The following is a 144,179-nucleotide window of genomic DNA, read 5'->3' on the forward strand; positions in this document are numbered from 1 at the left end:
AGTAGTCCTCTGAAATGTTTCCCTTGCATGGCATGGACTCACTGATCGTTGTAAAGCAAGATAGTTGTACAAAACACTGAGATCATATGGAAAGAGAAGGACATACTGTGAGTAAAGAAGCACACCTAGGGTGTAGCATTCATCAGGACGACACTGTATGTAAACTTTCTACTTTGAGATGCTTTTGTGGTAGGATTCCATATTTTAGGGCCATCCATAATGCATTATAAAGTATCCTTTAGAATGGAAGATCTGTATGTTCCAAAACAGTAGTAAAATAGCACAATGAAATATAGTCAGTACCAGCCCCTAACTGCATCAGAAACCAGCTCTACAGGGATATCATAATCTCATAATGTTCTTGCTTTTCCAGAACTACTGAGCATGGACTCTTTATGAACTCCCAAAATATATTTCCTTATTTGTGTGCATGCCTTTGAGTCATTTTTGACTTCTGGTAACTGCCTGGACCAGTCTCTGCAGTTTTTTTGGCAAGATTTTTGAGAAGTGGTTTGCCATTGTCTCCTTCCCAGGGCTGAAAGAGAGTGACTAGACCAATGTCACCCAGCTGGCTTTGTGTCTAAGGTAGGACTAGAACTCATGGTCTCCCAGTTTCCAGCCTGGTGTGTTAAGCACTATACCAGACTGGCTTTTTTTTGCCTTATTACCTATTTCCTTTTTATCAAATGCTTAAAATTGCATGTGTGTTAGATACGTGAACTCCCCTACTTACTGGGTTCATCTACACAGCCCTATTGATCTGAGATCCTCCAGTCATCAAGACTGCATGAAAATATACTGTATTAAAAACTGCTGCCTTCATAGCATTTGTCTTACTGTGTCTGAGGAATCAGGCTGGTAGAGCTGGACAAGACCATAATTATACCAGGTCCTATCAGAAACTATGCAGTTACTGTTCTATAAAATTAATGAGTTGCATTTCACTGCAGGTCAGCTGAGTAGTTAATTACTGCGGAATTCTTCCAGAAAGGACAATTGCCTGGTTTTTTTTTTTTCTTTTTTCAACAATCATGGTCTCATTCCTCCTCTGTCCAAGTTAAAAGTAACTTTTTGATTAGTCCATGCAGTTGTGTTTCAGTGTTTCCAACTTTATTCCGAGAGATTTCCTTAAAGTCCTACTGGTGCAAATTTTAAAGCACGAAAAGCAAAATTCTACAACTTCTATAAATATGGCAAATGAAGCTAAATTGAATATTTTGCTTTATTTCTTTCATAATTAATTCATTAGCCCACATTGGTATAGCCCCAACTAGGACAGAATGTAAATGTTAATTCTAATCAGCACACTTAGATCTTGCTGAACTTTGTACTTCAGTTTATGACACTGTTTATCAGTAAAAATATATGAAAGGTTGGTATTACCTGAAACCAGGTGATTATTTAAACAAGATCAACATCAATAATATGCCATTCGATGTTTATTAGAAGGGAAATACTGGTATACTTATTTTATATTAAATTATAGGAATTAATATGGTGATGAATATACTCAATGAAAAGTAAACCAGCACTGAAACTATTTGATGATAATTTTCTATACATACTTCTCCTTCAGCTCTATAACCATTTTTTTGGAAAAGAAGAATAGTAGATGGTCATAGCCCAATGCTTTGGTTAAGAGAATGCTGACCTATGCACCTTAAAGTTAAGTTGTTATGATACACTCCTTCTTGGGGGTGGGTTAAGGATGGCAGATAGCAACCTGATCAGTTTGTTTTCCATTCAGTGGATTACACTTCTTGTACAAGCTATTTTGTAAATAGGCAACTCCCACTTCCCCATTTTGTGAAAGTGACCATAGCAATGCTTGCAACATTCCAGACATGCTCCTTGTCCCCAAAAGTCTTGGCACTGAGAGATAGTGTTTGACCTGTGGAGGTATCAGACTTGACATGTGCCCAATACCCATATCATCTCAGGATAGTTCATTAATATTTGCTAACAGCAACATCTGGCAATTCTTCATTGTCTTTGCCCTGCTAACAAAAATGAATGGTTTGCCTGAACACACTTTCATCATTAAAGGATTCATACCTCTCATTCATCTTGGAAGTCTTTTTCAATTGTCTGTTGTTGTTTTTTTCTTTAGTTAACAGTTTTTAACCAGTTAGAAGAAATCTCAGGTTGCCTTGTTTTCCCCCAGTAAGCTGTGTAAGAACAGTAAATCCCTACTTGTCTTAAGACTTCAACTTCCATTTCATCTTTTTCTTCCTTCTACTACTCTATTATTCTTTGATCTTTTTTCCCTCACCCTCACATGCTTCTATTTTGTACCCACAGCCTAGAGAATAATCAGCATGATAAGGAAATGTCATGGTTTCTGATCTTGCATTTTGAAGATTTCACTCTGTTGTCTTCTGTTGATCTAAAGCAAGAGGGTACCTGATGATGTCTGGATGGCAGACAGTATTATAAGAAGAGATTATACTATTATATTCCTAATGATATTAATTCATGATTATTTTTATAATGATAATAATTAACAATTGTGAATAAATGTAGGATGGCCATGTATTCTGACCATTGTCCTCTATTATCAGAGGATAATTCTCTACTTCTAAAGCCTCTTTTGTTTGAAAGGCTGTCCAGCCTAAATATAGTTTAAAGATAAAAGACAACTGTAAAAAGAGGAGGAGATCCCTAAAATCTTCCCATAAATAATGAGTATTTGGACAGTACATTGGGAAGAAATGTGGGTCATTAGATATCCTCTCTGTAGCAAGACCTGTGATCTATTTCTGTTTAATAAAATGGATTATTTTTCCCTCTACAGATCAGTGTGTTTGTATAACATACAGTATGTTTCCTTTTGTGTGCTGAAGGTTATGTGGCAATGCTAAAGGAAGTGTACAGATATCCACACTGAATAAGGGCTAAAGAGACAACATCAAAGCTCAAAGGACTCTTCTTTTCTTTTAAGGAAACAAAGATAAATAGAAAGGCCTGAAACCTGTCTTAGTAGAGACCTTTGGACTTGAGGAACTCAAAATTTTCAGTTCCGAGGCCTGCTTGAGAATTGTTAAGGCCAGCCATTCACAAAATGACAATGTGCGGGCAAAAGCAAAACACTGATGATTTATTTTTACAAGGGGAACATTTTTATTTTTATTCTTTTAAAATCCAACATACCTTTAAGCATACCTTCATCAGCCAACAGGAAAGTCATGAGATTCTGAAGGTGACTTCAGAAGGTCAGTACCTACAGCTTAAGAAAGAGTGTTTTCAGGGGATATGAGAAAAGCCCCAGAGAAATAGACCAGAATGCAAAAATGGAGTGTAGCACCTGTTCCAGCAGCAGCAGCAGCAGCTTTACCATCATGATGTAGCTCTCTCTTTTTATGCCGAAGAGTGAAGTACCTGTACTTCTATGGATGGATAAATAGCACCTACTTGCTTTCTTTCTCTCCTACCTCCTACAGGAAATGGGTTCTTATGCTTGCTTGGAATACAAGCTTTTTCTTAAAGTGCATGGTAGAAGTGATGGTATGAAGCCCCTTCCCCAGTATCATCTCATGAATTGATAACTAAAATGTATCAGTCAACACTGTAGATTGTAGTAAATTCTACTGATTAGAATGGGAGAAAACCAGATTCAACAACTTATACACTCATGAATTTCTTCTGATGATTTTGAGACAGTCAATATTTCTTAGCCTAACCTTCATTATAGGTTTTTTATGAAAATAAAATGAGGTTGGGAAGAAGGGTCACCCACACTGACTTACATGACTTGGAAAAAAAAAGTCAGGAAAATACATGCACTGGGGGAAAAGCAAAATCATATTTGGATCACTTAATTCCAGAGAAACATAATTTGACATTTGTTCCAATTTCATTTTCTTCTAGAGTGCAGCTACATTTGAATGCATCAAAGGCTGTACTGCTGTTCCTTTCTTGAGAATGGGCCCAGGAGATCAGGACATATTTTAATGTACATTTTACATTGATTTTTTTTTTTTTGGTAATGAAAATTCATAAGGCTTATCATAGCCACCATATTAACTTAGAAATATTTAATATTTAATTGGGAGCATTCAAGAGAGGTACAAAAGAGCTTCATAGAATTCTTTTTCTCAGAACAACTGAAAGAAAACATAATGGTGTTTCCCAATACAAAGTAGGTTATAAAGCCCTGCAGTCCATCCAAGAATTAATTAACTCAATCTTCATTCATTATTTCATCCCTGAAACTAGTTGACAGTGCTGTTTAAATGGCATAGGAATATGTGGAGGGGGAAATTGAAGCATACACATCTGACCTTCACTTGCACAATATATGGCTTGGGATATTAAGATGTGTTAAATTAATGTAAGGAGTTTCTGTCCTCTCTTTTCCATCCTACCTACAACAGATTGTTCAGAATAAGCATTCCAATATCTAGATCTGCTTTTGGGGACTTGCACGTTGCTGCACTACAGAAGCTTGGATAGGAAACTTCTCTCCCATAAACTTAATTAAGTTAATCTTAATTAAGCTACTATCTCTGAATATCCAAAACCAGGAGTCTTGATTGTGTGGGAAAATTTCTTGTTCTGCAGGGATGTATATATGGAGATTCTTGTGTTATTCATCCTCTGCATTTTGAATAATCTACAATTGTTCAGTGATCTGGATAAGGAAGGCATTTCCTGGTCTGGATGAGATTGACTGCCACTCATGACTGCTATTGGGCAAACAGGCTATAAGAATGGACCAACTCAGGCACCTTATAATCCAGCAGGATTCTGATATGTGCTCAGGGAATTTCCCAGTGAATTAGTAGGCAGATTTATAAATGATCTGATTTGCTGCTGGCAGCAAAAGGTGACCCAGGCTCTTAACATTCTTTTTTTTTCAACATCCTATTTTTGTTCACCAATCTTGCTTAGTTTTTAGGTTTACTGAGGAGCTCAGGAGATGATGTGGCACCAGGAACACTGACTGGGGAAGACTAGAAGAAAACCTAACCAAGCATATGTACAAACTGAAATTCAAGTCTAGTATACACCATGAGAGTAAGATAGACAGAATACTCTTACTTTTCTTCCCTTATTGCATCAGTAAGCTATTGACCAGCTGTCTTGTTTAGGATTACAATCTCCTTATATGGGAAGAAGTCACTGGTAGCTGTGATGGTTTTGCATAACATTTTGCTGACCAAGTTCCTAATAATGGTCAATAATAGGTAGGGTACATAGTGGAGACTGGGGCAATGTCTTGCCGTATTATCTTGGATTCCTTCTGGTTTGTGGATTCTGATGAAGTGGATAGGGTGCCCTCCTGCCTCTTGTGAATTGGATTCTTGCCCTTTTGTCTCTTGTGGAGAGAGTGTATGGATTTAGGGAGTGGTCAACAGCTCCCTGTGAAAGCTTGAAAAAAGCTGTAATGCATCTCCTTTTAAGGTGCCCTCTCTAGAGCCTGTTTGTCTCCAACCTTCACTTTTTATGGAAGGATGTTAAAACAGTAGGGGAAGACAACTGAAGAACATCCAAGAAGAGACAAATTATCTGATCCCTTTATGGTGAAGTTGTAGTCCTAGGCATGAAACAGAAGTGATACTTGTACTAGGAGATGACCTTTGTCACAAACTAGTTGAAGGGAATGTGACTTTCTAGACCTCTCAGTAGCCTTCAATGTCATTACAAAGGTTATACTTCAGTGCTTCCACACCTTCCTTAGTGAGTGGCTCTATTCAGAGGTCATACAAGAAGAAAGGCTGGTTTCTGTTTTTCCATTTCTGCATAAATGTGATGGACTGGAATGGAGGAAGGGGGGTGAAGATGGTGCTCTCGTCTCCAGAGCAACGCTCTGGAGATAAGCGGAGAAAGCTGGTGCATCCCTAAACATTCCAGAGGATAGTGAATAGCTGTGCCTGGGAACTAGCGGTCAGTCTGAGAAGATTGATGTCAGGCCTAGCCCAAAGAACTCCTGGAGACCATGCAGGTTCAATCAGCAAGGTTTATTAGCCAGCGCCTGTTTACAGAAATCTTCTCAGACTGACCGCTAGTTCCCAGGCACAGCTATTCACTATCCTCTGGAATGTTTAGGGATGCACCAGCTTTCTCCGCTTATCTCCAGAGCGTTGCTCTGGAGACGAGAGCACCATCTTCACCCCCCTTCCTCCATTCCAGTCCATCACAATAAAGACATTGATATAGGAGATAGTATCATCAATATGTTGATGGTACCCAATAATACACTAGTGATGCAGACAAAGTTTTATCCCAGTGTCTAAAGGCTATTAGGGTTTGGATGGGGAGAAACAGGGTGAAGTTCAACCCACAGAATAGACAGTTTTCTCTGTCAGCTTTGGTGTTGTCTCTCAGGTTGGCACTGAGAGAGTGGTCTGTGACTTCAGGGTCTTCCTGGGCTTGCAGCTTCTGTGGGATGGACAGGTGAAGATCAGCACCAAGAGGGCTTTTGCCCAGCTCTGAATGGTGTACTAGCTGTGATTTTACCTAGAAAAGGAGGACCTAGCAACAGTAATACATGTTGTCATCACCATAGGTTTAGACTATTGCAATGCATTCTACATGGGACTGCCTTTAAACACCCTTCGGAAAATGCAAGTAGCTCACATGTTGACCAGCACTAGATGCCAAAAACATATTACACTTGCGCTACAAACCCTCCATTAGCCTTCAGTAAATGTGTAGGTGCAATTTAAAGTGCTAGTTTTAACTTATACAGCCCTGTATGACTTGGCACTGAGATATCTGCAAATATGACTCTTTAAAGCATAATCAATCCATCTTACATGGGGAACTCAGGAAAAACTATGAATATCTGGGAGATTAGAGAGGCTGAGGCTAGAAGAAACTGGCTTCCTGATCTCATATCTACTGTTGTATATAATCCAAACCTTTTCGATTTTGGTCCCTGTGTGCAGCCATCCCTATGTCTTATAGGAGAAAGCAAGGGAACTCAGGTTCCTGTAAAAATTCTGTAAGAATACCAAAAAGAAGGTGGTTTCTTTAATTAATAATTCTATTAATTAATAATACTATTCCACATCAAATAATAGCAATTATTTGAAAGCAGCATTGCTATTATTATGACCACCATCATCATTATTATAATCTTGATATAATCAGTCTGTGAGAGCTTCATCTCTCTTGCAAGCTGGTGTTCAGGAGAAGAAGCATGGTCAAGGCAGTTTCTTCCTCCAGGAACATGGGTGGTTGAAGCAGAAGCTCATAACCAGAAGCTTCAGTATGCATCTGGGTAAAAATTAGGGCTGAAGGACATGGTCAAGAGGGATAAGACCCCACTCCAGCTGGGGCACCTCCTGGGTGTTCTCGCATTACAATAATCTATCTAAGCAAGTTGTTTCTAGAGTTCATGGCTAAGAGTTCACAGCAAGTCATTTCTAGAGTTCAGACTAAGTCTCACTGAAAACTAATAGGACTTTTGTTAGTCATTATATTTAAGTATTCAGTGTCACATCTCATGTGTAATTTTACACTGAATGCTACTCCCTAATAAATAAGAATAACATTTTTAAAAAGCAATAAAAGGAGACAGCACATAATAATAAAAATCTCAACTAATTTAAACAGATGGTAAGTTAAACTGAAGTTGCTGCTTGCACTTACAGTTCATCTCCACCAAGAGAGAAAAATGTATTATTTATTAACATAAATTAATATTACATTTTAATCCTAAATAAGGAATAGCATCTTGAAATATGGTACAGGTGGCAAGCTTATGGGATATTATGTGCATCTCTTCAACTTTCTTGCTTCCTGAGATTCCTCATATATCATGTGTACTCACAGAAAGGAAGTTTGAGTAATAGAGCAACACATGCTTCAAAAATGAGCAGGAAGAAGCACTTCAGACCTGTCTGCTATTCATTAGAGTAGCCCAACTTTTCCTAGGCTTCTGTTTCAGCCTAAAAAAAAAAGAGGAAGCTGCTTTAAGGGATATATTCATTAAAAATAAAGTGATTCTTAAAGCAGCTGCCCCTTTTTTTCAAGCTCACATGGATGCCTGAAAAATATTGGGAGTTTTTAATGAACTGTCACAAAATACTAGTGTGAAGACTAAAGCAACTCTTTCAACTCATTTTTGAAGGCTTCACAGTCCTACTGAAAAGAATGTTGCCTACTGTTGAACCAGGAAGGGAAATCCAGTGCTGACTTTCTCCTTGGAAAGGAGTTTTCCCTAATGAAGGAGAAATTATTGATTTTCTGAAAAACAGTTTGGAAAAAGGAGGCATTTGGGCAAACACTGGTCTTCTTAGCATGAGCTCCATGAGCTTTTGCTTAGCATAAGATTTGTTATCACAATCAGGTCTTTCTCAATATAAATTACAAATAGTTCAAGTGAAGTTGAGTAGATAATAGTTGAGAAATGTCCTTCCTACATTTTTTCTTGTAAAAACAAAAAAAACCCACAGAATGTAATACAATGACAAATCAAAAGGGGTTGGACTCTTGTTGTAAGACCATCCAATTCATATATTGTGCAAAATCAGCATCAGTTCCAAAAAGGGACCCTTGAAAGTCAAAGCCTCATAATCCAAATAAGGAATTTGGGGGAGTGGATGATTTTAAGAGTAACTTGGGCATAGAAGCAAATATTTGTTGACTGGATGAGGGTGTTTCACTGATCCTGAGACTCTAGGACTTTACAGAAACTTCTGCTTTTTCCTTTCTGTACCATGTAATTTAAGATTGTAAGTATAATCGTAGTAAATAAATCTTTCTCCATTTTTAATTGGAGGATTTTCTCAGACTAAAAAGTGAACACATTACAATTGAGCCTTTCCATTAGGCCTGTTACATTTTGTTGAATGTATTTCCTTAAGGTGGTATTAGGAACAAGGTCTTATTACTAGCCTGGAAAAAAATGTTTGCATTTTGCATTTGGATAAACCTAACACAAGGGGTCATCTATTTAGAAACTAAAAGGTTATGAATAGACATACAAGGGGAAAAAAATGGCTCTGTGGATTTGAAGGCAGAGAACTGAATATTGTCACAAAGAGCATAAGAGGAAAGGTGAGGATTTACTCTGAGGGTCTATAACTGTATTTTTAGCTGTGCTGATGTTGATAGTGTTATTTTACACTGCACTCTTGGTCATTTGCTCATTTGCGTATTCTTGCTTTTGCTCTTGTATTGGGAAGGATTGATTTTCTAAAATGCTAGTTTTACTAGCCTAAAGTGCTTTATGCAGCCTAAAGTGATAGTTTTACCACTATCAGTTTCTGGTGAACAGTTTTCAGTCAAGCTGCTCATGAGTATTTGATCACTCTCATAAGGAACAACAAAAGGAAACCTAGGTCCAGAGTTCTGTGCCTGAACTTCTATCTTTCACTTAAGTATAACCCAACATATAGAAAAAAAGGACAATATTCAGAGCTAGTTGAAGGTAAGGGACTAAATCTCTTGGCAATTTGCCTTGCTGACACTAGGAAGGTGTAGTAGATTTATAAATGCATAGACCTAATCTGAAACTCTGAATTCTAGCTGGATGCACACTGGGAACAGCTAATAGGAAAGCTGTATATATTTCTCCAATGTACTATAAAGCTACCAAACCAATCTTACAGCTGCTGAAACATTGTCCAAGTGTCCTTCATATCCTTGCGTGTCTTGGCTTTTCTATATGGTAGTTAATGCTGGAAATACTGTGAATTGTTGTGAGCATCATCTACAATGGATTCTTTCTTAAACTTATATTTATTTTTTTCAGTAAAGGTTGGAACAACAACATTTGCTTAATAATGGTGCCCTGCCTTCCCCGCTTCCATTTTGTGTTAAAAGGGGTAAAGATAACATGTAAAGGTACAAAAGTGACAAGAAAGTGAATTGATGAAGAAATGGGAATTAAACTTTGGAAGCCAAAATAAAACAGCAGATAATGATGATGACGACGATGATGATGATGAAAAAGTAATCTTCAGTTCCTTAAAACACGATTAGACACATAAGAGGATAGGCTGAATATCTGACATGGAGGAGGAGGAGATGATAAACAAAGAACAACACAATTTGTAGAGTAACATTTGATTTAGATGGAATACCATGACTCTACAGCCATTTTCAGAGGTTCTCTGGAATATTGGTATTGGCAGAGGAATGGAGAGTGATAAAAATCAGCAAGGTGATGGATAGAGCATCATAATGCAAGCCCACCCCTTCTGTATGTGTCATGCTTGCATATTCCCCCTCTCAATAGATACTGCTGTCCTGAATGATGGCATATTCTCAATCTATTCTCCAAGAAGAGGAATTTCCTGACTCTGAGAGCTATGCAGGAATGGAATAGCCTGTCTCCTGAAATTGTGGGTGTTCCATCATGGGAGGTTTTCAAAAAAAGACTGGATACCCATTTGCCCAGAATGCTATGAAGATTTTTACACTGGTCAGGGGGCTGGACCACAAGGTCCCTTCTAAACCTATGATTCTATGAATTCTTTTTGTCCTCCAAGAACTTAGCCTGAAAAGATGAGCTGATGGACAGATGAAAGCAAGTCATCTTTATTATATACAGCAGTGTTTCTCAACCTTAGCAACTGTAAGATGTGTGGACTTCAACTCCCAGAATTCCTCAGCCAGCATGCTGGCTAGGGAATTCTAGGAATTGAAGTCCACACATCTTACAGTTGCTAAGCTTGAGAAACACTGATATAGAGGGATAAAAAAATCTTAGCCAATTCTTCTTATTTACATTTTCTCACCCCAGCAGCTATCTATTACAGTTTTTAGTTCTGCTAATCAGCAGATTACATAGCATTAAAAGAACTACAATGATCAAAAACCCATTAATACTATTGCATGCTACTTTAAACTCTCTTTTCTGAACCTTTATAAAACTTTAATGATTTTGCACTGAGGTTCATTGGCAGAAATGCTGATAACAAAAAGCAAAAGTCCAGGGAGAATAAGAAAGTGGATTGATAGGGCAGGTTTTAGCATGGTAAAAGCAAAAATGATCCACGTGTACTCCTGTACTTGTACGTGTTAAATGCAGCATGACAGATACTTAGGGGAAAAGAATTATTAACTAGCCATTCCCTATCTGAGGCAGTGCAAAGGAACCAAGCAATCTGCCTGTATATGCCTCACTTCTAGTGATAGCCTAGTTAAAATATAATACAGTAAACTGATAGCAGATCACTATATAGCAAGTAGCTACAAAGTAAACGATTCTTTTCACAGAACCATCTAGCAGTGTTACATGGAGGAAACCAAAGCTCTATAGAGGTATGTATGAAAAAATCATGTCTGTTCAGTTTAATTAGTGTTCCAAATAGCCAATGTGCGCCTCTGGCATTCTAGTCCTCATAAAAAGAGAATAAGAATGTGTTTGCTTTCATTTGATACTTTAAGAAGAACATTATGCTTGGTCATCAATAACCCCTCTACACAGAAAATAGATCTATAGTAACTTGATGCTACACAGGCTTTTCTTCCAAAACATTTTGAATACTTCAAGGGTTCAGTATCTCCTTATCAATAATCTAATCTATAGAAAATCTCCATGTTTATCAACCATAGAATTTTTTCATTCTTATATTTACGCATAGAAAATGAAATTCAAGGGAGGAGTGTACTAAATGAATCAAAACTCTGTTTTGCAATTCTTTGGTGAAGAGATATGTGTTGTAATAATGAGAGCAGGAAATTCTCTCCACATTTAAAAGCATTGTGTAATTTTGTTCTAGTGCTCTCCTAGGGCTATCCTAGGGCTGCTGGGTCTGAGTTACAAAAATCTGTACAGCAGCAGAGACACACAGAAAACTCTGCCTCTTTGCTTCCAGCTGATGGCCATGCAGAGTTTTGCAGCCCTTAACAATATGCTAACTGGAAACTGAGATGCATTGTCGGGGAGAAAAAAATTGATTCAGAAAATTCAGGAGAAAATCAAGTGCAGTAACCAGAAATAGAAATTAAAACTATAGGCATGGAGCCTAGGGGTTAAGATGAATGAAAGTATTGGGGAAACAAATGAAGGGAAAATGGATGAAATATCCCCCCTTGAACAAATGTAAGAAAATCCATTATGTATACAAATGCCATGTTGAAATGCATTATAAAATATAATTTATGCTACAATTTTGCTTACAATTTTTTCCTGTTCTTAAAGCTGTAGCCACTTTCCTTACAGTAAAAACCACTGTATTCACAGAGCTTTATTTTATGCTGTTAAACTCAGATTATAAAACTATTTACACCATATCAATACTTTACTTATTATCTTTAAACTACTTTTCATTGCTGATAATTGATAATTTATTAAGTATAATGGTAACATGGGTTTCATACCAGATTGCAAGTTTAGCAAAACTTGAGGGGAGGGGAGAAGCCACAAATCCAAGAAAAAATATAGCTGTCTGCATTTACTTAATGGCTGAAAGAGTTCGACATTTGGGATGTTTTTAAAATCAGTTTTAAACAAATCTTCATATGGATTATCAGTAGTAAGAAAAGAGAAAAAAATGTAGTTCATTCTATACCGTCAAGCAAAATCTTTCCTCTTCAAGACAAATGCTGATCTAACGGCTTCCTTATTGATCTAAATGCTAGAGATAAGTATGAGTGGGCTTTAATGCTAGTTACAGTTAAACATTAATGGTGTCATGTTGTTGTTCATATAAGACTGAGCAGATGGCCGTGGTGCGTAACTCTTGGAGAGAGAGTGTTTGTCAGAGACAGGCATCGTTCCTAACTTTACTAACCATTGCCTATCCTTAAGTATTTCAGTCGAGATGAGCAATTGGTCTATTTATTTCTTGCAGTTCCCAAGCTAAAAGGTTTTTTTTTTCCCCCAGTAGGTTTTATTCTAGATTTTTGTTGGTTTCTCTTTAGATACCATTAACCCAGTTTCTATGTATATGCAATGTGATTATCAGCTGATGAGAACAGGGATTAACAACATAGAAAAAAACTTAAATGTTTAAAAGTGTTTTTGCTTTCACTGATGGAAGAGGTCTACATCTTAACTGTGAGAGAAGCTTTAGCGGTTAAAAATAAACCTCTTAAAATGCTAGTTTGAAATAGTTATTGTAATTCATATAAACATTTAAAAATATGATTGCTGGTTCTGTGATAAAGAAGAACAAAAGTTTAGTATTGCTGGCTATGTTTAAACTGCTTGGATCAAAGAGTACATGTTTCGAAAGCAAGTGCTTGAGACGTACTTATGGTGCATGTTCCTTAAACATCTCCTTTTAATATCTCTTTCTAGATGGGAAAGAAAAAATTCACTGGATTAGAAATCTCCCTGATCACTTTCTTCCTTTTGCTGCTCATTGTAACTTGCACCTTGATTGCACTTCTAGCAACAGGTTATTCTGGTCTTAAAGGTAATAGTTCACAGTTCCTTGACTTATAACCTGCTTCATTAATGCTTCAAATGGTACAAAAGATCTTTTTAAAGAATACTTAAGTATTTCCCACACATTTTAAGCATAGGTGTGGGCATCTAATGGCTCCTGATGGTGAACCTTTGAGTTTCTTCTGCTCTTGACCATTTTGAAATGTGAAACTCATGGGAATTGTAATATGGTAGGCTTATTGGGGTTAAAAATTCAAAACAAAACCAAAACTCTCCCCAAACCCCAGTCTCATCTATGTATGATGCATTCCCACCCATTTCATGACCTTACTCCCCCCAAATGTTAAATGGAGTCCATCAAAAGTTTATCTCATATGTTCTAAGTCACACAAAAGGATATTTCCCTACTTGTACCTAACCAAGATACAGACCTGCCCCAGCTATCTTTTTTTCCTGCCATGTCCCCATATTGTTGCCTTCACTTTGTCTCTAATCTGTATCTGAGGCAGCCTAAAATAACATTTTCCTCCTTAAGCAATCAACAAGCTATGACAATTTTACCATGGGTACTATCTGACATACTTTCTGACCATTTTGTTACTGGCATTACCTAGAGCAGGGTTTCTCAACCTCATCAACTTTAAGATATGTGGACCTCAACTTCCAGAATTCCAAAATGCTGGCTGGGGAATTCTGGGAGTTGAAGTCCACACGTCTTCAGGTTGCCAAGGAAGAGAAACACTGACCTAGAGGATTGGATCAGCTTGGCAGCTTTTAGTCACTTTAGGAGGACTTTAGGTAGCCCCTAACCCTCTAGTCCTGGGGTACTGCCTCTGGTCATTTTATTCTGAGCAGTGGAAGAATCCAGGCATTTCAAAACAGCCTTTCTCTCAGTAAATGCCAGGTCATTAGCTGATCCTCAGCTCAGAGACTCGAATAGTAGCTGACCAGAGGTCATGGTGAGGGGGATTCTGCAGTGAAGCAGGAGAGTGATTTTTTTCCCTGTTCATTATGGTGCATCCCCACTCACATATGGTATCTATCAGCTATTGTTGAGTTTGTTTGTTTTTAACATGGGTTTACTAGCTTTCTAGAAAAACAGCCCAAACAATAGCTGATGGCAGAGGAACTGCATGGTAAAGCAACAGAGATAGACCTAGTTCATCCAATCATCCCACAATTTGGTTGTCAGCTGTTGTACAGGTGCTTTTGGATGTGGGTTTACCTGTCTTGAGGAACACCATGAACCCTATGTTCAACAGACCATGGGATTAGCACTCTTCTGGAACAGCAATAAACCCATGTTGAAAATAACCCCAAACAAAGGCTAACAAGTAGGCTGTGAAACAGCAGAGATTTGCATCCTGCAATCCCCTTGTCAGGCTTATAAGGTAGACCAGACAGGAAACATAACCAGATGAGCTAATTCTACTTTATTGTAAAGTTACATTGACAGAATCTTGCAAGTCTGAAAGTACAATTCTACCCCCACTCCCATCTCTTTTACAGCCTGGGAAACTAGAGAGGGTCTCTTCTGAACTTCTTGCCCCACCCACTATCCAGCTATGGGCTATGCTATCCCTTATCTGACCATTCCCTAGGCAGTGTTCGTTAGCCCAGTCTCCCAAGATCTTTCTAAAACCATTATTTCCACATACCATGACATCCCTGTACCATCAGGTAGCTTTGGTTTGACAGCTATTTGGGCCAATCCTAGTCTGGTGCATGGACCTGGTGGGTAAAGAGCTTCCCCTTCACCTACTGCTTCTCCCAGCTTGGTCAGCTAATCTCCAGACTGGGTGAAGGGGAGGTTTTACAAAATGGCTAAACCTGTGAGTCCATTCATCCATCAAACCATTGTCATTACAACAGTGCTGCATTGATGGATATGTTTCCCAACAACTGATGACAATGAGAACAGGGCATGGGGGGCGGGGGGGGAGGCAGTCTTCCCTGCATAAGAAATGAGGACATCTTTGACAGCAAGCCAGAACAGAACAGCACATTAACTGAGCTCTGGAGATGAGCCCTTAGAGGCAGTTCAGATGTTAATGCCCTTCTATAAAACAACTTTTCAAGTAAATAGGTCATTTGTCAAAGGGGATATAACACTTAGTTACTATTTACCTGTTTATTGTTATAATTTTCATAATAGTTCAGAATGCACAAAGTTATATTCCTGTAACTCATGAAAGGAACCTTGAGGGTTTAACAATATATCTGAAACTCTCCTGAAGCTGAAGTAAATAACTTAATTATTACTTGATCATAGGCCCAGACAAAGAATGTTACATACAGATAAAAAGGATAAACCAACAATTGGCATACACTAGGGCATACAGAATCATTTAAAATAAAAGAAAGATAGCAGGCAATATACAATATATTCAGTCATTGTGGCAATTTTTAATATGGGTTCAATATCAGATCTATATGTGTAGTTCTACTGGGATAAAATTTTAAATGCTCACATCTCATTCAGTTACTATATCAGCCTTTCCTAATCAGATATCCTCGTGTTATCATGACAGCTCCTGAAATTAACAGATAACATAGTCAACAATGATAATCATTAAGAATGCTGGGAATTATAAACTGATTGATCTGGTGGGCACCAGATTGGAGAAGGCTATACTACACTATTGGCAGACTGAAACTCAATTAATTTGTTAATCCAATGCTTAGTTCAAAATCCAAGTTTAAATCAAATTTAAGAGACAACAATAAATAAGTTAAACTTAAAGTAGGCAAGCATTAGCCTCAGAAGCACTTTACTTCTGAGTGGGGACTTTCCTGTCATAATATTGCAGAACTTAATTTGTTCAAATCTTAGGTACAACAGTCCAATTTATAGCAACTTATGTTTATGGTTATGAAAGATATATGATCTGGCCTACAAAAAAAGTCTACCTTAAGAAAAATAATTTCAGATACAACCAAATGTTAACCCCTTCATTATAAAAATTAACATGTGACGAGGTGCTTGAATTAAGTTTGAAATTTGAAGTCAAAGTTGAAGCAATTCTGTCAATGACAGCTATGTTTGGAATTCCATGTTGATCAGAAGAATGGTACTCTTTTATTCAAAGAGGTTTTAAATAATGTATATACTGAGCCATAATATCTACAACAAGTCAGTGTTGTTATTTGGGAAGAAGACACATAAGGTTCCTCCTTTGAATATGTTTGAATTATAACATTCACCAACGATTCATCTGAGTTTATAATAGATTTATAATTTCCTTATTCATGATAACACATCTTATCATAAAGAGAGATGTTATACTGAAATCCACTTCCTGTACATTCTGTTGACCTAGAATATTTTTTGCTTTGTATATTCTTTTGAATCTTAACATTTCTTGTTTCAGCTGTTATTTAGTAAAGCCGGTGGGGATTTTTTCTAATTTATTGCATGATCCAGACAAAATGAATCATTATAAACTTCCATTAATTTTAATGGGGATGTTTAAGCACATGTTTAACTCTTTCATTGAAAACAATGAAATTTAAAAGTGCTTCACTTTGACAGGATCCTATCCCGCCTTTTTAGTTCATAATTTATCTTAATGTTTAAGTGTACTATTCATAAAGACGTGATAAATAAGTTGGCAATTCAGAGAAAGCTAAACAATCTCTCTCTCTCTCTTTCTCCAGACACACATATACATGTATGATGACACACACATAAACTTATATATACTCATGATTGATTATTTTTGCAGAAACTGCTAATCTGGTTCACTGCATGGTTCATACAAATTGCTTAAACACAAGTCATTTGCTTGAACTATGCAGTGAAACAGTTACTAGTCCCTGCAAAAGTAGTGTATCATGGTAGAATAAGCAGATTTTGATAAAATATTCCCTAGATGAAAGCATGTACAAAATACTCAGAGACAGAGCTGAGTTATTTATTTGTATAACTGCCTTTAAATGGGTAATCAAATTATGGGGACATGTGCTTGTACTAAGAGCCAGAATATGGAGACTAAAGAATAACATTATTCTATTTTATTGAGCCGAAACAAAGAAAGATAGATTAAGCATACTAGGATTCATTTATACTATGTCATTTGTTTATAAAATTTATTTCAACTATTCATTTCCAAAAAGTATAATCAATCAAACAATACATTAACCCACATTTTTCAGTGCAATGTGTACTGTGTAATTGAAAATACCCTGTAAGAGTAAGAAGTAGAAATAATAATAAAAAAGGCATGATACAGAAATTAATAGACTTATACTTTTTTTTTGTAATGGTGCTGAGACAAAAGGCTATGTTAATGACAGGCTATAGGAGCAGCTGAAAGGCAGCTTGGTGTAGTGGTTAAGGCACCAGGCTAGAAACTGGGAGACCATGAGTTCTAGTCCTGCCTTAGGCACAAAGCCAACTGGATGACCTTGGACCAGTCACTGTCAGCCCTAAGAAGGAGGCAAGGGCAAACCACTTCTGAAATCTCTCCAAGAAAACTGTAGAGACTAGTTCAGGTAGTCTCCAGGAGTCAACCCTGACTGGAAGGCACCAAATAATAATAATAAAAAAAGGATTAGCTGATATTCATATGTTGGTGTGGGCTCATGGAGGTGTTGAGGCCAGAGAGAATGTTGGAGCTGCAAGCTGACATGGCAGAACTTGGCCTGGAAGTTGAACTTGGCCTGGACTGGGGAGCATGGCTTTCTGGACTATGTGGTGAGCCAGTGGTGGAGCAAGAGCAGCTGTGTTCAGCCACATGTGGTATTGGGCTGCAGATGGTCAGCTGTTAAAGACTCCTGCAGTGTGGTCCTCTCATCAATAGAAGGAACAATGATCCTTGTATGGATGGACATGGTGTGTTGCATCTGGCCAATTTTCCATCACAACAGAAAGTGGCCTGTGGCTGCTTTGCCCTTGGTATCTTGGAAGGCTTGAGCACCAAGGTTCCAGATGACTGCAACCCTGTTGGCCTTTTGTGAGCCTGAAGACCTGGCTTTTGGGCAGGGTGGTGGATGGAATGGTTTTCGTACTGAATGATTCTGGGCTGGCCTCACCTGAGTCTTATTTTTGTTGTTGTTGTTTTATTTTGCCTGATGTTGTATTTGTTTTAATTGTCTGCTAGCTGCCCAGAGTTGCAATCTGAGATTTGGGTTGCCATAGAAATGGAAGTAAACAAATAAATAAGCAAGCTCTAGCAGCATATTTAATCTGAACTCCTGAACTAACTTGGGTGTAAATCACTGAATGTACTGGACTTAATCCAGAGTTGACAGAGTCAGGTTCTGCAGTATAAGGATGGTAATAATGCATGCAAATGCATAGATAGAAGAGAAGGTTACATCAACCTATTTGATTCTCTTCCAGATATTAAATGTATTTTCTGTCTGATATACATATATCCTGATACATGCAAGCTCTGAATGTATCATTACATTTCCATAAAGCTTCTGAATATCACAATCAAAGTAGGGTGTGTGTTAGATATTGCCTAAATCTTGTTAAAATGAATAATTAAAAAAAAAAAAAGCACTATTTTACAGTAGGATCTACTAAGGATTGGTCAGATTTGTTAAGTAATAAAACACTATATTATTGCATTTGCATCTCTTATTCTATCGTTATGCTTATTATTATTATTAATATTATTATTAATCTGCTTGATATAATGAATTGATTTCTTTCTAGCCTTTTCACCTACTTGTCCAGTAATCCCTCTTCCTGAAAGAATAGATTGCATCCCAGATCAAGTTGCAACAAAGGTATGAAGTACATATGAGTGAAATAAAGATATAACATTAAGTATGGGGGAAATTTTTTAAAAAATGGAAATTCCTCCCCATTCCTCCCTCTTCTTCCCGCTTTCTCTTTTCTTCCTGAGTAAAGCAATGCTAAGAAAATACTGTGCTTTACCAAGCTGCAATGTGGTTAAGAGAGGAGAAACAAAATGCATTGATAATCTTGGTGAATTGTCCCATTGTTCAAGTCAGGGTAAAGATTGGATGAGTATATTGTTCATTGTTATCATTCTGGCTAATGAAAAATATTAATTTCCCACACTGATGAAGATTACATGTCAACAATTTTAAAGAGAATATTTGTAAAGCCTTGGAATGGTCTGTGGAATTGATCAAGCTCATTAACAAAAGCTTGGCAGTCCTACTTATTTCTTTATTCATGCATGCAATCACTTCTAAAGGTTTGGGGAGGTTTACAAATATCTTGAGTTTTAAACTATATTATGTGTCTTGATCTAGTAAGCTAAGATTTTCTGGTTTGAGTTATCTGTTAGCACTCAAGTAGAGCATCCCTGCAGCTTTTTGTGCCTTCACCAATATGCCTCCCCATTTTTCCCCACACTAATAAGCCCCTGCAGAGGAGTTTAAGAAGCAGTATGAGAATTTTGAGAAAAAACAAAGAGATAAGAAAAGGTGTAGCAAAAGAAGAAAGGAGGCAGCAGGGAGGAAAAAGAGGAGAAGGAGAAGAAATCATCATCACTGTCATTGTCATTGTCATCTTCATCATCAGACGGTGGAGAAAGTTGGAATTGGGTAGCAAATGGGCCACCATAAAAATGCATTAATATTGCTGGAGATGAGGGGTGTTCTCATAAACCCCAACAATTATCAGAGATGGGGAACCCGACATCCACCAATTTTTTCATGAATTTGTGGGTGACAATCCTGGTACAGTTTAATAAAGACTTTGAAACACAATCATCGACCTATTTTCATTCCCTTCTCCCTCATTAAATAGGCAGAAAGGAATATTCCTCTATAAAGCTGTAAAAGAAATGATTTGGAGTTTACTTGTTTTAGTAAACCATCACTAAGATTAACAGCAGTTTGCCGGAACTTGATTCAACAAGTTTATTAAAGCAGATACTTCAGAATCCTTCATTGCCTCTGAGTCTGTAGAGGAAAGGGATTTAGAAATGTAGGAGCTGAGGGGTAGGATAACTATGGTTTATTATAAACTTTCCCAATTTGATACTCACCGGATAAGTTCGACTGTAATTGTCAGAATTCCCAGCCAGTTCTACTTTAACACAACTGAAGAACCTATGTTGGAGGAAATTAGTTTATTGTGATATTGAAATGCAGCCAGTGATACAACTCTTAGGATCAATAGACTGCATGACAAAAATCTTATTTTTACAGTTATTGCTTTCTTTTCATTAAAAAGAGTTTTTTTTTCATTAAAAGAAATCAAGAAAATAAAAGTTTAAATCTCATGTCAGCTTGACCAGTATATAACTTATTGCCTGTACATAAGTGCCTGAGTAGGATAGTTTTCACATTCCAGTAAATAACCTGTTTGTTTGTTTACATTTCAAATTTAGTCACCACCCCTCTCACTCAATGAGTGACTCTGGGCAGTTTACAATAAATAAGAGTAAAAACCAATTAAAATACAATAAAAACAGTAATCAAGAATAAATAACATAATCCAAGGGATAGATGGTATTATCAGCCTCCAGGAGCATCTTCAAGGTGCTAACTGCCCCCAGGGTTGGTTACCCCCCTCAAACCCCACACAAGCTGGCAGAGTTTCCATAGTTTAAGCCACCAGAGAGCCATTGCATGTCAACTTCGTTGTGCTTCAACCTTTTCTTCTTTCAGAGAGATGAGTTCATGTAGCTAGGCTAGTCTTGATCAGTTATCAGTACATTTATGTGAGGATGCCTGTATCTTAAGAAGTAGATGATAGTACATCCTGTTAGTTTTCAGAAGGTTTTGTATACATCCAGTTTTTGTTTTTGTTTTTGCTTTTTTTTAAATTTATTTTGGGATTGTCAAAAGGGGAAAAGCTTTTTTTCCATCTGCAGGGCCTGAAGCTAGTAGGTAGAAACCAGCAGTCCATAGTCCAAATGGAAACATTCTATGAACATTTAGAGGTGTCTGCCAATCTTAAACAGAGAAATAGCCCAAAGACTGTTAATTCAAAAGGGTGGCAGAATGGGGTAAGAGAAATCTTGGGTTCTCAGAAGGCAGTTGCATCCATCTATCCATCTATCCATCTATCCATCTATCCATCTATCCATCTATCCATCTATCCATCTATCCATCCATCTATCCATCCATCCATCCATCCATCCATCCATCCATCCATCCATCCATCTATCTATCTATCTATCTATCTATCTATCTATCTATCTATCTATCTATCTATCTATCTAATCTGATCTCAATTGACTTGCAATATCAACCAGTGGAGATTTTACTGTTACCATGTGCCTGAACATAGAGTTGAACTTCTGGAGAGGAAAGACCTATAGCTGTTCCTGGCCTAAGCCTACTACCAGGATTCCAAAATTGGTTTAGAAATAGTGAGTCAGAAGCTGTTTGGATTATCAATATAATGTATGTATAACAGAATAAATTTTGAGAGAGAGAGAGAGACTGATGCTTTTTTTTTTTTTTTTTACTTAGGTGAAAATATCAAATCCATAGATATAGGCTAAGGGTCAACTGGCTTGGTAAAGGTATATGTGGGCCTTGGACTGTGGCTAATCATAAACTGAATACAAGTCAACACTGTGATGTGGCTGCTAAAAAAACAAACAAAATGTTAAGCTGCTTGAGTAGAAATATAGTTTCAAATTTACATGAAGCTGTATTTCCATTGTGTTCTGCACTGTCAGAATTCACCTTCAGTACATGTCCAATTTTGAAGGCTACACTTTAAAGAAGGGTTCAAGGAAATTGGAATGCATAGCAGAGAAGGACAATGAGGATGGTTGGAGGACTTGAAACTAAGTCCTTTATGGAGAGTTTGAGAAAAGAGGTATATTTAGCCTTGGGAAAAATGATATCTAAATGGAAGAATGAGAGCCCTCTCCAGATGCCTGAAGGATTCTCACAGAGAAGGCCATTACATGTTTTATCTTAGAGTGTAGGATATAGAAAGGTGATAGAAAATGGCAGCTTCTCATTGAATGTTAGGGACAAAAATCCTAATAAGTAGTTTTACACAGGTACCAATAACCAAAGAAGGTGGGGACTTCAACTTTCCTGGTTTACTTCAAAGCAAAAGATGAGGAACATTTTCATTATGGTTCATATCCTCAGCAGGAGGTTGAACTTAATCACCTAAATGATCCCTTGGAATACTGTGATTTTATGTCTCTATCCTGTCATTACACACACACACACACAGACACACACACAGACACACATGATCTAGCTACTATTTAATGTGGTAATTTGGAGCACCAAAAGATTTATTCAGAACCAAAATGTTAGCACCTGTTTTCCTCCATGAAATGCCCTCTCCTTTTGAAAGTGAAATACATTTCATAACCACTTCCTACATACAACCTTTTTGGGGAAATTGAGTATGATATGTATGTGGGGTGAGAGGAGACCATCTGTTGCTCAGGCAACTGGCTTGACATTCTGATTCAGTCAAATGTGTCAAAAGGGAATGACAATGTGTTGCTATTGATTGTCCACATTTAGTTACGCCTAACTGCGTCTGATTCCTCTTGGACTATATTTGACACTGAAACTCCAAGAACATAGGAAATCCTTGTAACTCTTTATTTTTCCTCTCAAGAGAAGGAGATGGAAAAATTTTCTTGTGATCAGAAGTTCACATGACTAATTCTAGAATTGTGGCATCGCAGTGTTATTGTATTAACCATGTGATTTCTGAGAGGTTGGGATTGTCCAAGGTAAACATTCTTTTTTAAAAAAGAAAAGAAAAACAAAAACAAATAAAAAGTTAAGGTCCGTCTAGAGGGTGGGATTTAGCCAATTTTGGCAAATCTCAGAAAGCTAAGCAGGGTTAGACCTTGTTGGGACCTGAATGGGAGACCAACAGGAAATGACCAGCTAAACAGTAGGTCAGTCTGGGGAAGTTAAAAAAAAAATTCCTGCAAGAAGTCAGAGGTAAAGCACATTTTTGCCAAGAAAACTGCATGGACAGTGTAGTGACAATAGTTGAGCCCAATGTAAAAAATAATGTCCTTTTTTTTCCTTCTTTTAAGAGCAAATTATAGGAGCACTAACGATATATAGGTGTTTTTTTTTACAGATTTTTTTTCTCACATCCCATTATATCGCCCTCAGTGGGGAAAAAAAAAACCTTTTCATAAAATTAGGGATAGCATAATTTAATAAGAATCTGCACATTGGCTTGTAAACCGTTATAATTAATGGGCATACTTGCAACTGAAAGAGCATTTTTAAAGTTAGTCATGGAAAAGATAATGTCATGTACTTAAAAAATGTACACAGGAATTTAGCTCCAAAATATTTTTTTTTCCTTCTAATCTATAATTCTTTTGTGATAAGAAATCAGCCTTTCAGTGAATAAACATTTACACTGGTGATTAAGAACTTTTATTTAAATTCATTGTTTGGTAATGTCATGTAAGATGAATCACATAGATTCTGGGATAACATCCAAAGGGTGACTGGTACTTGATTCTTGATTAATACAGAATCCTCTTTTAAGATCAGTTACAGGAAAAGAGTTAACTGAATCAAGGGAATGGAAATGAATGAGTGAAGACTTCATCTTTGAATGAATTACCAAAGTAATTTTGGCAAAAACTTTTGTGGTGAATAATTTGTGTGTGTGTGTGTGTGTCATTCATATGTGGGAAGGTTGATTATATAAATGTATATAAATGGTGAATGCTAGAGGGTTAAGAATTGGTTCGTGTAAATAGATGATGAACAGAGATACTATTAATTTATAAAATATGATCATCTTTCTATTTCCACTTAGTGATGAATGGAGCTGTCCAAATTTATTTCAGAATTAATCCAGAGACAAAGTGGTTTCTTAAATGTATCAAGAATAGTGTGTATGAAAGACGATGTCTTAATGTGTTGGGAAGATGATATAGCATTCAGAGTTTCTTTCTCTTCTATAATACCTAGGAACTAATGTGTTACTAATTAGTTACAAGACACTTTTTATTTCCCATAAAAAATCTATATGCTGCTTAGGAAATTAATCATTTCAAGTACAGATTTAAATTAATATTTCTACTTTAGATCTCTGCCATCTTTAACATTTCAGGATGGATTCAAATTATCCTTGGGGGGGGGGAGGAAATGCTACTGAGGGGGTCATATGCAACTGTGGTCTTTCTTCTTAACTTGTTAGTCCTTTTCGATTTGAGAGAGCTAAAGTAGTTATAAGGAAATGGGTATTTAATACTTATTTCCAGAAAAATCTGAATGAATAATACTTGAAGAGATCAGACATCAGCTATCTGCTTGCTCGCCTTATACCTCTATAAATCAAAGATTTCTCTTTGGCATGGTTTAATGCACTCCTTTTTTTTTTTAAGAATTATTAAAGATTACAATTATACAGATAAAGCTAATAAATACAACAAAGAATAAAAAAAATAGGAAGTAAAAATAGCGCAGAAAAGGAAAGAAATATATAAAAGGAAGCACAGGAAAGAAAGAAAAAATAAGAATATAACAAAGAAATAAAATAAAATATAAAGAAGTAACTTCCCCCTTTCTTCACAACAAGTATAAACAATTTTAACAACTTGTCACTTTCTCTTAAAATACAACAATCTCTTCATCCCATATCACATCTCTTATTGATAGACAAATTCTTAAAACCTCGTCATTCAGTCCTAGTCAGCAAAAGTCCATTAATGGTTGACAGAAATAACAATATCTATTTTAACCTTGATCAAATAAACCAACTTTATATTCCTTCCCTTTACTTTTAACAATCTTAGTATTTAATCCCTTCAAATAATGTCCTAGAATTTGATTTCTTTTCTTTTTTTCTTTATTCCTTCTCACCAAGTTTTTCAAAACTTCAACAGGTGTCCTTTGTAAATCCAACATAGGAAGGTTATCCAAGTCACTCTCCTGGTTTGTTATTTGTATGTCCCTTTTAGTTATTAAAACATCAGCAGGTTTCATTTGTATATCCAGTATTTCGTCTTTTTTCAGATCATTCTTGTAGCCAGTAATTTTTAAATCTATGTTCAAATCTATTTCCACCTTATCTGGTAGAATTTATTCCTCTTCAATGTCATCCTATACACACAGTCTATCTAGGATGACAGACATTCTTAAAATTAATTTCTAAGCCCATTGTTAACAAATATCCTTCAGTACATCCAATGTTAAAATATTTTGCTCCATTTTGTGTTAATAGGTTGAATGGGTGTTCTTTTCCTTTAATTGTACTCTTTACTCCCTTCTGGATCCCTCTAGTGTCCAACCTTCAATGCCTTGGCACTACTGAAAGGTTTTGCAACACTCTGACATTGGAATAGGAGGCAGTGAAATAGAGCTTGTGGGACATGTACAGTTGTACTGCCCATTCTATAAGGACCTTTATTAACTTTAACTACTATTAACTACTTAACTATGATCAGTAAGTACAGAGAGTTCACCAATAACACTGCACAGTTCTGTATGAGAGTTACAGTATTTATTTACAGTAAATATAAGCCACTCCAATTCCATAGGACAAGAAAGAAAGAAAGAAAGAAAGAAAGAAAGAAAGAAAGAAAGAAAGAAAGAAAGAAAGAAAGCCAAAAACCAAAAACCAAAAACCAAAAACCAAAAACCAAAAACCAAAAACCAAAAACCAAAAACCAAAAACCAAAACAAAAAACCATGATGAATAACTAAATCCAGAACAAATGAAAATAATCACAGAAAGCAAAGATAACTCTCAACTAAAACCCAAGGTAGCTGCCCAGAGTCAGTCAGCTGGGACCTAAAGTTCATTGAAATACAACAGCTTTAACCTGTTTATGGAACTGCAGCAAAGTGGGGATGCATGCATTTTGGCGGGTCACGGTGGGAAGAATATCCTATAAGATGGGGGCTATTACAAATAAGACTGGCTGTCTCACCCATGTTTGTAAAGCCTGGTCTGCTCGATTTGTTGCTCATTAATGTGCCACCTACATTCTTTATAATAACATTTGAAGAATTTTGATTTTTAAATTATAAATTTCAAAGTTTTCCTCCTGGCAGCATAGCTCATATTTCTTTCATTATATATATATATATATAATATATATACACACACACACACATACATACATACACATACATACACACATACATACACACACACACACATACGCATACGCATATATAAACGCATATATATATACATACATACACACACATACACATACGCATACATAAACACACACAGACAAACACACACACATATACACATGCATACATATACATATATGATTTTAAGATAAGAACAATAAAAATTTACAAAAAGAAAAAATAGAAGATAAAGAATGAGAAATAAAAGAAAGAATGAAAAAGAAAAGAAAGAACAAAGTCAAAAGTGCAAAATGAAAGAAAGGAAAAAAGAAAAGGTACAAAAATGAATGACTTCCAACTTTCCTCACAACAGATATAAGTATCAGTTTATACTAAACGCTTACTCTAAGTTTACAACGTAACTTTCATTTTTTCTGTTAGGAAATATTATTTCTGATCATCAAATCCATACATCATGGATTTTGAGTTATGGGTATCATTATGGGTTTCTAGCTATCTTCGGAGAAGTCAGTTTCATGTAAGGTAGAAATTAGAGAACTGATGAAAATGGGTCAAAAATGGATTCCTGTCTTAATTCACATTGAACAGGTCGATTTTTAGTCAAATGTCCATGAGGAGCGTACCTTATTCACATCCAATTCCTATCATAAAGGCTTATGATAAGAGTAAAGAAGCAGCAATCTATTGAAGAGGCCTCAACTTTTTGCCATTTTTCCCCATTTATATTATCAAAAGCTAATTTAAGGTATACAGATGTGTACCTTGTATATCTGTCAGTCAGATGTTATAAAATCAGGTCTCTCTGCCTGTTCATCTGCAATGATGTCCTCATTATCTAACCAGTCTCTGAATTTATCATAAAGGTGCCTTGCATAAAGCTCCCCAATTATGCTTAGGAGGCTAATGGGGTAATACCTAGATCAAATTTGGGTCCTTTCTTGTAGACAGGAACAACTACAGCCATATTCCCGTCTTATGGAAACTACCTAGAGTAGTCAATAAATGCGAAAAGGGCCGCCAAAATTGGGGCTTCCCAGTCAGCAAAAGCAGCAGCAGAATTATTATTATTATTATTATTATTATTATTATTATTATTATTATTTCTGCAGGAATGTGGTTATAGCCAGGGGCTTTGCCACTTTTGACCTGGCCTATCAAGACTTTCACTGCCTGAGTTGTAAGAGGAAGCCATCTTGGGAGCTCCTCCTTTGGTGGTGAACTCCCAAGTCATGACACTGTTTAGAGTAACTATTGGGACCAGTGTCTACTACTAGAATGTGTGGTGAAGATATTACTTAATCTGTATCACTGAACTTGTTTATGTAGTTGTACACATCTCCCACCCTGAAATGATATCTTCTTTGTATGAAAGGAGTATGATGTACTTCCTGTTTTGGTCCAGTTACTGGAAGAAAGTGAATTCCCATATTTCCCCTTACTAAAGGTTTGTCAGGCCTTTGACAGCTGCCTGAACTGAAAGTATCCCCCCCCCCCCCCCCAATTTGCAGAGTTCCCTTTAAAAGATGTATTAAGTTGGAAGAGTAGTGGTGCAAATTTTCAAGCAAATGAATTAATTTTAAATGTATTTGAATATATCTCAGTATATATCAAGGTGGAGACTTTCTGAGTCATTTTTGCACAGCCCTACAGTGTATCAGAATGAGGGGAGACAGATCTTTTTACTGATAGCAGAGAAGTTGGCTACTATTGTTTATACAACAGTTTCTTGAATGTTTATCAGTCTGAAAACCAACTCTTACTGGTAGTTTGAATCACTTACAAGCACACATCCATTTTCAAAAGCAAGTCCAATATATGAAAACTACAAATCCACTTAAAAGGTCAGTGATAATTGATTTCAAAATGTACAGTTTTCATTGTGTTGGTGAGCACACAGGCTTTTGTCTAAAAATTAATCTGGAGATTATTATTGTGACTGTCACAATTCTGTTTCCTTTTTAATGTTGATGATTCAGGATCTATGTGTACTCCGGGGCTGTTGCTGGGATCCTCAGAATGAAACACAGGTACCTTGGTGCTACTTTTCTAAAGATCATGGGTACCAAGTTCAAGGAAGTGTGTCAGAAACAAATTCAGGTAAGCAGAAGAAGCCTGAACATCAAACATATTAGATACCTACAGGCACAAAATATGCCCAGGTCATGAGAATAAGGAATGAACATAAGATGAGAAATAAAAGCATTTTCAGCATATGGGTAAGCTTAATGCTTCATCTCTTCCTTATTAATGCCTATATCTTAAGAACCAATAGATCAAATATATTCTCTGGGTTTGCACCACTTGATACGGGAAAGAGAAACAGCCATTCCTAAATTCTTAAACTTCCTGAGTCAGGAGGCTAAGTTGGCATCTTTGTTAATAACCTTTTGTTAGCTAGTAAGAAGTTAGGGTTCAATGCTATTTTAGTTAGAAATTAGGGTTAAAAGTTACAAGTTATTTAAGCTACTATTATCTGTCACTCTTAAAGATATAATTAATTTTTCCTGTATTTTATTGTGCATTGTTTAATTGTGCATTGTTTAATTGTTCACTATGACTTGGTCATAAATAAATAAAAATAATGGTTAACTAACTACCAGAAAGATGGAATATAAATGCTTCATATGGATATGAAGACCCACTAATTGTGAGAGAACTAGAAGGGTATATGAGGATGTTTTCAGGGCTCCAGCAGATCTTCCTTTTGTCCTGCATACATGCCTGGGTTGTTTAGCACCCCATAGATTAATCCTGAAATCTTAAACTTGGTCCAGTACCAAACTGAAGTCAGTGCAGTTCGTTCAACCATTGTGCAATATGTCAGTGGCTAAATGCAATACACAAGTTTCTATTGCATTTTTCAGGAGCATCAGCTTCCGTGCAATGCAAAAGGGCAGTATCACGGCTTCCAGAATTAAGTAGATCAACTAATAGGACTGCATAATACAAAGAGAGGTTCAAAGACCCATTTTGCTCTATAATTCATTGACTGATTTTGGCCCAGTTCTCCCTATCCAATGTCCCTTGTTTGATTGTTATGTAAAGAGAAGGAGAAGGAGAAGGAGAAGGAGAAGGAGAAGGAGAAGGAGAAGGAGAAGGAGAAGGAGAAGGAGAAGGAGAAGGAGAAGGAGAAGGAGAAGGAGAAGGAGAAGGAGATTATTCAATCCAGTATATTATGGATTGAAAAATGCTTCAGGCATGTTGAATTCCATCTAAGGGCCAAAGTGGTCAGTATGATTTTTCAGTAAATTCCATTTCATACTCCCTTTCTCTCCTTTGTCCTGGATGAGGAGCACTCAGTAACTCACAGACTACTATTGTTATTGTCAATACTAGAAGTAACACATGTACACTTATCCTTTCCTCCCTCTCTCCTTCCCTCCCTCCCTCCCTTACTTAGGATTTGAAGCTACTCTAATAAGACTGCCTTCTCCCTCCCTGTTTGGAAGTGATATTGAAAAGGTTCTCCTCACTGCAGAATACCAAACAGGAAACCGATTTCGTTTTAAGGTTAGAATGTTTTTTTTAATGAAATATTTTCAAACAGTGGATGAAGGAATACAAGTGGGTGGCAACTCAACTTATCAGGACTCCCAGTTATATTGGGAATGAAGAGAGTATGAATGACAAGCTAGGAATGAAGAGTGAATGAATCACAAGCTGATGCTATAATGGACTAAAGAAGTCTGTGAAGAAATTGGAGGCAAATGTCCTATTTTCAGTCTGTATGGCTTCAGTTTTGCTAGTATTACTAGATCTGGGTTGCAAAACTCCAGATGACCATTAGATGACAGCAGAGAGATATAGAAAACTCTAAATCTTTACTACCATGTAGTGAACATCTGAAATTTTGCAGTTTAGATCTATTCTCTATCCTCAGAGATAAAGATAAAATATTCGCTTGAAAGGGTGTATTGTCCAATTGTAGAATCTTATGTCTAAAACAAAACCAGTCTTAAGATTGGTCATCTTAAAGTAAAACGTTTTGCATATTAAGGCAAATGAATATAAGCATATCCTGTCCTATTTCATACCAATTTAGGAGCAAGCTACTTAAAAATATATTGAAGGGTACTTTATATGAAAATATATTCCAGGAACAACTGCTGTAAGGTCAGCGTTCTCATTCTAGTTCAGAGCTAGTATGAAATTTCTCAGGGCGTTTCAGATATTCACTGTAATACACATCTGACTTGGTTTGCCAAACAGTAAAAAGTGAAAATTCACCAGGCATGAAGTTTTTATAAACTTTCAACTGAATGCCTACATTGTAATGATGTAGGATAGGTTATGTAGAAAATCAAACATTTAGAATATGGTCCACATTTGTAAAAACAGCTTATCATGTATTTTAACAAGTTGTGAAAAGACATTGCTTTTGACTGTAGCTGTTCTCTGAAAAAAATTTGCTTCCACAACTAATTGTTAATTCCTTGTGACTAGGCTTCACAAAGTTGAGAATTCACTATGTCAAAGTTTATTTTATTTTAAAATTTTATTTTACTGCTTGGTTTTGACAGATTACGGATCCTGCCAATAAAGATAGATATGAAGTCCCACATGAGAATGTTCAACCTTTTAAGGGATCTAAAGCAAGTAATTTAATGTACCAGATAGAAGTCACAGAAAATCCTTTTGGAATCAGTGTGATCAGGAATAGCAATAATAAAGTCCTGTAAGATATCTTTCTGTTTTTATTATAGGTAACACACAGTTCACAATTGTTCAAGCACCGTTCCATCCTAAGATTAATAGCATAACACAGCAGTTCTCAAGCATTTTGGTCTCAGGATTCCTTTACATTCTTTAAAATAATTGAGGACCCCAAAGAACTTTATGTGGATTATAATTATCAATATTTATTGTATTAGAAATTTAAACTGAGAGATTTTGAAATATTTATTTAACTTCACAGACCTCTTGAAAGGGTCTCAGGAATTCCCAGGGGTCCCCAGACCACACTTTGAGAACTGCTGCCATAACGTAAACAATACTTTAAGACAATTAGTACTTTCAAATATAGTATTTTTTAAAAAATGCAGTAAGTACAGTTATCTGAGCTGCACACATCTGTAATAGCAAACAGCCCATAGACCATAAGATGTTTGCTTGTTGAACAGGGTCCTGAGAAAGACTGTAAATAAAAAAATGTTTTTATACTTTTCATACCAGATGTTGTCCTTAGCTCTATTGTTCAACATGAAATGTAAATGCACCCAGTAGCATATTCATTGTTGTTATACATTTGAGGCAACAATCAAAAGTAATCATCTTTCTGGGAAGTTTGACTGCCATCATTTATTTATGTAACATCTTTATCCTAATATTGAAATGGGGTAATTAAAACAATATATCAGCAGCAGTCAAGAAAGTGAGCAAGGACTGTTAGGGAATAAAGACCTATTATTTATTGTTCCAAATGTTTCTGATGTCCTGTAGTGTCCTGTCTTGGTGACTAGCTGTTATTGGTGACCCAGTTTTGAGCTCCTCTCTCACTTTAGACAAATGCTGCTCTTTCGCCTAGCATTTTTGTTTAACACAAAGGAATGTCAAGAACATGAATACAGTGTGAATTGAATGTGATTTAAAAAGCATTCCAGTTTATGAAAAGCATAATACCTTTGATAATTCAAACAGCTTCAACACCAGCATAGGACCTCTTATATATGCCGACCAGTTCTTGCAGCTTTCCATTCGAGTGCCTAGTTGGAATGTTTATGGCGTGGGCGAACACGTTCATCGACAGTACCGGCATGATTTTAACTGGAAAACATGGCCTATCTTTACCCGGGATGCTTTTCCCAATGGGGTAAGTGTCTTCTTATGATTTTCTATCTGGTTTGGTCATGGATTCTAAAGCGATAAAATAAATAAAAATATAATAGATTCTGTATCCATGGAGTGAAAGGAGAAGAAAAGCAAAATACATATACTTGAAATGTGATTCCATTTCACACAAGAAATATGATTCTGACATTGCTGTGAATAAAATAATAGTACATCATTACATGTTACTTAAAATTCAGACAAGGTGTAAAGAGTCACCACAGGGAAAAAAGCACAGCTTGCTTCTTAGAAATATCCCAGTGATTTCTCTTCTATTACAGCATTTTGTTCCAAGCACTTTTTGTTTGTGTCAATTAGAGAAGTGGTGGTGGTGGTGGTGGTGGAGGAGGAGGAGGAGGAGGAGGAGGAGGAGGAGGAGGAGGAGGAGGAGGAGGAGAAAGAAAATTATGAGGATATATTTCTAGATTCTGTTCCAGGTTTATTCAAACTTGCACAAAAAAGACAAATATCATTTAATTTTACTGTCTTTTACTTTCTAACTTTTGCAATCTGCTCTTCAAAAAGAGTTTACCCAATAGAGCTTGTAACACATTAAATCAAACCACCCCACCTCAACGAATAAAAATTATACACACATGTACACATATATGTATATATAATCTGAGAAAGCAAAAGTAGCAGACATATATTGGATTAGAAGCTTCATTTATAGCACACATGTTTAAAATATTAGCATGTTAATATATTAAAAAAAACTCTGAGAGAATGAAAAAAAAAACCATATTTGCCCGGTAGCAGAAAAAGTACTCTTGGCCAGAAGAAAGCAATCAGGGAAGTTTTGCATGGGAGGGAGTGAGTCAGTTAGAAGAAAAGGAGCAGGGTAGCAAGAATCTAGAACTGAATGTTCTGCCAAGGACAAAGGCCAAGAGAGGAAGAAGCGGGAGGCCAGAGTGGGGACTCAAAACTACAACATGGAGGCTAGTAGGTAATGCCACTAAAAACCTCAGATGTTTCAACAGCAGTGCACAGAGTATGGGAAACAGAATTAGAGATTCTAATTCAAAAGGCATCTATAATTTGATAGGCATCACTGACCTTTGGTGGGGTGATACTCAAGATTGACACATGGCCATGGAAAGTTACAACTTATTCAGAAGGGGCAGATCTAACATAAAGGGTAAGGATGTTTGCACTGTATCTCAGTAATGTGTGTGTGTGTGTTTTCTTGAGGTACAGTATATATATATATATATACATACACACACACATACACTTGTATAGACATTCTGGAATTAGAAAATGGAAATGTTGAAAATGTTTGGGTAAGTGTAAAAGGAGAGAGAAACAAAAATGACACCACTGTGGAAACTCATTCTAGACCACCTGGGCCGACAGAAGATACGGAAGATAATGGAAGATTTTAGTTATCCTGATATATGTCAGTATATATGTCAAGCCATGTCAAGGTCATGTCAAGCAGCAACAATATAATGAAAACGGTCACAAAGAAGCACAGTCATTACAAATCATTCTGCCCAAGGGCCTGCTGGAAAAACCAGGTCTTTATGGCTTTTCTGAATGCCAGCAGTATTAAGGCTGTACTGACCTTAGGGAGAATGCTATTCCTCAGGGCAGAATGGTCTCAGAAAAAGCACACCTCTGAGATTCAGTAAGATGCAATTGTTTCACTGATAGGATCTGGAGCATGCTGACCCTAGACCACAAAGCAGTGGTTTGATAACCAGTGAAGCTCACAAGGTAGAAGTGTCACATGAGCAAACTGAGGTTCACCCATTACTTTTCATGCCATTGCATTTTAGACCCAACTGTAGCGTCTGGATAGTCTTCAAAGGCAACCCTATATCAAGTACCTGCATAAATTATTTATGTTATTATAGAACCAGTTATTTGATCTTAGACAGTAGGACAAGAAGCAAATTAACAATATGTACTTGAAAAAGCAGAAGACATTGAATTTCATTAATTATCTGTGGTCTAAATTCAAGGACATATGCTGGGTAGTTTTTCACTCAAGTTAAAGGCCAAGAACTAATTATGGATACATTATAATGGATTACCAAGCTATTGATGTTGGACAGAACTGTTTTAGGAGTATATGAAGTTGCTAAAAAAGAATTAAACATGTTTAAAGCAGGTATTCAATTTCAACATTTAGAAATTCTAATGAACTCTAGTATTCGTATATATTTTTTTTTCTTCAAAGGATATGAGCAACTTGTATGGTGCTCAGACTTTCTTCTTATGCCTGGAAGATAACAGTGGACATTCCTTTGGGGTGTTCTTTATGAACAGTAATGCCATGGGTAAGGAAACTATTTATGATTTTGATAATAACCACATGGCTTTCTTAAACCATTTTCTACACTTGCATTTATATGATAAATGCACAGCAGTTGATCAGTGGATAGGACTTATACTACATATTTTTCATCCAATATATTTATTCTGAGGAAACTGTATTCCAATTATATTCTTCTAACTAACAATACTGAGAAGGTAATTATATAATAGTGTGATCCTATCTATTCAGAAGTAAGTCCTTAATCTTGGCGAGGTAATGCCATCTTGGGTTAGCAGATATAAGATTACTGCTTCCCCCCCCAAAATCACACTGATAGGTCCATTTGTAAGCATTCTACCAAGGCAGCATATCTATTTATGAAGACTTCCATGTTGTTGCTATATTGTTTTTCTTCCAGATGTGTTTCTATGCATGTACCCTGAAAAATGTCATTATAGGTTTAGATAATATTTTTTTTAAGTGATTTGATAGAAGGTAAAGACCAATTGACCCATGTCTATAAGGTTTAATAGTTGGAATCTTCAGCATAATTTCCACTTTTTCACACATTTAAATCATTTACTTAGTCTACCTAAACAGTGGTTTTCCCCCATTCAATCTTGATGAGGCTCACAATGATCACTTAGGAATAGTTTTGGATTGCTGTTGCATATGTCTCAGAGATCATAGATCCAAGAATATTATAGCTACCTAGGGTCTACTGAAATGGGTGGACATAATAAATTTAAATAAATACAGATAAATAATTGTTGATTAGCCAGGATAATAAGGGAAAAATTAATAAGGGGAAAAAACTTCTCAGTGTGAGAAATGTAAATCCACCTTAACCTGTGGAAATGGTTGGGCCATCACATGCTAGGTGTAAATTATAAAATTCCTATGAGTATAAATGTAGTAATAGTTTTAAGTCTTAAGTCTTAAGGAGATAACTGCTCCTAATAACTCAGATAAATTTGATCAAAATCTCAGGTCATCTACTGAAATACTATTCTCTATATTAAAACAGTTGTTATCAGTATCAATATTTATATTAGCATTACATTGCACAATGAAAATGTAATGTATGCAATTATTATATTGAGGAATCAGGCCTGTAGTCAGATTAGAAGTTGGAGAAGAAGGGAAAATCATATCTGGACATTTAAAGACATTTAAAAGCTTAGAAGAAGGTAGGGAAAACTTTAAGGAGGGTTAGCTAGATACTAACCACCTGGCAACAGGTCTGACAATCACTATCTACTAACTAAAAAAAAAAAAAAGCCAAAGATCCACATGAAAAATTTCAAAATCCACAACAGGGCAATAACTTTTATAAGATTTCATAATCTACACACACAATTGCAGCTGGGCTTTTCAGTTTTCCATAACTTTTTTCTAAACAAGATGTTGCATCTGCAGATGTCATATCATGAAGAAATCTAGAAATCTCAGTTTAGTGCATATTGAGTTAGACTGTGAAAAGGATATTGGGGATCTTCTTAGAATTGAGAACTCCAAAGAAAAACAGAGATATACAAAAACTTTGAAGGGCATATGCTAGTCCTGGAGAGATTCCTAATTGTTCATATATTAAAAGTCCGCAAAAATTGAGGAATAAAATAAAGAACTATTCTCATGTTTAGGTCTCAATTAATTTTAAGAATTTCTTCTGGTAGATTTTGCTCTTCAACCTGCTCCTGCTATAACATACAGAACAATTGGTGGAATTTTAGATTTCTATATCTTCTTGGGAAATAATCCAGAGCAAGTAGTCCAAGAATATCTATCGGTATGTTTCACTAATGATCTGTCACCTCATGACTGTAAGAGACTTGTATAAGACCATTATTAATGGTAAACTGCTACCATTTTTGTGAATTTCAGTAGCAATATGTACCATGTATCTTAATTATTATTTATTGCACATATTATTTCTTTGAGCCAAAATGGTTTTGCAAAGTATGTTCTGTGTACATTAAATGCCTTCATCTCTTCTCCTGAAGCCAAAAAGATGCAGTGGACTGAAGACACAGTAAATAATATATTTTGTTATATTGTACTCTACTCTGCCGAATTAAAATGAGTTATACTGTCCTTTCCTACATAACAATTAATCTAAGTAGCTTACCACTCCTACATGAAATGTTCAGAAGAGTTTACACTGAAATAGTTTTTTTTAAGCACAATCCTTAAACAAGACACAATCCTGCTGAATTAAAACTCTCTACCTTGTTCATCACTGGCAAGGGCAGATCTGCTTTTCTTGAGAAGCTATTCCAGATTGGGAGCACTGTAGGTGAGAATACCATCTTTATAATCCTTTCTGCTCTATCCAGTAGTGAGGGTTGCAAAGAAAAGCCCCAGAAGAGTGAACTTGTCAGATCAGCTTATATGAAAGTATTTATAAGATATTCTTGTCTACATTCATAATGTCCAAGTCACTATCTTCAACTAAACCTAGAATCAAAGTTAGTAACAATAAAGTTGTTAAGACTAGTATTAGATGATTTGATCTACAAATTCCAGATATAACCATAATAGCCTGGAATTTAATCATAACAATCCAGCTAACTTTAAAGGCTTGTGCAGAGCATGTTATAGTTATCTCTTACTGAAATAAAAGAGAAATATTCATAGATCGTATCTTAGGAAAGACATACCAGGTTCACAAACAGATGCTGAGAAAAGACCCTACTGACTATCACTTCCACATGAACATCTCTCAGAGTTAGATCAAAAAGAACTCTGGCCTTAAAATCTTATATGTCATAGAAAATGTAACCCTCTTCCAAATATGCCATCATCTATTACCAGTTCATCAAAGTCCCTAACTAGTACTTTCTGAGCATTATCTTGAGTAAGCTTTCTGTTGCTATTGTTGTTGCTGTTCAATCTCATGCAACCCAAAAGTATTACTGAACACTGGTACTGACTAGGGTATCCCTAGGTTCAGGCAATGGAAATACTGTAAGACAAGAAGCTAGACTTCTTCTGCATTTTGGTGGCATCCTAATGCTCGATTTTCTTTTTGATAGATAACTAAATCAGTGTGAATATGACTTGTCCAATAGCATGATTATAAAGAGATTTCAGTAGTCTTCCTCTTTGCCCACCTTTCAGGAAAAATGTATCCAGCTCTATAAACTATGTAATGCAAAAGGAAAATTGACCCTCTTAAATTTGTTTTTACTTTAATCCTGAAGCTGATAGGACTTCCATGGATGCCTTCCTATTGGAATCTTGGCTTCCACATCTGTCGATGGAATTACACTGATCTTAATGATGTGAAAGCTGTAGTAGAAAGGAATCGAGCAGCTGGAATACCTTATGTAAGTAAAACTGAAGGAGAGGATTATTGATTGGAGGGGGTAATCAGTTATTTTGAAGGCTCAAGTACCATATGAGTGTGATATGTTCAGTAGAAAGATACAATTCTTGAAGGGTTCATAATGTTGAAGATCGATTTTGGTGGCTAGTTTCCCCTGAAAAGGGAGTCCATGCTCATTTAGTAAATTCAGTGTCTTGATAAATAGCTTCAGTTTTAACCAAATTAGGGTCCCATTCACATTCTAGGACTTTTGCTATTGTTTCATAGTGAGATTGCAATTTGTTAGGATATGCATAGAACATATTTGGCTTGTTACTTTGATGGAAAAAGAAACCATGAATCATGTGGGAAGCTTTAATATGATTATTCCATTTTTGTTATAATTCAGTGGCAGCATCATGCTTTGGGGAAACAAGCCAGCAGAAAGATGAAGGAAGTTGTAATCCAGGGATGGGTGACCTTTAGACCAGAGGATGCACTTAACATTTTTTTTTTTTTTTTTTGGTGGAGAGTAGCAGGTAACAATAAGTAGGGTGATTTACAAAGTGGATGGGATTAGGATTTACTACTCCCCCCCCCCCCTTAGTTTGAGGTAGATGATTTTTTTTTTGTTATTGTTTGTATATAAAACACAAACCTATTTCAAGGCTTACAGTGCAGTTTTTAGGGGCTTCGTACTTTAACATAGTGGAAAACAATTCCACTGGCTTCTAGAATGGGCTATACTGGCCACCAGAAAAGATTTTGGGGTCATATTCAACTTTGGAGCAGTAGGTTACCTATTCTTCATATAACTGGTGGAATTCACACTGGCTAAGGAAATTACAGAGGTTTTCTTCTTGTATCAATCATTCTGAATCTGGATCCAATAAATGAAAATGAAGCATTTCTTCAAATATCTCCTAGAAGCCTGGTCTTTTAGCAAAGGATCAAAGTTAGATAGGGTTGCAATAGGCAAGCATTCCTAAGGAATATAGAAATGGCAAAATCAAAAATGTCATTTTACAAGAAGTTATGCTTGCTGGAAGCCTAGTTTTAAAAAAAAAAAAAAGTCTTCCCTGGAGGCTGAAGAATTAAAATGAGAACAGGTGCTGAATTTTGTCACACCTGTGAATATTTAGCTTAGCTATTGCAAACAGCAGTTCCCTTCCCCAAAACATCAGTTTCATCAGATAACAAAAAATGTATTTTCTTCCTACCATTAAAATGCTGGGTTGGGAGAAACCAATTTTCTGTGTAATATTAAAGGATAGAAAGGTCTTTTCATCAATCTATTTTACTTTTCTATACATTAGTGTAAAATTAGGGTAGCTACATAAAAAGTTATTATGGTAATGAAAACTGGGGATGTTAACAGGATGTAGGAAACCAAATGAACCTATATATTCAGTTAGAATGGGCCATATTTTAGCTAAAACAATAACCACATTTCATATACTCTCATGGTAGGGTTGTCCAATGGAGAGTTGGGGTATCATATAGAATTAATATTTCCAATTATTCATTTTGATTAAAGAATTCATCAGCGTCAGTTCTCCTTCCTCTTGGTATTCATCACATAGATGATGATCATCATGGTGTTGGTGATGATGATGATTCCTCACAGTTCTGCCTGAGCTGCAACAGTGTAAAAATTCAAACAGATCTTCAGATGCCTTCACTTTGTGCACCATGTCTGATCCATTCTGAAAGTTCCTCCACTTGAACATCAGCTGAAATCCCATCAAATTCATTGCTTTCAGCTCCCTAATAAAAACAAAAGGCTGAGTTAGCTGTGTAAGAGGGATGTGGGCTCTTAGAACTAATAGTATGTACTACAGAGACCATCTCTGTATTCCACAGATCAGGCAGGACTTCAACAATATTGTTAATATGGGAAATTTCCCAGGCACATTCAGGAAAGTGTTGAGCTCCATCAGAAACCTGGGGTGGACCAGTTTACTTTACTCTTACAGAAGTTTTGTAACAGCCATCAGTCTAACACTGACCAAGGAATGCTCTCTTCATCACAGTAGACTTAGATGGTTTTCCTCTACTTTCAGTTCATAGCACTTCTGAAAAGAATATAAATTTGTTTAGTGCCCTACTGAATATATGGGATTAGATAGTAACTGGAGCAGTCCATGAGGCAGGACATAAAATCCTATAAAGAACAAAAGACAATCTATTTGTGGATATGGTAGAAGCAAGCATGTCTAGTCTCTAAATCATAGTGAAGAAACCAAAAATATATAATCTGGAGAATTTATGAAGTGATTATTTATGTTGATGTATATCTAAGAAAGGGAAGAGAAATTTTTAAAACCCTTTTCTCCTTCACCTTACCCAGATTTTTAAAGTGGCATGTTTGACAATGTTACTGAGTGGCCAAAAATGTTTAGCCCTTTCTGTCAGTGCTTGGGATAGATTAATCGCTATAACATCTGATTTATTGAAAAGTTGAAAATTTTGTCATCCAATTTCAGAGGGGGTGCTCTTAGGATGGTGGAATTGAGGCAGAGGGAGACTTGCAGCCTGAGGGTTAGCTGCTTAATAAATGTTTAGGTCAAGGTTACTCACTCCTTATCTTATTTCTTACTAAAATCTGTTCAACTCTTCTGCCATTTGAAAAGTTCATTTTTTTTTTACTTGTCTTGCATATCATATATTTTAATAAGGAACATAGCAGAGTAAATGTGATGTTAGCATTTTGCCATATAATACACGATTTACTATACAGGTTGTCCTTGCTTAATTACAGTTGGGACTGACAACCCCATTGCTAAGCAACACAGTTATTAAGCAAGATAATACATGACCACAACTTGTGATTTTACTGCTGGCTTTTCCATTGACTTTCCTTGTCAGAAGCCAGTTGTGAAGGTCACAAATAGCAATCATGTGACTGAGGGATTCTGCAACCGTCATAAATATGTGCCAGTTGCCAAGTGCCCGAATCTCAATCACATGACCGAGGGGATGCTGTGATGGTACAAGGACCAATCATAAAGTTACTTTTTCAGCGCTATCATAACTTTGAACGGTTGCTAAGTAGTTGAGTGAGGACTACCTGTATAATGAAATTGTTTAACATTCCTAATGGCTGCAATTTTCTTTCCAGGATGTTCAATATACTGATATTGATTACATGGAAGATACCAAAGATTTTACTTATGACAAGAAAAACTTTGCAGGCCTCCCTGAATTTGTTCAAGACCTTCATAACCATGGACAGAAATATGTCATAATACTGGTAATTCTGATTAATTTAAACAGTTCAAGGGCAAGTATCTTTGAAACTGTTTATCAGCAATTGTCCTCATATATATTATTAGACAACCCATGACCCATTGGGTCATTGTTTCAGAGATATTTCCTTACCTAAACAAAGAAAAAGAATGACCAAGGGCAAAAAAGCAGTGGGAGTGTGAGCAACTTACAGCTTGCTGACAGCTTCCCGTTTGACTTTGCTAGTGGGAAGTTGGCAGAAATCTCCCTCCCTCCCTTCCTTTCCACATATGATATAGGCTTGCACTGTCAAGGCTGTCAGGAGAGTTCCAGTGAAGCTGACACTACCTCCCCCTCCCCCTCCCCCTCCCCTCCCCCTTTCCCTCCCCCTTCCCCTCCCCCTCTTCCTCCTCCCCCCCAGCTGACCTGCATAACTGCCTGCCACTTTGCTGGGTGGAGGTGGATCCAAGGAAGCCACGGACTGTGAGGAAAACTGCACTCCTGATCCCCATTCGAAGGAGGAAGAGGGCTCACTCTTCGACCACTGACATGCCCAGCCAGCCCTACTTTACCAGCAGGCATTTGAGTCACTCCCTCATCCTTCCCTCACTGCCTGCTGCCATTAAGAGATTTCAAATTTCAGCCTTGTTTCCAAAACAGCCAATTGGCACTCACCATTGGACCTTGCCACCAGCCGATTGGGTGCAGGGGATAGCAGGAGGTGGGAAAGAGGTAGTTAATATGCCCATGACAATCACGTGACCTGGGCTGACTGCTGGAGTGCAGTGCTGAAACAGCCACAAATTTCCTAAATTTTAATCCCACAGGAAAAATGGGTCCCAGAGTTAGCCCATTTGAGGTACCTTGGTTCAAAAATTGTTGCCCTATGACACACCATTTCACCCAGCTGAAAGTTACAGACATGAGAGTTTTAGTAGTATATAGATGTTATGTGCCAAATGTTATGCCTATCTACTTGATTACAATTTCCACTCTTCCCTGAAACATGTAGAAGTTCCTGCTATGATTGATTCTAATCTCCCCCATTTTTCTGCCTTGTTTGCCCTAAGACTTCCCCCCATCCCAACTGTTTTAGTAAAAGTAATGGAATCTGATGACACAATATTATTTCATTCAGGAACAGAGGAATCTGGTCATTGTTTATCAAGCCCCTGCTATTTCCTGTCAACCCCCCTTGACTTATATATATTTTTATTGATCAGTGGTTCATAGATCAGCTTTAAAAGAAAAAGTACAAGAAAATGGTGATTTTGAAAAGTTAAAAATGGACAATTCTTGTTTTGACCACTTTGCCAGCATGGCCTCACTTATTTTAGATTTTCATGTCTCAAGAGTGGTTCTTGACCTTCCCAAAATATTGAGTATACCAGAAGGTTGCCCACACCCTCTGCACTATAACCAATGGTCAACTGACATAGGAATTCAATTTCCAGAAAATTAAAAAAAAAAAAAAATCCAAGCAGAGGATGGCAAAAGTAAACAGAATATTAATTGTGCTTTAGCAGCTGACCTGCTCTCCACTGGTGCCTGGCAATTTAATGGCAGAAAACAAGCCTGCAAGTAAGGAACAAGATGACTTTTACAGGATATGAGCATATTCAGTGATGTCACTTTACAAGTCCTGTCCTACAGTGTCATAATGCAGGCTTGTAAAGGAGGGGCTAGTGGGGTGACATCACTGAGGAGTAGAGTTTGTTTTGCTGCAAAGCAAAACACCCCTGAAAACTCCTGCCAGGGGTATGATCAGTTGCATAATTCTGCAAAGACTTAGAAAGTTTAACTTTTTTTTTAATTCCTTTTGCTAAAGGATCCAGCCATTTCTGTCAATAATCTCACCAACAGCACACCTTATGAAGCTTATCTACATGGTGAACAAATGAAAGTGTGGATAAATGAATCAGACGGAATAAGCCCTCTTATTGGAGAAGTAAGTGGCTGTTTTTAGAAATGAATTATGGGCTCTAGAAGCATTAACAGATAGCAAATAAAGGTATGATATGGGGAAAGGAGGGGGAAATTGTACTAGCAGTCTCTGGAATCATTTGCAAAACTGGAATCTCTTCTCCACTCCTGTTCCTATCCCTCTCCCCTGAAAACCAATAAAACCTTCCAATTCTTCTATTGGTGAAAACTATTTTATCCATTCATTAGTCTGTCGAAACCCACTGTATTTTCTATATGTGGCATTAGCACCTTCAAAGAAATAGGCGTAACTCTTTGATAAATGTTATCCATATTGATTGTTCTGACACTGTGGTAAACCTATAATTTCTGTAAAAGCAATCTGCATTTCTTTATCTAGTTCTGTAAAGTAAATATTGGCACAATCATCAAATTGGGAATAAATCATAATGTTGACAATATTTAGGAGATATTTTCTCAGATATATTCCCAAAAGTAAAATATTGTTTCATAAGCTATGAATAGAGCTTACTAAGAATCTTCCTACTCTGTCTAATAGAATAGAATACTTTAGAATACTTTACTGGTCAAGTATGTAAAGATACAAGGAATTTGACTTAGGTGCAAAGAGCTCTCAGTGTGTTTGCGTAGCATCAAGAATAACCTACAACTTACCTTATTTTGATTATTATTAACATCCTATATAATTTTCAGATCTCTTGCTATGAAGTTATAAAAGTTCCATTCATTCTCTGTCATACTCAACATCTCAAGAGGCATATCTGCAGGCAGAAGTGTAATGTTCATATAAAATATTGAAATTACTGTCTCAATATTATCTTGCAGTGATTTGATGGTAACAGATTCAAGTTTCTTCTCTCCCTCAGTACTATTGTTTTTTTCTCTTTAAATTTTACTGGAAATATTTGCTAGAGGAGAAATGTTGATATTTCTGCCATTGTCTTAAAAAATGAAGAAAAATGTTTCCTTCCTTCCTTCCTTCCTTCCTTCCTTCCTTCCTTCCTTCCTTCCTTCCTTCCTTCCTTCCTTCCTTCCTTCCTTCCTTCCTTCCTTCCTTCCTTCCTTTGATGTAATTTTTAAGTTGGTTTCTTTGGTGATAGCCATCTGCTGCCTAAGAACTACAACTGCTTTGCATTTCTTTATGGCCCATGATTTCCAGATTTTTTTCTGTGTGCATGTGTTTGTGTTTACACACACACACACACACACACACACACACACACCTGACTGCATATGCATGCATATGCATATCTACATGTATATACATACAAAAACTATGCAGATGTACACGCATGTGTATCCACACAGTGACAGTTATTCACTATTATGCGGACATATCTGGGTGTCGGTGTTTCGTGGGTGTTCTTAACAGAAGATAACTGGAGCAGAACCCATCAGTATGACCTAAAAAAAACCTACAACAACCCAGAACAAAACTAAATGCCATGCATATTATCCACTAAGTCGTCTAAATTACAATTTGTTGAAGTAGTGCTGTTACATGAAAAACAACCAATTTAGTAAAAACTGAATTTCAGCATCTAACATATAATTGCCTTTTTTTCTTTTATTGTCTTCCCATATACATAAATAGCAAAATTTAGTTTTAATACAAAGATTATTCAGACATCTCCACTTGTTTCATTTTACTTAGTAGCTTGCAAAATTATTTTTAATGAAATCTCTATCTCCTTTTCCAGACTAGTTTTTGTATTGATTACTTCTTCTTCTTCTTTTTTTTACCTACAGGTGTGGCCAGGAACAACTGTCTTCCCTGATTTTTCCAATCCTGAAGCTGTTCAGTGGTGGGTTAATGAGTGCAGCAATTTTCACAAAACAATCCATTTTGATGGACTGTGGATTGTAAGTATTAGTGAAGAAACAAATATCTGGTAGCAAAATCTACTTGGCAATAAGTAAAAAAAAAAAAATGCATCTCAAAGGTTTTATTATTTTCATAGGCAACAATCCATTCTTCCCACAGGAATACAAACATGGGAAAATGTCTTGATTTTTAAATACATGTTATCCATGCCTGGCAGATTCAAACATGTTCGGTTGTTGCTGAAATTCAAACAGATCAGAACCCATGGGATATTTTAATAGCTGAGCAAAGAATAAAAATGGAGGAAAGTAGGTCATTCATGAGTCTGAACACCAGGAAAATTTTGCTGTTAAAGTCTTTCTTAGGTCTAGCTTGGCTCCTAGGGATTACATGAAAACATACATTTTGTTTTCCTAGCAACAGCATAGCAGTATAGCCTTCTTCCAGAATGCTATCTCAGTTTCCCAGTATAGCCTGCAGCATTAGAGTTTCCTTGTGGTCTCCCACCCAAACACTAATGAAATCTGATTCTGATTATATATAAAATCAGCCAAGATCTGCTGCTGTGATTTATCGCTCACAGCAATAGAAGTGTCCTTTTGAAGGAGAAAGTCTGCCTCTCTTGTTAACGAGTTAGAGAGCCGAGACTGGACAGCAACCTTTCAAAAACTAGATGAATAACGTCATCCAGTTCTGCTGTCCAATATACAGTTTGATAAACAGGCACTGAAAATTCTCAGTAATTGACTTACAGATTCAATGATACTTGCCTATTCACAAAAATGGCTACCATGATAGGCATTGCCAGTCACAAAACACCTACTTACTATAAAGTGAGTCATATATCTTCATTATTATCCCATGGGTATCTCTGTGGGGCCCAAAATTATTGCAGCAGTTAAATGTGAAAGTTGCCGGCCAGAAATGGTCAACGCTTCAGCGGTTCGAGTCCAGCCTTCACGTTAGCAGGGTGAGCTCCTGTTTCCTCCCCAGTTCCTGTCAACCCAACAGTTTGAAAACTCACGCGAGTAGATAAATGGGGACTCTCACTCCGGTGGGAGGAAAAATGCTGGCGGCACCTTGCAAAAAGGAGTCGGGAGCAGTTGCCGGTAAGCGCGAAAAACCGTGCGCGCCCGAAAAAGGGCGCGAAGCAACGGAAGCCCCGCCTCCTGCGCTCGCCAGCTGGGCTCTGCTCTAGGAAGGAGGCTCTGGGAAACCACTTCCGAAACAATTGCCTTGAAAACGGCAAGGACTCGTCCAAGCAGTCACTGCAGGGTCAGCAATGACTGAGCGCAGATAAAAAAAAAAAGAAAAAAAGGAGTGATTGCTTTTTAAAAGCCTTTTTTTTTTTAAGTCAAATGAAACATGGGTCCTGGAGGGTACTAACATGTGTCTGAACACAAACAGCTATATATTCATGCATTTCTATAAATCTTTACCCATAGGACATGAATGAGGTATCCAATTTTATCAAAGGATCAAAAACTGGCTGTGCAGCAAACAGTTTAAACTACCCACCTTTTACTCCAAGTAAGTTCTTAACTGAAATCAAAATCAAAGTTGTTTAATTTCCATGTTAGCTTTTTCATATATCTGTAATCAATAATCCACAGTAGATAAAGAAATATGTAAGTTCCTTAGATAGAATATTAGACATACAATTTGAGAATCAGGCTCCTTTATCAGTTGTTAAGGGAGTTCTATCTGCCTACTAAACATAGTGATTTTTCTGAAAGAACAGGAAAACCTAGTTGCTAAATTGCCAGATGACTGTAAAACTTGCCACCCTACCCCTAACTTTGCATAAGCAGATTTTAAAATCATTTAGCACTAAATGATCTAGAAAGAAACAATATTATTTGGGGATTTAAAGTCCAAAGCAAATAATCTCAGTACAGTAAGGGAAGCAAAGCTATTATAAACTATAACTATATGAATGAAACTAAATCCAATTTGATGATTGAAACTGACTAGGAAAATATGTTCCATTTGATTCAGATATAATTGTGTTGATTTGATTTGGTTATCTGCAATTATTTGTAAATAACATTTCTGTGAGCATAGAGAAACATCTGAATTAGTTAGGAAGTATCTGATTTGATTTGAATAGTTTTTCTGATTGTATTCATAAAGCTGATCCAGAGATTTGATCCAGTGACTTTTAAATTAGGAAACTCAAAATTGAATATTCACCCAACCTTTTTAAAAACTACTCTAATTTGATAGATCTAAAGAAAAAAAAATACTTGGTAACTTTAAAAAAATGGAATTACACAATAAATTATATTTGCTGGTCTAGTCATCCAGAGAGCTATAAATTGAAATGTTGGATTGAGAGTTAGTATTAAGTGGTTTTTCTTACCTCTTTGTTCTACAGAGATTCTTGATGGAGTTATGTATTCAAAGACACTTTGCATGGATGCAATCCAAAAGGCAGGGAAACACTATGATGTTCACAGCCTCTATGGATATTTCATGTCTATAGCTACTGATAAGTAAGGAATTATGCACTCTATTTTTTCCTTTAATTATCCAAGCTAATTTATGCCAGACTTCCTTCCTTTCAGTCTGGACTGAAAACAGCTAATCCCAAGAACATAAATCTAAGAGTACGTAGTAGAAAAAAAGATTAGGCTGCTACATAACAATTCCACTGATTTCTCCACTTTTAAATGAGAATGATAGAAGATAGATAGATAGATAGATAGATAGATAGATAGATAGATAGATAGATAGATAGATAGATAGATAGACAGACAGACAGACAGACAGACAGACAGACAGACAGACATGTTTGTTTCCTTGCACTTTTGTGGTGCAGAGAGTAGGTAAGAGTGTGAAGGTGAAGGTGTGAAGGTGACCAATCAGGATGTGGATATTGTTTTGATAACTACTGTTTATTATTTTTTTCACTTGTAAGCTGCCTCGAGTCACTTGTACAGTGAGATGGGTGGTGTATAAATTTGATTAAATAAATAAATAAATAAATAAATAAATAAATAAATAAATAAATAAAAATAACTCTCACAATTTGTAAGTTTTCACTAGTGGAATTTTTATTTTAAAATGCCTAAATGGCCTTTAAAAACTTATTCTTTACAAGTTTTCATGGATCTTTCAGTAACTCTACAATTACAAATTCTTAAATTGCAATTTCCATGCTTAAATATGATAGGATGTGCCCATTCCAAATATGATTTGGAAGAAGTGTTTTAGATCTCACTTGTGCATTTCACCTCTCTTCTGTTTCATGTGAGCCTGGAAAAAAGTGCTGCTCTCTAAAGTTTCATTGATTTTAAATAACGGAATCTTTAAAGCTGTGGTGTTTTTGTTTTTGCAGGGAAGTCTGAGAAAATCAGGCTACTTTAATGAATAGCAGAGAGTTGTTGTGCTTGCATGAGATCTGAAAAATGTCTTCTGACTCATTTCAAAGTACAGCCCTATTAAATGCTCAGACTCATTATTCAGATCTTAAATAGGTACCATGATTAAGTCATCCTGAGACTGACAGTTAGCAATCATAAAGAGCATTGCTTTTTTAGTTTCTAGAAAATGGAGCTGTTGAAACATAGAAAACATCTCTTTCAATAGAATATATGTAGCTCAGGGTTGAATTGTTGGGTTTTTGATGCTGTTTGAGCTTGGTTGTTTTCTTACAAATGCTTCATTACCAGGCTAGGTAACATCATCAGTGCAAGAGAGAATAGGGTTTTTCTCTGTGTGTCTATTGATGGCTGATTTGTCTGAATGCCAAGCTTCCAGGAATTTCCTAGCATTTCTGGATTTGGCTTGATCTAAAATATTAACAGTTTCCCAGCTGAAACTGTGGTTGATTGTCCATGTGCTGCAAAATTAAGGAGTTTTCTTTAGGCTACAGGAGATGTTTTTGATGTATAAAATACAACGTTTTCCAACATAATGGATATCCACCCAACTTCATCAAAAAGGTCCTGACTACACAAACTACAGCAACACAACTGCTATAACCTACAAAAAGGATAGCACTCCCATACATACAAAAATCTCAGAGACAACCAACAGATGACTACAAGCATTTGTAATCACTGTAGCACATAAACAAGTGCCAGTGTATCATTGTCACTAGCATCTGGCTGGAATATTTGGAGATATAAACTCTTAACATACTGCAACAAATATTAAGCACACCACCAGAATGCCACTGGTAAATCCTGCTGCCATGTGAAACCTGGAAAACCACCCAGGACTTAATTTTAAACTTAATTTTAAACATTTGAGATTTGTGGGAAAACATGTTTATTGACATAATCTTTCTCATGGATTGAAAGTATATCTTTTTAGTACACATAAATTTTGAGGTGTGGCCTGAAAGGTTGGCCCATATTTTAGCCTTTAGTAGTCTATAGGTAGTCCCTGGGTTAAGAATGCCAAAGTTACAGATGACCCATAGTTAAGAATGGAGCCTATTGTACCAAATTTGAGTTAAATACACAATGATGCAAGTTAAATACACAATGATTCAAGTTCATTGCACAATAGTACTTATACAGTATTATACAATAATACTGTTCCAGCTGACATACAAATTTGACTTAAGGATGACCATTGGGAATGGAACTCGTTCTTAAACTGGGGACTATCTGTATTCATTAGTGCATTTTGAAACGTTCTGAGGATAGTACTAGCATAGTACAAGTGCTATGGTGAAACCTACCTTTGATTTTCTCCAAATTTTCCCCAGCAAAATATTCCTTTTCCTTAATGCCATAAATTTATGTTGTTTTCAGAGCACTCCAGACTATTTTCCATGAAAAAAGAAGTTTCCTCCTTTCCCGATCAACATTTTCTGGTTCTGGAAAATTCACAGGACATTGGCTGGGAGATAATTTTGCAACTTGGAATGATATTAAATGGTCTATACCAGGAATATTAGAATTTGGTCTCTTTGGATATCCTTTTGTAAGCTATTTTAATTGTAATAATATTACTGAACAGGTTTGGTCCAACTGGCATATTCTGGCATAGTAAAACAAGATAGAGTTTTGGATGAATGTGTTTCTCTAGGTGAGATCTGTACATAACACATCCTTTAGACTTGTTTGCACAACTTACGACTTAATAGACTTCAACTACGTATTTTGGAGCATCTGGCTATCTCTTTCCTATTGGAGTAACCCTTTAGTGGGTTATATGATTTGTAATTCCAGAATAGTACAGCTCTGCAGTTTGGCAATCCAAAAAATGAAAATGAGAATGTAGGATGTATTCAGAAAGCAGATGGGGAAAAAGCAAAATCGTGAATTTAAATTAATCTCAGAATAGATGGGGCAATAGATTTTTTCATAAGACCTTTGTTATTGTTGTCTTCCTAATTTTAAAGGGGTTAAAATGGCTGAAAATAAAAAAATGAAAATGAAAATGGCTGAAAATGAAAAATGGTTCCTGAAAGGAACATCAATATGATATGAATCTCCTTGAACCATAAGGAAAGCTAAAGCAGATCTTTCCTCCTGTCTTCTTCCTCTGAAACTAGGCTGATTGTTTGCAGGAAGAGACATCTATTGTATCTGGTATTATACTGTGGAATTCTTTATAGCCTGAACCCTGTCTTATTGTGGTACCTGTGGTATTGTAAAAACATACATTGAAAAGCTGGCTCTCTCTTATAACTTTGGCTGATTTTTCATAGGCTGGTGTCTTAAACATAGATATTATATATGTTGAATTTGTCTTTTTTAACCGCTTTGGATGTATTTTGTTATAAAAGTAGGATAGAAATATTTACATATAATGAGAAAATCTCATTGCTTTTCTCTCCTATTTCCCTCTATTTAATCATTTAATCATCCAAGCATGAATTAGATTTTTTAAAACTGTCAAAGACCAGTGTGAATCAATTTATATTAGTCATCTGAGAACTGATTAATGTAGAATTTGTAGTATATGATAGTATTAAATTGTATGCAGATATATCATATGTCAATGATTTTTAATATGCTTTTGACTTTCAGATTGGAGCAGATATCTGTGGGTTCCTTGAAAATGTCTCAGAAGAACTTTGTAGACGATGGTTGCAACTTGGAGCATTTTACCCCTTTTCTAGGAATCACAATGCTGCATCATTTGCCGTAAGTCCATTTTTTTAAATTAGATCAAGCTTCTAATTCTTTGATTGCTTATTTTTGTCAGTAACAGTCATAAATATTTATTTCTAGCCTAAAGATCCAGCATATTTTGGACAAAATTCACTTTTGGTGAACTCAACCAAACACTACCTGACAATACGTTACACTTTGTTGCCGTATCTCTATACCCTGTTTTACAAAGCGCATGCTTGGGGAGAGACAGTTGCAAGGCCCATTCTACATGAGTAAGTCCATGCTTTTAAGATTTGGTGTGACTGGAAAGAAATTTAGACTTTCCATATCGATATATCGATATATTTATGTCTATGTTTTACACACACACACACACACACACTGACTTTCTAGAACTGTATTTATTAACTTTTATAGATTCAACTAACTGATCTCAATATTATTCAAGAATATTGGAAAGTTAAATTTATTTAAATTTAAAATAAGTCTTGCCATAGATGGAAGGAAATTCTTCCAGATTGTAAATTTTGTAATTTTTTAAAAAAACAAATTAATGTGCCTCTCTTCTTCTGTGAATTAAAACAATCAATTGTTAAATATTGTCAGTTCTGACCTGAGGGTTTAAGGAGTAGCAATGGAATGTTTGGGACTGTATACAATAGGTTCTTCAGTTGGGTAACCTCAAAATGTAAATAAATAAATAAATAAGCATGCTTTGGTATTCTGAAGGGCATAGCTGAAGCTTTAGACTCATTTCCATTTCAGTAGGTGGAATCAATGTGTGGATTATAGCAATGTATGAGGCTGATTCTCACAGGAATAAATAGATAGTTATCATAATTAATCATTATGGAAGTGCAGTTAATAAATTCCAGGAAAATTACTCTTAGTTTCTAGCAAGCTTAATTACTGGAAAACAACAACAACAACAACCATCTTTATGCCTGGAGCTCATTGATGCTTGAAGATATCTGGAATTTGTTCACCATAAGCATTTCCTAACATTCTAGGGATTTCTTGTAGATACTAAAGCTGTGGTGAAATCTACCTTTGCAATATTTCTGAAATTTTCTTCCTCTGCAAAACAGCTTTTATTTTTCTACCTTCTTCTCAAGATACTTCAGGAATTTTGTTTTTGTTTTGTTTTGTCTTTTGTTTTAGTTTAACTTGATAATGTATTTAAACTGACTTTATTATTAAGGTAGTAGAAGGTGCTACTGCTCGTGTTGCTTTCTATCACACAGTTTTTTCTTGATTCTTAAGTCTCCTTACCTGCCTTTGCTTCTTATACAAGAAAAAGAGTTCCTTTGTGATGTCTTATAACTGGATATAATCAAAGCAAAGGAGGATGCAGGCCATTGGAGAGATGATGGTACAATGAAAACTAGGACATTTGCGCACATCCCTTGGCTACCTCTTAGCTAAAGATAGAATGCACATATGTGTTTGTGTGTATGTGTGTGTGTATGCACACAGACACACATATATGGATAGCAAAGTGATTAGACCACCACCCTTTGACATGGGAGACCAGAATTCAAATCCCAGCTGGTACCTATTTACTAGTAGGGGTCATTGGGCAAAGAACCCTTAATGCTTCAGCTGCCTACCTCGGATATGAGAGCGACATGAACCAAGAAAGCCATGCTGGCTTGGACACCATCCAGATTAACAAAGTCTGCACCAGATGTTGGGGAATCAGGACAATCGGATGATAGGTGGGCTACTGGAATAAATCAGAAAGAAGAAGCTGGACAAGTACCAGGGCCTGAAGGCGGAACTAGAGAGGATGTGGAAAGAAAAGGCCAAAGTGATCCCAGTGGTGGTAGGAGCACTCAGGGCTGTGACTCCTAAGCTGGGAGAGTGGCTCCAACAGATCCCAGGAATAACATCAGAGCTTTCTGTACAGAAGAGTGCAGTGCTAGGAACAACTAAGATACTGCACAGGACTCCCAGGCCTTTGGTAGAGGACCTGATACTAAGGAAGACACATACCACCCATAGGGGTGAGAGGGGATTTTTTTTTTTTAAATAAAAGTGGCTATATCAGTATTTATGAATTAATCCAAAACATGGCCAGAGTGACAAAGCTAAACATCTCTCACCTTTATAAATGCATGGGCTCATAAATGCTAAGGAGCCATAAGAATATATTTTAAGAATATATTGTGTACTGAATCCAAATCCACTGATTTCATCAAAGCATAACTAAGTCAGATTCTAATCTTATTTTTTCAGGTGGCAATTCCAACTCATGAGTTGTCTTAAAATCTGCACCCTTCTCTTTACTGTTATACTTAAAACTGTCAACAGTGTCTCCAATACATGAAGAGTTATTTAAGCTTCACTTATCAGCAAAACATAATATTAATGCTGTAATGTTTCTTTAGATTCTACTCTGATGAAGCCACCTGGGCTATAGACAGACAATTCTTGTGGGGACCTGGACTACTTATTACTCCAGTCTTAGACCCGGTATATTTAATTTTTATTAATTTGCAATATGTGTAATTTGTTTTGCAGTGAGTACATGCTAAGCCTGTATCACAATCTCTGCGAGGTGCTAAATAGAAGAGTAGAAATAATAAAACTCTTATCATTTAAATCACTGAGAGACAGAGATTTCCCCTTTGTCCTTCCTACTTCCTTTTGAGCAAAAGAACAAACAGTAGCTCTTTAAGTAATTTTAGCTCTTTAGACTTCAAGTAGTAAGTTCCCCTTTTGTTTAAATAAAAGAAATTTAGCAAGTGGTTTTGGAAGAAGCTAAATGTTAAGTTATTGTGTTAGTATATTTCTGGCTTGATGGAATAAAATAAACCTTCTTAAGAAAACACTATTCAGTAATCAACCATTGTTGGGCTCCCAAAATAAAATATATAAATATATTTCCAAACCAGTACTTTTGTTTAATCCTCTTGTGAACAACAGATGCATAGGTCATAAAAACTGATTCTCAAATGCTATTTAATATTAATGCACAAACTATTTAAATTTTTAATTCCAACTTGTGATTCCTTTCCTTTCCCTTTCTCTTTCTTTTGCAGTAGTTTATAAGTAACGGAGAAACTCAAAACATAGATTGATTCCCCCATCCCAATAATAAATATAAATCTTTGGATCAAAGCCCAAGAGAAATGCAGTTATTCAGCATTTATTTAATTAATACAAATGTTAATATAGGATGTCAGAAGTATACAAAAAAACTAAACATATCACAACTCAAACAAAGAAAAGGATAATTAGCAAAACAAGTTAAACCAATCAGTAGTTTGCACAGAAGTTCAGGGTTGTTCTCCAAAAGATGCTTTGGAGCAAGCTAGACTGCAGTTATAGCATCTCCTGTACCCCCTCAAAGAAACTTTCCTTTAAAAGATGTTATAGATAGGAGCTAAAAACTTGCTCCTGTGCACCTTTTGGAGACTGAAACCAAAATACTGAGCAGCCCACAAATATGCATGATTCACATATTCTGCCCCAACAAGAAGAGTGCCGTAGAGCTTAATTGTGGACCACTTTTTAAAGTTTGGTGCCATCAGAGAAAAGGCATTTCACTAGTTTCTACAAAATAAACTCCTCTTATAAAAGGACCCTGAAAAAGTATCTTGTAAAGAATCATGGGTACAACTGTGAGATTCTTCCATAACATCCTGATTGAATAGGATGTGATAAAGTGGTTTTTTTTTTTTTTATCTATTATCCTGAATCTTTTGAATTGGTTTAACAGATAGAACATGTTAGGTTTGGTAGACGTGACTTCATTATAACTGAAGTTTGTGAGTGAAAGTGCAGGACAAATAGCCACTTGTCATTCTCTACTCTTTCTGAAAGCAAAGAAATGGGAAGGAGAAGAGAGAATTCTGTAAGTTTGATGGGAACATCAAGTTAAATTCTGTAAGTTTTTAAGCCTCAGTAGCAATGGTGTTGTTCCTTCCTTTTTCAATACTGCTGTTACTGTTACTACTATTCCTGCTACAAATGAGATTGCACCAGCATATAATATAGACAGCTGGGTCATCACTTTCCATTCTTCAAAATTTCGAAGGCCACTATCATTCTAGGCCATTTTGTGAGGAAAATAGCAATTGGCATTATGATATGGAAGAAAATACTTGACAAATAATTATGTGAAATGCTCTTTTTTCAAGCAGGAGAGTCAGGAAAGAATCAAAGAGGAAAACTTCTACCCTCATGTACCTCCAGTCTATAAAAAGGAGGTCTAATGATATCAGTGCATTTTCTCCTTGATGTCACTAATGAATGAAATATTTTCTTGTCAATATTTCAGGGTGTTGATACAGTAACTGCATACATCCCTGATGCTGTGTGGTATGAATATGAGACAGTAAGTATATGATTATAATAAAATGTCTCCCATAAAAGTATACCGTTGACATTTCAAATTAAACCCTGCTGCATAATGAGCTGGACGTAATTTTCACACACTGTAAAATACATATGTGTCAAAGGAGTAGAATTGTATAGCATTTTGAAGGGGTATGCTGTATCAAAATATGCACAAAAAGTCAAATCAATATACTTAGATACTTCAGGTCAAAGAGAATATCTCAATTTTTTTTAAGTTGAAGCATTGCTTTAATCAGATTATTTTTAATGATTCAAACTGAAGCAGTACTTCAAAGAAATTGTCTACCTTTTGTAAGAAAGTTGGGGGGGAGAGATGTTGGCATTGAGATTTAATGTTTTAATACCATCCTGCCAAAAACAAACAAAAAACAAACAAAACACCAAGTTGCTGGGCAATCTTTTTCAGAATTTTCAAGCTAAAAATCAGAAATAAATTTCAAATTCCAAATTGAGTGAGATTGAATGCCTCCAATTTCCCCTCCCCCCATCAGTTTGAAAAATCAACCACTCAATAGGAATGGAAGAGTTAAATTACTGTCTACTGACTTGATTTTTTTTCTTTAATTGATTTGAACACTAAACAATTTTTCATTTTGGGTAATACAAAATGAATAAATAGAGGCATGAGATTCTTCCTTTGTCTAAGTTATTTCATTTATAAAAAGAATATGTGCATTCTTGTTTGTTTGTTTGTTTGGAGGATTATCAATCCTAGTTTGTAGTAACAATTTTATGAATATCTACCCATCTCACCCGGTCAGGCAGGGAGGGTATGCTGCAGACCCTGTCAATGAAAGAATGTTGACTGGTGGGGTCCAGAAAGAGAGCCTTCTCTGCCGTGGCCCCCACCCTATGGAATACTCTCCCCCCAGAGGTGAGGCAGGCCCCAACCCTCTTGCCCTTCCAGAAAGCAGTCAAGACCTGGTTCTGCCAACTGGGGCAAAAAGAGGGGCAACCAACCTGGGGGTGGCTAGCACCTTGAAGATGCTCCCATATGTTAACATCTTACTGATCATCAACATCTTGGAAGATATTATTTGTGTATGTGTTTGGTTTTTATTCTATTTTTATTGTATTTTATATTGTTTTTATTGTATTTTATTTAATATGTATTGCTGTTTTATTGTGAACCACCCAGAGTCACTTTTTTGTGAGATGGGCGGCATCTAAATTTGAAATATAAATAAATGTAAATAAATAAATAAAGTATAGTAAATTTTTACTCCAGTTTTCTAACTCTTATAAAATAGGGTCTAAAAGCACCGTGGAGAAAACAAGAGTGTCAAATGTTCCTTCCAGCAAACAAACTTGGACTTCATCTCAGAGGAGGTTACATCTTCCCTATTCAGCAACCAGCCAACACAACTGTATACAGGTACTGTCTGATATTAATGGATTCTTAAGCATGCAGCAGTGACATCTGTTTAATTTGTTTAATGCACTGAGGGTGTATGAAGGACTATAGACTGTGTACAAGTGGAAAAAGAAAGCTGTTCTTCATCTTACCATAAATAAATGCAATGTAGTGCAATTCAACCATTGTCCTTTTTTGGATATGAGTCACAATAACAGGAAGATTGATTAATGTCAGATAGCAAGAAAAGAATATCAATTACCTAAGCCTGATATAGCAGAGGCCATGGATTTTGACAATGGGCAGTCCGAGTGCCGATTGTCCAAAATATATGGTAGGAACACCAGGATTTTTTTCAACCCACTAATGTGTGAGGGTTGAAAGGTTTCTTCTGTCATCTAGGAATGTGGGCAGACTTTCCAATTCTTTGGCTAAAATCTTAAAATCCAGTTCCAACATTTTATAGAAATGTCCCTTTTTCTGACATAGATTCAGCTTATTTCTTCCAACACCTACCTGGTATAATAGGCACTTAATTTGCTTTGAGGAAGACCAAACCCTCACAGTGCATGAGCCAGTCCTACAGATGGATTAAATATTTCTTTTCCAGGTCTAGAGCCAGTACTTAAATGTCCATAGGAAATACAACTACTGCTATGGACATAAACTCTCTGCAAGTTTCTTCATTAGTTCTCATTCAAGCTGATGAAAAGAGAATTTGCTCCTTAGAAATCTCATTCCAAGGAGAAGAGAACTTGGGAGAGTAGTGTCCTTGCATTTATTTAGTGAAAAGGGAGTCAAGGAGTGCATGTGAATATCTTGTCTTGCATTGTACAGTCATCTCTACAGTAGTCTTCTGCCTACATTATTTTTCACACTTCAATTAATTCCTAAGGAATAATATTACAAAGTAATTTCTGCCCTGCTTTTTCTCTTCCCTCCTCTTACCTTATTACTACTGTCCCATTCATCAGGAATCCTACCCTTGAGAAACTGTTGAAGAATTTATCCTCCCTTTGGGGAAAAAAGGGTAGAAATCCTTCATCCAGTTTCTTTGCCCCAAAATTTGGTGAATGGTTTTCAAAAGACAATTATTTATGTCCAGCTGTTACACACACACACACATATTGAGAGAGAGAGAGAGAGAGAAAGAGAGAGAGAGAGAGAGAGAGAATGAAAAAGCAACAGCAGAATGGACAGTACCATGTGTTGGGGCCTGTGCTATCTCCAGAAGCAAATTAGAGACACGTCTGCAGGGAAGTCCTATTGATAGGAACTATACTATTTTATAATTGGCTCTAGGTCTTTCCTAGATGCCACAGCCAGGGATCTCAGGCCAATGACCATGACAAAGAGGTACAGTAGGCCCTTTCTGCCAGTTTGCTTTTTTCCCAGAAGCATTGAAATCCATTTATTTACACCTGTATGCTAGTCACTGACTGAAAGGAAGATTGACTGACTTTGCATTTGTCTCACAAAATGCATCCATGCATTGTGAGATTTCAAATGTATGTGCTTTAACTGATTGCTGCTAATCACACTGACTACTGTATGGGCAATAAAATGGGATATAAGGGGAAATAACAACCACATACCCCTATAATTGGTTTGAGATTATGATGGGATATCCCTCTTGGTTCCCAGTAAATAGATCTCTGTTGCAACAATTTTGCTTATTGTTTGTGCGAAAGCTCAACTTAATATAGTAATAATTATTTCCAAGTAGACATTAGTCTTTCACCCTATTATAATTCTCATTTCCCATCATGAATCCCTATATGCTCAATTATTTCATGATATCATTAGAAGAATAGAATGGATTATGATGTAGTCTTATCATAGAAGCTATCAGTATCTGGGTCAATGAATTCAATATGTTTTTTAACAGCCGTTCAAAGCCTATGGGACTTATAATTGCTTTAGATGAGAATGAAGAAGCAGCTGGAGACTTATTCTGGGATGATGGAATAACCAAAGGTAAACTTGCTAACATAAATAATATGACAGACAGACAGACAGATATGGATGGGTGGCTGGACGGGTGGGCGGACATGCAGGCAAACACATTATTTTTTCTAATTCAAAACAGAGTACGCAAATAATCAGGGGGATACATCTTCAGTATATTGAATTCAAATGTACCATTATGGACATGTACATCATCAAGTATTTCGGCATATACAGCATAACTTTCCCAATGACCTGATCTTATCATAGGTCCTTGGAAATTCCCTGAGTTGTAGCAATGGCATTTCAGGAGATATGAAAGGATATCAATTCTAAGGAGATTCTCAGAAGTCCTAGTGCTTAGTAGTAATTCACCAGAGTTTATTTGCTTGCTAGCAATTGCTTCTAAATGTGTAAAATAACAATTACCTGTGTGTTTCTTAAATTATCTTCCTCCCTAGCTTCAAAAACATATGTGTTGCTTCATATATAACCTTGTGGGTCACCAATGGTTATTTAAAAGTCAAGTAAAATAATGAGGGACTTTAGAAAAGAGAAAGAAGAATGATTTGGGTGATAATTGCTGCAATAAATATTGAATGCCTTGAAGGTATACTGATGATGTTGTATCACAAAGATATTGGACTCTTTTTCAAGATCTAAAATAAGCAGACCTTCATTGCATTAATTTAAAATAAAGCAATATAAAATGCTATCCCTTTCTTTAACGAAACATGAGGAGTGATTTTACAATCAAAAGTACTTGCCCTTTAGAATTTGCTAGCAAACTTCCTATTTTCTTTTTTCTGTTAAGAGCAGTTAATATTTAGCAATTAAGTTTATGTCTAGAATTTTAATAGGCATATATTGTCTACTCTGTATAATAAAGCAGTATGGGTCACATAGTTTTACAAAAGGTTATTATGGAAAAAATGTCTTACGTTTCAAAGAATTTCAGCGGGTAACATTTCCAGAATACAAAAAAAGACACCTTCAGTATTTTTTCAGTAATCTTCTGATTTTCCAAATGCTGACCCAGGCACTGCATTTCTTACTATTTAATGATTTTTAAAATCTGTTCTTTTATTATGAACAGACTGAATTTATCGTTAATTAGATCATTTTGGAGGAAGGGGACAGATTTTGCTATGACATCCTTCAATTAAATTAAACAAAATAATCTTGAATGAGACAGGACCTCAGTGTCCATAATAGAGATTCTTATTGAAATAGAGGCATTAAGTCAGATAATTCAATCTCATGGCTTCCAGATTTATAGTCTAGATAGACTGCAACTCACAACTTTCCCTACACCAATGTCTTCAACTAGGAATTATGCTAGATAGAACATATATGATGTATATTATGAGAACTGATGTTTTGTAGCCTCTGGCCCCTGTTTGCCACCCCAAGGACATCCTAGAATCACACCACTGAATTTCAGCAGCATGCCACCAAAATTGGTGGGATGCATTCTCTCACCAGTTTCCAGTACAATAAAAAAAGGGAAAAGTGGAATGCTGGGCATTCAGATCTACCTCAATTTCTGCTATGTTTTCTCTCTGTGGTAGTGGTGGATGTTCCTGGGAGGGATGACTGAAGAATGCCAGGAGTGCATGCCAAGAGTCTATAATCCCTGCAGGGTCACCCAGGATGTGAAGGTCATCATAACTGCCCAGCTAAAACAAGCACACTTTAGTGCAAGAGTTATCCAAGGTTATGCTCCAACCACTGCAAAAGAAGAGGAAGTTGACAGGTTTTATGGTAAAATTCAATCTGAAACTGACATAACATGCAAGTTCTATCTGCTGCTTGTGGCTGGAGACCAACATGTCAAGTTGGAAATATTAAGAAGGAAAATGTAATTAGACTGTATGGCCTAAGAAACTGAAATGAAACCAGATAATGACTTATACATTTCTATCAATCCAATGATTTCTTCAGTGCTGAAGTTTTCCAATAACCAAAATGATCACCATATACATGGACTTTACCAGCTGGAGCATGTAGAAATAAACTGTACTAGGTTATTGGTAGAAGAAGATGTCTGGTCAAGGCTGACTGGAACAGATCATAAATTGTTCTTATACAAGTTCCAAATCAAACAAAGCACATCAAGAAAGCCAACCAGTTTCTACTGTATGACCAACCATTTTTTCAAAGAGAACTTCAGGAATCAGAAGTTATGAACTTCATTAATACAGTGCCTATCAGCCTTGTGAGGTAGTCCAGACAAGAAGCACACTCAAGAGTACTAGCTCTATCTTTATTGTAAGGTTACATTAACAGAATCTTACAAGACTGAAAGTACACCTCTCCCCCCTCACCTTTACAGTCCAAAAACTAGGGAGGGTCCCTTCTGAGATGTTTTCCATATTCCCATTCCTTCTGCAGACTCAGCTGCTTCTTATCTGACCATTGCCTAGTCTGTGGCTCTTCCTCCAGACAAAGATCTGAGGAATGAACTTAATAAAGAATTTCAGATAGCTATTAGAAGAGACAAGCAGTATTGCAACATATGTAAAGAAGATGGAAACAGACATGGAAACAAACAAGAAAAATCTTCCAAAGATCTCTGATTTCAGAAGGAGGTTGCCACCTCAAATTAGTATGCTAAAGGAGGCTAATGGACCAATAATAAATGGTCTGAAGAAGATGGGAGAAGTATACTGAAATTCAGTTTAGTAGAGAAGCTAACATTTAAAATACCTTGGAAGATATTCCTCACTTACAAAAACCTCTAATGCTAGAAGATGAACCTAGATCAGCACTCTGATTATTTCCAAGTCAGAAAGCTATAGGAATTGATAGAATATCTACAAAAATATGACAAGCAACAGAAGAAAAATCTATGAAGGTTCTAACCAAACTATAGCAGCAAATCTGGAGAATGACTTGGACAGATTGGAAAAAGTCAGTCTACATTCCAATATCAAAGAAAGGAGATTTAGCAGAATATGTATTTGTGATGGTGTACAATATCCTTAATTTCACATGCTGGCAAAATAATGTTTAGGATCATCCAACACAGATTAGAGACCTACATGGAAAGGGAGATGTCAAACATTCTATCTGGCTTTAGAAAATGCTGAGGAACAAGAGGCATAGTTGATGATGCATTCTGGATAACTGAGAAAGCCAAAAAATACCCAAAGGAAGTCAATGTGTGCCTAAGTGACTAGAAAAAGGCTTTCCATTGTGTTCAAAAAGTCAAGCTGTGGAATGTCCTCAGGAAAATCTGAATTTCTAAAAATTTCATTCTACATACAGGTCAGGAAGCCACATTCTGGAGAACATGATGAAACAGACTGACTCCAGGTTGGAAAAGTAGTGTGACAAGGCTGTATACTCTCCTTTATTTATTCAACTTGTATGCTGAATGTATATTAAGGGAAGCAGGACTGGAAGATGAGCTTCATTTTAAAACTGGAGGAAGAAACAACAAAAATCTGTGCTATGCTGGTTACCCTACTCTGATGGATGAAAATGCAAATGATCTGGAGGTTCTAGTAATGAAACTCAAGTAGCACGGTGAAAAAGTAGCACTATGGTTAATATAAAGGAGACCAAACTAATGACAACAGGTACTGCAACTAGCCTTAGACAATGAAGATATTGAAGTGTCTGCCTTTTAGGATCGACTATCAACAGTAAAGGAAACAGCAGTCAAGAAATATACCACAGGCTAGCACTTGGTAGAGTAATAATTAAAGCTTTGGAAAAGATATTCTGATGTTGTGATGTGCCTATACTTACAAAGATCAGAATCATGCAAGCAATTATTTTCCCTGTGACAGTCTATGAAAGCAACCCGTGGAGTTTGAAGAAGTAGGATAGAAAGAATATTGATGCTTTTGAATTTTGATGTTGGGGAAGTCTCCTGAGAATGCCATGGATAGCCAAGAAAACAAACAAATTGATCATTGAACAAATCAGCCCAGAGTTCTCACTCAGGAAACAAATGGCCAGGCTCAGATCATCAAATTATCATACTCTGGACACATTATGTGGGGAGCTAGCTCTCTAGAGAAGTCTATGTTGCTGTGAAAGGTGAAAGTGAAGAGAAGAGAATGACCAGCAGCAAGGTGGATGGACTTGGTTGGTGATGGATGCACCATTGGAAGACCTGAAGGACCAGGTTGGGCACAGATCATCCTGGAGAAAATCTATCTATGTAGTTGCTAAGAGTCAACATTGACCTGATGGCACATCATCAATCATCAGTTAGGCCAATGTTGTCCAAACTTGGCCACTTTAAGATGAGTGGACTTCAACTCCCAGAATTCCCATGCTGGCTGGGGAATTCTGGGAGTTGAAGTCCACTCATCTTAAAGTGGCCAAGTTTGGACAACACTGAGTTAGGCATTCAGATAACCTTACCAAACTAAAAACATCAATAAATATTTGCAGAAATCCTTGAAAATTAAACAAGACTGGCCTTACCTATTTGTGGGATATAATTACTGTAAATCACCATACTGCACCATCCCCTGTAGCCTTTGGCCACCAAAAAGTGAACCTGTAGTATGATTCTTGCTTTTTAATGCCTACCTGAAACAGAGTTGGCACACGCACACACACACACACACATTTTGTTGTTGTTGTTCCCCAAGACACATACAAATTCTTTAACATATGTTAGTATAAGAAAAGGAATCATCTGTATTGTAATCCTAATTCTATGAGACTGAGATGGCAAGCTATTCTGATCACAGTGCATTTTTTTTTACAGCATCCAGATTATTAGGTTTTGTTTCTCTACAATACCATGTTGTTTTGAAATTTTGAAATTCAGAGGATGTGAATGCAGTGAATCCCTGGTGTAAAACTCAAATATTAGACTGTCAAAAAAATTCTAAAATATCCACTACACACTTTCCCTTTTATTGTTGTTTTTCAAAGGAAAGATGGTATTCTTGATATAGGGAGCATGGTTCTCAACAGACTAGAAAAATATGGACTGACTTCATCATATGTCTTAATTAGCAGTAGTCCTTTGTTATTTAGTTATGAGAATGTCAGACGTGGGATTTTAAAGGGAGCCTGAGTGATGCTCTATGTTAAGTCCATGTTTTTGCTTCAGAATGATGGGAAACTATGTCACTAATTTTCAGCATCAATAGTCAAGGGGATCCCTAGCAGCTGGAATGGAGGACCTCAGGGTCCACATGTAGTCCTGATGCCTACCCCTCTACATTTGAAAATGATGTTAAAATCATTGTTATATAAGTGAGATTAAAGCTGGTACTCCTAGTAAATCTTAACGTAAGTTGTCTGTCCGTCCGTCCATCCCTCCATCCCTCCATCCCTCCATCCATCCATCCATCCATCCATCCATCCATCCATCCCTCCATCCATGCATCTCTACACCAGAATTATTCATGATCCCCCCCCCCCCGCTCTTTTTGGCATATCACAATCCTGCCTACATGGGCTTGGGTAGAAGAATGATGAGGTGAAGCTTCATCAACATCATTATCCATTTGGGGGAGGTTTTATGGGACTATATCTTCAGCAGGAAAAAAAAAACAACATATAGCAGCCCACCCTCTTTTGCACACTTTTCCCATCCTTTCTTTTCTTTTTTTTCCCCCCAACCGCTAACTGCTACCTACGTATTTTTCTACTACGCTTTAAACTTCTATGATTCTTAACCATTTATGTTTAAATTATTTAAATTATTTTTCTAAACAGTCTCTATTTTTCTTCAAAAAACACATTCTAAGTGTCTTAACTTGCCTTGAGGTATGATATGTTGTATCTAGAAGAGTCATTCCTGCATGAATTGGGTTAGACTACTATTAATTTTTCCATTGCTGCATATTTTTCAGTTTTAATCTCCCAACCCTGTACTGATGGCAAAGTTTCTCTTTTCCAATGTAGTGCCAGATTGACTCTTGCTGCTGTCAGCATATATCTTAATAATCTTCATGTGTACACTCTGGGATCATGCCTAATTAAAAAATATGTGTAGTTTCAGTTCAAATTTTATTTTCAGAATTTTCTGAATGTTTGGCGTATTTCTTTCTAATACTTTTGAGTCTTTTGGCATGATCACTGTATGAGGTAAAATGTTTTGTCTTTTGTTATAGCATTTCTAATGTTTATTCCTGTATGATTTGTGCACCATGTTATATACCATCTACAGAACATTTTATATCTTATTCCCATTAGACTGTGGCTTGGTGTAAATTTTATTTATTTTTTCCACAATACTTCCCATTGTTCCACTGTTAGGACTTCTTATTGTTCCACCTGTTTGATAATGTATAGATAGATGTATAGATAGACATCTAGACAAGTTATGAGCAGATCTGCCAAGTATTCAGAATATTAATAATGTCTATTTAAATATGTACAATACATAATTCTGTAAAATCATTTCATAACTTGATTAATTTGTTTTAATAATTTTTCTTTATTGTTTAAAAAACAGTACCTTTCTCCTTATGTTTTAGATACAGTGGCAAATGAAAAGTACCTCTTATGTCACTTTAGTGTCACCAATGTAAGTATGTTTCCATTAGTGATAGAGAATAATTGAATAGGATAGGAATGTATATTATTATTATTATTATTATTATTATTATTATTATTATTATTATTATTTAAATTTGTATACCACCTGACTTCCAAAATCGTGGGTGGTTAGATTGATAGTTTATATTGATGCCAAACTTTGGAAAACTGATGATTTAGTATTTGACAGTGTTCAGTAGCTGACAAAATACAACATTTATTTGCCAATCAATCAAATCTTTATTACAGTCATAGACCAGCATAAGGAGGGTGAGGTACAGTCAATTAAAAAGAACAGAAGACACATCAGAGTAAAACAAAAATTATGAAAAGCTAGAAGATATTAAAAAATATATGTATTAAACCCAAATTCACCTATAGCACTCATTCTGGAGCCAGATAGGTAGGTAAATTCAGCTGGATGGTCACTTTCAAGGGTATCATTTAAAATGTGGAGGTTTAACCTGAAGACTGTTTCAGCCAGGCAGAGGCCTGAAAAATTTGATTTCTGATCTTTTGAGCAACGGATGAGGAGGAATCTATTGGCTTCAGGGTAGGGAGGGGACATTTGTGCTGTGCATAGAGGGTGTGGTCATTGGGGCCAACCTAACATTGAGGTCCCTTCCAGGACTACAAATGCATTTGAATTCAGCAGCATAAGTTTCCAGTTCAGCCCACAAGGCTCTGATTTGGGGTTTCTGTCTCATTGGGGTCATATAAGCATTTATTATCAACAAGGCATAGTGGTTGAATTGGATTAACATTGCCATGACATATGACTTGAATAGGCGAAGGGCCCTTGTTATGACACATAGAGTAGTGGACACTAGGAACCCCAGCCCCCCTTTTGTTCTTCCATGCTTTACCCGTGGTTCTGTCCCAATTGATAATGAATCAAATACATTTAGTAATAGTTTGTCAGCAGTCCATGTTTCCTGAATCTATATGATGTCATGGCTGGAAAGGACATCAGTAAAACAAGGATCTCTGGTGGATGCAAACCACCCAGCCATGTTCCAGGTTAGAAGGGTAACCTTATGCTGGTCACTTGAATGTCAAGCACTTGCACTGGAAACCAGGGGCTGGGGGGGGGGGTAATTTTTGCAGGGGCAGTAGCTTCTGTTGTTTAGTGATTGGTATACCACTGTATAAGTATGCAATAGAATGAGATATATAAATGCTATTTAAGAGGGCTTGAGAATTCTTTTCAAAGGACCGAATCCATTCGGTGAACTGCTGGCTTTGTGGGGGTCTCAGATTGTCAGCGCTTCAAAGTAGACCAGACTAGGAAACCAAGGTTATGAATGCTAATACTGTTTTAGTATTTATTTATTTTAATTTTATTTATTACATTTATCCCTGCCCATCTCCCCCTAATGGGGGACTCTGGATGGCTTACAACTGATTAAAACAATAAATAAAAATACAATTACATAAAAACTATGTAATTATATACGATTACATAGATTTTAGATTTTATGTATAAGATTACAGTAACAGAATCCAGCTAGTCTGAATACACTCCCGCCCCCCGCCCCCCCCCCCTATCCTTCTGCCCTGGACTCAGAATTCTTTTATCTGACCATTGTTTTGGCTGTGGCTCTTCCTTCTGTTCCTCAAGGTTATTCCTTCTTCCCATTACACAGATATGGTTGGCACTTTCCTTCCAAGTATGGACAAAACTGATGGTGGTGGGTCTCTGATACTACATTAGAGGCTGGTCAATGAGTTTTACCCCCCTATAAGAATACTTGGGGAAGGACTGCTTTGGGGGAGAGAAAAATAAATTCAGATTTCTGTTCCTGCTCTATTTTCAATCTGGTTTACTCTTTCTTGTGTGATCTTCCACCTTTCTTTGAACCTATACCATTTATCCTTATCATTTTTCTGCCTTGTTTATGCCATTTACCTGTCTTTGTCTTATTTATTTTGCACTAAGTGAACCCTATTCATTGCATGAATCAGTCAGACATAGTGCGCTTGTTATGAGGTACTGTGCGCAATACAGATTTTTCATATCATTGTCTGTTATGCATGCAGTAGTGATAGCACACATTTATGTCTCAGACCTTTTAAAAAAGAAAAATGTCTTGTACAAGTAGTGCATAATGCTTTACTAAGCACTGGGAAGAGGTTACTTTTAGATGATGATGATGATGATGATGATGATGATGATGAAGAAGAAGAAGAAGAAGAAGAAGAAGAAGAAGAAGAAGAAGAAGAAGAAGAAGAAGAAGAAGAAGAAGAAGAAGAAGAAGAAGAAAGAATAGGTCTCTATCTGCATTGCAGTTCTTCTCTATAAGGTGTTTGCTGGACAATTTGGAGACTGGTCTACTGTCCTTTCCTCATCCCTGCCATTTTGGCTATTAGGAGACTGTTGGTGGCATTTTTCAGAATATATTATAGTAAAATATTTGAAGCTATCCAGCTGAAACTTTGTACAGGGTTGTCATCGTTGTACCATCCCTGATATTTTCATTCTATTCTGCCCAAAGTGAAGGTGCTGCAGGTGTTTTGATGCTCCCCCATCATAGCCTATGCTGAAATACTTTACTGAATCTTGAAATGCAAATATTGTAGATCTTTAGTTAGAATTAGTTCATGGCTGATTTGCATACTGTTATTTGACATCTTAAGCAAATATCTGAGATGATATAACAATTAATGCTTGTTGTCCACTACTACTATCAAGAAAGAGAAATCTAGCCACACAAACCTAATCATATCTATTCAGTAGTCAACCCCACTGAATTCAGTGACATTTTTTTCCAGTTATGTCTAAATGGTATTATAGTCTAATATACTCACCATATACATTTACAAACTTCTTGTTATAATTTGAGTGGTGATTGGAAATTTTGGAAAATTATGAATTTAAGTTTTTTTTAAAAAAATATTTCATTACTAACATTGAGAGGGAGTAAAACAATGTGTGATGTTAAATATCTTTAAGGATAAATATATGAGGAAAACGTATGGCAACATTTGAGGTGTGTTGGTTTGGGGACATCAATATATGTATACTTTTGTATGCAACAATGACATATTTTGGCTGAGAAGTTGAATTATTTGCAGCAAATGTTAGTTTATGGGAATTATGATTATGGGCATTATAATGTCGAGAAATTTCTGTATGAAATACCATAGTTATAGTGTTTGGCAAGAACAAGAAGTTAAGATTGGACTGAACATAATGGTGAAAAATTAAAGAACACATCTGTTTGTGTATCTTTAGAGTATGTTTACTAAAGATGGGAAAATGGGTGAAGACGTTTAAGATATGCAAATTCTTAAAGAAAAATAGTGGATAGTATGTGGCCTGATATAAAGAATGAATATTTATTGAAAGAAGTGAAAATGATGATATGTGTTTTTCTGCCTACTTTATTACTTCTGCCTCACTTTAGAAGTGAGTAGGATATAGGATATTTAAGAAATGTGTGTGTCAAAGCAAGAAGAGTTAGAGTAAAAAATGAATGGGTTAATTTAATATAATATGTGCAAAAGTGAGTGTATTTTTGCTGTACATAAAGATAGTTTGCCAGGATGGAAAGCTATAGAGAAATGTAATGAATAGTGTTGGATAAACAAAATATCATTAGATTTTATTTTGTTTTCTCTTATTTCCAGCTCTAATTCATTTTCCTCATCAATTCTTACTGTTCTTCAGCAACTGTGAATCTAATCTAACAATTTAAATGTTCCCATTTGTAATAAACATGATCAATCCAAGTATACTAAATAGGTTTAGTCTTTGGAAATCTTACTGAACTTAAGTGCTAGAGAAAACTCCTTTCACTACAGCAATTAGATTGCATGATGGTAACATATTTTCTTTTCCAAGGGATGATAATTGTACCATATTTACAGCAAGCTATCATTTATATCTTAATTATATGCTTTTGGCTTTAAGAGAAATCATACAAAATCATAGAAAATTATAATTAACATCCGTTAACAAAGGTGTTGTGTAATGATTTTGCTGTCTTCCAGAATGTCCTAACTATAGCTGTGACACGCAAAGGCTACACAGATCCAAATAATTTGATATTTGAGAACATCAAAATCCTTGGGTTACCCCTTGAGCCTTCAGACGTGAAAGTGACCTCAAATAATGTGGCTCAAACATATAATCTGAACGTCAGTTACAGTGCTGCCAACAAGGTATAAATTGCTGAATGTTTTCATAAATTTTAATGAAGTTTTTTTTCTCCCACAAATATATCATTTGCTGCTCAAAAATAGGCTATAAGTGTATATTTACTAAATTTATAATGTAATCAGTAACAACTTTTCAGGAATACATTCTTTTAGATATTTCAGTGAGAGCCAGTTTGGTGGCTTGGTTAAGGCATCAAGCTAGAAAATAGGAGACTGTGAGTTCTGGTTCCACCTTAGGCATGAAACCAGCTGGGTGACCTTGGGCCAGTCACTCTCTCTCAGTCCTAGGAAGAGGCAATGGCAAACCATTTCTGAAATCTTACCAAGAAAACTGCAGGGACTTGTCCAGGCAATCACCAGGAGTCAGGACTAACTTGAAGGTACCAAAAAAAAATCACTAGCGGAGGAGTAAGCAACTCCATATATATTTATCATTATCATTATATTGACAGCTCTTTTCTTCCCATCTGATTTCCTATAACCTCCTGGGGGCAGATATCAGACATAAGAATGTTGCAAATAATAGATTTATACATTAGGCTAAGGAGAGTTCTGGTTTTCATTGAAAACAACAACAGCAACCAAAAACTTTGGAGTTAAAAAAAAAAGAGTGAGAGAGAAATAAACCCTGGAGAGGGTATTCTATTTTCTAAAAGTCAAAGTATGTGACCATTTTGCTTTGCCTGTCTCTGTTTCAGAGCTCCTCTCAATCTTCTCCCGTAAAACTGGCAAAATAAAAAATCGGAGAGAGCATTCTTCTCTCCTGCAGTGCTGGCCAAAGTGCTTCCAAGCAATTTGGCAAATGCTGTTGGTTTATCTGCAGTGTATGTACAAAGACAGCTAGTCTGGACCATCCTGAAGGTCTTTCAGATTCAGCAGGTTTGGGACATCATAAGCAAGTCCAAAACTTTCCAGGCTAGACATACTTCAGCCAGGGCTGGAGGAGAACTCTGAAAGCAGCTTCATCCAGCAGCACTGGGCTGAAGCCATTCAAAGCCACCTGTAAATCATTTCCTTTTATTTATAGCAAGAACCACCATTTGGGCAAACATAGTCCCAAAACTTCTGCTTGTCTTAGAAGCTCATTCTTTAAATATGTTGCAAGAAACTACCAACTATCAAGTACAAGAAACCCATGTTTGGTTTTATTGTACGTTACAAAGTTCAGCTAGTGGGGCTGTGCAGTACATTTTAAAGATGTACTTTGCTAAGAGTGTTAGCACAAATGAAGCACTTCTTTTTCAGAGCATTAAAACAGCCATGTCCTCCTTTGAAAGCTATCCACTCATGCATGTTAGACAATTTCATTGACAGTCCCACTGCTAGTGGTGTCCATGTACGCAAACACAGACAAGTAGAGACAGTTTATGAAGGAGCTGGTTGACCCTTGTAAAGAATGCAGCTGCTGTAATGCTTTTTTAAAAAAGTGCTTCTTTTTTAATGCTTTTCATTCTAGTTTTCAAGCAGGATCTTTCCAACCCTTGATAAATTGGACAATCTAACTGGAGGGGCCAAGTCTTAAATAATCAAAACTCTGAAGTCAAAACATATCTTCTACTATGTCAAAAGAATATGTTCAACCAATATTTTTGTTAGCTGTTTCTAGAAGGCTAGACATTAAATAGGCTACAAAGCAATGTATCAATCTATTAATGAAATCAAATATTATCAACTATACATATTTTCAATGCATGCCAATATGAAGTTTTGCAGACAGTCAACTTTGTCCTCTCTTAGCACAGAGTCTGAGACATGCAACTGTCAGAATATCTGAATATTCAAATGCAAATATGGGTATTAAGTATAATAAACACTAATCCATGGCTTGGGAGGCATGCCAGGTTTATGACTGTGTAAGAATTACAGACTCCTAGAAGTTAACAGCATAAACATAAAACATTGTCAAAACACAACAATAACATTGCATAAAGCTCACCAAAGAATAACAGTCTAACTCACTGAGCCAAGAGAGCCCACCCTCTGTTCCCTGAAAGCTTTCCAAAAAACAAAACAAAAACCTAGCTTCAGTAGTTTCCAGAAAAACATCAGAATTGGTTCTTGTCTTGGGAGAGGGGAAGCTTAATAGAGCAAGGGTCATCATCAAGAAACAATGCTTCCAGGTTTCTGCACCCCTCATCTCCCCAAAACAAGGGACCATAAATAGATTTTCACACAAGAAGAGTATTAGGTGGGTTGATTACACTTGATAAAGTAGCCATGAGCAAATCATATAAGTCAAATGTTCCTATTAGACTGGCACAGAAGAATGACTTATACCTTATTTTAATGATTTGATTCATAATCATATTTGTAAACTTTTTGTGGCTGTTGTTATTTTAGACTTTGATATATCCTTTAAAGGGTGATACAAAAAGACCCTCACACTTCAATATAAATTCAGTATTTCCTATTTACTTTGCAGTCCAAAGCATATTGAACTAAAAAGGAAATTTTGAGACGAATGTAGTCAACTTACATATTAATAACCAGGTGGCTACTAGGCACTTGAAATCAATAGTCAAACACCAGTTCTAATTTGATTACGTGGGCATAAGTTAACATTTTCCCCCATTCTGCTGATCTCAGCTATTTCCTAAAATAACGTTGACTTCTCCATTGCTGTTCCACATACCTTGAAATGCCTCCCAGAATACCTACATACCTCCTTTTCATCTTGTAAGTCCTTTGAATTACAGTCTCCTCGATATTTTGATGGCAAGCCAGTTTCTCCAGCTGATTAATGTTGCCAGTTGTACATTATTTAACAAATACTGGAGTAGAATATTGTTTCTATTTAATCAGATGCTTCTAGAACATGCTTTGGTTCATACTTCCTTATGGCTTTTTGTGCTACAATAAAAAGACATAATGCTGTTATTTATTAATGTGTGATATCCACTTTTTTTAAAAAAAAATGTTATGCATGTGATTTACATGGTATATATATGTGATTTCTATTTTAGCTTTTATTGTGATTTTCATAGGTTGCCTACATAACTGGTCTGCAACTTAAACTAGGGGAAGAACATACAATCTCCTGGAAGCAGTCTTTAAGAGATATTGACAGATTTGATTGTCATCCTGAACAAAATCCATCAAAAGCAAAATGTGAAGCTCTTGGCTGCATATGGAATGTAAGGAAAAAAATCCTTTCTGTATAGCCTATGTATTTTTGCTCTCTGGAGTTCTGTTGGTAGAAACTTAATGTACTTGCACTTCTTTTCCCTTTTAGCCACAGCCGCAAATTGTAGTCAAAATAGTTTATCAACTAAGCATCTCTCCATCTACCTTTCCTAAATGTCCTGCTGCATTTTCTTGAGTAGCATTCCTTTTTGTTCAGGTCACAGTTTAACGTGAAGCTTCCTAATTGTCTAATTTTGAACCAGCACAATTGGACAAAATGGAGGTATATAGAAGGATGCATTTCTTGACATACTGTAATTCAGTTTTATAATCTTAATTAGAACTGCATTTGTTTGTAAAAAATAAAGTGTAAAAATCACATGATAATGGGGAGGATTGCTTGCACTCTCCCCACTCCTGTAAATAGAAAAGAATATGGAAAAATGCAGACATTTGTATATTTCTTATTAATTTGAAATAAATCTAGGAATGATTTCATCTGACCTAGGAAAATGAAAACTGAACAATATTGCTTCTGGACAGGTCATAACTGGTTGTACTCTTCTGATCTCTCCCTCCCACTGTGATTTATGTTTTTTTCTTCAGTTCAACTCCACATTCTGCATTTAATAGCACAATCTAGCTTCCCTTGGCTATCATTTACTGTTAGAAATAGTAAGACTTTGTGCTGCTTAAGCCCTCCAGCCCCGTTCATTCAGCATTATGGGTCAACTAAAACATAGTGCATATAGGATGAATATGTCTTTTCCTGAGATCCTTGCAAGCCTTTTAATGTTTGAAAGAATGACAAAGAAAAACCTCAAAACATTCATTTTTTATGTACAAGAGAATTAAACAAGAGGTTCTTATTTAATATACAGGAAGATAACCTTAGTTTTCAGCTCATTAGCATCATGACTACTATAACTAAGCATTTTTACTGATTTTGGGTACAAATTAACTAAAGCTGAGTGTTCCTGCAGAGCTAAGTAGCCACTTGGTATCCCTTCCCAGCAGAGTTCTTTTGATTCCACAGAAAATTCAATGGAATAGGGCAATATTTGTTTGTTATTCTTAAAACACTCTACATTTCTCAAGCTGTTCCATAAGGCATATGATGCCATGAGTTGTAGGAGAAAAAGGCATTGCACAAAATCATGTTTGCATTCTTTTGGATGCTCTCAAAGGGCTTTCCTTCTGGAGAGATGTGCCAATCAGCTTTAATCCCTATTTAACTCTCAGTTACTTGAATCAATAGTTCTTAAAAGTCCATTCTTACATTGGATTGGGCTCCTTCTAAATAACTGGAGCTGCAAGCTATTTTTCACATAGTAATTCCAAGACGTATTCTTTCAGCTGTCTCCCAACAGCAGCTACAGAATCATTTTACTCTGACTTGTTGGGCTCTTGTAACATTATGATTCTAATGAAATCTTGAATGTTATTTCACATGGGATGGGAATTATGACCTTTAATGCTTCTTGATTCAATTCAATCAAAGAGGCAATGAAAACTTTGCCATTCCAGATCTAAATCTTAAAAATGGCCTAGAAGTCTTGTTATCCAGCTTCAGTGCTGAAAGTGCTAAATTTGAATTTGCATTGGTAATCACATTCTTGGATCAGGCTAGATTCTAGGCTGTTATTTATTTTGCTTTCCATTATTGGTCTGGGACTGTAAGTAAATGGTTTTGTTTTGATTGTTTTAAATCTTGTTTGTTTGTTTGTTTGCTTTTCAATAAAATTTGTTCCATATTTTTGTATTCATTGTTACTCATTGGATTCATTGTGATGCCCCCGTACCTCTTTCTCTTATAAGTCATTCTAATGTCCTTCAGAAGAAAAAGTAGTGTGTAAATAAAATAATTAATTATATAATGGTGGAATTGGGTAAGCTGACAATATGTCTACTTTTATGTATAAACCCACCATTTTTATACAGTTCTATGAACATTTCAATCGTGGTTGTGAGAGAACTGATTTGGAAAAGTCTTGCAAACTAATGGTAAATATTGACTCTAATAAATTCAGAAATTATGAAGGAATTAATCTCTTTCCAATTCTATTCACTCATTGAAATATTCCTTTTTTTTTTTTTTTAATAAACCAGACTTCTGCTGTTCATGGAGCTCCATACTGCTACTACCCTCCTGACAATGGTTATGCAGTTGACCAAATTGAATACACATCATCTGGTTTAACAGCAAATCTTCATAGTAACCATGGCTCTGTTAGACTTTCGGGACTGCAAGTCCCCCTCATTGACAGACTTCATTTGGAAGTGAAATATCATGAGAACAATATGCTTCAATTTAAGGTAAAACACTTTAAAATGTTATAGTTAATTACTTTGGAAATAGATTGATAGTTTTGTCATCATTAATAAACAATTCTGGCTATCTGGTTAGAGGTTTGCAAAGCTGCTATAACTGTACTGGTTTCAAAATATGAAAGATAAAATATAGCAAAATAGCACTTATTCTTATTAGCATCTTCATCTAATCTGTCTGTTCTGTTTTGTTACATCTTATCTTTTTCAGCACAAGTTCATTCCAAACTCTTTTTGCAATAGTGTTTTTATTTACATTTACCTGTGTAAAAATATTAACATTCATTTTTTTTACAATTTTCCAATATAGACTTTTTTTTTTTTGCAAGTTCTGTTCCATCAGAAATGCATTGAAATGCAATTTCTTCAATTGCAGCTATCTAGAATTTTCTTTATTATGTTTATTTGGTCATCCAAATATTAAAAAAAATAGATAACAATCTTTGCACAGCCCCACCCTCATCCCGCCACAGTTGCTCTATGACTAATTCAGAGAGTAGTTGAAAATACATAGAAATATAAATCTCTTAATCCTTGATCCTTTCTTAAGGAAACCCACTTGCCTGTGCACAATTTACATTAGCAAAGCAAAGCAAAACAACACACGCACACAAACACACATACACACAAATTAAAGCCAGGGGCATCAATTATCAAAAGCTCTTTTCTTTGTTGGCAGGTCATAAGTGAAACTTTTTGATGTGTTAGGAAACTTTTATCATCATTAAGTGGGAGAACATTATAAAATGAAAGTGCAGTTCTCAGATAAATGTTTTATAGCCATGTTTTAAACCTAATCCTCACTCTTATTGTCAGATTTATGATTCTAGTAAAAAGAGATTTGAAGTTCCAGTGCCTCTGAATCTTCCCCAAACCCCTGCAAGTACTCTGGAAAACCGTCTCTATGAAGTATCAATTCAGAACAGGCCATTTGGAATCCAAGTTCGGCGCAAAAGCACTGGGACAGTCATGTAAGTAGAAATTACAGAAGATATATTTAATTGGTCAATTAAAGCATATTGTTAAGAATGTTGTGGGTGGACCATAACATTATGTCTTATGGACTACACATAAGATTGCACATATTTAGAAATACTTTAGATATCAGTGCCACAGGGAATCTTTGTATACTTTTTATAAAATAATAATAATAATAATAATAATAATAATAATAATAATAATAATAATAATAACCCCCTTCACCACTGCGGTCACCTTGATGGGGAATCCAATCATGTTTTGATTGATTGAGTGGGTGGGAGTTGGTTGATTGACTGATGGGTGAACTAGGCTAGCTTCTTCTTAACTAGCAAAATTGTATTATTTTATTCCCTTAGTTGAGGAAACCTCACTGTATTATGCTTAAAATCCCTTAGATTTTGTTTTACTTGAAGCTTTTCAGTAAACACCATATGAATCAAGGTAATTGCACAGTTTCTTTTATGTTCAGCAGGTAATGAACTAAGTTTAGTTTAGCATCACTTTTTGTAACCTCTCTTCTGCAATGATCAGACATCGTAGAAAAATGAGCAAGAAAGTGTAGCACAAGAACATTAAAACCTCGTCAGTGCTTCATGCATTTTTGTTACAGTATCCGAAAGATTCATTATTTATTTATTTCCTATTAACAGATCAGTGCACATAAGAAAGAAAAGGAAAGCCAAGATTCAGGATCACAAACCCATCCCCTTGGTTTTTTTTTTTTTCTTTTTTTTTTTTGAGAACTAATGGGAAAATGAAGAAGCTAATAGAAAAAGAAGCCTGAGATGGGAGGAAATTCCTAAATGTTAGATGCTAATTCCAGTGAGAAAAAAGGAGAGCTGTAGAAAAAAGCTTAGTGGAAGTCTGAAAATTAAAAACACAAACAAAAACATAGAGGAGATGGAAAAAAGAACAAGGAAGAGTATATATAGATATTCAGGAACCATGAACGCTGCATTTGGAAAACTAAAGCTCAGAATGAGCTAAAGCAGGTGAAAATGCTAAGAAAAACAAAATGGGCTTCTTCAGGTAATTCTGTAATAAAAGAGAAAGAATCAATTTACCAGAATCATGAGAAGAATAAAATAATGGGTTTAAGTTACAGAAAAGCAGGTTCCAACTGTGTGTTAGAAAACAATTTCTCAAGAGTCAGAACAGTTTGACAGTTAAATCAGTTCCACAGAGAATTGTGGCCCTTCCTTCACTGGATGTGTTCAAGTGGAAGCTACATTGGGGTGCTTTTTTTTCAATTCCTGCACAAGAATTTAACTTGGCCTAAGCCCAACTCTAAGGTTTTCCAAAATGTTAAAATTACAAATGCAGACTGTTTTGTTTTATTGATCTTTATTGTGGTGTATAGGAGATGAACAACATTACAGTTCTATAAGCCACTGATGTTTCTGCATAACAACATAGTCCTAGTGGTTTTAATACTACACTTATGAATATTGTAGCTTCTTTCATTTCTGCATTTTGGGTGTCTTGTCATTAATTACCTTTCAAGAACATGCCAGTTCTCTAGGAGAGCAATCTGAACCCATAAACTAAAAGAGGATTGTTTGAAAGTTTGAATGCCATGCAATTTTAAAATTCACTGATGAATCAGCGGCGTGCAGGAGTGAGGTTGATAGCCCAAGAATATATAAAATGGAAGAGCTGCAATGTTTTTCCCCATTTCTGACCCACAGATACTATTGAATACTCTTTTTGTTTTAATATCCCAAGGAAAGAACTTTGTGTTTTGATGATATTAGAAAATGTCAACAAGAATTTGCTGTCTCTGCAAGAGCTATGACATTTTACAAAATATCAGTGCAAGATGGAAAAATCCCCATTTTATACACTTTTTTGTTAATAGCTGGCGTATTTTTTTCTCCTTCATCCTGCAGATGATATAAAACTTAACATCTTCATATTGCATTACTTTTATGTGTTACTAATATAGTTTTAGTATTATTTCATATTTAATTACAGTTTAACATTTAATTATTTTTCTGATATTAAGTTGATAATTTTCTTTATAGTTGGGATTCCCAGGTACCTGGTTTCACCTTCAGTGATATGTTCATTCAGATTTCAACTCGCCTACCTTCACAGTTTGTATATGGGTTTGGGGAAACAGAGCATAAACAATTCCAGCATGAAATGAATTGGAAAACCTGGCCAATGTTTGCAAGGGATCAGTCTCCTGGAGTGAGTATTTCTTTCTTGATAGGATTCACCTTCACACATGTATTTACTGTAGATTTTAACTGAGTAAAAAGGCTAAATTAATGCCTCTCAGTCCTTTTAAAATAAAATTTAAACATTTATTTAGAATTCTTGAACATCACCATATTTCATAATGGCTACAGACAGTTATCAACATAACAAAAGACATATCAAAAGTCCACAGTAGTCAATATTAATAATAAATTAAGTTAAATTAAAATGACCATGCTAGTAAGTAATAATAATTAAAACCATTTATATGTTACAATTTTTGTTTTAATTTTTTTGTTGTAGTTATACTGCTTAGCGTATAACCCTAAGTAAAACAAATCAAGTAAGAAAGTAAGCAGAAAGTATATCACAACAACACACAGCATCATCCAATCAAACACCAACAACTCTCTGGAAAAATTCCATCTTCACCAATTTCTAGAAAGTGGTTAATAATGGGACAAATTGAGTTCCAAGGCAGACTATCCCACAGTACCAGGCCATAACAGAGAATCAACACTGCCTGGCTTCATCCCCACTCACTTTGCAAATTAAGGGAATCACCAAGGGTTTATCGCAGAATAAATAGCAGTATGGATTGATTCCAGCTGGAAAAGGCAGTCCTGCATGCCCATTGATGCCAAGGTTTTATATTTCAAAACATCACTTTAAATTGCACTTGGAAATCTGCTGACAATTAATACAGGGCCTACAACACTGGAATTGTTCTTAGTAACAGTGATAACTAGTAAGCAAGCCACTACATTCTATACTACATTCTAATTTAGTAGCCAAGTGGCCTTCAAAGGCAGGCCACTTGGCTACTTTGAAACATGCCAACCAAGTAGTAATGAGGTATCAGGCAATTTTGTGAAATCCCTGTGCTCCTGGTAGGGCTATAACTGGTGTACCAACTGAAGGTAGACAAAAGCCTCTTGGCCATATCTCCACCATCCCATCCAGTAGTCACTATGAGACCAGGAAGACTCCCAAGTTATAGACCTGCTTCCTCACAGGTAGTGCTTCCTTCCAAGAAACTGGAAATGACAATGACCAAGTAGCAGCTCCTTGTGTTCTTGCTTGGTTTCAACTTCTGTCTGTCCCATCCTATTCAAAGCCTAACCATTTCCAAACACTAGGACCAGACAGGATGACAATGTAAACTTGGGTATCATCTCCATACTGAGGACACCTCACCTTAAACCAATATATGACCTCTTCCACTGTCTTCATGTAGATGTTGAAAAATAATGGGAGAGGATTGACCCAAAAGTAATGGGAGATGATTGACCCAGGATTAACCCTAAGAACTGATCAGCCATTGAGCTAACCATTCTTCCCACAAAACCACTGACTGGAACTGCCCTGAGTGGAACCATTGCAGAATATTGTTCCAGATCCCCAACTGGCAGGCAGTCCAGGAGGATTTCAATGGTCATGGCATCAAAGGCAGCCAAGAAGCCTAAAATACTCAGAAGAGGCGCACTTTACTCAATTAGGTCTAGACAAAGGTAATTCATTATTGTGGCCAGAGCTAATTTGATCATATGCCCAGCTCTGAATCCTTCCTGAAAGGGAACTAGACAATCCATATCTTCTAGGGCACCCTGTAATTGATTTTCTATTCTCTGAAAAAGGGAAGGTTGGAGACTGTGTAACAGTTGTCCAGTACAGTTGGATCCAGGGAGAAGGTATAGCCTAGCCTCTTTCATGGCTGCAGGCATCACCTTCCCCTGAAGTAAGGTATTGACATCCTGGATCCAGCCCATCACACCCCCTTAGCCCCACAGAGAAGCCAGGAGAGTATGGATCTAGCCTGCAGGTGGCAGAGGTTATTCTAGACAGTACCCCATCCACTTCCTCAGTGTCAACAGGGCAAAAGGAGTTTCAGCTAACATGGCAAGACATTGCTTCAGTTACCACTAGGCTTTAATTTTAATTCCCATTAATTTTAATGGGACAAAGTTCCTATTATTCTTATTATCATTATTAAAATTTGTATACTGCCTGACTCCCAGCAACTCTGGGTGGATATGTGTGTGCATGTGCTTTTGTGTATATAATAGGCCACCCAGATCCCAGCGACTCCCAGCAACCTGTAAATTGATTCAGCTCAATTGATGAGTTTGGCAAATTTTGTTTTCTGCTGGCTGACCAATTTATAAATTATGAGAGCTGCTTTAAATAACGCATGCGTAGAAACCTCTTCCAACATTTCAAGTAACTGACGGGAGAAGTTGGAAAAGCCTTCAATGAATGCACAATACATGCACAGAAATCTTCTTTGGCTATTGGAATTGCTGGAGTTGGGCTCAATAATGAGATCAACCAAAACAACATGGACACTACATTTAAGTGTTAAAAGCAGGGAGCTGTATAGCTTTGTGAAATAGCTCCAAAAAAATGTTTCACTTGAAACATTGTGGAAATGAAGTACCCCTTCAAGTATTTCATAGTCCAATTAGAAATAGCTTGAGATTTCTCCCCCTTTTGGACAAATATATGAATAAAGGAAATCAATGGATAATAATAAATATGCTTTTAAAAAATAATCAAGAATTCATCATCCTCATCATCATCACCTACCTGTAATTACATATCTCCAGAAAAGTATTAATGTAGATGGTTGGGGGGAGCAGAAATTTCCTTTCATAAAGCCTTTCCTGAAGAGCCTTAAATGTTAACACCACTAACACTGTATTAAACATTTTCAGTAATCTGGAATTCTAAAATCTTGCACCAATTTGGGAAGTAATAATTGTATAAACATCCATTTTTGTTAAAACAAGATATTGGTGTCTAATACACCACTACTTCAAGTGCAGCCTTTGTATGCTCAGTAAGCACCATTCTTATATAAGGCCAACTGTGTATCAGAGCTAGGAGAGGCCTGTCCAGGTGTATGACTGAAGTCATGGAGGTGACGAGAGACAGCACAGTGAGAAATACAGAATGAAGTTAGATTCCCCTCAATGTGTATGGAAAGGCAAATGGATCCAGTGTAAAATGTTTACCAGTTTTTATGCATTTCTACTTGAATGTTCTGTCAATCATATTCAGTCTTACAATAGGATATACTGAGAATGATGTATTGCCATAGTTTATTGCAACCTATCAATATTTGCATGCTGGCAATAAAATGTATATGCTAAACAAGGCATTTGGTTATGACATTTTTCCCCCCTCTCTTCCTACTTATAGTATCAATTTAACACTTATGGAGTTCACCCTTTTTATATGGGTTTGGAAGATGATGGTAATGCTCATGGAGTCTTGCTGCTGAACAGTAATGGAATGGGTAAGTTGCTGTTAATTTCCTAGTATCTATTGTAAAGTAATATAGTCCATGTCATATTGGTAAATCAGAAACTCATAAGCCATGTCAGACCCAACATGACTTTTTCCCCCAACCCTGCTATCTTCATGATGCCAGGATGGAAACATGAGATTCCTACTTCTTTTGTAAGCCTGGAATATTTATCTACCTGTAAGGAAAACAACATACCATTTCTAGAAAAGAAAGGAATCACAAATGTCATATGTCTGTTTTTAGAATAGGCTACTTCCACATTAAAGGGCAGATTACTATTACTTGTGAAATAGCTTAGCCAAAGCAAATAGTTTGATACAGTTACCTGGTTCCTCTTACTGGGCAAATGTCTTTGCTGTTAGCAGATGAGACACAACTCATTTCCTGTGATTTCAAGGGAGAAGATTGTATGTCAGGTTCTTCACCTTTCCAGGTTAAATGACAAAGGAGTGATTTTCATTTTCATTGATTGATTGATTTTATGTAATAGTATTTTCAGCTGTATGCATTAATTATTTCCTCTTTGTGAATTTTCAGAGGTAAAATTCCAGCCAACTCCTGCTTTAACATACCGTACCATTGGAGGAATTTTGGACTTCTACATGGTTTTGGGCCCAACTCCAGAACAAGTGGTTCAAGAATACACTGCAGTAAGAAAGAACCCATATTACCAAAAAAACAAAAACAAAAAAAAACCCTTACTCTAAAAATATGATTTTATTATTCCTTCTTATACCAATACAACATAGCCCATACATCCCTTATTTCCTTTTGTTACTCTTATTAGCTCATTGGACGTCCAGTCTTGCCTCCATATTGGGGTTTGGGATTCCAGTTGTGTCGATATGGATATCAAGATGATGCAGAAATATCTGAACTGTACGATAAAATGAAGGCAGCTAATATCTCCTATGTAAGTTATTCACAAATGTGTGTTTCTTTCTTTTATTTTTTTTCACTGCTTACTATCCAGTGAGAAAATATGGTAATAATGGAAATTACTTGAGTCACTTTCATATGAATAAGAAGCTATATGGTTGGGCTACAATCATAGTTATGATAAATTATGGTAGTATTAAGCAAAACACTTTTCTGGATTTACTAAAAAGACTGAAAACTCTGGAAAATATTTAAAATGTTGCCAACTCAAAATAAATTTTAAAAGAGAAAGACATCAATTGCCAGTATGACAAAATTGTACTTTCAGGTCTTCTTATGGATAACAATAGAAACACCAGTCTAAAAACAATATGTATGGGGTTTAACAGAAGTTCTAAAGCTTAATATTAGTAGATTTAGTAGACTTTAGTTCCTTGATGCCTTTTTCAAATTCTTTATTTGAAAACTGAATACATTTTGATGGGGCTTTTATGTAAAATACATACCCTTTCACAAAATTTACTGTTTTCCTCAGGATGTACAATATGCTGATATTGACTACATGGAACGGCAGCTGGATTTCACTCTAAGTCCCAGTTTTGCAAAACTTCCAGCTGTGATTGACAGACTAAAAAGGGATGGAATGAGGTTTGTCATCATTTTGGTAAGTGCTAATCATGTATTGTTCAGACTAGTTAGTTAATATAGCAATACAGACACAATTACATATCCCTCCCTCCATCCATCTACCTCCCACCCTCTCTGTTATTACTGTGTGGATCTCTGAATTGGTTGCTTTGCTTTTTTAGACATTTGAGCACTGCACCCATTCCACATGTCTTGGAAGTGTCTTGTTTCATTTCATTGGATTGGTTTCATAATAACATTTTCTGTGCATGCACTGCACATAACACTTAAGCAACTATTCGTAGAGCAGAGGTGTTGAGTGAAGCAGATTGGCCCCAGCATAAGTCTTCTTTTAGGTGAAGCAATGTGTTTTTCTGAGATGAAGTATCTTCTTAAAGCCAATTACCTATGATCAGCACACTCCTAATATATTTATTTATTTCTCTTCATTTGTATATTTATATGCATACATACACATATCCATCCGTCCATCCATCCATCCATCCATCCATCCATCCATCCATCCATCTTTATACTACATTTATGCAGGCAGGGACAGGTCTGATACACTGGTAGAGTATACACTGTCATATAGCCCAGGTTAGAAGGAGAAGATGCCAAAATAGTAGACATGCTTCTTGTCAGCTCTTTGAGTCACAAGTTCAGGAAACAGACTCCATGGGAAGTGTAGAATGGTACTTCTAGTCGACTCAATAAATAGGCTATAATAACAGAATGTTGCAAGCCTGGTTGTGTTTTGTCTCCCCTCCTCTTTTATTGTGCTTTGTCTCCCCTCCTCTTATATTCCCGTGAATCAGGACCTGAGTCTCTTCCAAATACTATCTTGTTTCCCAGGGCTTAAGGCAGTGTTGTCCAAACTTGGCCACTTTAAGATGAGTGGACTTCATGGCTGGCTGGGGAATTCTGGGAGTTGAAGTCCACTCATCTTAAAGTGGCCAAGTTTGGACAACACTGCCTTAAGGAGTATTTCAGCCCTCTTTGGTTATATAATAGGTCTTGACTATTTTCCTCAAGATCACCTCCCTGATTTTCTACACCTATAGGTGTTTCTTCCAACAATTTTAATACAAAATTACCACCTTAAATAAGTAAGGTAACATAGTCAAACTTGGCATACTCCCTTCCAGATTTTGTAACATTAAGTTGCTCCATATTCCATTCTAGCTGTTCTTCCTGATTATTGCACAAATGTTTTAAGTGGCAGATGAGTATGCTAAGTACAATCTTATTCTTAAGGGCAAGGAACTTTTTTTGCCTTTTCCCATTATACCTCAGATATGATCAGTGTGTTCTTGGGTGCCTGTTCTTAACTCAGCTTGTGCATCTGTCAGATTTCATTCCAAGTATTGTTAACCTAGAAGAGTTAGGTTAATTTCTCTACCTCCTGACAACCATGTCAACAATCTTCTCCTGCTATTCTGACTGACAACATGACTGCCATTAGTACAGCCTCCTATACATTTCCTTGACTTTTCTCCTAATTTCTCTAGCATGATTGTGTGTGTGTGCATGTGTGTGCGTGTGTGAGTTATAACTGTATATGATAGAAGTGCAAGTACATACATTCCTTTTACCAGCTTCTTTATCTGAATTGTGCTATTCTTTGATTGGGATTGATACCAGTGCTGGACTGCTGTATCTGAGCACTGAGGTCTGTGTCCTGCGTCCACTATATTTCCAGTAAGGGTATATGTATCTTTTAATTTCAATCTTTACTTCAATTCTGGGAGTTGAAGTCCACTCATCTTAAAGTGGCCAATTTTGGACAACACTGGTGTAGGCTATGAGGAAAGTCTATAAAGTCTAATCTGACAGCACAATAGCGGAGTCACTTTCTGTGAAGTTCTTCCATGAGGAAGTTGTGTTGCCTCTTTGCAACATTGTCTTTCTTCATCAGGGTGATTCCAAGTTGTCAGGGCAACTCTTTAATCAATCCCTTCTATTTAATTGATCCCATCAGAGCAGTTTAGAGAGCCAGTTTGGTGGAGTGGTTAAAGTATCAGGCTAGAAACAGGGAGACCATGAGTACTAGTCCCACCTTTGGGACAAAGCCATCTGGGCAACCTTGGGGCAGTCATTCTCTCTGAACCCCAGAAAAAAGGAGGCAAGGACAAACCACTTCTGAAAAACCTTGCCAAGAAAACTGCAGGGACTTGTCCAGGCAGTCACCAGGAGTCAACACTGACTTGAAGACACACACACACACACACACACACACACACACAAATTCACAGCAATCATATCTATCTTCTCCACAGCTGACATATTTTTGCTGTTATAACCTCTGTTATATGTTCGACTTCCTCATGTAAATCTAAAGAGCATATTATTTTCATTTCAGGATCCAGCCATTTCAGGAAATGAAACTGATTATCCAGCCTTCATAAGAGGAGTTCAGAAAGATGTTTTCATTAAATGGCCTAATAGCAGTGATACTGTGTGGGGGAAGGTAATATTTTATACATGTAATATTGTACTTTACTTTTCTGCCAAAGAATAGCACTCAGTATGGCTAACAATTTTCCTTCCTTCCTTCCTTCCTTCCTTCCTTCCTTCCTTCCTTCCTTCCTTCCTTCCTTCCTTCCTTCCTTCCTTCCTTCCTTCCATTTATAAAGCTGCCCAATTCTATTGGCTTTGGGCAGCTGATGATACAAACAACCAATACAAAATCCCCAATAAGATGCCCTGATCTGATAAAATAGAAACAAACAAGCAAACAAAAACAAAAGCCAAAAAGAAAAAGAAAAGAAAAGAAAAGAAAAGAAAAGTTCTGATAATAAAAGACAGCCAGAAAAAACTATTCCTTATTCCAGGGCCTGGGGAAATAAACAGGCCTTCAAGAGTCAGTTAAAGGATAGCAGGCATGCTGTGTAAGGCCCAGCTCAAGAACAGCAGTGGAACAGTCCAGTTGAGTTAAGTTCCTTTATTTGCTTACACCAGATAGACTGAATCCTGCTAGACTAAATCTATACTACTGCAACTAGTGGATATTCCCTGGGAGATTCTAGGGAGTGGCAATCCTGAACCTCTTATGCTTTCCACGTTCCCCCTCTGGACTGTATTGCCTTTTGTCTCCTTTCTGTTCCTGGAATGCACCCCCTCTTTCCTGATAGACTTGCTCTCTGTTGCTATCCACCACATCACCCTCCCCTTTGTAGATACATTCCATCACAAATGCCCAATCCCTCTGGCATACAAAGAGTGGGCATCTCTGAATCACCATTCCCTCCATTGCTCAGCTAAGAGATCAATCCAGAGCAGATGGCAAGTCATTGTCACTGTTATTGCCACCAGAGTAACAAGGACTCTCAGGTTCCCAGTTGCACCACCACCTCTTCAACAACCAGCTGCACCACCTCCAGCTTGAAGCCCCATGCTATCTTCTTCCCCCTTGCCTTATTTTTAAGTAATTTTCTCCCTTTTGGCAAAAGTGAAAGGCAAACAGATAGCATATAGTGGATTATTTGCCAGAAAAATCTTCCTTTCCTTTCACTATTTCACAAAGTTAATTATTTTCAAATGCTTTTGTTTTAGGTATGGCCATATCTTCCTCATGTTGTGATAAATTCATCATTCGGTTGGGATGACAAAGTGAAAGTAAGTGTAGTTTATTCATACACTGCTTTGGTGAAAAGATCCCAAGCAAATTCTTATACTAAAAAACCCTCATCCCTGGCAGTAGTTTTAGTAGTAATAGTAGTAGCAATTACAGCAAAAAGAAAAATAACTTCAGTCACATTGGCAGAGTTGGAACTCTGCAATTGGAAGAAGTTGGATGAATGTACTCTGATCTTGTAAGCTGCGTGGACAGTATAATCTCTGAATGCCTGAATGGCCAATTCTTCGGTTCATTTTGAAAAGTTAGATTAAAAATCACAAAGCTTGTATCACACTGGGAAGCAGTATTAAATAAACACAGCAAACCTGCTGCTCCTTGAATCTCACAGCAATAGATACAAAGGTTAAGATCCAAAGAACCTTGAAACTCATTTATAAGCCCAATGGAATTTATATACAACTCCTCACCATCACCCTTTTAATGAGGCAAAGTATCTTGGTCACTTTGTATGGTATTTAATACCAGTGTCTGCTATTAAATACAACCTGCTAGGATGTGACAGTGGAAAAGAACTATTGACACAGAATGCTTGACCATTTGACCTGATTCAGCAGGCTTTTTTTATATACTTACCGTATGTGGAGAATTTCATAAACAGTCTGGGTTTTTGTTACAGAATGGGAAACAACTCCAGTATAGGGAACATTCAAAAATCTCATTGGGGTTTTTCAGTCCAAACATGAACCCCTGTGCATGTGTACTCATAAGTAAGCACTGCTAACTTCTGTGTAATTTATTCCTGGAAGAGATGTTATAAAGATTCCAGAACGCCCTAAGTAGTTATTTAAGTACTGTACAAAAAGGCTGTTAAGCAGTTATGGATACGTTATGTGCAGCAAGCATAGACAGAGCATTCTTAAAAAAAAAAATACCTAAAATGAAATTATCACAGTCCTTTTCTGAAATCTTATTAACTTCTGCTTACCAAATGTGCAGATGATACAAAATTGAGTGGGATATACTGTATCACATGGATAATGTTACCTAGTTGGGTAATGACACATCTGTCAGCAAATCACCAAGCTCAGAGAGCACCAAGAACTCCCGAGTTCAACCCTGAGCTATGGATATTCTCTTCTATTGAGATATATTATAACCTTTTAAAAAAGCATAAATAACATTCAGAATACTCTTTAAAGTTTAGATAAAAGAATAAAACGTAGGAAAATGGAATGTAGCAGAAATACATGTGAAGTTCTTCATTTAGAAAACAGAAATCACACACACAGGAATAGGACTGGGCATATCCGGGCATAATAATTGTGAAAACAATTACAGAATGGTATTTAATTAAAAATGGAATATGAATGAACAGTGTGATGAGACTGCACAAAAGGCAAATGTAATGTTAGGCTACCTCAACAGAAGTTTAGTTTTCCAAGACATGGGAAGTTTTGTTTTTTCTTCACATTTTCTGTTTCACTTCAGTTTTACAGTGCTTGGACTGCTTTCCCAGATTTTTTCCGCAAATCTACAGCTCAGTGGTGGAAAAAAGAAATTCAAGAAGTCTACAATAACCCCACCAATCAATCACAAAGCATTAAGTTTGATGGCCTATGGATTGTAAGTTTCTACCTTGTTTAATGTTTTATATGATTAATTTAGCAACATTATTTCCAGTTAATGCTTTCTACATTAATCAGCATTTTCAGACATTTAATTTGGTCGGTAACAAAATATTCTAAGACTATAAGCTGGGCTGCATCTGGGCAGCTTGATAATTCCCACTAATTTTCAATTCCCAACCATTGCTATTTCAACTCATTTGGAAGACTTTAGGTTGGGGAAACTGATATAAAATGAATGAATCATGCAGCTGAAATGCATTATGAGAAAGTTGATGGTGGTTCTTTACTGGTAGAGATGGGGAGATCCACTAAAAACCCATTTTCAATGTGTTCATCCATATGTCTATGCCATTCTATTCCATATATTCAATGATTAACTTTAAAAAACAAAACAAAACACATTTTAATATCCATTGGAGCCTTCTGCATTTTCAGCATACCTTCTAGAGTCCTTGGTGCTCTCTGAGCTTGGTTGTTCACTTGCAGACATTTCATTACCCAACTAGGTAACGTCATCAGTGTGAGTATATACTGCTTATAGTCTGGTTTAATTCCTTTATTTAAAACCCAAGCAACTTCTATAGGTTTCTGATTAACTTTAAAGTTATGGCAACTCAATTTCTGTAGGGCTCTAGTGACCTCCTGAAGAACCCCTGAGTTCCATGGAATCCCAGCTGAGAAAGGCAGCTTTCCATAAAACCACATTCCACTCCATAAGGATTTTGATAGTGAGGCCCTAATGAGATGATGAAGTTCATTGCCCTGTTAGTTATGAGAGACCATCACAACAATCCCTGACACAGATCTGTCCATACCCAGAAGGAATCATTGTTACATTGTTGCCAGAATCAAAAGCATCAGAAACTACATCAAATCAATTCAAGTAGCTCACAATTTGGAGGTACCCCATTTGATTCAATGATTCAGTTTGAAAGCCAATACTATCCACAGTTGAGTTACTATTGAGTTACTCTTTGCACAGTCCTAATATAGACTATTTGGAGAGCAAACTCTGTGTAAAGGAAATGTGGTGATGCTGCAAACACTTGTCTCTACCCTGACCTTGTGTCTTCTGATCATGTCACAATTTAAAACCTCCATACTTCTAGAAGTACAAAGGAAGACGGAAAGATGCAACTGACTACACTTATATATCTCCCCACCCATCCCATTTCTTCTACTTTAAGCTTTAGAACTTACTTTATCATAGCACACCATTCATGCTCTTAATCATACTCACTAGAAAGAAGCAATATTATACCATGCAAGTTTGCATGTAATTGTCAAAGAAAATATCCAATTATAATATAAGATATACACTTCACTAAAAGTTAGTGGAAATTCTAATAACATTAAACAATCTCTGTGTCTTATTTGCTTTATCATTTAAGGATATGAATGAACCTGCAAATTTTGTCAATGGAGCAGTTACTGGTTGTGGGAGCTCTGAACTAAATAATCCTATATATATGCCAGGTAATTGTCATTATAATACTGTATTCTAAATTTCTTGGAATGTTGTTGAATAGTGAATTTGAGGCCAAAATATTCACATGCCCAGTATTTAGGCTAAGCCAAACTTTCTAAAATAAAAACTTTCAAATTAAGTCAGATACATGATGGGGGTAAAAAAGAGTGGAACCAAGATAGTCTTAAAGAGGAAAGAATTTCATGGGAGCAACATTCAAACTTTTAAAGTTCAGTATAACTTGGCAAGCCTTTGTTTAAAAGACATTTTCAGCTAGTTTGTCCAAACTGCTGAGTATCAAGATATCCATAAACATTACCAAAAATGTTATAGTGTTATTGTGAAGGTACTATCATTCTATCCCTTCCATGTATCTTTGGCTAAGTTCTCTAATAACAGAATTAGCATGCAAGTTGTCTATACTACATTTCACTGAAGTCAAGTCAGTATAGGCCAAGCCTATTTAAAATGTTATATTTTTTATAATTTTGTAATATTTCACCTAAAACAATAGAAATTTACATTTTAAAATTTCAGATGTAGATTCATCTGGTTCTGTTAACCCCCATGAATTTATATATATATATATATATATATATTTCAGATGTACTGGGGAAAAATGTGGGACTGAATGAGAAAACTTTGTGTATGGAAAGTGAACAGATTCTGCCCGATGGAAGCCCAGTTCGACATTATGATGTCCACAATCTATATGGTTGGTCACAAACTAAGCCTACCTATGAGTAAGTCATCTTTCTCTGAGTAGTAGTATCACTTTGGAGCTATTCCATCCTTTTAATAAGTAAAACACTGATTTACTAGAGATAATTCATGAATGATTAAAAATTTATACACATTTATTAGTTTAATTCTTTGATTTCTGGGTTCGGTAAAGAGATAGCTTCATTTAAAGTTCTATTTCTTTAAATTTTCTCTGTGGCGATTCAAACACACTAACATACATTTAGAGTTCTAGGATGAATTACATGATAGACACCTGCAACTGAAGATTTGTTGAAAAATGAACTGAGTTTCTGAGATTTAATGCTTCTGTTTCTAGACCTATCTCTGCAACAGAAATTACTGAATATGACTGGCATATTCATGAGTGCAATATTGAGGACAAGGGGTTACAACATTTTCATTTTTTTATGTTTCTATCCTGCTCTTGCTTCAAGGAGTTCCTTGGCAATTTAACAAAGCCCAACAGAAATAGTCCTTTCTAGAGATCAGATATCAAACAAATGATCTTTGGTATATTTGTCATTCCTTGGTATTATGTTGTATAGCATCTTACAATAAGTTGTGATAGTTGATAATTTCAGAGGAGTATTTTCAAATTTTACCACTTCGATCACATACATTTATTAGGAAGAAACTGTCATGTCCTTAAACTAGGTTAAGCTATCATTTACATACAAACAGACTTGCCCCAAGATACTTTGCTGAATGAGATGACAGACTGCTGTCATTCCATGGAGGAGTAGCTGAATACTTCTTCAATACTGATGATGAGACAGAATTCTCTCTTTTATCTGAAAGTAGTAGACTAGTTATAGGGAACAAGCCATCATTCCAACTCTGCAATCACAGCATTTTGTAATCCCTACTTCAAAATAATAATAATAATAATAATAATAATAATAATAATAATAATAATAATAATATCCAATGTGGTTTAGTAGGCAGGTTCTAGATATGCACAAGGGGCATTTGGTTATATTGAAATCTGTGTTCAACTATTCAACTTGCTCTGTTTCCTTGTAATAGCATTATGAAGAAAGAGAATGTCCCTTCTGTCCAATTTAGACATTCCAGAGTAAAGGGGTTAATTTCCTAGGTACCATGAGTACCATACAACTGCAACCTTCTGTAGAATCTGGGTGCCGTGGGGACATTTGCCTTTCCAGTTTGACTGGTCTTTTATGCTTTGCTGTCTTCTTACTAAATATGCAAGTATATTGGGATACAAAATTAAGAGACCCAACTATTCACCTAGTTGGGAGTAATTATTTCTACATATTTCCTCTGTAAAATGTTATGAACTGGAAGTGCAATTGCTGACCTGTTTTTAAAATAAAATGGCCAGGCTAGTAGTTTGAATATAGCTTAATATGGATGTTTATGCACATGTCACCAAATCCTGGTGCATTCAGATACAGTTTATTGAGTTTATGAGATGGATTCATTTTGAAACATAATCTGCAAAGGCCAACTTGAGACACTCCTGTGTGATGAACCAGCCGTGAACTGTAATAAAAAGGGCTCTGCCATTCCTTGATGACATGAAACAGTTTTCAGCTTCTCAATATGCCATTAAGACTGTAGCACTAGGAATTGAAGAAGAAAATAACCTCTTGTTCCAAGCTTAGTGCATGATGGACTGCTTTAATTAAAAAGCTAGTATTGTTTGGCTAGGATTCCATGTAGGATATGCAGAATGATTGTTTTAAATTAAGTGCTCTGTATACTCATTCGTAAATTAATAATCTTAGCAATTCACTTTTTAAAAAAGGCAAATGTTAAAGAGGGGCAAGAGGATGAATATAATGGAAAGAAACAAAGAAATACTTCTGCTTTAACAATGTATTCTGTCTGTTCCCGGACATCTTTATGACACACTAATTCCTGATTGAGTTAGCTTTTATTTTAAACAATGCCAGATCTATGATAATATACCTAGGTTGTTTACTTTCCAATTCAGTGAACAGACAGAGAACAGCATTTCCCCCCCATTAGTTATAATGACCTTTGGATAAGTTTCATATTGCCATGAAAAGAGAGAAGGGGAAAAGATTACAATGTTCACCTGAGTGAATGTTATATCTGTTAGCATTCTAACATTTCACTGACAATCAGAACTTTCACAAAATTGCTGATGAGAAAGGAATGCATTTCAGCTTTGTCTATTGCCAGTTAGATCAAATATTATTTGAACACTGTCAGCAGACAATAATTCAGCACTAGTTGTAATGATGTCTTAGATGAAGCTGAGAATGAAGGATTAAATGATGTGTGCGTGCATGTATTTGTACTTCCTCCAAAAAAAAAAAAAAAGATAATATAGAGAAGAAATGACAAGTTCATCTTACTTTTATTTATTTATAAAATATTTCCTGATTTATCCTGTCCTTCTGCCCAGAGTAAATCCTGTTTTGAAACTGCAAAGCAATGTACAAAGGTAAAATGATCAAACTTTAAAATAGAGAGAGAGAGCAGATTAAAATCACTGAAAGGCCAAGTGGAACACCAACACAAAATACAACAGCCCATCAGAACAGAGGGAGGAAATTAGTCTGATCTCTTTAGGTAAAAGTGAAGTAGAGAATTCCACAATAGAAAGACTGGATCCTGTGTTCTCACCACTTAGCTTCGGTTGGTAGAGAGGCATATAGGAAGACTTTCACAGCAAGTAATAAATTTTAGGGAAGTCCATGTGGGATGGAGGTTGCCTTTCATTTATCCTCACTGAAGATGTGAGGATTGTCCACTTTGTTTAAGTGCACGTGCGCGTGCACACACGCACACACACACACACATACACACTGAAGATGAGGCCAGAAGCCAATTAGCTCCCAGTGAAGTTTCAATCACGGCAGTGTAAAATATGGTCAATAAAAGCATACACTGAATAGCAATTCTTGTTACTGAATTTGTTCATGTGGAAGATTCATATAACTTTTTAAATCACAATTCCAGGCAGCTTTCATCAAATAAAAGTTAAACAAACAAACAAACCCCCCACCCATAATGATTTAAAAAAAGCCATATAGAATCAAGAGAAACAACATGTATTAGTTTATTTAAACAATTTATATGGATGCCCATCCCACAGAAGTGACCCTGGGTGGCATACACAGATTAAAAACTAGGGTTAAAACCCATATCTAATATATCAAACAACATACAGACAAATAGGTTCATCCTGGCCCAATACCTGAGTGAAAAACAGAATTTTAAAGCTTTCTGGAAGGCTAACAGGGTTGAGGCAATCTGAAATTCAAAGGAGAAGGGGAGAAAACATTCCAAAGGCAGGCTCTGCCATAGAAAATGTTCACCTCCTAGGTCACATCGGATGACATCGGTTCAGGGAAGTGACCTGGAGTATGCCCATCTTATAAGAGTGAGTAGGATAGTCAGAAGCAGCTGGTCCGACAAGTAATCCAGTTCTGTGCCATACTGTTATGGTATGTGGGAAAGACCTCAGGAGACTGACCAGGAGACGCTGCCAAGGAAGCAGTCAAATAAGAGATACCACAGCCTGCAGCTGGATAGTAGGTGGGCCAAGAGGCTCAGAAGAGACCCTCCCAAGTTTCTTGGGCAGGAAAGGAGACAGGGGAAACGGGAGAGAATTGTACTTTCAGACTTGCAAGATTGATGTTGTCCTTGCAGGGTAAACCAGATAGGAATCAAAATCAGTTGAGCTAATTCTCCTTTATTGTGAAGCTCTATTGACAGAATCTTGCAAATCTTCCTGCCCGAGAAACTAGGGAGGGTCTCTTCTGAGCTTTTTGCTTCACTCACTATCCAGCTGTATGCTATGCTGTCTCTTATCTGACTGTTACCTTGGCAACGTCTCTTGGCGCAGTCTCTTGAGGTCTTTCCCACATACCGTTACATATACAGAGCTTTGTAGGAGATAATAACCACCTTGCATGACACCCAGAAGTATATCAGGAGCCAGTGCAGTGTGCCCATAGCTACCTCCATTACCACATTCTCGACCAAATGAAGCTTCTGGATGATGTTTTAGAACTTTGCTCTGAAGGCAGACTCCCATAATGCATGAGGGAAATTGAGGAATTAATGATGAGGCCCGATCTGACTCCTCTGAAAATAGGCATAACAGCACATTGGTTGATATTGATCTGAGGACTCCATTGAAGGCATACTCATTGATTAGTGAATATTCCGCTACATGGTTCTAAAATGATGCTGTAAAGATGCATGGTTGTAAAATGATAGCATTTCTATTTTGTGATCCTTATAAATATTTTGTTTAATTTTTTTTCAGCATGCTTGCAATTAGCATCATTGGCAAATCAATGAAATGCAACCCCCCACTTCAAAACTAATACATCAGCTTCCAGGAAACAGGATAAACCACAGGATAAATCCTAACTTTCAGAAAACTTAGAGTTATGGACTGCATACATTTCTAAGCTTGTTCCAAATTTAGCAAATTCCTTCACCTAGAACTAGAGCCCTTCAGAAGCTTGTATTTCCAATTCATACAACTTTAGGCAAGACTAATATGGGATTAAGGTAGGACTTTATCAATCATTGTAAATAGATCCCATAGATAAGCTCTGCCTAAACTTAGATCAGGCTGGATAGTTTTTCAGGCCATTGGAAAAAAGGGCTACAGGTAGTCCTTGTTTAGTGACTTCCTTGGACAGCAATTGTTTGCAGTTATGATGGTCCTGAAAAAGTAACTTTGTGACCAATACCCACATTTATGATCTTCACAGTGTCTCTCTCTCTCAATTACCTGTTTGCCATTACAGTTGGTTATTACTTGTTGTCCTGTGCCTGCCCATTTTTCTCTCCCCCCCTCTCACAGAGTGGAGAGATTGCTTAAGCAAATACTCTCTTCCTGAGCTGCTTTTCTCCACAGCGCAGCATGTCCCTAAAAATTGCTAACTACAAGTTCACAAACTCAGCTCTATGACTTTAACTTTAATTAAGCCTAGGTTGGCTGGCAGCTGCTGCCTGAAACTGACAAGACCACAATCAGTTTCACATTAAAGGCTTTTGTTTGCCTCCTAAGCTGCTCCTGCCACTTGAGGAGCTAGGCAAACAGTCAGTGCTAGCACATTCCTTTCAATGTGTATTCCCCACTGTGTGCCTGCTTACTCTCTTGGAATCCCTTCCTCTCCAATGAATGTAAACATTAATTCCTTTCTTGCTAATTATCCCAGCATTGGGGAGAACATTCCAAAGGGTGGGGGAGTGGTGCAAAAGAGCTATAAGGTTTGCCCTTTTACTGGCTTCCTCATGAGTTCAGTTCCGGAAACCTTCCCTGCCATTTGGACTCACCCAACTGTTTGGGGTCTTACTTCTGATGGTATAAAACAAAGGAAAGCTGAAGTAAAATTGTAAGCACAGTCATGGTCATATGATTTTCACTTAGCGACTGCTTTCTTAACAGCCAAGTTGCTGGTCCCAATTGCAGTTGCTAAATGAGGACTATCTGTATTCAGTTGAAAGCATTACTAATCAAACTAGTCAGCAGTATGTTTTTGGGCTTCCAAAACATTAAAATAAAATTAACTTTTCCAAAGTATCTCATGAGATCTCACTTGATAATGCCAAGTTCTTGAAAGATTTTATACCTATCTATCACATAATAACATTCAAGGATGCCTTAAGACAGAAACAGATGCTGACTCCTAATTTAGATCCAAATGATAATAGCTTGCTGTTTTCTGAAATGGGGAAAGTGTCCAAAATGTCAACAAACAGCAGAAAATATTACCTTGTCCTGAAGTCAGGATATATTTGGACGAATGTTATTGTGATAGATGGTGAATGGATAGATAGATAATTTCCTGTTTTTATTTTTATTTTTTATATTGTTTCTCATTCAATTTTGATGAAAGAGAATGTGTTTTCTAAATTTCTTTCCCAGCAGAATAGAATTTCAGAGAAATTATCATGGGCAGAATGCTATGTTATTCCACTAATTTAGTTACAAGGTGGCTGAGGGCTGTGTGTGAATATCTTTTGCTATATAATCATCTCTCAGCGGTCTGCTTTAATTAAATCCCAAGGGACGATATAATGAAAACATTCCTCCAATTGAGCTTTTTCAAATTGGGAAGCGTGGGCAGCCGAAGAGGATTCAGCATGATAGAAAAATGTGTTAGAGAAAACAACAACAGCAAAGCACTTTGTATTATGTCCAACAATAAAATCAGCTGAAAAACACTGCCAAGAGAAGATTCTGAGAGTAAGAATTTCTAGTATTCATTCTGAGAGTAAGAAAAAAATACAGAATCTTCTGAGGAGGAGAAAACTTCAGAGAAATTGCCAGGCAAATGTTGGCCCAGCATTTATGCAGATGTCAGCCCTATAGGGTAGACTGGACAAAGAAATCAATGTCATATAGGTCTACAACTACTTTAAGTAGAATAGAATCTTGCAAATCTGAATATGCTACCTTCCTCCTTCACGTTATCATTATGTGAATTAGGGAGGGGCCTGTGTCAGGTACTTTCTAAAGTCAGTTTCTTAGAATGGGATTAAGCCATGCTTGTCTGATCATTGCCTTGGTAATGGGTCTTCCCACTGTCCTTCATTAAGTCTCTGTCCTTTCTCTGAGCCCTCTACAGCAAATATGACAAGTTTTACACCATTCAGCTTTGCCTTGCCCAATCCCATATTTTAACAGAAAATTTATTCTCAGCAATTTCTCACACCAAAAGTTGGGGAATTAACATACAGGATGGAAGTACATCTTTTCCTCTATTCAAATATTTGATCTGTAGGACTTTAGATATTTGAAGAATTCTACCTCCACATTCCAAACTAACAATGGTTGTATGTATGTATTTAAAACTCTTGATGTAGCCTTGATGTAGTGGCCTTAACTATTTGCATTGTCTTTATACTTCTGCATGTATGTGTGTATGTATGTATGTATACCATACATATAATGGTTTTTAATGATTCACCTTAAATGTGGCTTTATTTCTGTTATTAGTGCTCTACATAGTATCACTGGGGAACGTGGCATTGTCATTTCTCGTTCAACTTATCCCTCGAGTGGCAAATGGGCAGGGCATTGGCTAGGGGATAACTTTTCAAAATGGGACCAACTTTACAAATCCATAATTGGTAAGTGAAAGCTAATTTGCATGTGGTTAATAGGTTTTATGTAAACAAATATAATTCTTACCATTTATAAAACTTTAAGTAACAGACTCCTCTTAATATCAGTATTATAAAGTTATTGCTATTAATGCTTATTTAGCCACTTTTGCAGTGGAGTGCATACTTTTTTTTTTTTTTTTGGTAGTCATCAGTTTTATTTATGTACTCCATTTCTGGATATATCAGCAAAACATAATTAATGACATAGGCTGCTATTGAATATTAAGAAATAAAAGGCATGTAAGATACTCATCAAGAGCACTTAATCTTCTGCAGAGGTCAGTTCCTTATGAATTAACCTTCATTCTTGTTAGTACATTGAAAACTTAAAAAAATACAACTTGTTCCTCACTTTATATTTTCTTCCAGAGAAGTGCTATAACTATGTATTGCAAGTATTGCATTTGAAACCAATTATTTTCATATTCTATATCACTCTTCTTATGGCCATTGTGCATGTGACATATTTTTTTTTCCTTGTCATACAGGTGAATTGTGCTTGCTTAATGATATTTCCATGAGTCCAATTAGGGAACACATTCAGGCTGCACTCTTTTGAAATGTGTATGTGATGTTAGTACATTCGCCTACATTTTTCTAACGTGTCCCAGAATAAATGTTTCTTTTAGCATTGTATCTTATTCAGTAAACTGGAAAATAGAGATTTTTTTTTAAAAAGAACCCACTGATAGATCATTTATCTTATAAGCAAAAATAAATACATAAATCCATAATTATACATAAGTGCATAATATATGCTAGTTCCTTTGAAATATGTCACCCATTTTTTTTTTGGCAGGGAGAGCCTCCTTCTAGTCTAACTACCTTCTGAAATGAAGCAGATTGATTTAGGAGTTTTTGTAAGAAACAAAAAAACGCTGTATCATTGAGCCAAGTTCAATTTTGTATAACATGTATAACAGTTTTCAGTTGTAAAACATGAAACTTAACAACAGGGATGCAAAATCTGTTATAGATTTCATTAAAACATAATGGAATTATCTATCAATATAGCCTCCATCATATCACACTGCTCCCAGAATTAAAAGTTCATTGAACATCATGAATATATTATAAAATCACATATTAAAATGCAAGATATGGAAAGTTACATATATAAAATGTGTACATTGGGATAATTGCACTAAAGCCAATGTTTATTTAAGAAATCTGCATAGGGAAAGAAGTGTGGTTGTTTTTTTCTTTTTTAATAACTTGCAGAAGATTGAGTGGAACCAATCAATGCTTGCAATTTTGATATGGACTGGATTGAGACAATACATGTATCTCTACATTAAAGGAAAAAAAAAGAATGTCCTACAAGAGGTTAATATAGTGACTATTACAAGGGAAATCATCTGATAAAGCAATATTACTTTTATTTCAGGTATGATGGAATTTAGCCTTTTTGGAATATCCTATGTAAGTTTGTCTCACAATAATTTCCAAAGTTTCTTTTTATTTCTAATAAAAGTGAGATTAATATTTAAATATTTTTAATATGTACAGACTGGAGCAGATATCTGTGGCTTCAATGAAAATACAACTTATGAATTGTGTGCCCGTTGGATGCAACTGGGTGCCTTTTATCCATATTCCAGAAATCATAATGGCATTGGATTTGTGGTAAGTTTAGAAAATGAGGTTTTTAGTACTGATGTTTCCTAACATGGTGAAAATCAGTTTCCTCTTGGTTCCTTAAGCAGAACTTCTGGTTCATGCTCCAAAATTCTATAGCGTTTGTCAGGCCATTATTAATGTTCTTGTCTCCCCCTGCCCACACACACACACACCATTATTTCTTGCATGTGCAGGGTCTGCTTCTTTTGGATCAACTAAATGTTGATCCGCGGGTTGTGACAGGAATTGACTGTCTGGCTTGTTGCCCAAGCCTGACATTGTGAGCTGATAGAGAGTGACTGGCCCAAAGTCACCCAGCTGGCTTTCATGCCTAAGGTGGGACTAGAACTCACAGTCTCCTATTTTCCAGACTGGAGCCTTAACCACTAGACCAAACTGGTTCTCATGTTCTTGTCTGCCCTGCTAAAAATGACAACACAAGGAGAAAATACTGAGCAAAAAGTAATAACTGTAATTAGTTTAGTAAGACTTGCAACTAAATCAAAGACTCACGTCCTCCAGGACTTCATATTTGTTTCCCCTCTGGCTAGTCTAGCTCAAAACCTCAGATCACCTAAAATATGGATAACAGCACCCACAGCTGCTCCTTCCTGTTCCATCCTGTTAGCATGGGTCACAGTGAATCCCATCTTCCATCTCCTTGATCCATCTGACTATGATAGATAGGATTGGCTCCCAACCCTTTACATACTAGTAATGAATGATATTAATTAGTGTAACACCTATATATTTGCATGTATGAACTTCCTTAAAAATGCTGTGACTAAGAAAAACTAGTAACCAAATAATCTACACAGCTAATTAGCTCCTGATCTGGGAAACCAGTTTCTTCCACTCTGTTGCTTGGAAGGAGTGGGTGCTACACCAAGAAGAAACAATGTGGAGTAATCTTTCTATTGTGATGGAGAAGCCCATCTCTCTGCACACACAAAGATAAGGGAGGCAACTCTGGATCAGAGTTAAACTAAAGACACTAGTCTTCTGCAAAGCAACTAAGATTTCCTCCAGCAAAGTGATTCATTCAGTGAAGGATTTGCTTTGCTAAAGCAAAGAAGCTACCCAATTTGCCATGGCAGAACAATCTGGATGGCCTCAATCTACCTTGGATCAGTGATGCAGGAGAAAACAACTCTCAGCCTTCTCTTAAAACACTTACCAAAGTGTTTCAAGGTGGCAACCTCAGAATAGCCTATAGCATGTGCCAAAGGCACTTAGCCTGGAAGACTTTGTGTAAGAAGACAATTCAGGCTGGGCAATCCTAAAATGCTTGCTGATGTGGTCAGCCTGGGATGCTTTCTCTGGGTATCATGTGTGGCTATGGATGGTGACAGGCAAAACCACTGCTTAGTCTCCCCCTTCCTGCTCCACACCCACTGGCCAAATAAGTGCCTTCTGTGCACCTGTACACTTGTTCCACGGACATACTATGTGCACTGTGGAGGCATAAAGGGGCGTTGGAAAACCATGGGTTGCCTACACCTGTTTTAACTTGTTTGTTTCACTCCCTTGGGGGGGGGCAGCATCAGAGTTGAGAGGAACCATTTAAGACATTAAGTCAAGTACCCAGTGCAAGACTCCAAATTCAAGCACCCTGGATAGATGACTGTCTAACCTTATTCTAAAGGCATCAGGGTGCACATCATATCTCTTGGTAATTGGTTCCACTATTAAACCATATTTCTGTATAAAAGGTCCCTCTCAAAAAAACATTTAATTAAGGAAGTAGGTTAAGTTATTGAATCTTAAGGATTGATATAAAAACATGATTAATTAATATGATTGAGATATGTTTAGCCTTGAGAAAAGTTAGGTGAGAGGAACTATGATAGCACTCTTCAAATACTTAAGAAGATGTCCTCAAGAAGAAGGTCAATACCTGTTTTCCCTTGTTTCAGAGTGCAGGATTTTATTCACCATAAGGCTGATTCAGATTAAATATTACAAAAAACTTCCTAACAGTAAGAGTAACTGTAGACTCAGTTATTCAGAGAGATCATATCTTGAGGTAATCAGTGAACTGGTTGTGTTTGTGGATAATACCAAATTATTCAGGATGTTAAAACCTGAAAGTGATTGTGAGAGCTCCAGAAGGATCTCTTTAAACTCTGTGAATGATATCCAAATGGCAAATTTAGTCAATTTAAGTAAGTATAGTGATAAACCTGGGCAAAAACAAAAAACAAAAAAACCTAACTTCACGTTCATTTTGATGGGGTCTGAGCTGTCTGCAATTAATTGGAAAAAAGATCTTAATGCCATAGTGAATGGCTCAGTGAAAATGTTAACCCAGTGCATGGCAGCTGCAAAAACGGTAGATTCTCTGCTGGGGATCATTAGAAAGGGGATTGAAAATTAAATGGCCTAGATTGTAATGCTCTCATACAAATGCATGATACATTCACAGCTGGAATACTGTATAGAATTTTGTTCACACTTGAAAAAGGAAGGTATAATAGAAGTGGAAAAAGTGGGAAAGATGACAATCAGAATGATCAGGGCTCAAACACCTTCCCTATGAGAAACTGACATAATGTTTGGATCTTTGGGAGTGAGTGGGGATATGACCAAGGTGTATAAAACCATGCATGAAATGGAGAAAGGTTTTCTCCCGCTCTCAAAATATTAGAACCAAGGGCCAGCCAATGAAACTGATTTGGAATGGACAAAGTAAGCACTCCTTCATGCAAGACATAATTAACCTGTGGAATTCATTGCTACAAGACATGATGAGAGTGACTAGGTTGGATGGTTTTAAAAGGAGTTTGAATAAATACATAGCAGATCTATCAAGGATAGGTAGGTAGGTAGGTAGGTAGGTAGGTAGGTAGGTAGGTAGATGAAATTTTTAGCAAGATAAAAAAAATACAATTTTAGAAAAATAAAGCAAAACAGTGAATAGATAAGAAAGAAAATAGAAAAAGAAAGAAAATAGAAAGGAGAAGAGAAGAGTATAAAGATTTTAAAAAGTAGCTTCAGATCTTCTTAACAGTGGTTATAAATGCATTTATATTTTACCCTCTCTCTCTAAGGTTACATCACAATTTCCCTCTTTTCATAATCTACCCTAATTGTCAAACTCATAAATCACAACTGCATTTTTTTTTCTTCAGCATAAAGTCCATAAGGGGTTTCCAATCACTAATAAATATAGCTACTGTCCTTTCCCTCATCAAACAAGTCAATTTTGCCATCTCTGGTAATTCTGTCGTCTTCACCCACCATTCCTCCATTGTGGTTATTTCAAAGTCTTTCCATTTTTGTGCATATAATAGTCTTTCAGCAGTTATCATATCTATGTATCTATCTACACACACACACACACACACACACACACACACACACACACACAAATGTTCCATAACTTTTTTCTAATTGTCTATCCATTAATCCCAGCAAGAAAAGTTCTGGTTTCAGTTCAATGTTGATCTTTAAAATTCTTTGTATCACTATATGTATTTGAACCCAAAATTACCTGGCTTTTTTACAAGTCCATCAGGCATGATAAAGTGACCCCTCATATTGTTCATGTTTCCAGCATAGATTTGAGGTACCACTATATATTCTGGATAATTTTTATGGAATCATATACCAATGGTACATCATTTTATAAAAATTCTCTTTTAAGTTATAACATAATGCAAATGTCAGTCCTTTCAACCACATATTTTCCCATTGTTCTGTTAATATGTTATAACCAAAATTCTTAGCCCATTTTATCATACAGTCTTTAATTTGTTCTGATTCAAATTTCAACAAAAGTTTATACATTTTAGCAATTACCTGTTCATCATTTGTACATAGTTCAATTTCAAATTCTGTCTTATGCTTTTCCATTCCAAATGTCCTGTTGGCTGCCTTAAATCTTTCTCTTAACTGTGCATATGAAAACCATTGAAAATGAAAACCCTCTGCAGTCAATTGCTCTCTCGATTTCATCTTATATTCTCCTTGCTCTTGTTCTAACAGGTCTCAATATATTAACCATCTCTCTTTGCCTGCTGGTTTTTTTAATATAAAATGCTTCTTGTACTGAGACTCATAAAAGCATTTTCAGGCACAATCTGGGTTTATATCTATTCCATATTCTTAATATGGCACTTCTAATATAGTGATTTTTAAAAGCTACATTAACCTTAACTTTATCGTACCATAGAAAGTCATGCCATCCAAACCTCAGGTGTTGAGCTTCTAATTCTAAAATTCTCTTATTTCTCAGCAACATCCACTATTTCATCCAAACCAAACAGCAGGCTGCAAAATGCAATATCAAATCAGGCAGTCCCAATACTGCTTGTTTTTTGCACCCTGGAGGATTTTATATTTAACCCTTGCCTTTTCCCCTTGCCATACAAACCTAGATATATATCTTTCTGCCATTGCTTAAATGGTAAATCAGTTGTCAAAATAGGTATTGTTTGAAACAAAAATATAATTCTAGGCAATGCATTCATTTTTATCGCAGAAATTCTCCCAACAGAAACAATTTCTCTCATCTAAGCCTGTTATTCTTAAGTTCATTCTGTGTCTTAATATGATTATTCTGAAATAGTGTGCAATTCATATTAGTCATAATAATACCCAAGTATTTCACCTTTTTCTCAATCTTAAAACCAGTTTTTCTATCACTTCTTTTTGCTCTTCCATCCTCATATTTTTTGTTAACATCTTCCTTTTATCATTATTGATTTTTAAACCAACTAACACACCAAAATCCTTTATTTTTTCCATTAATATTTCTATTCCTTCCATGGGATTTTCCAAAATTATCACCAAATCATTGGTAAAGGTCTGTACTTTAGGGCTATTAGTTCTGATGCTCAGTGTTACTCTGGGTTGCTTGCAAATACCAGTTGCAGAAGAATATGTCTCCATTTCCTGCTTGTGAAGATCTCAGAGCCATCTGGTTGGCCGTCATAAGAAACAAAATGCTGACTAAGAAGGTACATTGCATGATCCAGCAGGTCATGATCTTATGGTGGAGTCCTTTCACTGGATATGTTCAAATGGAGGTTAGGCTGCCATTTGTCTAGAATGCTTTAATTTGGATTCCCACACTAAGCAGGAAGTTGAATTCAGTGGCCTAAAAGACTCACTCAAATCATATGGTTCTATAAACCTTAATGTCTGCCAGGAACACAGAGCTAACTTTAAACTGCAAAAATACGGAATTGTGTTTGGCACATTAACCCCTTAGTTATTTATAACTAAAAGGGCATAAAAGAAAGTAAGTTGGAGATAAATCTCATAAATAGTCAGTCAAATTAACTGATCTGGCCTCTGCTGGCTGCTGTATTCCAAAAGGTGTCTGTCCTCCACTGTGGAGAACAGCAAAGTTAGAAATATATTGTAGAAAATAGGTTAACGTAGTAAGTGGGAGAATAAATTGAATAGGAGACAACACTTGCATACTTAATAAAGCTCTAGAGCAGTGAAGACAGATCTAGTTTTATTGCCTATTGCTAAAGGACCAGAGACTCTGGTCTGCCAATTCTGAGTATTTGCTGCAGCATTTGTGTGGACAGAATAGTGAAGTGATACTGCTAGTCTACCATCCAACCTGCTGCACGTACTTTCTTCATGAGCTAGACATTGTTCTATTTAAACATTGTTTTTAATAAGCAAAGGGTGGGTGGAGGAGATACAAAAGTTAGTTAATTAAAAAAAAAAGATAGATAGTATTAGTTGCATATACATATTAGGATGCATATACAGTAGAACCTTGGTTTACGAACTTAATTTGTTCCGTGACTCTGGTCGCAACCCGAATTGGTCACACCCCGAAGCAAATTTTCCCATAAGGTTCAATATAATTACCGTTAATCCGTTCTGGCATGGAGGACAGGGAGGTGGCTATTGCTTGGAGGGAGAGTCCTCCTCCCTACGACCACGTGTCAGGGGCGGAAAAATGGCTGCAGACCACGTGTCAGGGGTGGAAAATGGCCACAGACCACATGTCAGGGGCAGAAAAATGGCAGCGGACCACGTGTCAGGGGCGGAAAATGGCCACGGACCACGTGTCAGGGGCGGAAAAATGGCCATGGACCACGTGTCAGGGGCGGAAAAATGGCCGTGGACCATGTGTCATGGGAGGGAAAATGGCCGCATACCCTGTTCGTACCCTGAGGTGGAGTTCGCAAACCGAAGCAAAATTTTGCGGCTGGAGCTGGTCGTAACCCAAAAAGTTCGTTAACAGAAGCGTTCGTAAACCGAGGTTCCACTGTATAACCAGAAACAGGTACTGCAAGCCTGCAGAGCATGGCTCCTGGAATTCTTTCCAACCAGTTTACCATCTGGGGATGATAAATTTTCTTGGATATGCATTTTCTTCTGTGTAATGAAGACTATATTGTGTCTCTGCTTGTTTCTGCTCTCCCCTCATGATGGGTCTACGTGTTTGCGTAGAAACACAGGATAGGCTGCATTGATTACTTGGTCTGGTCTACCTAGCGGGGCTGACATCGATGTTGAAAATACAAATATATTACTTGAAAAGTTTTCCTAATGTTTTCTATGCATGTAAGAAACAGCAAGGACATGTGGATATAGCAGAAGAAGGAAAATTTCTGAAGATCTAACATTGATATTGATTTGAATTTTTAGAGTCAAGATCCTGTAGCCTTTGATAAGAAATTTGAAGAAATATCCAGGAATGTGCTCAGTACCAGATATACTTTGCTTCCATATCTGTACACACTGATGTATGAAGCCCATGCCCATGGAAACACAGTTGTGCGCCCTTTACTTCACGAGTAAGTATTGAATATTCTTCAGTGCTCATTTCAAGTAGAAGCTCCGTAGATAATCCTTCTGTAATCTTGAAATTGTTCTGGTTCTTATTTAAGTTTTTTAAAGGAATAAAAAGAAGTAAATACATATATACACTTACTTATTAATTTGTAATTCCAGCAACCACAAGAATGTACAGTATTGAATCCTTCTTCCCATGACTGCACAACGCTTTGCAATGTGCAATGCTATCTGACTAAAGTCATTTATTTTTCCTTCAGCAGAAGAGGCTACCTTGAGAGGATTGACTTCGTTGACTTGCATTTTTCTGGGAAGCAAACTACTGTGCTATACTGTATAAGCAAACTATTTTCTACATTCTCATCTGAGCATGTGTCCTCAGGTGGGGAATAAGCTTATCTGCACTCAATTCTAACATGTAGATGCAGAAAGTTATGGCATCCACAGCACTTAATTTGTACATGAGTTAATATTCAAAAGCATGTCCCCTGCCTCTACCGGGCTAAAAATAATTACTTCTTATTACTTTTTGTTGGATTTCAGTTTTTCAATAAGAAACTACAACTTAAGTATTTGTATAACAACAACAACGATTTCACAAGTTTCAGTCTCCTTTCTCTTGAAAGTTCTTTCATATTCCAAACTGAAACAGCTAGAAATTAAATGTTACTCAGTGTGCTGACTTCCACACATATTGTAAGATTAAATAATATAAGAAGAGTCTACTGCCTCCTGTCTGTTTCGTTGCTGAACAGCTGTTACCATTAAGATATTTTCCCTCGTATCCAGCCAGTATCTACTTCCTTTTAATTTATCTACTGTTACTTGTCCTGTCTTTTGAACTCTCAATAATTTTGCCCTACCTTTTACATGTCAGACCTACAGATACTTGAAGATAGTTAGCAAGTCTCCCTGAAGTCTAATCTTCATACACAATCAGTTCCTCCAACCATTCTTTGCAGTTTTGTTTTGTTTTTCTTCCAGGCATCTTATCATCTTGGTTGCTCTCCTCTGGACACATGCCAGTTTGTCAATATCCTTCCTAAAATGCAGTCTGACCAACACGGAATATAGGAGAATGATGACTTCTTTTAATCTTGATCCTATACTTCTGTTAGTGCAACCTAGGATTGCAGTTAGGTGTTTGTTTTTTGCAGCTGCATCACACTATTGACTTATGTTCAGTTTGTGCTCCATCAACACACCCAGATCCTTTGCACATGTACTGCTATCAGTGTGATTCCTCCCATCCTATGAGTTCCTTTGAGTTTTCTTACCAAAGAAATGTAAAACTTTGCATTTATCTCTTTTGAACTTCATCTTTTGAATTTCAGCCTATTTGCTCTAGTCTATCAATTTCTCCCCACTATCTTTATGCCATCTGCAAATTCAATAATCACATTTTTTAACCCATCCTCCAAGCAGTTTAACAGCCCAGGGCCTAAAATGGAAGCTTGCAATATGCCACTTGACATTTCCTTCCAGTCTGGTGCAGGGCCATTTATGTATATTAATTGGGCAGAAATGTTCAACCAATTCTAAAAGTCGCATGATCTGGCCTGCATTTTCCCATATACTCTGTTAGAATCTCATAGGAGGCTGTGTCAAATGTCAAGTTATGCTATATATGCTGCATTTCTATGATCAACTGAACTGGGTGCTCTTTCAAAAAATGCTGAATAACAAATAGTTATATATATATATTCATGAGAATAGTGATCCCAATCAGAAGTCCAGTTAAGTCATGTTATTTTGTGATAACATGATAACAGTATCTAACCAGTAATATATACTTTGATTATGTGCCATCAAGATTCTTAGCAACCACACAGATTTTCTCCATAACAATCTGTCCCTAACCTAGTCTTTCAGGTCTTCCAGCTATGCACTTATTGCCATTGTAACTGAGTCCATCCACCTTGCAGCTGACCATCTTTTTTTTTAGATTTTTTTGTCCCACCTTTTTTATTTTTATTTATTTATTTATTATTTATATATCAAATTTGTCACCACCAGTCTCATTAAAAAGCAACAAATTATTCATAAATAACTCAAGGTAGCAAACATATCTAATACTCTTTCCTCCTCCCAGTTTCCCCACAACAATAACCAAAGTTACCCAGCCAGCTTTCATGCCTAAGGTAGGACTAGAACTCACAGTCTCTTGGTTTCTACCCTGGAGCCTTAATCACTAGACCAAACTGGCTCTCTTCTTCTCTTTCCTTCCACCATTCCCAGCATTAGGTCTTTGCATAATGTGCCTGAATTAGGATAATTTCAGCCTGAAGATATGTTTACATGACAATAAAATGGAGCCCATTCAGGAAAATGTGCCTGCCCATTTTTCCTCCCATTTTAAGCATAGCTGCCCACAATTCCTTGGAAAATAAGCAAGATAAAATTAAACACAATTAAATATGTATACACCATTCAGTGAACATGTAGTCTTATAATTTATGTTGATTTTTTAAAATACAAACAAGTCCAATATTTGAATATGATTTTCATTCATGTCATCTTAATTACATGCCACTCAATAAGGAAATCAGTTGTTTTATGGTTGGTAAAAACATACTGGATCTTTGAAAATGGATGTCCAAAACTGAAATTTAAGAGGTGAGAAAGAATTAATAATACAGTATGTGAAGATGAATTAGGGTTTGAGCATGCTGCTTCTTAAAGCCATATCTTCCAGATCAAAAAGTGTAAGAAAACTCTTGCAAAATGATAACCATAATTCTGTTCACATTCAGAACCATTTAACAGTTAGTCCAGGATGACTGAAGAGTAACAACTGACCTAACAATGTCAGAGTCACGTGTACTTTCTGTCCTATCTTTTAGTAAGCCTCTCTGAAGTGAAGAGTCATCAATAGGTGTTAATTAATGGTACGTAAGCTTTCAAAAGTTAGATTTTGTTTGCAATAAAATAACATCTGTATATATCCCTTTTAAAAAGGGGAATATGCCCTTTCCTCTCCTCACAAAAAAAAACTCCACAGGTTGGAAATTTAACCTCAAAAAGAGCTGTATTCTTCAACATTTAGAGCAGTCTTTTCACACCAAATATATATAGTAGCATTTCTGGCACACAGTCATTGTATTTGATTTTTCAAGAAGCATAATGCTCTTTTAGCTCTAAATCAGAACTTTATTCAGAATGTACTGATAGGTGGTGTTTTTTTTTTTTTTTTTGATGACTTGAAGTAGATTGGCAAAGGCTTCTGACTAAGTTTCAATAACTGCAAAGGAGGAAGAGGCATTTTCCTTCTAAATTAGGTTGCAGAAATGAAGAAAGCTTGGTCTAACCAGAACTGGACATTCTGCAAGGAATGTGTAATATTACAAGTATGTTTTTTTTTTTTTTTTACATTTTTGTTGGTAGATATTAAAGTTTTTATAAATACAAAGTAGATCCAACCAACTTGAAGCCAGCCCAACCCTGCTCTACATCATCATTCATTATATTACTTTTAGATTTACAGATGATAAAGAAACATGGAGTATACAGGAGCAGTTTCTCTGGGGACCTGCATTACTCATTAGCCCTGCACTATATGAAGTAAGTTGAGAGAGGGGGAAAAAAATAAATATGGGTAAGCTCATTTTTTTCTTCAGAAAGAACAATCTTTTCTCTAATATTAATGCATTTGTTTAAATTTTAGAACACTACAGAAGTGGAAGCTTACTTTCCAGATGCCTGCTGGTATGATTATTATAAAGTAAGTAAAATATTTCTTTTTGCTCCTTTTACCTAAGTTTTATTTCTGTGAATTGTTGGACAGATTTTAATAGTAGTAAGTTTTCATGCTTTCTTCTAGCCTTCTTTGAAGTATCTAACTGGCCAATGACAGAGGCAGAATGTTATTTTTAATCCAATATTTAATTAAATAAATAGTAATTAATACTCCTCTGGTCCTGCTCATTTTCCTCTATTTGGGACAAGCCATACCCAGTTTTTGACTGTATCCTAGAAACTCTGGTACACAGGAATGAAAGTGGCTCTTGAACAACAAAGTTACCTCAGTGATGCCTTAAAAGAAAACATTTCTCTTCACATAAATAGGAGAACACAGTGTTCATTAGCTGGGAATTCTGAGCGCTCCAGTTTCAATATATCCAGGGAAGAATAAAACATATAGTTTGGATCCAAAATATATGATTATAGCCTTCCTACTTCACAGAGTTGTATCATGAAAACTCCAAACACAGTCATACTTAGAAAAGACTCATTGCAATTTCTATGTCTTAAGTTAGCCTTGAATAACTAAAGTCATACAAGGTGCAATCAGTCTTCTCTAAATATGATTAAGTTTGAGGTTTTCAGACTTTGGATCCTACCCAATATGTTTGAATCAATGTACTCTTATCATAGCTTCAAGAAAGTTGATTGGGAAAGGATTGGACGTCATTCATTCATTCATTCATTCATTCATTCATTCATTCATTCAATTTATATAGCCACCCATCTCATATTCATGACTCTGGGCAGTTACAGTTAAAACATAAGCAATACCACCACCACCACCACCCAAAAATAAAGGAACCATATAAACCATATAAATGTTAAAAACAATTAAACCAATTAAAAACCATATGGTACAGTCACCAGGACAGCATAGTTATCCAAGAACAATACAGCCATTTTATGGGCTCCATACCACTCTCTGATCCCCAGGCCAAAAGGCAAAGCCAGGTCTTCAGGGCCTTCCAGAAGGCCATCAAGATCGGTGCCAGTCTGACCCTGGGGGGAATGATGTTCCATAGAGTGGGTACAGCAGCAGAAAAGGCCTTCCTCCTGGGTTTTGTCAGATGACACTCTTGAGTGGATGAAACCTGCAACAAACATCTCCTGCTGGACCTGATGGGATGGGTAGCTGTCACTGGGGAGAGGCAGTCCCATGACAGGTTTTAAATACTAATCAGTATTACCCCCTTTTTTTTTTAATTCAGTCCCACTGAAATCATTCTGCTAAGATAATTCTGAGTAACTCAAGTTCCATTCATTTCCATGGAATTTAAAAGCAATTGGCTTTCACTCAGCTGAGTTCAAGAATAAGAAGACTAAGGTTAAAAAAAAAAAAGGGGGGGGACTGATGTAAAAACTGATGATAATTTGAATCAAATGTTGCTGAAAACATTGTTCAGTAGCTAGTTACGCTTGTAAGTAAATCTGGAGGATTCCATAGCTTTTTGGAGGTAGGGAGAACAACATGGAAAAATACTGTCATTTTTACAAATAGGATGAAAACATTGGCACAAGGCGACAGCTCAGAAAATTACCAACTCCTCTTGATCATATCAACCTTCATCTCAGAGGTGGCTATATAATCCCATGGCAGCTGCCTGCTTTAAACACCAAGGCCAGGTATGAACAATGTCTCATAATATTGGTACCTTCTTCTTGGTGGTGAATCAAAGCAAACTTTGTATTGAGAAGTACTGGAAGCTAAAATAGAATGTAAATATGTTATATCTCTAAGTGTGGGTGGATGATAGAATATTATGAACTGAATATTCTTCAGCTCAGTTTAGAACAATGATAAAAACTAAAGCAAGTTTCTTTTTTTAGTCGAAAAAATTTAATGGGACTTACAGTTGCTTTGGATGATAATGGGGCTGCTCAAGGACTTCTTTATTGGGATGATGGAACAAAAATTGGTAAGTGTAACCTTGATAGATTGGAAAGGTAAATATTTTTTAGGACTAAAAGCATAATTTTTAATGGCTTCCAAGAACTCTAGAAGGCAATGTCAGGAGGGTAGGGCCTAAATTTTTGGCCCTTAAAACAAACAGTTGCATTTAATCTGTTGGAGGTTTACACACCTATTTCAGCTTTCTTATAGGGGAAAATGTATTAAATTGGGCCACCAAAAATTAAATTTGCCTCCAATTCTGGTAATACAGTCTTTGCCCAACAAATTGTATCTCACTTGGACATTCATGCTATTGCTCAACTATTTATTTGGTTACTAGTTTGTCGCTGTTAGGAAGTTGTTTGGTCTAAGTTGGTGTTTCTATAACTGAATGACACTGCACATCATATTTCCCATATATTTTCCTGCTCAGCTCCTGGCTTTCTTGGATAAAACTGATTTTCTAGATCCATTTTAAAATGGTTTTAGGCCTGGCTGTGGAATAGAAACTGCCTTGGTCAGCCTGTGGGATGACCTGTGCTGGCTAAAAGACAGGGGAGTGCAACTATGTTAGTTCTCTTGGACTTTTCAGCAGCATTTGATATTGACCATGGTATCCTCCTGGACAGGCTGAGTTGGGATATGGGAGCACTGTACTAAAGGATTGGATGGCCTTTTCCAAAAGGTGATGCTAGGTGATTACAATTCTGCCTCATGGTGGTTGGGTTATGAAGTAATTCAGGCCTCCCTTTTATTCTTCATGCTTTTAACATCTACCTGAAACTGTTGGGAGAGATCATCTGGGGATGTAGGCTTAGGTGCTGTCATTATGCAGATGACACTCAAATCTACATCTTTTCCTCTAATGCAAGCAAGGCAGTTTGCATTTTGAACCAGTGTTTGGGCAGGGTAATAGACTGGATGAGGGTTAATAAACTGAGACAAGACAGAAACATGAGTGAATTGTGTCCTGCTGGTCCTGGAGGGATCAGTCTTCACCCTAAAGGAGCAAGTGCACAGCTTGAGAGTGGTTCTAAATCCACCATTGTCACTATAGGCCCAGGTGGCTTGAGGGACAGAATCCCTTTCATCAGCTTCAGCTGATTTACCACCTGCAACGTTGCCTAGTGTATTGCTCTGTCCCCATCACAACAGGGTTGGGTCACAAGTTCTTTCTGGTTCTGAAACAATGACCGCACAGTATGAGTAATTTATTCCAAGACAGTATAAGAAAATAACATAATAACATAACATGAGACAGTAATCAAAGAACATTCAAGAATACTGAAGAATGCAATAAGATAATGAACAATCTTATGTCCCTTCTGCCAGTCAGGGAACTCCAAAGAGATGACAGTGGGTAGACTCCTTCAAGGTCAGCAAACATGCTGCTCCTTCCCCTAGTACCATCATATGGGGGTTTCTGCCTAACCTGTATAAGCCAATGAACCACTATTACCCATACCACTTTTTGGTGGTCTCATCTCATTGGACTTTGTGAAGGGCAGATTCATCTTATCTTGTGCTTGGAATGCTTTGTCAGGTGGTAATGACACTATCTCAAGGTTAAGGAATATCTGTTTCCCAAAGTTTTTCGATTGACAATGAGAAAGATCATCCTATTCTATACATATGTCCCACCAAGAATAAGGAAAAAACAAGTATGGCTTACCCACATTAGCATCATTTTGGTGCCAGGGAAAGTCCTTTCTATTTTTGGGGCATTTTAATTTAAAATTTGATTGTATTTTTATTTCTATTTTAATTGTATCTTAAATATATTTTAATTTGTGTTGGTTTTGATTCAAATGACCACCTTGCCGCTGCCTGGTTTGTACAGAATTTTAGTTGACATGTTATTTGATTTCATGGTATATGTTTTAACTTAAATTGTATTTTTTAAGTGTGTTTTATTGTAAACCACCCAGAGCACTTTGGCTATTGGGGGGAAGGAAGGAAGGAAGGAAGGAAGGAAGGAAGGAAGGAAGGAAGGAAGGAAGGAAGGAAGGAAGGAAGGAAGGAAGGAAGGGGAAATCAGCATGTCAGAAACATAGAAAATATGATAATCAGATATTGTTACTCTTTTATTACAGATGCATATGAGAAAGGACTTTACCTCTTACACACATTTAATGTCAGTCAGGTATGTACAGTTTCTAAGCATGTACATCCCAAATGAACCAAGACATAGAGATCAATTATGCTTCAGCTTTTGCACTCTCTACAAGTTCTCCTATGAAAATTCTTTTAATCAAAAAATATGGCCAAAATGCTTTCTTTGAAGAAATTACTTGCAAATAATATGTGTATATGTGTGTGAGTATGGGAGGGGGGGGGGAGAAAGAGAGAGAAAGAGAATTGGGGGAACGCCATAAAAATGTGGGATGTGTGTGTGTGTGTGTGTGTGTTTGGATGCAGACTAATTGAAAAAATGTAGAGATTGAACCATACCTACCTGCCAATGATTTCTAACTTTATAATTTTATTTCTGGTTCTGTATGATACCCTTCAGATCATTACTGCTCTATTTATATCTAAACATACAACAACAATAAATAATTGCAATACTGGAGACAGCAGAATAGAGGAGAAAGAACTGGAGAAAATCAAAAATATGAAGACCTGCAAATAGAAGTAGAATCATTATGACAAAAGAAAGCAAAGATAGTACAATAGTAATAAGCACCTTGGATGCAATCCCAAAACATCTGGAGCACCACTTGAACACCATCGCCATTGACAAAATCACCATTAGTCCATTGGAAAAGGCAGCTTTATTTGGATACCTTGAACAAATAACAACATCTGCCTATCCCAGGTCTTTGGGAAGGACTTGAGAGGTGGATAAAAATGCCCAATTTAACATCTAAACATCTGGTTGACTGTGCAACCAATAATAATAATGTTGAGAATTTTTCTCCCAGATTGCTTTCAACACTGTTGCTATCTCATTCTCATGGCTTTTCAAGCCCATCAAAATGCAGCCCCTCTTAGCTCTCATCTCACAAACAGATCACCTTTATACCCCATTCTTCCTGTCCCACCTTTTGATGGAATGAACTTTGGGCTGGGGGGAGGGCTCATAAGTGATTAATGAAATTCAGGGATAATATACAAAGCAATAGTGTCGTCCATTAATCTATGGACCGAGCATTAGTTGAATAAGAAAATTACAGATGAAACAAACTGCACTGAGTTCCTGTCAATCATGAAAAAATATTTGCTGATTCAGGTCCTAACTACTTTCTGGTCTCCCTTTTCTAAGATGTTTAGCATGCAGGCATTGTGTTCAATAAAAATCAGTGGGTTGGAGTGCCTGTAATAGGTATTGGCATGGCCAAATAGTTTCTGTTTGATCTTGGTAGTAAATATGATTGTATTGTTGAAGTAGTGCCATTAGGATAGAAGGAATAACGAAATTAGTTATTTCAAGATATTTTTGAGAGTGCTAAAATATACAGTGGTACCTCGGGTCATGAACGCTTCTGTTCACGACCAATTCGGGTCACGAACAGCTCCGTTCGCAAAATTTTGCTTCCGTTCGCGAACGCCGGATTGGGTGACGAACAGGATCTGCGGCCATTTTCCCTCCCGTGACACATGGTCGTGGCTTCCTGTAGGGAGGGGGACTCTCCCTCCAAGCAATAACTGCCTCCCCACCCGCCTTCCTGTCCTCCACGCCAGAAGTTGCATCCAGCAAGGTTAGCATTCTCTCTCTTCGTACTGTACTTTGTGTCATATTTTTGTGGTTTAAAAAAAAAAAACGTATGGTTCAGAATGGATTAACCATAATTACACTGAACCTTATGGGAAAATTTTATTCGGGTCACAACCAAAATCGGTTGGCGACCAAATTCGGAGGGTCAGAACGGATTAACCGTATTTACATTGAACCTTATGGGAAAATTTGATTCAGGTCACGACCAATTCGGGTCATGACCAGAGTGGCGGAACGAATTAAGTTCGTGAACCGAGGTACCACTGTATTTCTTCATTTAATTTGTTCCATCTGTTGTCATAGAACATTAAATTTAAAAAGAGGAATAATTTGCAATCATTTACTAATACAACTCAAAGATAAGTGAACACCTGCTTCTTCTCATAATATTGATGGAGAAAGATCTTTTTCTGGTGTTCTCCTAAGAGGTCCTGAAATATCAGAAAGACCTGAGTAATTCCAAATACTTCCTTATCAACTTTCCACTGTCCAAAGCTTTCCTAATCACTATTTTTTTTCCCCGATTCCTGTTTCCAAGCCTATGTTTCTAGATGCTTCTTTTCTTTCAAAACTACCCTTCTGGGAAGCAGCCAAAGAAAGTCCAAAAGAATTGTTTTGCTGGAGCTTTCAGGCTAAATTTAGATCTTCCAATATGATATGACTGGAGATTAGTTTGAGGCTTTTAAGTTAAATTTAGTCTCATGGCACAGTTCTGCAATGTGGCATACCTGAAAAAAATAATCTTATATCATTTTGAAGATTGGGAGTGGGGGATATATTTGAGAATGGGCTGTGCTGATTTACAGGTCCAGTCAAGGTTCAAAAGAATGTGGGTTCTGATAATAAACATAGTACTAATTTCCAAACTGTGGGAATGGGATTAATTCCAAATTTGGCAAGATTATCTTTTTCATTATAAGAATAAGGTAATTTTTCCCCTTTTCTTTTCTCAGTACATATTCAGTTGGAAGGGTCCTCTTTACATTATTATTATTGTTGGTTGCACTGTAAGCCAGAAGTTTAGACTGGATTTGGCACTTTTATCCACCTATCGAGTCCTTCCCAAGAACCTGGGATAGGCAGATATTGTTGTTCGATGGTGCTAAAAGTATCATCGCAGGATATAAGATGTTCCAAGTAAAGCTGACTTTTGCAATTGAGCAATGGTGATTTTGTCAATGCCAATGATCTTCAAGTAGTATTCCAAATGTTTTGGGATTGCACTCAAATCGCGTATCACTATTGGTACTATTTTGCTTTCATTGGCCACAATCATTCTATTTCCATTTGCAGGTCTTTGTATTTTGTGATTTTCTCCAGTTCTTTCTCTTTTCTTCTCATTCTGATTATTATTGTTGTTGTTGTTGGTCACACTATCAGCCAGATGTTTAGACTGGATTTGGTATTTTTATCCACATATCGAGTCCTTCCCAAGGACCTGGGATAGGCAGATGTTGTTTGATGGTGTTCAAGGTGTCGTTGCAGGATGTAAGCTGTTCCAAGTAAAGCTCCCTTTTGCAATTGACTGATGGTGATTTTTCAATGCCAATGGTGTTCCAGTGGTGCTCCAGATGTTTTCGGATTGTACCTAAGGTGTTTTGGGATTGCACTAATTATTATTATTATTATTATTATTATTATTATTATTATTATTGCCTTCGAAACAGTTTTTGATTTCTAGTGACTGGCTGGACTAGTCTCTACAGTTTTCTTGGCAAGATTTCAGAAGTAGTTTGCCATTGCCTCCTTCCTAGGGCTGAGACAGAGTGACTGGCCCAAGGTCACCCAACTGGCTTCATGCCTAAGGCAGGACTAGAACTCACAGTCTCCCAGTTTCTAGCCTGGTACCTTAACCACTAGACCAAACTGTCTCTCCCCTCTTTATTTAAGTCCTCAGATTATTAATTTGATTAATTAAGTAAGAAACATATATCATACTTTCAAATATGATCTAGGAATGAAAAAGTAGCTAAAGATTAACTCATTCATCATGTAAGTTATCTTCCTGAAAACTTCAGTCATACAGATTTTTTTTCCCCCTGATGCTTTAGTAATATAGTGAGATTTCAGAACTCTCTGTTCACAAATATAATGGCTCAGAATGCTAATCAGTACCTATAGTTTTCATTTATAATATGGAAAATTATATATTTGTCTTTGTGGATAAGTATTTTAAGTATTAAGTATTTCATATTAAGTATTAAGAAAATATTTAAGTATTATTTGATAATAATAGAAACCATGAAAGAAGAAGAAAAAAAGCCCTAATCCTATACCCATTTGGTATGAATTAGGACTTCTAGTCTACTTTATCTAAATTTGAATAATACCTATACATTTTAGTCAAAATGCTCCTTTACTCTGGAGCAACTTTATTTACTTAACAAGCTCAGTCCAATTATACAAAACAATAAGAGATGCAGAATAGTATGGTAGCCCACAATGAAAGTAGGGCATGTTAACCCAAGCACAATAATAAATAGACAAACATACATTTGGACTTACAATGATCAGTAATAATCTCTAAAATCTGGTCATCAACCCAACACATCCAGCTTTTATGTGCAAATAAATTTTTAGAAGATGGTAGCATTAAGCCATGAGTGTCATCACCCTCTGCCAATATTCCCATCGGTGTTATTTCCATTCTCATCCTACTGCCTCAGTAATAGATTACATGGTGGAACCAAATGTAGATGATGGCAAATTGTTATAAAATAAATTCATAAATAAAAATATTGGGGAATTGTCTTTCAGAATGTCTTGGATATCAGGATCACCCATCAAGGATATTTTGACCCAAACAACTTAAAGTTTGGTGAAGTTAAAATCTTAGGGATACAGCTCAACACCCCTCCAAGTGTGGTTATATTTCAGAATGATGCAAGTATTCCAGCTACTCACAAAGTAACATATAATTCTTCAAGTAAGGTAAGGAAAAAATAATAATCTTAGAATTAAGGAGGACATAGAAACATTCCTGATCTATTAGACCAAAACTTTTTGAAATTCTATATCCAGTTTCCCACAGTGACTATGTGGCTGTCTGTGGAAAATCAGCAAGTAATATATGATGGCTATTCCCTTTTGTGGTTTTCCATTACTTGCATTAGGAAATATGGTATCTCTGACCTTCAAGACAACATGATGACTAATAGCCATCAATAAATAAATTTCCTATGAACTCATTTAAGCCTCTCCTAAAGGCAGCTATAACAGCCATAGCTACTTACTGTGGAAACAAATTCACTAGTGTTGTGATACACTGGAATTTTCTTCAGGTATTGACCTGAACAGGTGAGGATGAAAATGTGTGGACTAACAGAGCCAGGTATACTAGCCCAAGCTTTAGCTCCCTCATCACTTGAATTTAGTTTCCTTTTATTTTCTTCCATGCCAGACTTCAATCTCAGTTCTTTCCTGGATTGGTTGCAATTTGTTAACTTTGATTTGACTTACCAAACCACCTTGATTGCTATGACCGAGGTCTCCATTTTTTCTTATTCTTATTCTTATTCTTATTCTTATTCTTATTCTTATTCTTATTCTTATTCTTATTCTTATTCTTATTCTTATTCTTATTCTTATTCTTATTCTTATTTATTATTTATTGGATTTCTCCCCCTCCCATCTCCCCCACAATAGGGGACTCTGGGCGATTTACAGAAAACATTAAAACTATAAATACATCTAAAACACATAATACATCCAAAATTTAAAACAATACTAAAAAAAGGAAGATCCAAGAAGATGGAAAATCAGGCTGCGGAGAGCTGGCCACTATGGGGCTAGCCATCCCCCTGCTTGAAGTATTCCCTCCCCACTCCAGGCCAAGTGGCAGAACCAGGTCTTCAAGGCCCTTTGGAAGGCCAGGAGTGAGGGGGCCAATCACACCTCCGGGGGCAGAATGTTCCAAAGAGTGGAGGCTACTTTTATTATGGCACAGAAATGCCAGTCCTACTATGGCATGAGAGATGAATGTGTGGCATAGCCAATCAAAGAGCAGTTAATCATGGTGAAAAGTAAAGTGGTCAGATCTGAGTGGAGATGAAATGCTTCTTCCCTCAAATTCCATTGTTTTCTACTTAATTATATATACTTATAAATACAGATCTATGATACAAGAAATTAATTACACTTAATATAAATGACTTTCTATTCATACACAGGAGCATTAAACTAAGTTTATAATCTCAACTGTTTTGTTTCCAAAGGTAATGCATATTACAGACCTTCACCTTTTCCTGGGACAAGCATATTCACTGCGATGGAACTAGCATTTCTTATACAATATAGAGAAATATTATTGTCATCTGTACTTATCACAGATTCATCATTTTTAGACATGATTAAGAGCTCATTTTTGGATGCATCCAGAATCCAACCATTTCAGTAACCCTAGTTTGACTCTATTACAGCTAATGAGTAGATAATATCTGACTTTACATATTAATAAAAGGGTAGAAGTACATGTTTCACCCTAGATACTTCCATAGTGAGAAGTGTTCAACTCCGTGCTAACTCAATATCTTTGATAAACTTCATCTCAGTGCCAACTTTAACATTTGTGTAAATGGTTCCTTGTGATTCCAGTTCAGCATCTTTAAAACATGTGGAAACCCCTGTAAGTATTAAACAGCTTTCTCATTGAGGACTCCAACAACATGTTATTTCTGAAAAAAAAAGAAAAAAAAAGGTTTTCTGAATGGGAAACCAATTCATATTCTATATATATAATGCTGTGTTAGAATTGCCAATCTTTGCATCAGGCATAACTTGGTATTTTTGTTCTTCATAAGTCCATGTGAATTACTACTATTGGACTGTGTTATTGTAATACCTTTGTATTTGAGTAAAAGTCAATATTGGAACCAGAGCTCTTTTCTTTTCTTTTTATATTAAATATATTGTGTAAGATTTGAAGATTCAGTTAAGTCTTAACAGCTTGTTCCTAAAGAGATCTGTTACCCCCATCATTTGCCCAGCTTATGCCTGGACACCAAGAAGTACTACTCAACTAAATTATTTGGTCCAATATTTAATTCTGGACCAGCACAAACCACTTTTGAATATTGTGGCTGCATATGGGAGGTAAACATTAGGAACTGGTAAAAGGATTAAGGGAATCATTCGTTATGTCAATAGACAGCTAAGGACACCTCCATGCATATTTGAAGTCAGGGGAACTTAGTTCCACATAATTAAAATGCAATTCTTCACACACCTATCTGGGAGAAAATCCTGCTAAGCAGAGAACAACTTAACTTTTTAAAAATGCATTTGGCTGGTCTATAAGATACTGTTTTATCTCATGTATTTATTTTACCCTGGCTTATCAATAAAATAAGTCCTATCATTTTACTTTTTGTGTGTGATAGAGCTGAAGTTAAATATCTTTTGGTTTAACTGATTTTGAAGGGAGAGATTGGAATATTTTCTTAAATTATGTCATTAAAATCAAATTGCTCTGTATTTTCCAGATGCATTTAAAGGTAAAGCTATTTAATATGCTTTTGGAAATTACTTCTATATACTTTTTATTAATGCTCTGTTCTGGTGGGTTGACTGAGTTCTGATATTACTACTATTATAAGATAGATATTCATAGACTACTTTGGGTGGAGCAATAGCTAAGAATATTTAAGAATTATTAAATGAATAACTACATATATTATAAAAAAACAGATTTCGTGGGATTATGCCTGCATTGCCATGAAGAAAAGTCCAGGAACTTTATAAATCAAGATAAACATTCATAAAAATAAGGCTATAATACAAATTAGCATTGCATGTGTGTGTGTGTACACTTAGGAGATACACTTTATATCCAACCTGTAATGAAAAGACTATAAATATGACCCCTGGAAGAATGATTGGTACAGCCTTATTAGTGCAGTGCTGGCACATGGAATAAAGGAACAAGGAGACAGAATGTCTCAGCAAACACAGAGTTTTAGAACAGTGTAAACAATTCAACATAAGGATGCTGATTTAAAAAGAGTATGGTTACTGTCAATATGTCTGTGTAGGCATCTGATAAGATGTAAAGCCATTTTCCTAAAACAGAAGAAGGATTCCTTTCTTTGACAAACTTACTGGACACATTAATAACAGTATTATCTGATATGTTCTTCAGTGGCTTCACTTGATATTTTACATATTCCTTGATCTTACGTAGTTCACTGCTACAAACAGAAACAACAACTGCAGCCATCAGCATTGTATTTCTGCCCCCACCCCCACCCCCAAGGCTCCAGAGTGGGCAAAGTTGAATCAATTACTCAAGAACTCAACACTGAGTCATTACACCCTCCCCACCAAAGCGTTAAGAGATGAAAAGCAAGGATCCGTGAATCCCATTTTTACTCAGTGCTGTTCTGATTGTGAAATCATGAACATTGACTTTAGTCAAGAAGAAAACTCTGCATATTTCTAGAGGTTCCCCTGCAGTTCTATGTGACTTCCCAGGAAATGTTATGTTGCATTCTTGGAGTGATTTTGAGATGGCCATTCTTGCCTAGATTTGTTAATGTCTGAAATATTCTGTATTTCATATTCCTGGTGGTGGGATCAGTGAAACCCAGAGCAAATGGCTTGGGGACCATTTTCATACTGATAAGCATCAGTAATTTTTTTTTTTTAGTGTGGTTTTCAGAAATTGTTTTTGAGCAGTACATGAAATAACTTTAGAATCTGTGTGGTGAGAACAGATTCTCACATTCTGATGATGGGAGTTAAAGTCTGTGAGAATTATGTAGGGCTGGGCTGGCCTGTGTCAGCTCAAATTCTTTAAGAAGGTGCACACAGAACTGCCCCTAACTATCCATTTAATAGTAATGACTGAATTACAGGGTTGGTTACCTTTTCACACTGGCACTTCACAGGTTGGATGTGCTGCATATGAAATAAATGAAACAAGCACCAAATCTGGGTATTGTTTATTCAGATGTCCTTCATACATCAGTTAGACACCTATATTCAGTTTATAGATCTAACTCTCACAGGTACTTTATAGTGAGTACATCTTATACTGTTAATATTTAATATGATAGGGTGCTTTTATGTGATAGAATCATTTCATGCTTTTGTGATTCATTTTGTATTGTTTATCCTATCCTTCCTGCTGGTGAAAGACAGAAATAAAATTGGTTTATTGAACATTCAATAGCAAAGATATGCAAAACTTCAGGAAAAACCAAATGGGGAGAATACATTTTCATAAAACTGTTATAGATAGATCAAGGGAGAGGATGGAAAAGAGGACAAGTTACAGTAAATTATAAAACTGCATAGTTAATTTACCAGTAAAATAATCAGCAAAACAGATTATTCTTACTATAAAAAAGAGAATCATGCAAATACCCATAAATGTTATTTTTGCAAAGCAATGATTAGAATGTATGAGCGTTTTGGTGCTTAATTTCATGAACCTTAAATCCTGAAACCTATTTCAGTTATTTTGATCCAGAGGTTGATCTCATTTGGGTTTTCTTGAATGCAGAAAATACTTCATATATCTGTATGAATTTACAGCTGTCTGAATTGGGGCAAAATATTATCTTTAGAAATTGTATTTATGGTATGTTATTATTGTTGTGGCCATGAAGTTCAGCTTTGCAAACTGCAAATAAATAATAAAAGGAATTAACTCTTCAGATCAGCACATTTCCAGAATCATACAAATATGATACTTCTTTTTTGCCCTTCAAATTAAGTGTGACCAGATTGTCCCAAAATCAAAATACAGTAAGCCTGTTCATCAAAATAAGCCTCTTCCAGGCTTTCTGTTAGCACATATAATTTCCTTAATAAACTTTATCTGTTTCTTTAGACCTTACAAACCTACTTGACACTTTTAGGGGGCTTGGCTTTATCACACACACAGATGTTCTGCATAATATTTATATCTGTGATATCCAATCAGAGTACATCAACCTCTTTTCTACAAAAGGATTATGGGCCTAGGAAATGAGAAAACTGTCCACATAAATTTAAATGTTGTCCGTGAAAGCAAAGAATCTTCATCTTAGAGATGGGGAAATAATCTTAGGCAGTTGAGAAAATCTTGAACTTGAGCAATGGTCCTTGAAATAAAAATACTTTTGAAAGGCAAACAACAGCATCTTGCAAACTCTGTGGACTAGCAGAACTAGTAAAGGAATAAAGAATTTAGGATAGAGTTAATGAAAAAGCAATTGGAATTCCTTGCCTGGCAGTGAGCAATTCAATTTTGGTTCACTTAGGGAATAAGAGAAATGCAGTGCAGTTGTGGGAAATGCTGAAGGGGCTGGCTGAGAAAATGTTATCCTTCCTAAAGAGTATCTTATTTCAGAGTCTGAAAAGAAAGGGCTTATCTAGTCATGTAAGAAACAGATTTAGAATGCTTAGCTTATGCAGAAGAGAACCTGAGGAGCTAAGGAAGAGATAAGAGACAACATGAAACTGACTTCTTTTCCTGGAAAAAAAAAAAAATCAAAAAGGAAATGATCCAAGTGGCTTTCAGAACAAACTATCATGAAAACCCTATGTGTCAAGAAAAGTTGTATAATGAACAATATCAAGTAAGAAAGGAGAAAAAGCAACCTCTTCCAAGAATGTCAACAAATAGAGGAATAGAACAAGAAAAGCAGGATGGTCTGAGGCTGCAGGAGGATAGAATATACTGTATGTGTGTGTGCATACACACACACCTACACACAAATATACACACACATACTGAAATCATTCAGAAAAGGGTTATACAATGACGGAAACAATTACAGAAAAATAATTTATTCAAGAACTAAGCCAACTGGCTTCCAGAGAAGTAATGGGGGACTGAAGATGGCTCTAGGAAGAGCAGAGCCTACAGCCATGGTGGAAAGAGGAGCCAGTGAATGGATCAGCTCCTTGGAACTCCTCTCCAGTTTAAGAAGAGGACTAGGATCATGCACACGTTTGCCCCATACAGAGGCTACCTACAAAGAGATCATAAAATAGTGATCTCTGGTGGGTTTTAGAAGTTTGGGAGCCAGGGAGAAAATCATCTTGCCTAAGCCATGGTTTGGTGCCTTTAAAAGAACCTGGGTTTGCCTACTTCCTCTCTTAATCACCTTAGGAAATTGCCTGTTATTGATTTTTTGGACGTTAAGAATCTTCAGAAGCTCAAGTTTCATTACACCAGGAGAGTTTCCTTCTAAAAGAAAAAAAAATACTTTTAAAAAACAGCAAAGGGGGAATAGAATGCTCAATTTTGGAAAGTTAAGGGGCCAGGTGGACTTGAAAGAATATAGCAAACAACCCCATTTCCTGTGGGTTGTTTAATACACACACACACACATACTGTCAGAAATCCTCCTATGGGAAAGTTTTGTTGATTGGAAAATAATCATATGATAAGAGGGAACTTTGAAGGTTGACTAGAGGGAACCAGACAGAACTAAAGATTACAATTAAAAAAGAAGAAACCCATTAATACAATAGAGCAATACCATTTGACTATAGAAGAAATCAAGGATATTTGGCAACAATGTACCCAGAAATTACTCTTAAGATTATCTGCTACTATAAAAATGGATTTAACAGAGGCTACAAAAGAGGAACAGATTTTACTGGACAAAATAGAAACTCAGGCTGATATGAACGTGGATCTGAAAATAGATTTAAAAATGTCAGACTACAAAAGTGATATGGAAAAAGATAGCACATTGGATTTACAAATTAAACCAGCAGATCTCTTAATAATTACAGGGGACATACAAATAATAAATCAGAAGAGTAACTTGGAAAGCTTTCTTATCTTGGATTTACAAAAGAGACATGTCCAACTAGTGAAGAAGTTCCTGAGAGAAGACAAAGAGAAAATGATAAGAAATCAACTTGTGGAACATTATTTGAAAGGATTAAAGATGAAGCTTTTAAAAAGAAAATGGAAGGAATATAAAGTAAATTTATTTGACCAGGGTTAAAATATATATTTTCTGGTTTCTGGTAGCTATTAATGGAACTTTTTTTTTTTAACCAGGATTGAATGACAAGGTTTTAAAAATTTGTTTATTGATAACAGATAAGACATGGGGAGATATTTCTTTTGCTTTATTTTTTAGAGAAAGTGATAAGTTGGAACACAAAAGAAGTGTGATAACAATCAGTACCCCAGCTGTAAAATAGTAAAGCATCAGGAGCAGATGAAATACTCACTGAATTGTCATGGACAAGAAGCAGTTAAGGTGCTAATAGCTCTATGTCAACAAATAGGAAAGAGATTCTGGGCCATAGACTTTAGGGGGAAAAAAACCCCCACAGTATTTATACAGTATATATTCTAAGATATAAGAGAATGTTCAGATTACCAAACCATTACATTAATTCATATATGGAGAGAGAAATACCAGACTGACAGCCAAGTTTCAGAATAGGCAGAGGGACACAAGATGGGTGAACTAATATAAGATTAAATGATATTAAACATTAGTTTTGTTTTTTTATAGTTTTTAATGTTTTTAATAATAGCAATGATAACTGTTAGCTTTGTTGTATGCCTCCCAGAGTCGCTTGTGAGATGGGTGGCTATATAAATTGGATAAATAAATAATAAATAAATAAGATGAATACTAGAGGGAGAAAGAAAATATGAGAAACAATTACTTTTACTTGAGCCACAAAGGCCTTTGACTGCATAGATTATGCCAGAATGTGGAACATATGAAAGCTCTTGTATATGCCTGAATATCTGAGGATTTCTTGCCATGAACAAGAAGCTACTGAAAGAACTGAATTTGGAGAAACAGAGTGCACCTATAGAAATGGGCTTGCAGTGCAACACCACAACACACATCAGTTTGACCTGCATTGCCCCCTGCAGCAGTTGCTTTTGGTTTAGATTAGGAAGGGAGTGAGAAGCATACTTGCTTATATTTGCTTAACTTGTTCAGTGAACGTATTATAAGAATGGCAGGATTAGAAAGGTTGAGAGTTGGAATCAAAACTGGGGGTTGGAATTCTAATAATTTGAAATATATAAATGACAGCATTTTAATAGCTGAAAGTAAAGAAGATTTAGAATTCATTATGAAAGTAAAAATAGAAAATGAAAAATTAGGGTTAATATCATCTTGCTTGCTCAGTCAACACATAACTGACAGCAAAAAAGTGAAGGAGACAGGTAATTTTGTTTTATTGCACTTAGGAATAGATAAAGATTGACAGTGTACTAGAGAAGTAAAAAGGAGATCTAGGGAAAAAAGGCAATGATAAACTCAAACAAGATAATGAAGGATAAGAACATTTCATCAATAAGAACGTTAAAAATAGTTAAAACACTTTTCTGGCAGTAGTAATATAAGTGATAGCAGGATACTAAGAAAGTAGAGGAGAATAAAGATATACATTTTCAAGTGATGGATTCGAAGATGTCTGTTTAAACTACCATGGATTGAAGAAAGAACAGTCAGGGAGACCTGGACCAAATAAAGGGTGACCATTCACTTGATCCAGAAGGGAAAATGCATATACATTGGACAGATGATGTGAGCAGCTCTAGGGGGAACTAAGGGGAAAAGCTTATTCTTGACAAGATTGAGGAAAATAGAAGAGGAAAGCAACAGAGAAGGTGGATGGAAGGGATCAAAAAGACTGGAAAATATTTTTAAGGTCCTTGTAAAAGTATTGATTTAGAGAATGGGACAGGCCAAGATTACAAGCATTTTTTCCATGTAGGCATTAACCAGCTGGAGTTACTACATCACCTAGAAGTACAAGGAATGATTGTACCTGCAGTTCAAATTAAATTAATATTAAATAGTCTCCCAGACTGTTTGAAACTGTTGTGAATATTCTAGAATTGAGGGAAGATGCAAACTTGCAATTTGTGATAAACCATTTACAAGGTTTTAATATATAGAGAGGTACTTCAGGAAACTAAGAAGTTGTATTTAAAACCATGTGGAAAGAAAGATAATTCCTGTTCAGTACCCTAAGTATAAGCGAATTAAGTGCCTGAAAGAAAAGAAACCACTGATGAGAAACAAGTTAAGTCAATTCAGAAATTAGAAGATTCCAACAAGGCTACCACAATTTTTTTTTTCTCTAGAAGTAATACATTAAAATGGTAGTAAAGACAAATGGAAGACTACCATTACAAATTCTGAAATTTGACCTACAAGTTTCATGAATTATGCTTTTGTTCTTTACGTAAAGAGTGTTTCCCTTTTCTATTTGATTTTTTTTAGTCTGTTCAATACCAAGCCTGCCTGCCTTCCTGCCTGCCTTCTCCAGTTTATAAAGTCCCAGATTAAGTCCCCCTCTCAGATTAAACTCTCTTCTTCCCAGAAAAGGCTATTTTGGCATCCAGTTGTGAGAAACCTTCCAAAGGAGATCCACCAAGAATTATTGAGTGTTCTAGGTCATTGGATAAATTAAATGTTTTGAGGTTCTGATTAATTTTGGTTTTGCTTAGCTTCTACTAAATCTTAATGTCATTAATGCTATTAAGTTAGCATTCTAAATTAAAATATATAGTTTTCATACTGTAAATATATATAAATAAAGCATCAGAAGGAATCAAAGTACTTAGAAAGAAATAAGGTCTCTTCAGCTCATGTAAAATTCTTGGAAATGATCAAAACAAACTAGAAAAATTTTCTTTCAGCCAATGCAAGATTCAGCGAACGATCTTGTTCTATGCATCAGATGTATTCCTAACACATTTACTGCATCAGACTATTTTCTTGATCTACATGTTGGCACAACAGTGAAAAGTGGGAGGGAGTCTGTTTGATTCTATCCTTTTCAACTGCCTGCACACAAGCTAGCATTATGGTAATAGCCTTGGGGGAAAAGCCTTTAGTAAACCTTACTTTAGTAAATAGCAATAGCAGTGGGGAGCAGCAGGAAGAACTATGTCAGTTTCTCTCTGGCTTACACTGTGGCTTTTTTCAGTTTAGTGAAGCTCACAAAAACTTTACATCTTCCTCTCAAATGTAAAAATGTTTCTATTTGAGCAGGAAAGCAAAATAATCTGTTGGTCATGAGTTATAGTCAGGACAGAACTGCAGCTATGGAGGCTGTAATCTCTCCATCCCTGTAAAATTCCCAGCCTGCTAAAATTCCCAGCCTGTTCATGGGGTGGGAGAAGGACAATCTATCCTGGTTAAGATGGAGGCATCTGCCTTCTACCTTCCTAGCATGAAAAGTATGAGCATAATATTATATTTGTTGGCATATTTATGTGCTGTATATGCCAACTTCCCAAGCCAACATTTGATGTATTATGCGGCACTCATGGCCAATATCTTGGTACTGATTTGATTCTCAACTTACTCTAAAATTACTGATATATCCCCTGCAGTTATGTCCAGGTTTATACTCGATCCATGAAGCATAATATTAATACCTGATTAAAAGAGCATGAAAGGCATTGCTGACTAGAACAGGAACCATCTTTCTCTGGCTCCCATGAAACGATCCAACTAGACAGTAGTTTTACTGAAAGATCAAACAGCAGTCAGAAATGCCAGGAATTATGCTATGAAGTGATTCACTTTGCCTCTGAAGATGCTGGCCCTTGCTGCCAGTGAAAAGTCAGAACACCAGAAAATTAGTTGATGGGCATTTAGCTTGAAAACTCATCACCATTTAATTGACACTGGCCATGAAACCCTACACCGTTACTTTAAAGGGGTTCTTTCCTTTGATGAAGGATCATGTGAAACACCCATTTGAATTTCCTTTATGAAGCAATGCACCCTTTTTCCTAAAAGGAAAACTAATCAACCATCTTACTTTGCCTCACCTGACTCCAAACTCTTCTCTAGCCGTTCCAGTAGTGGGAGGAACATGGTACCAGATCTGGAGTGCAAAAATCCAGAAGACCACAAGCTGGCTTCCAAAAGGGGTTGGACCAATTTATGGAAGTCATAGGAATCAATAGCTATTAGCCTTAATGGCAGTGTGACTTCCTCTGAAGGCCATCTTCTGGGAGATTAGTGGAGCTCCTTGTGTAGTTGGTTGGCCCCTGTGGGAACAGATTGCTGCAGAACATGTTATAGCAGCAAAGATAATGCTGCTATCCAGCGTCATTTGAATTTTTCTAGCGCAAAACTAGTTAGTCCTATATGGCATTGATAGCGCCTCTATTTCTGTGCATTAATGCATGATGCTCATAATGACTGTACCATCCTTTGCTGCATGATTAAGTGTTAAATGTCAACAGGCTGCAATTAGTGGCACTTTAAGGCTATAAGACTTTTACTGTAATCCCAGGCCCCTGGCATCCTTTCTTCCATTCCCCCCAAATTTACTTGAATACATTTGTGGAGTAATGGCTGCATTCCAGAAATAGAGGCAGTAGAGAGATTCTGTTTGCAGTTCTTTAGCAAGGTGTCCTTCCATAAGGCAGTTCAACCTATTGATAGAGGCAAGAATTAAAATGAACTGAATTTGTCTGTACGTTAAAGATAACTGTATAAAGGATCTGTTTTTCAGAAAAGCAAGGTTCCACATGGAGCTTAAATTATCATTGTGCGGATTTCAGCGTCTCTCAAACTACTAATAATGAAGAATGGAGGCTCCTTAGCAGAAACTGGGAACAATCAAGCTCAGGGCCACCCTAAGATCTCTCTGACGGTAGGAAGAGGACAAGCCACATTTCAACTTCTTAAAGGAGGGAGACAAACATCTGCATCACCTACACTTTAATACAATCTAACAATAGGAGATAAATAGGAAATGGGAAGTTACCACAGCAGCAGCAGATGCAATTTCTATTCACATGCGCCACTAGGTGAAATCATCTCCATGTCAGAAAATGGAAGAAAACGCTTTATCTTCAGGCTGTTGAACAATCCCTTCTATAACAGTTCCAAGACTGTTCGTGTTTTGCTTGGATATGCCTGGCAAGGAAAATGGTTGACAGTTTTTCCTCAAGTTCAGCCATGAACAACCTGGTCCTTTGAAATTAGGCTTGTTCTCCCCACCCCCTTGAGTTAATACCTATGGCATCCTTAAGAGTGACAATGGCATCAAAATGCCAGCATGAGCATCATGACGTTATTGCACAAATCATGCAATAACGTCATGATGTCTGTTGCAATGAGTAATTGTATCATTTGCATAATACATGATTGTATCACTCACATATTGTTGGTTGACTGCCCCTCTCCCCTCCATGTCTGGTGTAGTGGTTAAAGGCGCCATGCTAGAAACCAGAAGATTGTGAGTTCTAGTCCTGCCTTCGGCACAAAACCAGCTGGAGCACTTTGGACCGATCACTCTCTCAGCCTTGGGAAGAAGAAGGCAAGGCCAAACTGTGTCTGCAAATGATGCCAGGAAAACTGTAGAGTCTACTCCAGGCAGTTGCCAGAAGTCAACACGGACTCAAAGGCATAGACTCACTACTCCCCATGAATACCTATGATCAGCACAGAACACTGGTGCTTCTGGGCTGGTTTCCCTGTGCTTGGCCCTCTTTTTGATGGCAGATGCAAGATTTTGGTTCTTTTGCCATCAACTCTGCAGTTGTTTAGGAATTCAGGGTTTCCCTGATTTTTAACCTTCTTCTATGTGTGTCATGGCACAGTGAGTGGAATTAATGGAGGAATTCCCCCCTGGGTTCTTCCACCCATCCCAACTCTCCCCCACACAGCCAGTTTAGGAAAAATTACACCCTGTTGACAAAAATGCAATTAAGTAGAACAAAAAGAAATTCACTCAGGCAATTAATACAGCGTTTAGATTCTGCATCTAAACATTTGAGGGATAACATCTACCTATCCAGCAAGGATGCTTCCTTTCTCTAGAAATAAAGGGGCCAGTGATTAAACCTTCACCTCACAGTCCTTTGGACGTCACTTCCTTACTTTTTCTGCTTTTGAAGGGGGAAATAACAAAGTCAATCTTTTCTCCCTAACCCCATAGCCACATTCAGTCACATTTTCTACAGTCAGGCTATTGAAGTTTTGCATGTACGTGGCAGCTTGGCACAGCCATGCAGTGAAGCTGCTCAGTAAGTTGAATGGGTTTGGCTAGCAGATTTAGAATGAGAACATCAAGTCAAAGAATTGACTTGAGCACCAGCATGTTGTGGAACGTCCCTCCAAGCCTTTGTTTGTTTAATTTGTTTAAGGAAAATATCAGTAATGTGTAGGCATATGAATATCACATATGATGCATAAATTATATTGCATTACAACAATGGGTGATGCTTTAGAGCAGGAGCCTGATTTGTTGTTGTTGTTATGGTTGGTCACACACTCAGCCAGTTGTTTAGACTGGATTTGGCATTTTTTTTCCACCTATCGAGTCCTTCCCAAGGACCTGGGATAGGCAGATGTTGTTTGATGGTGTTCAAGTGTCATCGCAGGATATAAGCTGTTCCAAGTAAAGCTGCCTTTTGCAATTGACTGATGGTCTTCAGGTGGTGCTCCAGATGTTTTGGGATTGCACTCAAGGCACCTATTTGTACTATCTTTGCTTCATTTGCCACGGTTGTTCTACTCCTATTTGCATTTTTTATATTTTGTAATTTTCTCCAGTTCTTTCTCTCCTATTCTGTTGTCTCCAGGTATTGCAATGTCCATTATCCAGCCTTTTTTGTCTTTCTTATCAACAATTGTCAAGTCTGGGGTGTTGTGGCAGGTGCTTGTCTGTTTGAATTCTAAAGTCCCAGAGCACTTTGGCTTCTTCATTTTCTATTGCTTTGTCTGTTTTGTGGTCCCACCAGTTCTTGCTTGCAGGCAAATGGTATTTCTTGCAGATATTTCAATGCACCATTGTTGCTACTTTGTTATGCCATTGTTTGTAGTCAGTCTGTGCAATCTTCTTGCAGCAGCTAACTTGGTGGTCCACTGTTTCTTCAGCTTCTTTGCAGAGGCATCATTTACTATATGTTGTTGTCTTCTCAATTCTGGCTTTATATGCATTTGTTCTTAAATAATAATAATAATAATAATAATAATAATAATTATTATTATTATTATTATTATTATTATTATTATTATTATTATTTTATGCTGCTGCTGTGTGTCCCAAAGGTGTCCAGAATGGTGTACAAAAGTTATTTCAAATATTCCAGAAAAGCAATGTCATAAAACAAACTCCCATAAAACAAAACAATAATAATGTGCTGAGATTCTAACTCTGACAAATGACATAATCCTTATTTATTATGCCATTATTTATGGACAAGAGATAAGAATTATATAAACAAGTTTTGTATAACATGGAATTGTTGATCAATCTTATACTTGGCCAGTTAAGCAAGTAAATAGAGTTAGCTCTTCAAACAATATATGACAATACTAATATAATAAATTATGATATTTTCTATTTGTCTTCCATTCTGGTATTAAATCATAGGGAAATGTATTAGTGATACATCAATCAGTTTTATACCTGATGCAAACTGGTATATATGCCATACAATAAGCAACTCAAGAGTAACATGAACAGTTGGGGAAAGAAGTCTATGAAAATAGGCTTCATATTTGTAGTACAATTGCTACTAGCCAAGCTGTTTAAATGAGCTAGCTGGTCATCTATTAAGGATGCTATAGTAGTTGGCTGGTATTATTGCCAACACCAAATCTGTAGCAATTCTGACAGAATTAATTCTGGAATCTTGGATCTTGGAACTGGGGCTAATTACAAGGTGAATATGTGGTAGTAATGTTACATTGCTATATAAAAAAAGTTTAGAGTGGTTGAAACTTACCTATGCCTCCCTCCTAATGTTTACGTTTCATTCTGGCAACTTACCTCTGTTCACTGCCTCTCTTAGTTTGCTTTATCATTTCTCATAAAAAAAAAGTGATGGAAAAAATATATTTCACATGCTTTTCATTTCACTGGACCAGGAACTGTGGCTTAAAATAGAAATAAATGGGTATTTGAAGGAGCAACTAGATCTACATCAGCTCAGATTATTAGATGCATTTCTATTTCCATTTCTAGAATTCTCAGCTGGAACGGATGATCCTGGGAATTGTGATCTCAGTACATATGTGGTGAAAATGGAAAAATAAATGGAAGGACAGCTGTTGTGCATCCATCTTTTGTACACACAGTCCAGTATTTAGCTTTATATCCAGTATATCTGAAAGTATGCTATGATTTTAAACCACACTTGAATAGTAGTTTTACTTCAGTTTCTAAAGATAAGTATTTCATAATCCTTGAACTCCATGTCTGAAATACTGTCATGCTCAGTGACATTATATTTGTGTTGAATGGTTATTTATGCATGTAGAATTTGACCACATCTAAAGAACATATTGTAAGCTACTTGGAAGGCAAAGCTTTGTGACACTGACATTTTTGTTTTGGAGAAGGAAAAATAAATTGAAATTGATAGACATGCCTTGAGAGGGTTGGCAAAATCCAAGTGGTTCAGAATGGAGCATCCAGATTATTGATTACAACAAGTTTGCGCAGAATGTGTTTTAGGTTGCTTCATGGGCTACTGACCTTTTACTGACGTTATTTGGTTTTTATGACCTATGAAGTCCTGTACAACCTGGAACCAGATGATTTTAAAGACTATGTTTTCTCATATAAATTTGCCATGATTTAATAATTTTCTGGAGAGACTCTTATTCTGGTACTTCCTCTGAAGGAGGTCTATTTAATGTGTATGTGACAAAAAACTTTCAGACTCTGGAGCCCTCTTTCTAAGGAGTTGTCTGAAGACTATAGTGCCAACACAATTAGATAGTGCAAAGTAGGGGGAGCCTTCTCTCTGTATTAGCAAAGCCAGAAGCCAGAAGTATGCTATTCATCAATAGGATGAACAGGCAACATTTTTTGACTAAGCGCTACACTTTATCAGGCTTCCTGGCTCAAAGTGAGCAGGAGCTTCCCAGATACAATGGCGAGTATGGTTTCATTAGGCTGTTAGGCTGAAACTTGGCTGAAGACGCTCAGAATAAAATTTAAGAATAAAGATAAGAATATTTACTGCATACTAGTGTGAGGACACTTTAAACAGTTGATTGCCTCCGTCAACATGAAGTGGAGACCTTTCTTATACCTGTGGCATTTAATTATGGTATTTCTTTTTTTCACCTTTGCTATGGTTATATATATTTCATCTTGTGCTTTTCAGCCTTGGAGCTAGTTGAGTGTTGGTTGTTAAGACAACAAATATTTTTGTCCTGAATGTTCTAACTCCCAACACACGTTCCTTTTTTCTATCTGCAAAGGCAGATACTTTTTTGTTTGTTTTAGGAAAAATAGGGACTCTTTTAATACAAAATGACATACCTGATTTTTAGATATTCAGATGCCATGATGTGTCTATACCTACAAAGATCAGAATAGTGCAAGCAAAAGTATTCCCTGTGACACTTTATGGAAGTGAAGTTTGGACTGTAAAGAAGCAGATAGAAAGATATTGATGCTTTTGAATTCTGGTCTTGGAGAAGATTCCTGAGAATACCACAGGCAGCCATGAAAACAAACAAATGGATCATTAAATAAATCAACCTGGAGTTCTCACTAGAGAAACAAATGACTAGGCACAAATTGTCCTACTTTGGAAACATTATGCAAAGACCTAGCTCTCTGGAGAAGGTTCTAATGCTGAGAAAGTTGGAAGGAAAGAGAAGAGGACAACCAGCAGCAAGGATTGGTGCTGGTTGTCCTCTTCTCTTGATTCAATTACAGGGGCAATGGATGTACTGTTGAAAGACCTGAAAGATCAGGTTAGGGACAGACTGGAGATCTATGTGATTGCAAAGAACTGACACCAACTTTATGGATATATATCAAGTTGGTTTCAATTCTTTGCAATCACATAGATCTCCAGAGAGCTAGGTCTATAAGAAGGAAGATTATCTGTCCTCTATCTATCTATCTATCTATCTATCTATCTATCTATCTATCTATCTATCTATCTATCATCTTCCTTCCTTCATATAGGAGTCATGGTAGGCTCTTTTGTTCAAAAACACAAACCCAAAGTAATCTTAAATAATGCTGACAAAACTAATTAAGTTTTTCAGAGAGTTTTATATAATATTTAACAGACAAACCTTTTTGTTTACTGGCTGAACAAAATTCTTCCATGTAGAATTTTTTACCTTAAATCCTGGACAATCTTGTTAAAAATAATAAGACTAATAAAGACACTTACTCAAGGCCTAGGAAAGCTGATGTCAAATTTGAGGGCAGGGAAGGGGGGACTATTAAGATTTATGAATGTACTCAATGTAATGGAAAAGTGCATGTTCTGGCTAAGGCCTCATATCACGCTTTACTTGTTGGACCCTCTCGCTTAATCAAAAATGGAAGTAGAATCTGTTACTAAGTATTCTGGGTTCTACAGTAAGTACTGCAAATGCAAATGAATGTTTTATTTAGATGTATATCCTCTCCTATAGAGTGCATAGAAAGGGTGGTGGTGGAGGGAACTTGCCTTGATGATGTCACTGAGCCACATCTTTCAGCAGCCCCAGCCAACATGATTACTGGTGAAAGATGCTGGGATTTATAGTTATCTGGTTTACATATTTTGCTGGTCAATGACCAAAATAAATAGACCTGACCTGATGTGATGTGATGTGATTGTGCATAAATACCCTTACCCTGGTGAGTGGAGGCTTTGAAGAAGAGTACTGGTGGATTTTCAGGTGAGGCAATGGCAGGCTAAGGTATCTCTGGAGGAGCAGAGACGACGACATAGCCAACACCAGCAGACCAGTGATGAATCTGGTCCAGCAGAGCCTCTCCAGACCAGGACAGGATGAGAGATCACCCACTTGTGCTCCATCCAGACACCTGCTCCTTGCAAGGAGACTGCAAGACAGCAGTTGACCCACAGGTCTGTGCCCTGGGAGATGAGGGAACCCATCAAGCATGGGAGAGTTTTTAAGGACACTGGGTTTGCCTAACCTCATTTTCTAAACACTTTGGGTTTATAATTATTTTAAAGTTGAAAGAGGTCTCCCAAGCAACAGTTTTGAAAAACTACCTTGTGAGTAAAACTTCATCCCTAAATAGAGGAAAAACTAACAAACAACTTAAAGAATTTAAGGAATATAAATAAATGGTAAAAAGCTAAGTAAGAGTTTGATGCAAGAAAGTCTTAAACAAATTAAGGGATCAGACAAATTTGGAATATTAGGACTTTTGCTCGGACTTTGAAATAACTAAATAAACCAAACAATAACTTGATGAGAAGATAAATTGTTTAGCCTATTAGAATACAGATGATTGGTTGAAATTATAAAATAAAGAAAGAAAGAAATTTAAGACTATAGAAATGGGGACTAAAGTTCCAGGCAGGGGAAAAAAAGAGAGAGAGAGATAGCGACAGAGGCAGAGGCAGAGACAAAGATACCTGTCTTTTATTTTTGAACCAAAAGAGAAGCAATGAGATTTATAAAGTGACAGATAAACATATGACACTTGAGACATTTCAAAGGATTTTTGAAGAAAAATCGACAGCAATAATTTCTACACCTGCTAATGCATTTTTTGAAGACTCTAAGGAAGAAACAAAAGATGGGAAAGAGAGCAATGTGGAAGAAGTTATAGACTAACAGGACAAAGAGGTGAAACAAATTCTAGCTGATGTAGAAATATTGGAAAATAAAGAAATTATGGATTATAAATCAGATGACAGTCAGAATGGAAATACAAATTATAAGCCACAGATGAAAATGACCTGGGCAAGGATTTATCATTGGATTTACAAAAGAGGGTTTCTAAAGCCTTGAAGAAATCTCTGAGATGGGAGAAAGCAAGTTTGAATGGAACTTCAATCCTTCCACAGCAACTTGATGAATTAAGGATCAAGACTGTCAGAAGCAAAAGAAAGGAATTTAAAGGTGACTTGTTTGATCAGGTTAAAATAAGAAATATTTCTATAAAATTCTGGAAACCCTTCATGGACTTTTTGTTGATACTTGGACAGAAACAAGAACAATTTCTGGATTTAGCAAATGGATAATTGGGGGGGGGGGGGATGTATGGGAAGAAGTGAATTATGTATGTAACCTTACAGGGAGTGGGAAAATATTACATTTGCCTGCACTTGTTGCAAGGAAGATCGGGAGTTACTTCTTTAAATATTCTTTTTTTCTATTTCTATTTCTATTATTTCTTTTTCTTCTTTCTTTTTCTTTTTGCACTTTGTATTTGTTTTCTATTTTTTCTTTCTGATTTCAGTTTGTATTATCTTTTAGTATTGTTAAACTCTTCAATTAAAAAGTTTTTTTTTAAAAAAAAGAAGAGTTTTGGTCAGCTTTGTGTGTGAGAGAAGTTGGCTTTTGCATTTGACTGCCTGTCTGTGGGCTTGCCTATTACTTGCCTGCTTGCTACCTGACGAAATAGCTTTTCCACAGGACTTGGCCTTACATTATGTGCTATTGGGTGGGGCCATCTAAAATCAAGATTGCAACAGTTTTTTGGATCTGAGGCTTCAAAAGAACCCTATGGTGATGACCACTGGAGGGGCTGGCTCCAAAGGTGGTCTAGGAGTCCCTTAGGTTAAAACGTTACCAACTTGCCACTTAAATATCTCTAAGCTGCCTCTGAATTAATAGATATTAATATTCTCATCTCATGCCTCCTTAGGAGTTCAGTCAAGGCCTTTTTTGCATCTTAGCTGACTAAATTAGAGGCAGCTTTAAGGCTTAATTTGAGCCAAAACTCATACATTCAAACCTGTCTTTAATTGCAGAATAAAATCTCATAATCTGAATCATAGCCATATTGTGGTATCCACTAGGAAAAAATTAAGCCTGTGACACATTACACATAGCATGCTTTTGAATATGTGTGGTAGAATTTGCATATCCAAGAGAGTCATTTACAATAGATACAAGAACTCATGTCTCTCAAAGAAGGCATTGGATATTGGTGAAACATGCTGCCTCACTCTATTCCTAGTTGGTTAGGCTGTTAGTGATATAATTGGTTATCTTGGGTGAGAGTAATGTGACAGAATTAGAGAGCCAGTTTGGTGTAGTGGTTAAAGTACCAGGCTAGAAACCGGAAGACTGTGAGTTCTAGTCCTGGCTTAGGCAAGAATCCAGCTGAGTGACCTTGGACTGGTCACTCTCTCTCAGTCCTAGGAAGAAGAAGGCAATTGCAAACCAATTCCAAAAATCTTGCCAAGAAAACCAGGAGTCCAGGAAATCACCAGGAGTCACCACTGACTCAAAAGCACCTCCCCCCGCAATCAAAATTAGAATCTCCCTATATTAGGAAAAAAATCCTAATAACAATTTTAGTTTAACAGTATAATCAATTAATTTGGGAGTTGGAAGATCACCTGGTCCTGAATGTGTTTAAGCAAGAGCTGGATAGATAATTGTCCAGAATGCTTCAATTTAGATCCCATAGTGAGCAAGTGGTAGCCCTCAGTGGCATCAATGGGCTCTTTCAGCCCTATAAATCTCTGAATGTTAGTATGATGTTGGCTTTGCTTTCAAAAATAAAGGATTAGTTTTTCCATTCCCCACCCCCCTCCCCAGATCTTATATAATACCATTATCATAAACTCCTTTCCATTATAGATACTAAAAAGTTCAGCTCAGTACCCCACATTATCTCATTGCTCAATTAAATCCAGTCAAAGAAGTGATGACAACCACTTAACCATCCCTGAAAAACAAGCAATGTGAGGATGTCTCCAAAGCTAATGAATTCACTTTTTTCCCCCAAAGTGTTTTATGGAGATATGGCATTGATAAGCAAATGAAAGGATGGACTTGTCTTCTCCATAGGTGATATTTGTCATAATGCATTCATTTTTTACTTGAAAAAGATAGTTATTATGTTCTATATGACAAATCTGGCACACTGCTTTGGCTGTTAAATTAGACAAAAATGAGAAAGAATGCTTATTTTACTAAAGCATAAAAAAAAAAAGATAATAGCTTTGCAAAATAGCGAAGAGAATGCATTTAGAAATAATTCTAAAAGGGCAATGTGTATGAGATTGTTAGAGTCAGATTTTTATTTTTTTTTTGGCCTGTTTTGCAGTGGAATTAAAATGTCAGTATAATGGCTAAGTGCCTAGCATGATGGACTATTTAATTTTTCCTTATGATGAAGTTTATAAATCTCCGTGCAAGGATATCCCATGAAATACAGCAGAGCACTTTGCCTCTTGTTTTTTCTTCTGTTTCTCAAATTTATACTAGTATCTCAATAAAAGTATACTGACACTGCATGTGGGCATTTGTATGTTTGTCCTGTGTGTGTTTGTGTGCTTATTAGTCTATAAAATACTGCAATCAACCATCTCTAAGCTGTGTACAAAGCAACAGGCATGGCCATTGCAACAGTAACAACATAGCATACAATAATATGCTATATACAACAAATACAGTAATATAATTCCAGTTAACAATTGCATAAGAACTATAGCATTCCTGATAACAGGAGATCTACAGCACACAAATCCCAAACAGTCAAGTTTTTACAAGTTTCCGGACGGCTATGTGACTGAGACCTCCCTTTGCCTAAAGCAGAGGGAGCTCCTACAGAAAATGCCTACTTTTGGACCCCCTCTCCCATCACATCTCTCGATACATATGGGCCTTCCTCAGGACGTCTCCTTGCCCGCCTAGTTGGTGGGCAGAATGTCAATGAGATAAATAGTCTGGAAGTAATCCAGGTCCTGAGCCATATAGACTATATAGAGCATATGTGCATACAAGCGTGTCACTGATACCATGAAATCGGAGTCATAATTCTCATCTCAGATATAAACCTGAAAATATTCACCATCTGGGTTTTAATCTGAACTACCCAGGGTTTATTCTACCCAATCTGCCATTTAGTATGTCATTCATCTACCTTTTTTTCCTCCCCCTGCACATACCATGATTATGATCTCACTCCTCTTTCCTTTGCAGTCTATTTCCTAGGATGGTGTAGTGATCTGACAACAAAAGGGGACAAGGATAGTAGAAAGATTTACCATATTGACAAGAAGCAAAACATGTTAGGAAAGCAAAGGAATTAACTCCAGCCCACAGGGTGGATCCTTTAAGACTCTGTAAAAAGTAATTCACTTTTTTTTTTTTTTGGCATATTCTGATCAACATTATGCAGAGTACAGAGGATAATTTTGGCTAACTTTTATGCACGGTGCCTGATCTGAGAAACAATCAAGCTAGAGCAAACCTGTTCTTAAGCATGGAGCATCTTTTCTGAAGTGGGCAACAGATTCGCTCCTGATACTGGATCCTGACTGTGTCATGTGTAGAAGTAATATTAGGAAGATGCATTGACACCATAAACGCTGGGCACCAGGTGCCTGCAGCAATTCTTTCTGAGATGTATTTATGTCTTTGAAACATGATAACATGGTAACTGCAGGCCTAGTAGAATAAAGGTCATACCCCAAATTAAAAAATAATATTCATTATCAAAAAGGAAAAAAAAATTAAAAAGGCAATTTGAAGTCCAATTGCTCTAAATGTATTGATATACCTTAATGGGGGATAAATGCATGTGAAATTACATGCAGATCAACTCCATCCATAAAAATTAGTGACTGTGCCATTTGAGACAGTGTATTTGATACATCTGTGTTTTCCGGATGGGGGGAAACAGGAAATGACATTTTTATTGTACCATGAATTTTAATCAACTAATGTATAGGTTTTCAAATGTATTTTAGCTGCTGCACCTATTGTTTTGAGGTTTTGTTATGTATTTTAAGTACCCTGTTTTATTGCATATTTTAATTGTTTTAGAATGCTATTATGTGGTTATAATCTGTTGTGACCTGTTACGATTATTAGCAGCACATGCAGACAGGGCAAAAGGCAATGACACTTTTATTTTATATTCCACAATTGGGAGAAGCTCAACACAAAAATAAATCTCTTGCCTTATTATACCCCTTCTCCCTTTACAGCATTTTGATACCAGCTTTGATACATTTCTTGTACGCAAATAAGCTTAAGATCAATAGTACAATGCAAACCAAGGGCAGGAGATCCATAGAAACCATGGCGGAGAGAACATCCTCATGGGCTTCATTGGTCAGGAGATTGAGTCATCAGCAGCATTCAAGACAGTGATAGACACAATGATCCACAGTATTCAGTGAATCATAGGGACTTAACAAACCTTAAATAGTGTAAATAGGAAGAAATTCAAGCAATGTATGTTTGTGTTCAGGTAAAGGTCAGTCTTAATCACTGGCGCTTAAGTGGTGAAGCAAACATCCAGTAAAGTTAAGCGTGCATTGGAAAAGCAATGGAAAAGCAGCAGGCAGGCTTGTCCTTTTCTAAAACCTGAAGTGGTCATGAATAAAGCAAAGGAAAAGGGGATTTTCTTCTTAAAGCTACAGTAGCATAAGGTGGTAACATAAATGGAACAGGTTAAAAGACAGAAAAATAAAATGTCCATAACAAAACTCCCTGGTTTTAAATGGTGGCATACACATTTTGAAAATTAAAAAAAAAAGGGAATGCGTAACATAACATTGTATGGCCACATTCTGTGGTGATTCCAGAAAGTGCTGCAAAGAAGCTTCTGCAGAAGCTCTAAAGAAGATGTTCTTTTCTTCCTGTGAAAAGAAACGAGAAGGCAAAACTTCTGGTCACCTGATATATATTTTCAAAAATAAGTACAATCCCTCTGCTCTTAAAAATCTGCTTTTATCCAGGCATTTTATTAAAAATCTGGACATAAATTTACTGGAGCAGAATTCTCTCTTGCGAAGTGGGCAGTAAAAATGAGCAGATTTTCAGCTCATCCCTAATCAGAAGACAAATTGCTACTTTGCTTGTATCTCTTCTGTTCATTATATTATGCAGAAAGAATGTTTCCCTTGAAAACATAGTAAGTCTTAAAAACTGAGAGAAAAAACATTTTGACTCCAGAGAAATTCTATAAAGTGAGCAATTAGTTTAGACAGAAAAGACAGTAAAGGGGATATTTCCAACAGATTTCACTTCAGATATAAATATCAAAGAGCAATGGGCCATAATTGAGATGTTATGTTATCATTAAAGGCATTTCTCAAAGAGATTATTATTAATGTCCAAACAACTGCACTGTCAGATTTCAGAGCTGAGAAGATTATTTCAAAAGACAATGTAGCTTATAAAATATGAGCAAGTGAGGTTAGCCAGACAATTGTATTGAAAGAGATTAATCAAGAGATTTCTCTAAGACTTTTAGTGGTATCCAAGATAAAGATGTCTGCAACAGTGGAAAAGATAAAAATACTTGCAGTAAGAGACTGTGGTATATAAAGGAAAGTGGAATTTAAAGGCCTTCAATATAATCTTAAATTCTAGCTTTCTGCGATTCAGCAAAGATTAAATTTTCTCCTTGATAATCTAAAAGAAATGAGTTTGATTCTACCTTTTCTCTTGAAGCCTCCATCTCTATATTTTTAAAAGGTTTAGAAACAAACAAAAACAATAACTAGCTACTCAAATCCCATTCACATCTTTTTAAAGTTAAATTAGGTGCAGAGTTAGCATGAGATAATTTAAAGATTTAAACAATTCTGCACAAGAAGCCAATAGATTATTCAGAATGGAAATATGTTTTAAGGATTCAGTAAAAATGATCTTAAGAAGGTCAGACTAGTATGATCTGTGATGCAAAAATCAATGTCAAGTATAATTCTCAAGTCAATGGAATGCAGACTTGGGGGGCAGCTGTGATCCTGCCAAGCAAACAATTCAAAAGCAATGTTTATTAAGCCACAATGTGCTTGATAAATTTCCTAGCTTGAATGTCTTTTTGAACACAAAAAAGTAGGGAAATGAGGCTATCAAATGTCTGGCAAGCCACAATTCAATTCAGTTCTGTATGGGGCAGGGGGATGTCACAAAAATATCAGCCTAGCTAGTTACTGCCATCTGGTACCTCTATTCCCAGAACTTCTTCTATTTTGTAGCCACTTAGCCCGCCTGCACCAGAGGGAATGATGAAAAAGGAGGCTCTTTTCATCAGCTTGGCTGGAACCACCATGCAGCTGTAGAACACCTGCTATACATACAATGGATACTGGGTTTAATTCCCAGTAAGGATTCCTTCCTAAAACTTAAGATAGTCACAGCTTGATGGATCAATGGCATCAATTAGTATACAATCACTTCCTATGTTCTTTTTCCAGAACCATTGTCTGCAAAGATCATTTCATTTTGTCTTAGTTGTGATGGAAAGGCAACATATAAATAGAATATAGTTGGGGTGGCTGAAGTTCTTTGAACCCTAGGTGAGATGACAGTGACAAAACTTTGCTGTAGTTACCTGAAAAGAACATGACCTTAAGTTTCTTTCACACTCATTTAAAGAAGGTGGGAATGGGGGGGGGGGGACTTCTCTACCATTCTCAAATTCTCAGCTAATCCATATTTTCAGCCACCCTTCTATAAAAGACAGTTATTTGAGAAATATACTAGCCTTCCTTTAAGGTAAATACAGTATCTAAGTGCTAGCATGGTGTCTATTTCAACCACATTTGGTTCTATGTGAATGCTAAATAGTCCAAGGAGAAAGGGTAAGTGCCTTTTAAATACTAAGCAGAAAGGCCAAGTGCCTCTCATATTCTAGCGTTGGGAAGTGTCACTGAAAAAAAGGGTCTTGGAGATAAGCATTCCTAACAAGTTCTACTCATTTTAATGTGCAACATGTTTGGGAGTCTCATATCCAAAGCTGAATGTTACGATAGTCACTTCCAACAGAAATAACACTACAAAACACTTCTCCATGAAATGAAATAGAATATTTCACATATGTCTGTAATCATGTGACCACAAAACTCGGCAAGTTCTGTGCTGCAACTGTAGATAACTGGGTGGGTAATTGTAATACATTGGACATTGTCTGCATGGATGAACTCTTCTTAAAGCCACATAGATGATTCTAACATCACACTGACCTTCAAAAGAATAGTGCAAAAACTAGCATGGAAGGAGAGTTGTCCTTCAAAATAGTGTGGAGTAATCCTGAAGGCTTTGCTGATCACTTATTAGCTTTTAAGGTGTTTTATAGATATTGTTTTTATGTGAAATGGCCGGATTCACCAGAACTGAGAATTCATTATAACACAAATATATTTTGTGGAGTCTGCTAGCATTCATCTCAAAATATTACAGGCTTAAACATTACATACACAATTTTGAATATGTGGGAAAGTTGCTTACAGAATAAAAACCAGCATATTTAGAAAAGTTGCATACAAGATCTAGGCATTTATGGAAACTAGATGCAAAGAGCTATATATTAGGGGAAGATAATACAATGATGTTCCCATTAGATAAAGATGAGTCCAGGGTAGATACTAATAGCATGTATAAATGTGCTTTTTTCTTACTTTTTTATTTGCAGAATTATGAAATACTTTAATGTACTTTGCTA

The 144,179-nt window shown here is 36.4% G+C and overlaps 1 protein-coding gene across 3 annotated transcripts; it reads left to right on the top strand.

Moving 5' to 3' along the window:
- Positions 1-11,122: 11,122 nt before the first annotated feature.
- SI (sucrase-isomaltase) lies at positions 11,123-119,733 on the top strand. Of its 3 annotated transcripts, XM_015888779.3 has the most exons (48): positions 11,123-11,217; positions 13,202-13,319; positions 18,957-19,030; positions 28,276-28,396; positions 29,700-29,809; positions 30,820-30,974; positions 31,937-32,108; positions 34,311-34,410; positions 36,065-36,177; positions 37,592-37,717; positions 40,817-40,948; positions 42,752-42,871; positions 44,617-44,730; positions 46,138-46,222; positions 47,070-47,187; positions 49,459-49,630; positions 50,683-50,799; positions 50,887-51,041; positions 53,160-53,244; positions 55,055-55,111; positions 56,385-56,509; positions 58,377-58,465; positions 64,894-64,943; positions 68,948-69,118; positions 72,100-72,249; positions 74,348-74,554; positions 75,383-75,537; positions 77,572-77,740; positions 80,951-81,047; positions 81,597-81,709; positions 81,847-81,972; positions 82,474-82,602; positions 84,928-85,035; positions 86,121-86,183; positions 87,634-87,768; positions 89,165-89,249; positions 89,846-89,984; positions 96,947-97,080; positions 98,504-98,538; positions 98,626-98,742; positions 105,358-105,506; positions 108,981-109,065; positions 109,169-109,225; positions 110,747-110,871; positions 111,076-111,164; positions 113,233-113,282; positions 117,615-117,788; positions 119,072-119,733. In XM_015888779.3, exons 2-48 carry the CDS (start codon positions 13,202-13,204, stop codon positions 119,132-119,134), a joined length of 5,433 nt encoding a protein of 1,810 aa, XP_015744265.1. In that variant the 5' UTR covers positions 11,123-11,217; the 3' UTR covers positions 119,135-119,733. The 3 variants fall into 3 exon arrangements, with proteins under 3 accessions (XP_015744265.1, XP_025025023.1, XP_087988014.1); XM_025169255.2 differs by lacking the exons at positions 109,169-109,225; positions 110,747-110,871; positions 111,076-111,164; ... (1 more) ...; positions 117,615-117,788; positions 119,072-119,733 and adding an exon at positions 105,765-105,886 and having other exon boundaries at positions 108,348-109,052; XM_088131888.1 differs by lacking the exons at positions 109,169-109,225; positions 110,747-110,871; positions 111,076-111,164; ... (1 more) ...; positions 117,615-117,788; positions 119,072-119,733 and adding an exon at positions 105,768-105,886 and having other exon boundaries at positions 108,348-109,052.
- Positions 119,734-144,179: the final 24,446 nt, after the last annotated feature.

The sequence above is a fragment of the Python bivittatus genome, unplaced genomic scaffold, assembly GCF_059951505.1.
Source record: "Python bivittatus isolate LINGU-HERP-01145 unplaced genomic scaffold, Pbiv_v1 ctg000980_np1212, whole genome shotgun sequence".
In the NCBI taxonomy this organism is placed as follows: domain Eukaryota; kingdom Metazoa; phylum Chordata; class Lepidosauria; order Squamata; family Pythonidae; genus Python; species Python bivittatus.

What these genes read in the sequence shown, in the direction of transcription:
- SI (XM_015888779.3), top strand. Translation starts at nt 13,202, where the DNA reads ATGGGAAAGAAAAAATTCACTGGATTAGAAATCTCCCTGATCACTTTC. An exon ending in GAAACCGATTTCGTTTTAAG is followed by an intron (nt 29,810 to 30,819) that starts GTTAGAATGTTT and finishes TGGTTTTGACAG; the next exon opens with ATTACGGATCCTGCCAATAA. An exon ending in ATTTTGATGGACTGTGGATT is followed by an intron (nt 44,731 to 46,137) that starts GTAAGTATTAGT and finishes CTTTACCCATAG; the next exon opens with GACATGAATGAGGTATCCAA.